Here is a 142,410-nt window from a genome sequence, read left to right as displayed (position 1 = left end):
TCACCAATGGGGTTTCGGTCTTCCAAAGGGAGATGGACCGAATGGTCGACCGGTACAGCTTGCAGGCCACGTTTCCGTACCTAGACAATGTGACCATCTGCGGCCATGATCAGCTGGACCACGACGCCAACCTCGCTAAATTTCTCCGCACCGCCACTCTCCTCAACCTCACGTACAACAAGGAGAAGTGTGTGTTCCGTACAAACCGCTTAACCATCCTCGGCTACGTGGTCCAGAACGGAGTTCTGGGGCCCGATCCCGACCGCATGTGCCCCTTCATGGAGCTTCCCCTCCCCCACTGCCCCAAGGCCCTCAAATGATGCCTGGGGTTCTTCTCGTATTACGCTCAGTGGGTCCCAAACTATGCAGACAAGGCCCGCCCACTCATACAGTCCACTCATTTCCCCCTGACGGCCGAGGCCCAACAGGCCTTCGCCTGTATCAGAGCCGATATTGTCAAAGCTGGAATGCACGCTGTAGATGAAACACTGCCCTTCCAAGTAGAAAGCGACGCATCGGACGTCGCCCTTGCCGCCACCCTCAATCAGGCAGGCAGGCCCGTGGCATTCTTTTCCCGCACCCTCCATGCCTCTGAAATTCAGAACTCGTCCGTCGAAAAAGAGGCCCAGGCTATCGTTGAGGCTGTGCGACATTGGAGGCATTACCTGGCCGGCAGGAGATTCACTCTCCTCACTGACCAACGGTCGGTAGCCTTCATGTTCAACAACACACAGCGGGGCAAGATCAAAAATGATAAAATCTTGCGGTGGAGGATCGAGCTCTCTACCTATAACTACGAGATTAAGTATCGCCCTGGTAAACTCAACGAGCCCCCAGACGCCCTATCCCGAGGTACATGTGCCAGCGCACAAGACTGCGGACCCTGCACAACAGCCTTTGTCACCCAGGGGTCACTCAGTTGTACCACTTCATTAAGGCACGCAATCTGCCCTACTCCGTCGAGGAAGTAAGGACAGTCACCAGGGACTGCCAGGTCTGTGTGGAGTGCAAACCGCACTTCTACCGGCCGGACCGCGCGCACCTGGTGAAGGTCTCCCGCCCCTTTGAACGCCTCAGCGTGAATTTCAAAGGCCCCCTCCCCTCCTCCGACTGACACACGTATTTCCTCAGTATGATCGATGAATACTCCCGTTTTCCCTTCGCCAGCCCATGCCCCGAAATGACGTCTGCCACCGTCATTAAAGCCCTTAATTCTATCTTCACTCTGTTTGGCTTCCCCGCCTACATCCACAGTGACAGGGGATCCTCATTCATGAGTGATGAGCTACGCCAGTTCCTGCTCAGCAGGGGTATCGCCTCCAGCAGAATGACGAACTACAACCCCCGGGGAAACGGACAGGTAGAAAGGGAGAATGGGACGGTATGGAGGGCCGCCCAGCTGGCCCTACGGTCCAGACATCTCCCGGCCTCCCGCTGGCAAGAGGTCCTCCCTGATGCACTACATTCGATTCGCTCATTACTCTGCACTGCTACTAACAATACACCGCATGAACGTCTTTTTGTCTTCCCCAGGAAGACCACATCCGGGGTATCGCTCCAAACTTGGCTCACAGCTCCGGGAACCGTGCTTCTCCGTAAACATGTGCAGCTCCACAAGGCGGACCCGTTGGTGGAGGGGGTGCACCTACTCCACGCAAACCCCCAGTACGCCTACATGGCATTCCCCGACGGCCGCCAGGATACCGTCTCCCTCAGGGACCTGGCACCAGCAGGTTCCGCCCCCACACCACCCCCATCGCCCGCGGCGCCAACCTCCCCTCCCCGCCACCCCCATCACCCCCCCTAGGACTGTCCGTCCTCCCCCTGCCCACCCCCTTTGATGAAGAGGATTTTGGCACGCTCCCGGAGTCAACTTCGACCACGACAGCACCAACATCGCCGGCTCCACTTCGTCTATCCCAGAGGACGATCAAGGCGCCGGACCGGCTGAACCTCTGACCGGCCCACCGGGTGACCAGAGACATTTTTTTTTCACTGTTCTGTAAATATTATAGATTGCGAATTGTATATAGTTATCCACCATCCCCGCCGGACTCAATTTTAACAGGGGGTGAATGTGGTAAACCACTGTGTTCCTATATTAAGGGTTGTACGATAGAACCTGCACTACAGGTTCACCTGGGCCCCTGCATGCTAGCTCCGCCCAGGAGCCGGGTTATAAATATGCGTGGCCTTCAGCTCGCAGCCATTTCATCAGCTGCTGTAGGAGGCCACACTTCAGATACTAATGAAGCCTCAGTTTGAATTCAACTTTGTCTCCAGACAAATTGATCGTGTCTCAGATTCCAACCACTATCCAGTGTGACAAAGTGAGCAGTGTAACTGAGAGTCGTCAGAGTGGGCACTGGCACAGGGGGCAGTGCAGCTTAATATGGGCTTGTCGATTTGTTTACTCGATGCCCCTCTGACCAGCTGCCCATGTGCTGTTTCAGCACTGGGTGAGGAGAGTCTATGTACAGCCACTCCCATACAGCCCATGAGACAGGGGAAAGAGGGAGAGTGAGAGTGGAAGAGAGGGAGAGAGAGGCAGGGGAGAGAGCGAGTGAGAGAGAGCCAAAAGTAGGAGGAAGAGCAGAAGAGAGAGAGAGGTGAGAGATGGGGGAGAAAGAGAGGGGGAAGAGAGGAGGATAGAGAGTGGGGGAACGAGCCAGAGGTAGGAGGGAGAGCAGAAGAGATAGAGGTGGGGCAGGGAGAGAGATAGGGAGAGAGCGAGAGGGAGGGGGAGAGTGAGAGAGAGTGAAAGAGACGGGGAGAGGGGAGCAAGAGGGAGAAAGGAGGAGAGGAGGAGTGAGGCAGGGGGCGAGGGAGAGAGACAGGGGGAGAAAGATGGGAAAGAAGGCGGAGGGAGAGAGAGCAAGGAGGAGGAATGAGAGAGAAGAGGGGTGAGGCAGGGAAAGAGAGGGGGAGAGAGAGAGCATGAAAGGGGAGAGAAAGAGAGTGGGTGGGAGAGAGATAAAGGGGAGAGAGAGAGAGTGGGGAGAGAGAGACGGAATAGAGAAAGTGGGGAGAGAGAGTCGGAATAGAGAGTGTGGGGGGAGAGAGAGTGGGGGATAGGGAGAAAGGGGGAGGATAGAGGGGGAGAGAGGGGAGGAGAGAGGGGAGGAGAGAGGTAGGGAGGAGGAGAGAGACTACAGAGAGAGTGGGAACGAAAGGGGGAAAGTGAGAGGAGGAAAGAAAGGAGGGAAAGAGCAAGGGAGAGAGAGAGAGAAGGACAGAGGCAGGGAGAAAGGTGGAGAGAGCTGAAGAGAGAGGGGGGTAAGAGAAAGAGGAGGAGAGGGAGAAAGAGGGGATGAGAGAGAGAGGGAGGAAGAGAGAGGAGAGAGACAGGAGGCGAGGGTGAGAGAGAGAGGGGAAGTGAGAGCGGGTGAGAGAGAGGGGATGAGAGAAAGAGGGAGGAGGATAGAGGCAGGAAGAGAGACAGGAGGAGAGGGAGACTGGGGAGGGTGGGAGAGGGAGGTGGATAAAGCAGAGAGAGCTGTGAAAGAGCACAACAGAAATGAGCAAAAGTTGCCGATGAATAAATATGGATGGTACACAATGTGGGTTTAGCAATGCAACACAACACACAAAGAGGCTATTCCACCCACAGGTCATCTGCTGGAGGTTTAACAGATCTAACAGGGAAGGAAGGAAAGAATAACCCACTGGATTCCATCCAAATCACTCTCCTCTGTATTATGCACTGGATTCCAGCCACTATCCAGTGTGACAAAGTGAGCAGTGTAACTCTGTGAGTCGTCAGAGTGGGCACTGGCACAGGGGGCAGTGCAGCTTAACATGGGCTTGTAGTTTTGTTTACTCGATGCCCCTCTGACCAGCTGCCCATGTACTGTTTCAGCACTGGGTGAGGAGGGTCTATGTACAGCCACTCCCATACAGCCCATGAGACAGGGGAAAGAGGGAGAGTGAGAGTGGAAGAGAGGGAGAGAGAGAGAGTGACAGGGGGCGAGAGAGGGTGAGAGAGGGCCAGAAGTAGGATTGAGGAGAATAAAGAGAGGTGGGGGGCAGATTTTGGGGGAGAAAGAGAAAAGGGTGGGGAGAGAGAGAGGAGAGAGAGAGGGGGGTGAGAGAGGGGAAACGAGCCAGAAGTAGGAGGGAGAGCAGAAGAGAGAGAGATGGGGCCGGGAGAGAGAGCGAGGGGGAGAGCGGGAGGGAGGGGGAAGAGTGAAAGAGGTGGGGGAGAGAGTTGGGGAGGATAGAGGGTGAGTGAGAGGGAGGAAGGGAGAGAGGGAGATGAGACAGAGAGGGAAAGAGAAAGGCAGAGGAAGAGACCGGAAACAGGGAGGAGGGAGAGGTGGAGCAAGGAGGAGGAAGGAGAGAGAGAGAGAGCGAAAGGAGAGAGAAAGTGGGTGGGAGAGAGATAAAGGAGAGAGAGTGGGGAGAGTGACGGAATCTTGAGAGATGGGGTAGAGAGAGAGGGGGTAGAGAGAGAGGGGGTAGAGGGAAAGGGGGAGGAGAGAGGGGAGGAGAGAGGTAGGGGGCAGCAGAAAGCATGAGAGCGAGAGGGGGAAGAGAGAGTGGGAAAGGAGAGAGGAGGAAAGAAAGGAGGGAGCAACGAGAGGGAGAGAGAGGACAGATGGGGAGAGAGGGAGTGTGGTGAAAGTATTGCTGTAACAATTCACCAAGTGCATATCTGTATTATGCTGTTGCCCATGTGGGCTCCACCTATGGACCATTGTAAGGTATTACCTATAATGTAGCATGTTGGGGCCTGTGTGGGCTCCGCCCCTGGCTCCACCCCTTGAGGGGAGGTATAAAGAGTAGTCGCCCAGTAGGCGCCTCCCACTAACAGATCATTCGCAGGCAATGTGGTGGTATGTATTAGGGGTAATACGGTACACCACGTGTCGACAGGCTATTGGTGGAGGGATGCCAGGTCCTGATAGGATCTGCCACCTACTGGACTCCACCCAGAAATGCCGGTATAAGAACCCAGTTTTCCCTCCATTTCCCTCAGCAGCTGCATTCTGTAACCACGCTGCTGGGGATAAAGTTCTGCTTAATAAAGCCTTCAATTGACATTACCTCAACTTGCCTCGCGTCATATTGACGGTGCTACAGGCAGGCGCTGTTCTAGTTGATTAAAGCCACAGTTTACTTCTACTGCTGGTTTTGTGTGAATTGATGGTCGCATCAATTTAGTGAACTACAACGCCACTATGGAATCGGCCCTCAAACCGACTGGAACTCGATCCGCAGTCGTGGAGGCGAAAGAGTTTTTTTCGCACTGGCTCCGCTGTTTAAAGGCCTACCTCGCCGGCTCCTCCTCGCCTTACGTCACCGTCGAACAGAAGCTGAGTCTCCTCCACGCACGGGTGAGCCATCGAATCTCTGTTCAACTCGGGGAAGCCTCCACTGACACAGACGCCTTCGCGATGCTAGAGCGCCTCTACGTAAGGTCCGTGAACGAGGTATACGCGCGGCATCTCCTCACCACTCGCCGCCAGCGTCCCGGGGAATCGCTGGAAGAGTACCTACGCGACCTCAAAGTCCTTGCACGAAGCTGCAATTACCAGGCCGTTACGGCCACTCAACATATGGACCTCGCCATTCGGGACACCTACGTGGCTGGAGTCAGGTCCAACTACGTGAGACAGCGCCTACTCGAAAAAGGTGCCCTAGACCTGGAAGAGACGGTAAAATTAGCCTCCTCTCTGGAAGTAGCGTTCCAAAGCCTCAACGCGATCCCGTCCGATCACGCGACCCACCCGTGGACCCCCGACCAAAGAATACCCCAAACCTGAGCCACGCGGCTGCCCGCCCACCATGTTATTTCTACGGCCAGCCTCAACACCCCCGGCAGCGCTTCCCGGCCCGGAACGCGAACTGCAGCGACTGCGGGAGAAAAGAACATTTTGCTAACGTTTGCCTGGCCAGGTCCAATAACTCTAAATCGCAGGCCCGACCCTCCAACTCACAGACCCGCAGATCCCGCAGTGTGGCAGCGTGTCTGCTGGCTCCGCCCCCCTGGACACGCCATCGGCCTCGTGTTGTCCGTGGGGGCAGCCATCTTCCAGCCCGCACAGCGTGTGTGACTCACGGGGGCAGCCACCTTGGCCATCCTCGCCCACAAGGCCCGCCACGTGCGATTCATGGGGGCCGCCATCTTCCTCACCACCCAACACGTGCGACCGACGGGGGCCGCCATCTTGGCCACCATCTGCAACGCCAACCGACACGTGCGACCAACGGGGGCAGCCATCTTGGAACCGCCCCAGCATCTCCGACCACACCGGCTACCCGCAACTCAGCGCGGTCACCCTTGACCAGTCGCGACTCAAACACCTCCGGAGCTCGATGATGACCGTCCGAGTAAACGGACACGAAACGCCCTGCCTCTTCGACTCGGGGAGCACGGAGAGCTTCATTCATCCAGACATGGTAAGACGCTGCTCGCTCCCAATCTTCCCGGCTCATCAAACCATCTCCCTCGTCACCGGGTTGCACTCGGTGCAGTTCTGGGGGTGCACTACCGCAACCCTCACAATACAGAGCGCCGAATACGCCAATTTTAAATCATATGTAATTCCCGACCTCTGCGCTCCTCTTCTATTGGGACTGGATTTCCAATGTAACCTCAGGAGCCTAACCCTGAAGTTCGGCGGGCCCCTACTCCCACTCACCGTACGTAGCCTCGCGACCCGAAAGGTCGACCCTCCCCCACTTTCACAAATCTCACCGCCGACTGCAAACCAGTCGCCACCAGAAGCAGGCGGTACAGCATCCAGGACAGGACTTTTATCAGGTCCGAGGTCCAGCGACTCTTGCGGGAGGGGATCGTCGAGGTCAGCAATAGCCCCTGGAGAGCTCAGGTGGTGGTCGTCAGGACCGGGGAAAAGAACCGGATGGTTGTAGATTACAGCCAAACCATAAACCGGTACACGCGCCTCGATGCGTACCCCCTTCTCCGGATCGCAGACATGGTTAGTCAGATCGCGCACTACCGGGTGTTCTCCATGGTGGATCTGAAGTCTGCATACCACCAGCTCCCAATCCGTCCGGACTACTGCCACTACACGGCTTTTGAGGCAGACGGCCGCCTTTTCCACTTCCTCTGGGTCCCCTGTGGCGTCACGAACGGGGTTTTGGTCTTCCAAAGAACGATGGACCGAATGGTGGACCAGTACGGGCTGTGGGCCACATTTCCGTACTTGGACAACGTCACCATCAGCGGCCATGATCAGCAGGACCACGACGCCAACCTTCAGAGATTTCTCCAAACCGCCCAAACCCTTAACCTCACTTACAACAAGGAGAAATGCGTTTTCCGCACAATCAGACTAGCCATCCTCGGCTACGTCGTGGAAAACGGGGTTCTAGGACCCGACCCCGACCGTATGCACCCCGTCCTGCAACTCCCCCTCCCCCACTGCCCCAAGGCCCTGAAAAGGTGCCTCGGGTTCTTTTCATATTACGCCCAGTGGGTCCCCAACTGTGCGGACAAAGCCCGCCCACTAATCAAGGCCACCATCTTCCCACTGGCGGCTGAGGCCCGCCAGGCCTTCAGCTGCATCAAGGCAGATATCGCCAAAGCCACGATGCGCGTGGTGGACGAGTCCGTCCCCTTCCAGGTGGAGAGCGACGCATCAGAGGTCACCCTCGCTGCTACCCTCAATCAGGCAGGCAGGCCAGTAGCGTTTTTTTCACAAACCCTTACCACCTCCGAAATTCGGCACTCCTCAGTCGAAAAGGAAGCCCAAGCCATCGTGGAAGCCATGCGGCACTGGAGGCACTCCACTCTATTAGGAGGTTTACCCTCGTCACCGACCAACGATCGGTAGCCTTCATGTTCAATAATACGCTGCGGGACAAGATCAAGAATGATAAGATCTTAGTTGGAGGATCGAACTCTCCACCTATAACGACGATATAGTACATCGTCCTGGGAAGCTCAACGAACTCCCAGATGTCCTGTCCTGCGGCACATGCGCCAGCGCACAAGATGACCGGCTACGTGCCATCCACGATGACCTCTGCCACCCAGGGGTCACCCAGCTTATCCACTACATCAAGGCCCGCAACCTGCCCTACGCCACTGAGGAGGTCAGAGCCATGACCAGGGACTGCCAAATCTGTGCGGAGTGTAACCCGCACTTCTCCCGACCGGATAAGGCCCACCTGGTAAAGGCATCCCGGCCCTTTGAGCGCCTCAGTATCGATTTCAAAGGGCCCCTCCCCTCCAACAACCGCAACACATATTTCCTCAACATTGTCGACGAGTTCTCCCACTTCCCCTTTGCAATCCCTTGCCCTGACATGACTGCGGCCACTGTCATTAAAGCCCTACATAGTGTCTTCACCCTGTTCGGTTTCCCCACGTACGTTCACAGTGACCAGGGCTCGTCGTTCATGAGCGACGAACTGCGTCAGTACCTGCTCAGTAAGGGCATCGCCTTGAGCAGGACTACCAGGTATAACCCCAGGGGAAACGGGCAGGTGGAGAGGGAGAACACGACGGTATGGAAAGCCGTCCTCCTGGCCCTACGGTCTAGGAATCTCCCAGTTTCCCACTGGCAGGAGGTCCTCCCCGACGCACTCCACTCCATTAGGTCCCTCCTTTGCACGGCCACAAACAAGACTCCTCATGACCGCCTGTTTGTTTCCCCCAGGAAATCCACCTCCGGGGTCTCGCTTCCATCCTGGCTGAAGACACTGGGGCACGTCCTACTCCGCAAACACGTCAGGAGCTATAAGTCCGACCCCCTGGTCGAGAGGGTCCAGCTCCTACACACCAACCCCCAGTACGCCTACATCAAACACCCCGATGGCCGACAGGATACGGTCTCCCTCCGGGACCTGGCACCCACAGGTTCCACCACCACCGCCACCCCATCTTACCCCGCCCAACCTACGCTGACCAGCGCCCCCGCCCCTACATGGCACCCGCACCCGCTCCCGCCCACCATTCCCCCTTCACCGACCCACGGGAATGAAGCCCCAGAAGACACGCTCCCAGAGTCCACATCTGTACCCGCACCGGCGACTTCACGACCGATGCCAGCACGGATGAGTTTGACGCCCGGGCCAGCTGCAATACCAGAGCTTCGGCGATCACAGCGCACAATCCGTGCACCGGACAGGCTGGACTTATGAACCCTTCACCCCTGCCGGTCTTCATTTTTTTAACAGGGGGTGAATGTGGTGAATGTATTGCTGTAACAATTCACCATGTGCATATCTGTATTACGCTGTTGCCCATGTGGGCTCCACCTATGGACCATTGTAAGGTATTACCTGTGATGTAGCATGTTGGGGCCTGTGTGGGCTCCGCCCCTGGCTCCACCCCTTGAGGGGAGGTATAAAGAGCAGTCGCCTGTAGGCGGCTCCCACTAACAGATCAGTCGCAGGCAGGCACTGTTCTAGTTGATTAAAGCCACAGTTTACTTCTACTCCTGGTTTCGTGTGAATTATATTTTTTTCATTTTTCATAGAATTTACAGTGCAGAAGGAGGCCATTCGGCCCATCGAGTCTGCACCGGCTCTTGGAAAGAGCACCCTACCCAAGGTCAACACCCCACCCTATCCCCATAACCCCACCCAACACTAAGGGCAATTTTGGACACGAAGGGCAATTTATCATGGCCAATCCACCTAACCTGCACATCTTTGGACTGTGGGAGGAAACCGGAGCACCCGGAGGAAACCCACGCACACACGGGGAGGATGTGCAGACTCCGCACAGACAGTGACCCAAGCCGGAATCGAACCTGGGACCCTGGAGCTGTGAAGCAATTGTGCTATCCACAATGCTACGCATCAGAGAGAGAGAACTGAAGAGAGGGGGTGAGAGAAAGAGGATAGGGGGTGAGAGAGCAGGAGAGGAAGAGAGAGGGGAGAGAGAGACAGGAGAGGGGGTGAGAGAGAGAGACAGGAGGAGAAGGGGAGAGAGAGGAAGAGAGAGGGGCGAGAGAGAGAGAGAGACAGGAGGAGAGGGAGAGAGGAAGAGAGAGGTGGTGAGAGAGCCAGGAAGAGGGAGGAGCAGGGAGAGAGATAGGAGGAGAAGGAGATTGGGGAAGGTGAGAGGGTGGGAGAGGGAGGTGGATAAAGCAGAGAGAGCTGTGACAGAGGCACAACAGATACAAGCAGAAGCTGCCAATGAATAACTGTGGAGGGTCCAGAATGTGGGTGAATCAATACGATACAACACACGGAGAGGCCATTCCACCCATTGGCCCTCTGCTGGATGTTTAACAGATCTATCCGACGATTCCACAACTCTCCCCCGCCCTGCTCATCTCCCACATCCCTGAAAAATGGTCCCCTTTCAGTATTTATCCAATTTCCCCTTTTAAAAGTTCCTATTGAATCTGCTCCCAGCTCGATCCAAACCCTGATGGTGGTGGGAAGGTGTTACAATATCGATGCCCAACCATTCACAGCTCAATTTGGCTGCTTGTGAAGGTGCCACGCACTTCCCAACTGTGGCAGCAGAATGCCAGCATCGCGCCATTATCTTCCGTCCTGTTCCCCTGCCAGGGAACCCGGGGCAGGGGAGATACCACCAGTGGGAATGACCAGAAAATCCTGCCCTCTGCTTCCGATAACCAAATCACCTGGCGCAGGAGGGCATTCCCACATTCTCCCCACTCTCTGTGGGAGCGAATCCCACATTTTCCCCACTCCCCATGGGAGCGAGTCCCGCATTCTCCCCACTCTCTGTGGCAGCGAGTCCCACATTCTCCCCACTCCCTGTGGGAGCGAGTCCCGCATTCTCCCCACTCTCTGTGGCAGCGAGTCCCACATTCTCCCCACTCCCTGTGGAAGCGAGTCCCACATTCACCCCACTCCCTGTGGGAGCAAGTCCCACATTCACCCCACTCCCTGTGGGAGCGAGTCCCACATTCTCCCCACACTCTGTGGGAGCAAGTCCCACATTCTCCCCACTCCCTGTGGGAGCAAGTCCCACATTCTCCCCACTCTCTTTGGCAGCGAGTCCCACATTCTCCCCACTCCCTGTGGAAGCGAGTCCCACATTCTCCCCACTCCCTGTGGAAGCGCGTCCCACATTCTCCCCACACTCTGTGGGAGCGAGTCCCACATTCTCCCCACACTCTGTGGGAGCGAGTCCCACATTCTCCCCACTCCCTGTGGGAGCAAGTCCCACATTCTCCCCACTCCCTGTGGGAGCTAGTCCCACATTCCCCCCACACTCTGTGGGAGCGAGTCCCACATTCTCCCCACGCTCTGTGGGAGCAAGTCCCACATTCTCCCCACTCCCTGTGGGAGCAAGTCCCACATTCTCCCCACTCTCTTTGGCAGCGAGTCCCACATTCTCCCCACTCCCTGTGGAAGCGAGTCCCACATTCTCCCCACTCCCTGTGGAAGCGCGTCCCACATTCTCCCCACACTCTGTGGGAGCGAGTCCCACATTCTCCCCACACTCTGTGGGAGCGAGTCCCACATTCTCCCCACTCCCTGTGGGAGCGAGTCCCACATTCCCCCCACACTCTGTGGGAGCGAGTCCCACATTCTCCCCACACTCTGTGGAAGCGAGTCCCACATTCTCCCCACTCCCTGTGGGAGCGAGTCCCACATTCCCCCCACACTCTGTAGGAGCGAGTCCCACATTCTCCCCACACTCTGTAGGAGCGAGTCCTACATTCTCCCCACACTCTGTGGGAGCGAGTCCCACATTCTCCCCACTCCCTGTGGGAGCAAGTCCCACATTCTCCCCACTCCCTGTGGGAGCGAGTCCCACATTCCCCCCACACTCTGTGGGAGCGAGTCCCACATTCTCCCCACACTCTGTGGGAGCGAGTCCCACATTCTCCCCACACTCTGTGGGAGCGAGTGCCACATTCTCCCCACTCCCTGTGGGAGCAAGTCCCACATTCTCCCCACTCCCTGTGGGAGTGAGTCCCACATTCCCCCCACACTCTGTGGGAGCGAGTCCCACATTCTCTCCACTCCCTGTGGGAGTGAGTCCCACATTCTCCCCACTCCCTGTGGGAGCAAGTCCCACATTCTCCCCACTCCCTGTGGGAGCGAGTCCCACATTCCCCCCACACTCTGTGGGAGCGAGTCCCACATTCTCCCCACTCCCTGTGGGAGCGAGTTCCACATTCCCCCCACACTCTGTGAGAGCGAGTCCCACATTCTCCCCACTCCCTGTGGGAGCGAGTCCCACATTCCCCCCACACTCTGTGGGAGCGAGTCCCACATTGTCCCCACTCCCTGTGGGAGCGAGTCCCACATTCCCCCCACACTCTGTGGGAGCGAGTCCCACATTCTCCCCACTCCCTGTGGGAGCGAGTCCCACATTCCCCCCACACTCTGTCGGAGCAAGTCCCACATTCTCCCCACTTCCTGTCGGAGCGAGTTCCACATTCCCCCCACACTCTGTGAGAGCGAGTCCCACATTGTCCCCACTCCCTGTGGGAGCGAGTCCCATATTCCCCCCACACTCTGTGGGAGCGAGTCCCACATTCTCCCCACTCCCTGTGGGAGCGAGTCCCACATTCCCCCCACACTCTGTCGGAGCAAGTCCCACATTCTCCCCACTCCCTGTCGGAGCGAGTTCCACATTCCCCCCACACTCTGTGAGAGCGAGTCCCACATTCTCCCCACTCCCTGTAGGAGCGAGTCCCACATTCTCCCCACACTCTGTGGGAGCGAGTCCCACATTGTCCCCACTCCCTGTGGGAGCGAGTCCCACATTCCCCCCACACTCTGTGGGAGCGAGTCCCACATTCCCCCCACACTCTGTGGGAGCAAGTCCCACATTCTCCCCACTCCCTGTGGGAGCGAGTCCCACATTCTCCCCACTCCCCATGGGAGCGAGTCCCACATTCTCCCCACTCTCTGTGGGAGCGAGCCCCACATTCTCCCCACTCCCTGTGGGGACGAGTCCCACATTCGCTTAACTCTTGTGATTAAAGAGGTTTCTCCTGAATTCCTCATTTGATTAATTTGTGACTATTGCATATCGATGGCCCCGAGTTCTGGGCTCCCCCCCTCGCCCCACCTCTATGTGAACCACTGTCTCTCCGTCGACCCTCTCGAAACCCCTTTCATCGCTTTAAAGACTTCGATCAGGTCATCCCCTCAGCCTTCTCTTTCCTGGAGAAAAGGACCCCGACCTGTTCAGTTTCCTGACCATGATAACCTCTCAGCTCAGGGATCCTCGATAACATAGAGACCAGAACTGTGCACAGGGCTGTTCGAAACAGGTTGAACAAAACCTCTGTTGTTCAATTCGACCCCTTCAGAAATATATCGCTATTCTAAATGCCTCTATCCACCTACATCACTACTTTCAGTGAGTGGCGTTTTGCTCCCGTTTGCTCCCCGATAGTTTGGTGCCGAATATCGTGTCGTGCACTCACCTGCACTCTGCCTCGAAATGGAGATCACCCTCGTGATTTTTTTCCCCCCACTCCCTTCTCTCCGGCATTATCCGCACCGGGGCGAGTGTCTCACTCCAGCAGAGGGAGAGACATTGTCGACGGTTCACAGCTTGCAATGTGCTGCCTGTACCAAACTCTCAGCACAGCCTGCCTCCCTCTCTCTCTCTCTCTCTTTTGCACAGAGATCTGCTCTCCTCAACCTCATCCCCTTTTCCTTGACAGCCCCTGATGGTCTCTGACATTCAACCAGTTACCCAATTGAATTAGAAATTAACAGGACAGGAATTAACCATCCCGGCTAACTATTGCAATCCAGGGGAGGGGTTAAGCATTGACGGGGATCCCGCCTCTGGGTTTCTTACTCATCCACCTCTTAGCAACAGGTACGGAGTTCGTCAGGAATCGGTGTACAGCCGGAATGAATCGGGGAGAGAATGTTAATTTCAGATACCGTCTGTCGACTACCTCCGGTCCTCCCTGTGCCTCGTCTTCCCTTTGCACTTCACCATCCATGGGTCTTCCCCCTAAAGCAGGAACACCTCCAATTTGATTAGAATGAGAGCTGACGAAAAGGCCATTCTGTTCATCGAGCCTCTGCCAGCTCTTTCGAAGGACTATACGATTGGACCCAACTCATCCCCCACTAACCCTGCAGACATTTTCCTCTTCGAGATGACAGAGGAATTAGTTCCAGGTTAGCTCACCTTAGGCAGGTTGTCAGTGAGGAGTACAACCCTCAAGCACTCGGACCCCAGATGAGGGGGAAATCGTCCAGACACTACTCGGGAAAACCAGAGGAGGGTCTCGCTTTTCTCGAGCCCACCCAACCACGTCAGCGCATCCCAAAGAGAAAAACAACCAGTCAGGTGAATTCCAAAGGGTTGTCCATGTTGCGATGAGACACCAGTTTGCACACAGCAGGATCCCACAAACAGCAATGCCAGATTGACCCATCTGTTGTCCTCAGGGGTGTTGGTTGAGGGATACATATCGGCCCCAGGGCACTGGGCAGAACTTTCTCTCAGCATCCTTCTCTTCCTCCACCCCCCATTCTCCCAAATAGTGACCATGTGACCATGGGATCTTATACCCAACTGAAAGGCCAATGGAACATTGGCCAAAGGTCTCATCTAAAAGACAGCATCTCTGAGAGTATAGCACAGCACTCCCTCAGTGCTGACCCTCTGACAGTGCAGCACTTCCTCAGTGCTGACCCTCTGACAGTGCAGCACTTCCTCAGTGCTGACCCTCTGACAGTGCAGTACTCCCTCAGTGCTGACCCTCTGACAGTGCAGCACTTCCTCAGTGCTGACCCTCTGACAGTGCAGCACTCCCTCAGTGCTGACCCTCTGACAGTGCAGCACTCCCTCAGTGCTAACCCTCTGACAGTGCAGCACTCCCTCAGTACTGGCACTCTGACAGTTCAGCACTCCCTCAGTACTGACCCTCTGATCATGCAGCACTCCCTCAGTACTGACCCTCTGACAGTGCAGCACCCCCTAAGTACTGACCCTCCGACAGTACAGCACTCCCTCAGAACAGATCCTCTGACAGTGCAGCACTCCCTAAGTACTGACTGTCTGACAGTGCAGCACTCCCTCAGTACAGATCCGCTGACAGTGCAGCACCCCCTCAGTACAGATCCTCTAACAGTGCAGCAATCCTCTGTACTGATCCTCTGTCAGTGCAGTACCCCCTCAGTACAGACCCTCTGGCATTGCAGCGCTTCTTCAGTACTGACCCTCCCAACAGTGGAGCACTCCCTTCATCAGTGCAGCTCTCTCTCAGTACTGATCCTCTGACAGTCCAGCACTTCCTCAATACAGATCTTCTGACAGTGCAGCACTCCCTCAGTACAGATCCTCTGACAGTGCAGCACTCCCTCAGTACTGACCCGCCCGACAGTGCAGCACTCCCACAGTACAGATCCTCTGACAGTGCAGCACCCCCTCAGTACTGACCCTTTGACAGTGCAGCACTCCCTCAGTACTGATCCTCCGACTGTGCAGCACTCCCTCAGTACTGACCCTCTGACAGTACCACACTCCCTCAGTACTGACCCTCTGACAGTGCAGCACTCCCTCAGTACTGATCCTCTGACAGTGCAGCACTCCCTCAGTACTGACCCACAACAGTGCAGCACTCTCTCAGTACTGATCCTCTGAAAGTGCAGCACTCCCTCAGTACTGATCCTCTGACAGTGCAGCACTCCCTCAGTACTGACCCACAACAGTGCAGCACTCTCTCAGTACTGATCCTCTGACAATGCAGCACTTCCTCAGTACTGACCCTCTGACAGTGCAGTGCTCCCTCAGTGCTAACCCTCTGACAGTGCAGCACTCCCTCAGTGCTAACCCTCTGACAGTGCAGCATTTCCTCAATACAGATCTTCTGAAAGTGCAGCACTCCCTCAGTACAGATCCTTTGACAATGCAGCACACCCTCAGTACTGACCCTCTGACAGTGCAGCACTCCCTCAGTACTGACCCTCTGACAGTGCAGCGCTCCCTCAGTACTGACCCTCCAACTGTGCAGTGCTCCCTTAGCACTTACTCTCTGACTGTGCATCACTTCCTCAGTACTGACCCTCTGACAGTGTAGCACTCCCTCAGTACCGATCCTCCCGACAGTGCAGCATTCCCTCAGTGCTGTGGAAGTGTAGACCTGGATTTTGCGGTGTGCATCTCCCGAGTTATAGCTCAGACACTTGACCTTCTGGCTCCGAGGCAATATGTCTACCCAGCTGGCCAATGAGCTGGTGCAAGCGTGATGGGCCGAATGGCCTCCATTTTCCATTCCCTGATTTCTGCCCACCATTAGCCATTCATAATGGTATTGGGCCAAGAAATGTTTGTTGCCTTCTGCACCAAGAACATCTCCCCATGCAACCCCAATCCTGTTAGCAGTCAGTCAAACTTGTATCCATCCTAAACTTTGCTTCCATCCCATCCACTGCTCTCCACTGTCTGGACAAAGGTACCCTGAATTCCCCATTCATTCATTTGTCATTTGTGACTATCACATATTGATGGGCCCTTGTTCACGTCTCCTCTGCCCTGTGGTGTTGGGTGTTCTAACACACAGAAGAGCCAACACAGTTGCATATGGTACAACACTTGTTTATTTAAACTCACTATTTACAACTTGGTCTTTGCACTCTGCACGTGGGGGGCTCCCTGCTTGTGGTGTTTCAACAGCTCTTTCATGCTTCCTTCTCCCCAGACCTACCGACCTCCAGGTGTCGTGCTCGTGCTTTTTATGTGGTTGGTGTTCTTGTCTGTGATTGGTTGTGGTGTTGTGTACTCTGATTTGCCTGTTAGTGTGTCCATCATGATGTGTGTGTTTGAATATCATGACATCCCCCCTTTTTACAAAGATATGTGCCTACGTGGTAATAAATATGATCGTGACGTGAGTGCATCTAAGAGTGTGTGTGTGTCGTGTGCAGCATGTGTCTATGACGGAACTATGTACATGGGGCGATGTCGAGTGCGTCACATGAATCCAGTTGTACCATAACATAACAGAAATGCGAACGAGAGAAGAAGAAAAAAAATTTTGAACAGTTGTCCAGTCAGACGACATCTGGAACGATAAACAACAAGAGGTTATCATGTAAAATTGTCCAACTTATTAAACATATGAACTGTATTATAAGTCCATTCTAATGGGTTTGCGACGAATTCGGGTTGACCGCCTTAAGGGTGGATCAAGAACCACCGGCTGCTGTGCAGGCATGGCCATGGGTGGCGATGGAAAGGGCGTGATGTGCGGCAGCTCCACAAAGTCATCCTCGGAAGCCTGTTGAGGATCTGGCGTGTTGTGTGGCTGTGAACGTGGAAGTCGGCGAAGGGCGCGCCGATTGCGGCGACGCACGGAACCATCCGGCATGCGAACCAGGAACGAGCGGGGAGCCACTTGTCGGAGGACTTCGGCCGGTGCTGACCAGCCACCATACGGTTGATGGACGCGTACTTTGTCTCCGGAGGACAGGGGGGGCAGGTCCGTCGCTCGTGTGTCGTACCGACCTTTCTGGCGATCACGCTGCAGTTGCATGTCCCGAAGAACCGCCTCATGGTCTGTTGTCGGTGCCAGGACGGAAGGTACCGTCGTCCTGAGGGAGCGACCCATTAGTAGCTGCGCTGGCGAGAGGCCCGTGGATAACGGGGCCGATCGATAGGCCAGCAAGGCAAGGTTAAAGTCCGATCCGGCATCAGCCGCCTTGCACAGGAGCCGCTTTGCGATGTGGACACCCTTTTCAGCCTTCCCGTTCGATTGTGGATGCAGAGGGCTGGATGTCACATGAGTGAAACCATATGCTGCGGCAAAGGACGACCATTCACGGCTGGCAAAACAAGGTCCATTGTCTGACATGACAGTCCTTGGAATGCCATGGCGAGCAAACGTTTCCTTGCAGGCCCCAATGACTGCGGACGACGTCAGATCATGGAGAGGCATGACTTCCGGGTAGTTTGAGAAGTAGTCTATAATAACAATGTAATCTCTGCCGAGCGCGTGAAATAGGTCAACACCCACCTTCGCCCAGGGGGACGTCACCATCTCGTGTGGTAGAAGTGTTTCCGGAGGTTGCGCCGGCTGAAACCTCTGACAGGTTGTGCAGTTGAGCACCATGTTGGCTATGTCTTCATTAATACCCGGCCAATATACCGCCGCCCGGGCCCTTCGTCTGCATTTTTCGACACCCAAGTGGCCTTCGTGTAGTTGACGAAGAATCATCTGGCGCACACTGTGTGGAATGACGATCCTATGCGATTTCATAAGGACCCCGTCTATATTGGTGAGATCATCTCGCACATTGTAAAACTGGGGGCACTGCCCTTTTAGCCACCCTTCCGTCATGTGGCGCATCACTCGCTGCAGCAGAGGGTCAGTCGCCGTCTCTGCGCGTATGTGGGCCAGACAAGGATCATCAGCTGGCATATTTGCTGCTGTCAGAGTCACGTGTGCCTCAATTTGACGCACGAACCCCTCCGCATCTGGTGGTGTGCTCACTGCTCGGGAAAGAGTGTCCGCCACTATGAGTTCCTTCCCCGGAGTGTAGATCAGTTCAAAATCGTACCTCCTGAGTTTGAGTAAGATGCGCTGGAGGCGAGGAGTCATGTCGTTCAGGTCTTTGTTAATGATGTTGACCAGGGGGCGGTGGTCAGTTTCGACCGTGAATCGTGGCAGGCCATACACATAGTCGTGGAACTTGTCCAGTCCAGTTAACAAGCCCAGGCATTCTTTTTCGATTTGCGCGTAGCGCTGTTCGGTAGGGGTCATGGCTCGTGAGGCATACGCAACCGGGGCCCATGATGACGTGCTGTCTTTTTGCAGGAGTACCGCTCCAATACCAGATTGGCTGGCGTCTGTTGAGATCTTTGTAGGGCGAGTCGCGTCAAAGAAGGCCAGCACTGGTGCCGTGACCAGTTTGTGCTTGAGCTCCTCCCATTCCTGCTGATGCGACTGGTGCCAGTTGAATTCCGTCGATTTTTTTACGAGATGGCGCATGTTTGTTGTATGAGAAGCCAGGTTGGGAATGAACTTCCCAAGGAAGTTGACCATGCCCAGGAATCTTAAGACAGCCTTCTTGTCAGCCGGTCGTGGCATGGCTGTGATGGCGCTAACCTTGTCTGCATCGGGACGGACCCCGGACCTTGAGATGTGGTCCCCGAGGAATTTCAGCTCCGTCTGGCCGAAAGCACACTTCGCACGGTTGAGACGCAGGCCATTTTGCCGTATGCGGGTGAAGACACGTCGAAGACGATGCATGTGTTCCTGCGGAGTGGTGGACCAAATGATGATATCGTCCACATATACACGTACCCCTTCGATGCCTTCCATCATCTGCTCCATAATGCGGTGGAATACTTCAGATGCCGAAATGATGCCGAATGGCATCCGGTTGTAGCAGAATCTGCCAAAAGGGGTGTTGAATGTGCATAGTCTTCGGCTGGCCGGGTCCAGTTGGATCTGCCAGAATCCTTTGGACGCATCCAATTTAGTGAATATGTTGGCTCGCGCCATCTCGCTGGTGAGGTCTTCTCGTTTTGGGATGGGATAGTGTTCCCGCATGATGTTGTTGTTCAGATCTTTTGGATCTATACATATACGGAGCTCGCCAGAGGGCTTCTTTACACAGACCATGGAGCTGACCCATGGCGTGGGCTCCGTGACCTTGGATAGGACCCCTTGGTCCTGAAGAATCTGCAGTTGTGCCTTGAGGCGGTCTTTGAGAGGCGCAGGAACCCTGCGAGGTGCGTGAACGACAGGGATGGCGTCCGGTCTGAGTCGAATCTTGTACGTGTGTGGCAATGTCCCCATGCCTTCAAAAACCTCCTGGTTGTGAGCGAGGAGGGAATGGAGATTCGCGTGGAACTCAGCATCCGGGAAGTCGGATATCTCATCTGGAGAGAGAGACATGATGCGCTGTACCAGGTGAAGGACCTTACACGCTTGTGCGCCCAGTAACGAGTCCTTTGATGAGCCCACAACTTCGAAGGGGAGTGTGGCCGTGTACCCCTTGTGAGTCACCTGTAGCTGGCAAGATCCTACGGACGGGATAACGTTCCCGTTATAGTCAACCATCTTAAGCCGGGATGGTGTGATGAGTGGTTTGACCTTCATGGCCTGGACTGCAGAGTAAGCAATCAGGTTGGCGGATGCGCCGGTGTCCAGACGGAAGGCGACGCGCGATCGGTTGACCGTCAGGGTGGCACACCACTCATCGTCTGGATTGATGGCATTGACCTTGTTGACATCAATGACGGCAACTCTGAAGTCATCCTGGTCATCTGCATCACTTAACTGGAAGTCTTGATGCGTGGGCTGGACGGTCCTGACTCGTGTGCGAGGTTGTCGAGGATGCGCCGGATCCATGGGTTGAGCCGCACGACAGCGGGCTGCGTAGTGGCCTATCATGGCACATCTGTTGCACTGTTGGTATTTTGCAGGACATTGCCCTTTTAAGTGTAGACCTCCACACTTGCTGCACGTCATGACGTCACGGCGTTCGTTGCGCCACTGCGCATGCGCAGTGCGATCTTGCGGTGGGCGCGCCTGCGCAGTGCGTCCCTCGTTGTGGCCGTTATTCTTGGCGCGCACCTGCGCGGGAGACCGCGAAAAGCGCGGGAAGCGGCCGCTGTCGTCCGGGCCGTGGGGCGGGAAGAAATCGACGGCCTGGATGCGTTCAACGTCGTGGGCGGCCTGGCTTGCCGATTCGACGGCTGGGGACCCCCTCCGTGCCAACTCGGACGCCTGAAATCGGGCAAAACGGCAGGTCGCATTTTCATGGAGGACACAGGCTTCCACAGCAGACGCTAAGGTGAGGCTCTTTATTTTAAGAAGCTGCTGGCGTAGGCCACTGGAGGCAACGCCAAAAACAATCTGGTCCCTGATCATGGACTCTGTGGTGGTGCCGTAACCGCAGGACTGCGCTAGAATCCGGAGGTGCGTCAAAAAGGGTTGAAAAAGCTCCTCCTTACCTTGCAGGCGTTGCTGAAAGATGTATCTTTCGAAAGTTTCGTTTACTTCAGTTTGAAAGTGCTGGTCCATTTTGAGGATGACCGTGTCATATTTGGCCTGGTTTTCGCCTTCCTCGAACACCAGTGAATTAAAGACATCATTTGGGTGGGGGCCTGCGTAGAAGAGGAGCATTGCAATCTTCGAATCATCCGAGACATTCTGTTTTTCGGTGGCACGGATGTACAGGTCAAATCGCTGCCTGTAGAGCTTCCAGTTGGTGCCTAGGTTCCCCGTGACTTGCATCGGCTGCGGTTTGCCGGTGTGGTCCATGTCCAGAATGGCAGGTTGGTAGGCAGGTATCGATCCACTCCTGTACCATGTGGTGTTGGGTGTTCTAACACACAGAAGAGCCAACACAGTTGCATATGGTACAACACTTGTTTATTTAAACTCACTATTTACAACTTGGTCTTTGCACTCTGCACGTGGGGGGCTCCCTGCTTGTGGTGTTTCAACAGCTCTTTCATGCTTCCTTCTCCCCAGACCTACCGACCTCCAGGTGTCGTGCTCGTGCTTTTTATGTGGTTGGTGTTCTTGTCTGTGATTGGTTGTGGTGTTGTGTACTCTGATTTGCCTGTTAGTGTGTCCATCATGATGTGTGTGTTTGAATATCATGACATGCCCCTCTCCACACAATCTACTTAAGGTAAGAGCCATAGAACCCCATGGTGCAGGAGGCCATTTGGGCCATCGAGTCTGCATCAACCCTCTGAAAGCACCTTCCCTCGGCCCACTGCGCCACCCCATCCCTGCAGCCCCACCTAACCTGCATATCTTTGGACTGTAGGAGGGAACAAAAGCACCCGGAGGCTACTGAAGGACACAGGGAGAACATGCAAACTCCACGTAGCCCATGGCGGTGGCGTAATGTATTAGCATGGAAGGGGATTTCCGAACTGATAGTAAAGAGGAGCATTTTCAGAATGGCATCTGTAACTAGTGGGGTGTCACAGGGATCTGTGATGGGGCCACAGTTATTTACAATCCATATTAATGACTTGCACGAGGGAAGTGAATGCATTGTTGCCAAGTTTGTGGATGACACAAAAATAGGTGGGAAGGCAAGTGGTGAGGATGACACACAGTCTACAGAGGGATCTGGGCAAGTTAGGTGAGTGGGCAAAATCTTGACAGATGGAATATGGGGTAAAATGTGAAGTTATGCACTTTGGTAGGAAGAATAAAGGAGCTGAACATTATTTAAATGGAGAAAGACTGCAGAAAGCAGAGGGATTTGAAGGTCCTCATGAATTAGTCACAAAAAGCTCGCATGCAAATTCAACAGGTAATTGGGAAGGCAGATGGAATGTTAGCCTTTATTTCAAAGGGAATGAGCATAAAAAAGGAAAGTCCTGTTATAACTATACAAGACGCTAGTTAGACCACATCTGGAATACTGTGAACAGTTTTGATCCCCTTATCTAAGGAAATATATATTGGTATTGGGGGCAGTCCAGAGAAGGTTCACTAGGTTGATCCCGGGTATGGAGGGATTTTCTTATGAGGAGAGGGTGAGTAAGTTGCGCCTGGATTCACTGGAGTTTAGAAGAATTAGCGGTGACTTTATTGAGACATATCAAATTCTCAGGGGGCTTGTCAGGGTAGATGCTGAGAGGTTGTTTCCTCTTGTGGGAGAGTCTGGGACCAGAGGGAATAATCTCAGAGTAATGAGTCGCCGATTTCAGACAGAGATGAGAAGGAATGTCTTCTCTCAGAGGGTAGTGAATCTGTGGAATTCTTTACCACAAAGAGCTGTAGAGGCTGGGTCGTTAAGTATGTTCAAGGCTGAGATAGACAGATTTTCAATCGGTAAGGGAATCATGGTCATGTGGATAAGGCGGGAAAGTGGAGCTGAGGATGATCATATCAGGTATGATCACATTGAGTGGTAGTGCAGACCCGATGGGCTGAATGGCCTCCTTCTGCTCCTGTGTCTTATGGCCTCCCGCATTGCAATAAATCTTTAAAATTCTCAATGGAAAACAAGCATATTTTCAAGTATGCTGTGGGTACATTTTCGTCCACTGTGCCCTCCAGAGCAGATACCAGACCCTCCCATCAGTAATACTCTGCAAACAAAACGGTGACATTCCCTTGGGACACATACATGCACTGCTGGCACAGTCCAAATGTGACCCATATTGCCTGTGTTGCTGCACAGTCCAGGCACAGGTGACCTGAATTCTGAAACAGTTCAAAACCTCGCACGGCGCTCACTGACGTCGATCACGGCAGCCGGATAAAATCTTAAAGCAGTTTACACGCTGTTGCGTGTAGCCGCTCCGAGCAGGGTGATCTGCTGCCATTTCTGTCGTCCACCTGCCTTGCACCATCCTTGCACATCCACCCCAGCTCATCTGTAACCACACTGTGACGTCCGTCAGCCAACTACACCCCCAGGCCGGTACCTCTTCCTCCCTGCCCTCCCCTTTGGCTCTCGCGAAGATATCCCTCAAACTTTGCAGCCCTGATCAAACGGCTGACATAAGGACACCATCTCATTTACAGATGTCACTTTTTTTTGAAAAATATTTTATCGAGACATCTATATTATGAATTTTTACACAATGAACAATCACACACCAAGGAAAAAAAAAACAATCAACATGGCTTACATAAACGTAAATAACACCCCAACAACAGTTTCCCACCAACCTGCCCCCTACCGTGCCCAACTCCCCCTGCACCCATGCCCCCCTACTGACAGCTTAGTCCTTTCCAAAGAAGTTGATAAACGACTGCCACCTCCGGGCGAATCCTAGCATCGAGCCCCTCAGGGCAAACTTGATTTTCTCAAGCCTGAGAAACCCAACCATGTCATTAACCCACACCCCCGACTTCGGGAGTTCCACGTTCCTCCATTCTAACAAGATCCGTCTCCGGGCTACCAGGGAGGCAAAGGCCAAGACATCAGCCTCTCTCGCCCCCTGGACTCCCCGGTCTTCTGACACTCCAAAGGTTGCCACCTTTGGACTCAGAACCATCCTTACCTTCAGTACCTGCGACATGAAGCCGGCAAACCCCAGCCAGAATCCCCCAAGCCTTGGACATGCCCAAAAGATGTGGACAAGACTCGCAGGCCGACCCGCACACCGCCCACACCTATCCTCCATCCCTTCAAAAAACCTGCTCATTTGGGCCACAGTCATATGTGCCCGGTGGACCACCTTAAATTGTATCAGGCTAAGCCTGATGCATGACAAGGACGCCTTAACTCTCTTCAGGGCATTCTCCCACAACCCAGCCCCCAACTCCATACCAACTCTTCCTCCTACTTCGCCTCCCCTATTGGGGCTCCCTCCTAATCCATCAACTCCCTATAGATTTCCATTTCCTACCCCTCCCCCACTCCCGTTTTCGACACTACCTTATCCTGTTGCCCCTGGGGCGGCAGGTGCAGAAAGGACAATACCTGCTTTCGCACAAAGTCCCTTACCTGCAAGTAACGGAACCCATTCCCACCGGACAGCTCAAACTCCTCCTCCAACTCTGCCAAACACAGAAACCCCGTCTATAAACAGACCCCCAAACCGATCCCCGCCCACTGCCACCCCCCCCCCCATCCAAACCGGTGGTTGCCACATATAGGTGCCCACACTGAAGCCCCCTCCAACCCCATGTGCTGCCGCCACTGAAGTCCACCCTCAGGGCTGCCACCACTACTGGGCTTGTGAAGTACCTGGCCAGCGGGAACAGCAGAGGTGCCGTTAACAGTGCCCCCAAGCTCGTGTCCCTACATGAGGCAGCCTCCATCTGCTCCCGTACCAACACCTCCCCCCCCACTATCCATTTCCTGACCATCGCTGTATTCGTCACCCAACAATAATTTATAAAGTTCGGGAGAGCCAGCCCCCCCCCCCACTCGAGCAGCACCTTCTTCACCCGCGGAGCTTTCCCGCCCACACAAACCCTGAAATCACCACATTCACTTTCCTAAAAAACGCCTTGGGAATGAAGATTGGGAGGCTCTGGAATACGAACAAGAATCTCGGGAGGACCATCATCTTTACGTCTGAACCCTCCCCGCCAATGGCAACGGGAGTGGATCCCACCTTCTAAAGCCCCCCTTTATTTGGAGCCGGATTTAACCTTTACAACTGCTCCCACCCCCGCGCCACCCGAATACCCAAATACTGAAAACTCCCCTCCCACCACCTTGAACTACATCTCCCCCAATCTCTTCTCCTGCCCCTTGCCTGGATCGGGAAGACCTCACTCTGTCCCATGTTCAATTTATACCCCAAAAACCGACCAAGTTCCTCTAAGATCCCCATAATCCCCCCAATACCTCCCAGTGGGTCCGAAATATAAGGTAACAAATTGTCCGCATACAGCGAGACCCTGTGCTCCATCCCCCAGCACTATCCCCGACCAATCCATCGACGCTCTCACCACCATTGCCAGTGGCTCTATAGCCAGGGCAAAGAGCAGTGAGGAGAGTGGACATCCCTGCCTCGTCCCCCGGTGCTGCTTAAAATTGTCCGAGCTCACCCGGTTCATCCGCACACTCGTCACCAGTGCCTCGTATAGTAGCCAGACCAAATCCACAAACCCTGCCCAAACCCAAACCGCCCCAAAACCTCCCAGATACTCCCACTCCACCCGATCGAAGGCCTTTTCCATATCAATGGCGACCACTACCTCCACATCCCATCCCTTGGGGGGCATCATTATCATATTTAATAACCTCCTAATATTAGCCGCCAGATGCCTCCCCTTCACGAACCCCGTCTGGTCCTCCCCTGTCACACAGTCCTCAATTCTAGAGTCCAAGATGTTGGCCAATAGCTTGGCATCTACATTTAACAGTGAGATCAGCCTATACGACCCACACTGCTCCAGATCCTTATCCCGCTTCAAAATCAAAGATAGCGTCGGGGGAGCATCCTGTACTTCGTTAAACACCCTCACCAACAAGGGCCCCAGTACCCCAAAAAACTTTTTATAGAACTCCACTGGGTATCTGTCCGGGCCCGGAGTGTTGCTTGACTGCATGTCTCCAGCCCCTCCACCAGATCCTCTTCCACCCTCAGGAACTCCAACCCCTCCAAAAACCGCCTCATCCCCTCCACCTCACTGGGGTTTCCGGCTCAATAAGCCTACTGGAAAAATGCCTGGACACCCCATTCACCCCCACCGGGTGGGCCCTCACCCGCAGGTTGTGGAGAGGGGGGTTGAGCTGGGGCTCCTTGGGGGGGGGGGGGGGAGGTTGGTGTCTACTCACTCATGCTGCCCGGTGTGTGTCGTTGCCCTTTTTTCAGCACTGAAGCCCAGTCCTTCTGGTCTCACTCCCCGAGCTGATAGCTGCCGCCACTCATCCCAGGCAGCACTGGCCGCCTTCTGGCTTACCGTCCGGGACGCTTGGGGGAACAGGACATCCTTCCTGTGCTCCGTGACTGTCCACCTTGACCCTCCAGCCCACTTCCTGGTCGCCCTCTGTTACTCTCCCCAAACATGGCAGAAGCCTTCTCGGCCAGCGTCACAGTCAGCAAACTATGGCGATGTTGGACACTTTCCGTACCCCTTCTCTGACCCTCAGCAGCCACGATGGCGGTTTCACGATTTTTAAAAGCAGAAGTGAACTGCGCCATCGGGAACTCGGCCCCTCGGAGGCAAAGAATCGCGGGGGCCCCAGAGAATACCGGGTCAGGTCGCTAATGATATGCAAATGGTGTTTACATGCATTCCGGGCCACATTGACGCCGCTGTCGGGGTGATGGAGAATTGCGATTTGGCATCAAATCAGCGCTCGCCTCAATTTTGGCATCGGAACCTTTTCCCCACCAAACGTTTCGCGATTTCACCATCAGCCAACGGAGAATCTCGCCCTGTATGTTTCAAGAAGCAGTCATAGCGCTTCAGGCGAAGGGGATCAAAGGATATGGGCGGGGAGGGGGAAAAGTTGGAATTCAGCTATTGAGTTGGGTGATCTGATGAAGATCCCTAAGACTTTAACTCTGCTTTCCTCACAGATGCTGCCAGACCTGGATTCTTCCTTCATCTTGTGTTCCATTAGCATTGACCTAGCAGCTTTAACATGTGCCTTCAGACACTGCACTTGCGGAGGGACGATAGACAGAATTTCACGTCAAGCCAGATCGCATTGGCACTGCCAAAGGGGGCATTCGGCTGCGCTGGCTCACCCAATCAGCAATTCACTTGGTGCTATTCGCCCACCTTCTCCCGGAAACCCTGAAGATTCCTCATTTGTGGGGTTAGTCTCAACTTCCTTTCGAATGCCACAATTGAAGCTGCCTCCTCCCACACTCGGGCAGCGCATCCCAGACCCTCACTGTGAAAACGTTTCGCCTCGTTTACTTCTGCCTCTTTTGACAATTATTTTAATCTGCATCCTCTTGATCCTTTTACATATGGGAACAGTTCATCGAATTCCTACAGTGCAGTAGGCCATTCGGCCCATTGGGTCTGCACTGACTGTCTGAAAGAGCATCCCACACAAGCCCAATCCCCGTATCCCCACCTAACCTCCATACCGTCGGACACAAAGCGGCAATTGAGCACGGCCAATCCATCCACCTGCACATCTGTGGATTGTGGGAGGAAAACCCACAGACATGGGAGAAAGTGCAAACTCCACACCCAAGGCCAGAATTGAACCCAGGTTCCTGGTGCTGGGAGGCAGCAGTGCTAACCACTGGGCCCCCTATTTACTCGATCCAGCCCCCTGATGATTTAGAACATCTCAATCAAATCTTATCTCTTAGCCTTCTTCTCTCTGAGAAGTCCCAACTTCACCAAGTTCCTCATCCCCGGAACTATTCTCGTTAATCCTTTTGGCGCTCTCTCCAAAGCCTTTACGTCCTTACCAAGGAGTGCGGCACTGCTGCCTCACAGTACCAGGGACCTGGGTTCTATTCCTATCTCAGGTGACTGTCTGTGGGGCAGACCATCCCGTGTCTGCGTGGGGTTTCTCCGGGTGCTCCGGTTTTCCTCCCACAGGCCAAAGATGTGCAGGTTATGTGGATAGGGCGGGGAGGGCAGTGGAGTGGACCGAGGTAAGGTGTGCTTTCGGAGGGTCACTGTAGACCCGATGGGCCGAATGACCCCCTTCTGCACGGTAGGGATTCTATGTTTCTAACTGGAAACAATACTCCAGCTGAGGCTACACAAATTCAAAACAACCTGGTCGCCCTGTGAAGGGTTTGGGGGCAGACGGCCAGCAGTTGGGGGCTGGTGAGGGTAGGTGTGAAAAAGCATCTAAAAAGCAGGAGGGGGCGAGTCTGGAGATAGGCGGTGGCTCAGGGTCAGTTCAGAGCCATCCTCATGCGATCCCGGCTAAGGGACAATCCGAAACTCCCAAACAACAGGTGGCCTGGACGACAAGGAGCAGACCTGGCAAGATGTCTGAAACGTTGGAAGAATTTCACTCCGTTTTATTTATTTACATCAACAAAGAAACGGCATAATCTAACAAGAAGGATTAAGATCAGTGGCGTAGCTGGCTACAGACACTCAGTCGACCCCTTTCCGAAGCTTTCCGGTGCCTTTGAGGGGCTGCAGCAGTCCTGCAGGGAGGGCGCGGAGGCAGAATAACCAAAGTGGGTCCAGGAATGAGCCTTTTCAGCAGCAAAGTGAGATTGGGACAGCTGGAGGTGGATATGTTGATTACGGCAGGGACGGGGGGACGGAGGGGAGAAAGAGACACAATGAATAAAAAAAGTTTCACCTAGGGGGGTGGAGGAGGGGGTCTGAAATTCACTGGCCTGAGTTGGTGGCCGAGGCCAAAATGTTTCAACCCGTCAAAAAGACAGTTGGATTTGCAACAGAAGCGCTGTAACCCGCAAGGCTGCGGACCGTTGGGTGGGGGAGGGGGGGGGGGCGGGAGGGAGAGAGAGCACTTGCTTCACAGCACCAGGGTCCCAGATTCGATTCCCACTCGGGTCACTGTCTGTGCGGAGTCTGCACGTTCTCCCTGCGTGGGGTTTCTCCGGATGCTCCGGTTTCATCCCACAGTCCCAGAAGACGTGCTGTTAGGTGAAGAGGACATTTTGAATTCTCCTTCTATGTACCCAAACAGGCGCTGGAATGTGGCAATTCTCTTCATTGCAGTGATCATCTAAGCCTACTTGTGACATAATAAAGATAATTATTATCTGGTCGTGGGGGCGGGAAACTGGTCGAGGGTGGGGGGGGGCACCTGGTCAAAGAGTGGGTGGGGGTCCAAAGAGTGGGTGGGGGTCCACCTGGCCTAAGGGTGGGAATGGAGAGGGGGGAACTGTTCGGGGGGGGAGGGGAGACCGAGTCGAGGGGAAGATCTGGGGGAGGGGGGGGAACGGCGGACACGGAATCACGAGGTGGGCGTGGGAGCAGAGACGGTGAATGATTTCAGCAGGAAATTAGATGGGCACGGGGGGGTGGGGTCGGGGATAGAGCGGGAGTGGGGGACAGCTGGCAAGATTGTTGCACAGACACAGTATGACCCAATGGGCTAAATGACCTCCTTCTGAGTTGTTCTGAATGTCCCGTTGGCCTCGTCATCAGGTGCGCACTCCCAGCAGCAGTTAACTAGAATGGTTGATTTTGACTGAGTTGATGATGTGTGTTGTCCGGAGCCCAGGCCCTCCACTCTTCAGCCCCATTTCTCTCTCCCCAGGTTGGCTGTGCGTTGGTTAGCGGTGCTCCACCCGCTATAGCTGGGGTACCACAACGTAGGGCTGGTGAGGCACCATTCTCTGTTTCTCATTGCAGACGTAAACCCAGCGAGGCTTCACGAAGGCCAGATTCGAATTCTCCATCAGAGCCTGCGGATGAGAGAGTCAAATAGTAATCAGCTCTCAGGGAAGTTCCCCATCGCACCATTGATAACACTCTTCACCGAACACACAAAAGTCACACTACCCCGGCAAGAGATTTCAGCCCCCTTTCAGTGGGGAGCACACTCCCTCCCTCCCTCTCACACTGGCCTTTGAACCAGACCGTTCCGGACCCAAAGCCCATTTCAAGGACTGGATCACAAATGAGTGTCAGTACTGAGGGAGCGCTGCACTGTCAGAGGGTCAGTACTGAGGGAGTGGGGCACTGTCAGAGGGTCAGTACTGAGGGAGTGCTGCACTGTCAGAGGATCAGTACTGAGGGAGTGCTGCACTGTCAGAGGGTCAGTACTGAGGAAGTGCTGCACTGTCTGAGCGTTAGTACTGAGGGAGTGCTGCATGACTGAGGGAGTGCTGCATGACTGAGGGAGTGCTGCATGACTGAGGGAGTGCTGCATGACTGAGGGAGTGCTGCATGACTGAGGGTGTGCTGCATGACTGAGGGTGTGCTGCATGACTGAGGGAGTGCTGCATGACTGAAGGAGTGCTGCATGATTGAGGGAGTGCTGCATGACTGAGGGAGTGCTGCATGACTGAGGGAGTGCTGCATGACTGAGGGAGTGCTGCATGACTGAGGGAGTGCTGCATGACTGAGGGAGTGCTGCATGACTGAGGGAGTGCTGCATGACTGAGGGTGTGCTGCATGACTGAGGGAGTGCTGCATGACTGAAGGAGTGCTGCATGATTGAGGGAGTGCTGCATGACTGAGGGAGTGCTGCATGACTGAGGGAGTGCTGCATGACTGAGGGAGTGCTGCATGACTGAGGGAGTGCTGCATGACTGAGGGAGTGCTGCATGACTGAGGGAGTGCTGCATGACTGAGGGTGTGCTGCATGACTGAGGGAGTGCTGCATGACTGAAGGAGTGCTGCATGATTGAGGGAGTGCTGCATGACTGAGGGAGTGCTGCATGACTGAGGGAGTGCTGCATGACTGAGGGAGTGCTGCATGACTGAGGGAGTGCTGCATGACTGAGGGAGTGCTGCATGACTGAGGGAGTGCTGCGTGGCAGAGGGTCAGTATTGAGGGTGTGCTGCACTGTTGGAGGATCAGTAGTGAGGGGGTGCTGCGCAGTCAAGAGGGTTAGTACTCTTTTGGTTCAAAGGCTAGAGGGAGCGCTGCACTGTCGGAAAAGCAGAATGCAACCACGGTAATGTCTCAGCCAATCAGAATCGACCTGGTAACCAATCAGCACTCTTTTCTCCTGCAACATGCATTGTCGTCAATGTTTGAAATATGTGACTTGTGCTGATGATAAACTTCAACAAGTTTCTTTTTCCACGAGGATTTGTGTTCTGTACTGCGAAGTGGCCGATAATGTTGTTATTTAGTTAAGGTGGGTTCATGATGACCCATCCATTTGGAAAGGGAAATTTTCAACCTAAAATATGAGACAATCAGCTTATCCAACGTCACAGTTGGAACATGCTCGAGGTGCAGAATGGCTGACTTGTCTTAACGGTGGATTCCCCGCTCCCTGACCCCCGCCTCACCTCATCAAATCGATCATCCCATTCTTCAGCAGTGACCACGTAGTTTACTGCGTCATTCATGTATTCCTCCAGGGATCTGGAGAAAGAGGCAAAAGGGATACCCTGTTAAGACAGGAGGTATTAAAACAACCGGATGGAGAACACCCGGGCTGGGTGCAGCTGACCTAAATGATCAGCCACAATCTCACTGGATGGCCCAGCAAACTAAATATGTGGAGTAAGAGAGCCACAGGACTGTGAATTGGTTTGAACAAAACGAAAAACATTTATTCAACATGAAAAAAATTGGATGATTACGCCCGTAGTTTAATAATTACACACAGGTTTTAGGATTAACATAGATTACAAAGTATATCTTAATCTACAATGGTCTCATTGACACAAAGTCCCTTTTAAGCACACAAGATGACTGTGGGCTTCTTTGTCTTGCCTGCTGTGCAAACTGCTCACAATGGTTTAACTCTCAATTCCCAGACTGTATTAAAATGCCATCAGTCGTTTGATTTACCTTTGAAGGCTGCTGACCCACTTTAAATCCAGTTACTGCAATTGTGTCTTGAATACGGAATACTTTGTTTACTCTTCCTTGAAATATATCTTGGTCTCTACTCACTTAACTCCAGACTTCTTGGACATTTCTCTTCATTGGTCTAGTCTCATTAACTAGCTACTCTTCAGATCTCTGCTGGTTTTCTTAACCATTATTCCATGGTATGGCTTTTCTTATAGCAAAGCTAAGAGAGATGTTTCCTCTCCAGTCTTCTGAACCAACGGTGTCTAGAAGAGCCGTGAGAGCTGCCTTCTCTCTCACTACCCATCTTCAATTGCAATCAAATTAGCTAAACTAAAATGGAAAAATCTTGTCTACCGTATAAGGCTCCAGTTGCTGAGCAATCACTGCTGGTTTATTTAGTCTTCATGCCATAGCCTCCCCTAAGCACAATAGAATCACAGTAGGAACAAATCTAACTATAGGTTTTCCCCTTCCAGTCACTGAAACATTAAATTAAATACACATAACTAACTATACCTTATTTCTAATGTTTACCAATACAAATATAAATCCCTTAAAATGACCTTTGTTTTCTGAGTAGTACACCCAAGCCCCTCTGACATCGACATTTAAAAGTTTCACATTTAAAAAAATAATAATTGTTTTTCCCCCCACTCTTATGACCAAAATGAATAATTCCACACTTTCCCTATGTTCCATCTTGTTGTCCACTCACTTAACCTATCTATATTTCTTTGCAGCCTTTCGGTGTCCTCCCAAAGCTTACCTTCCCACCTAGCTGAGCATGCTCCTATCGGCCATTTTGGACTAAGATGAGGAGAAATTTCTTCACACAGAGGGTAGTTGGTGAACCCTTGAAATTTTCTCCTGCAGGGAGCTGTGGCGGCTCCGTCACTGGGTACATTCAAGGCTGAGATCATAGAACCATAGAATCCCTATAGTGCAGAAGGGGGCCAATCCGCCCATCGAGTCTGCACCAACCCTCCACCCAGTCCTATCCCTGTAACCCCAACTAACCTGCACATCTTTGGACACAATGGGGCAATTTAGTATGATCAATTCACCCAACCTGCACATCTTTGGACTGTGGGGGGAAACCGAGGCACCCAGAGGAAACCCATACTAACACAGGGAGCATGTACAAACTCCACACAGGCAGTCACCCGAGGCTGGAATTGAACCCAGGGCCCTGGCGCTGTGCCACCCTATCTATAGGTTAGATCGATGGGTTTATTGGTGCAAAGGGATCTGGGGATAGGGCAAGACGGTTGAGTTGAGAGAGATGGTCATCCCTGAACCGACCGAAAAGGAAAGCAGGTGAAAGGGGCTGAATGGCCTCCTCGCGCTCCTCTTAAAAAAAAAAATGACATTCAGAGAAGTTACTGGCTGTTAACCACACTGGTCCTCAGCTGATGGCACACTTGCAAGGAACTAGAATATATAGTCCGGAGGAGGACTTAAACATCCACAATCCCATGAGGTTTATTGAATAACCGTTGGTCTGGCTGCCAGGGCAGGAACCTCTGCAGACTCAACAGTAACTGACTGGAGAGGTTCCGAGTTGGACTGACAGTCGGAGAGATCTGCGACGCCGGGTGCCAGTATGGACACTCTGACGGGCCGAGTGGCCTGCGATACCTCTGGAGACATTAGGGGCACGTTAACACCTCATTAAGAGGGGGGGGGTCAGTTAGCTCATTTGGCTAGAGGCTGATTTGCGACGCGTGGGGGGTTTCAATTCCCGTCCTGGGCTGAGGTTATTCACGGGGTCCCGACTTCTCGACGTCTTCCCAGAAGTGGTGACCCTCGAGTTAAATCACCACCAGTCAGCTCTCTCTCCCTTTCAAAAGGGGAGGGCAGCCTATGGTCCTTGGGAATTGTGACAACTTTTACACTTCAATTAACCTACAGCATCCACCAAGAGCTTACAGACTCCCCCCAAAAATCCCCACCTTCTGACAGAGGAGTCGAGAATGTTAAATCCTCCCCCTTCCTCCTGCCCCACCCAGCTACGGCCAAGACTTTGTCTGCCACCCGTGAATAAACCGAACGCGATTGGTGTTTACATTTGCAGGACGGTCTACTCACCCATTGAAGGCGGTGATGTAGCGGGTTAAAATCCGATGCTCGCCGTTGGGGAACTCTCCATACAGGAGGAAGTGCTTGCCCAAGAAGAGGTCTGCCGGAAAATAAAAGCGGTAAGAGTCAGAGGGGCGGGGGGAGGGGGAGAGGGAGAGAGAGAGAGAGAGGAAGAAAGTGGCTATCGATAACGCCAAATACTTCGGGAAGGAAGCCCAAACACACTGCAAGAATGGGCATCAACAACGATCATCGCCACACGGAATTAATACCCCAGGAATTCCACGCATTCTTTTACTAAACAACAGCGCAGGGGTTAAAGAACCAAGCATTCTTTTCCAAATCAGAGCTCAGTAGTTCCAGAATGTAAAAATGTTTCCGTAGAACTGAATCCCTACAGTGCAGGAGGAGGCCATTTGGCCCATCGGGTCTGCACTGGCCCTCATCAAGAGAGCTCTCCTCCACCCTATCCCCATAACTCCAACTAACCTGCACATTCTGGGGGGATTTAGCACACCCAAAGCACATCTTTGGACATCTTTCTTTACAGAACTCAGCCAAGGCCTAGTTCCAGGTGTGCGACATTTCTTCCACATTATGGTGTCTACGGCACAGAAACAGGCCATTTAGGCAATCTGCTCCATTCCGGGTGTTTCTGCTGCCCCACACAAGCCTCCTTCCCCACCCACCCACCCCACCATCTCCGTCTATTCCTTTCACCCTCTCATGTTTATCCAGCTTCCCCATCCCCTCCCCCTAAATACATCTACACACCAATCCATGGTAACCAAATTCCACTCAGAGAGCCATCACCCGCAGGAGGAGGCCGTTCAGTCCATCAAACCCATACTGTCTCTCTGCAGAGCCATCCCGTCAGTCCCATTCCCCTCCCCCCCCCATCCTTACAAGTTCACTTCCCTCAAATTCCCATCCAATTCCCTTTTGAAATCATTCACTGTCTCTGCTCCCACCCCCCCCTCCCCCTCTTGGCTGGAGGGTTCCAGCAGCAGATGCCATTCCGCCCACATAATGCAGGATATTCCGATGCAGCTACCCAAGTCTCATCCCACCTCCCGTTTCTTTAATCCTCGCATGGTCTCCCTTCTTCATATATTTAGCCAATAACCATATGTGAACAGTCGTGCCCTCAGCGGCCATCTTGTGGTGGAGTACTCAAAGCAAAACCCCGGCCCCAGGATTTATTAATCGGGGTGCTGAGCACAAGAACATGGTGGTTTTGGTAAACTTGCACAAAACACCAGTTTGGCCTCAATTTGAGTATCATGGCTCGTTCTGGACACCGCACTTTAGGAAGGATGTGAGACTTTTCTAATTCATGAGAATCGTCCTGGAGATGAGGAACTTCAGTGACGAGGATGAATTGGGGAATCTGGGACTGTTCTCCCAGGAGGAGAGGAAGTTGAGAGGGAGATTTGATTGAAGTGTTAAAACCACGAGAGTGGGCGTGGGGGCGTCTGGACAGAGTGGAGAGGGGGAGAAACTGTTCACATAGGTCGAAAACCAGAGGGGATGCAGATTTAAGATGATTGGTGAAAGGAGGGGCAATGACGTGAGGTGAAACTTTTTCATCCAGCAAGGGGTTGGGATCGGGAATGCACTGCCTGAGGGGGAGGGCGGGGGTCTGATTCAATCAAGGATTTCCCAAAAGAATCAGATCCTTATCCGAAAAGGAAGACAGCGAGGGGGAGAGGCCTGAGCAGTTGGATTTAGTGAAGTTCTCCCTCGCAGAGCCAGCACGGAGTGACAGTCTCTTGGCTGTAACCATTCTGTGAAAACGGTTCTTTTTACATGAAAAATGAGGGATTTGACAGGGCTGCAGGGAAAAGAGTAAGGAAATTGGATTTCATGTGATAGTTCTTCCGGTTAGACGGGTGAAAGGGCCTCCTGCTGTGCAGCGTCGTTCGATAAACACAGCGCTCTTGGAGTGACACTGCTGAGGCGAGGCCTTCTCCAGTTACCCTGAGCCAACAAAACTGCACAAATGACTCCCTCTGAACCGGGGAGAAACTTGCCACTAAATATCGGCAACCACAGCAAGTTCAACTCCAAGCGCCTGCGAGCTGCTGGCTCGACCCACCCTCAGTACAGGTTCCTGTACTCGCTGCAAAGTCTGTGCACTTTTGCAAAAAGGGATTTAAATAAAAGCCACGCCTGAAGCAACGGGACAGATAACTTCAAACCGGGAACAACGCCTTGACCAGATTTCATGACCGAACTGGCTTCACCAATAAACGGGCCCGGAGGGTTCGCCCCTTGATGAGTTGACGTAAAGAGTCAGGTCATTAATCGACTGCACAAAATAGGAATTTTTTAAAAACCTCTTTGGCGGTATTCTAAGAAAAAAAAAACAGCAAAAAAATTAATAGTCACAGATCCGCAAAAATCTTTGGAAATGGTCAACACGTTTTATTGTGACACTAACTACAATTTGCATAAAGGTGGAAAAAAACTTGCATTTACATGGCGACTTTCACACCCATTAAACATCCCAAAGCACTATAATCGGCAATTAAATACTTCATTTCTAAAGACTAGCCACAACACTAATTATGGCACTGTTGCTTCACAGGGTTCAATTCCCAGTCGGGTCACTGTGTGGGGTCTGCACGTTCTCCGTGTCTGCGTGGGTTTCCTCCGGGTGCTCCAGTTTCCTCCCACATGTCCCGAAAGTGCTGTGAGGTAATTTGGACAATCTCAATTCTCCCTCTGTGTACCCAAACAGGCGCCAGAATGTGGCGACTATGGGGTTTTCACAGTAACTTCTTTGCAGTGTAATGTAAGCCTACTTGTGGCAATAAAGATTATGTCCCTTTACATGAAATTTATAGCACAAGAACAGGCCATTCAGCTCAACCAATCCTTGCTATGAACACAAAACCCAGACAGCACTTAGACTTGTGCTGATTTAACACACAAGTAACATCTGCGCCACACAATGCCCATCTCCAACAAGAGAGGATCTAACCACCGCCCCTTGACAGTCAATGGGATTACCATCGCTGAATCCCCCATAATCAACATCCTGGGGGGTTACCTTTGATCAGAAACTGAACTGGACTCGCCATATTAATACTGCGGGGCTACCAGGGCAGTTCAAAGACTAGGAATCCTACAGCAAGTAACTCACCTCCTGACCTCCCAAAGACTGTCCATCATCTACAAGGCACAAATCAGGAGTGTAATGGAAAACTCTCCACTTGCCTGGATAAATGCAGCTCCAACAACACTCAAGAAGCTTGACATCATTCAGGACAAAGCAGCCCCGTTTGATTAGCACCCCTTCCACAAACATTCACTCCTTCCACCACCAACAAACAGTGGCAGCCGTGTGTACCATCTACAAGATGCACTGCAGGAACTCACCAAGGTTCCTTCGGCAGCACCTTCCAAACCCACAACCTCTGCTATTTATGAGGACAAGAACAGCAGATACCTGGGAACCCCACCACCTGGAGGTTCCCCTCCGAGTCACTCACCACCCTGACTTGGAAATATATTGCCGTTCCTCCACTGTCACCGAATCAAAATCCTGGAACTCCCTCCCTAACAGCACAGTGGGTGTACATACACCACAGATACTGCAGCGGTTTGAAGCCACCTTGTCACCACCACCTTCTGAAGGGGTAATTAGTGATGGGCATAAATAGTGGACTGGTCAGCGACACATACATCCTGTATATGAATGAAGACAAAACCTCCACACGAGCCTCACCAATCTCCATCCCAACCCATCACTATCTCCTTCTATTCCTCTGTCCCTCATGTGTTTATCCAGCTTCTCCCTTTCAATACATTGAGTCATGTGAGGGTACCTTTAAGACACGGGTGTTTAAGCAATGTACCTTTAAGAAAACAGTGATGTCAGAGAGTGGGTGGAGCTGAGGTCAGGTCAGCCATTTTGCAGTTGGAAAAAGCAGTTTGCGTGTGTCTGTGTGTTTCCAGAGAGCTGCAGGAAGAAAGCAAGGTGCTGGAGCTGAAGTCAACCAAGCTAATATATCTCTGCCATTCTACAGAAAATATAGATATCCTTTAACATGATGTGATACTGTTTAAAGGTGTTAAGTCTCTTGGAAGTTTGAAGGAACATTTTAAGGAGTTATTTACTGTTGCAATATTTTCTGAGTTATCTTTGAAGTAAGGGGTGTTAAGAGATCCAATTTTTATTTAAAATGTTAAGTTGAGTTCATGGAATAAATAGTGTTTTGTGTTTAAAAACCCACGTGTCCATAATTGTAATCCCACACCTAGGGAACAAGCCGTGTGCTAGGAAAAGCAACAAATACATTAAAGGGGGAGGTTGGTTGAACTCCATGATACATTTTGGGGTTCTGAAAACGCCTCGCCCATAACAATACGATTCACCTCAACAAAGGTTTGGTAAAAACACGGAACAGTTGTCCTGTGACGGAGACTGGGTGAATCTTTCACCCCAAATGCATCATCGAATCTTTGAGACCCCAGCCCAAATGGCAGAGAGAGGGGAGGACTCACCAGGTAGCTCGGGGATGGCTAGGTCCACGTCTCCGCCAGCACTCTCCTCCACATCTGTATTTTCGTCTGTTGAGCCGGCATACGGATCACTCTCTTCCTTCTTCTGTGCCTTGTGCTTCTTCTGATGTTGCTCCTGTACCCTGGATAGCGGAAGAATTTTGGCAGGTTAATGTTCACACAGGATGGCAAAACAACGCAAAAGGGAGAAGCTCGTTATATCCAAATATTTGCAGTTACAAATTGTCTCCCAGCTGGTAAACTCGCTGCTCAGGAGTGATACATCAACTCGAATTTTGACTTAAAGCCCCATGAAGAGATATTAGGGACAGGCGACCTAAATAGCTGGGTCATAGGGGGTGGTTTTTAGAGGCAGGGAGAGAGCGTGCGAGAGACTGCCTTCAAAGCCGTTCATCACTGCTGGAGTGGTGCGAGTGTGAAGTGTTTGATACGTGCACAACATTTTTTTTTAAACATGGCTATGTTCGCCTCTCCCAGCTGTGTTCGTGTAGGGGCTAGGCTGGGAATGCTGTCATTTGTGGGGAATATCCCTGGGAAGCAGGGATATTCGCTTTCAGTAAATGGAGTTATTTATCTCTGATCCCTTGCGGGGAGAGAGAGATAATATTACAAACACTGTAATCATCAAGACTCAGGGGGCCCTTTCAATTTTAAGCTTGATCTAGTACTCATTTTAAGATGTTTTGTTCAGCCTCTTTCTCTCTCGTTCACCCACGTTTCCACTCGAGTGCGATCCACTGCCGCACAATCCCATCGATGCGGATAGAGTGGTTATTGAAGCACTTTTCCCAATCCCCCGTCGCCACCTCGTGCTGTTGCCTGGTTGCCTCTCCCGAAGACACGGCCCGTGTCGGGGACTCTGTCCCCGAGGGGGTGGCTGCCCAATCCTCCAGCCGCCAGCAGCTGGGTGAGGGGAGAGTGGACGCGTGGGGCAGATCATTCTGCTGATTTATTCCAGGGCTACCCTGATGGGACTCTCATCCACACCGGCTTGTGGAAGGTGACCTACTCCAAAACCTGGCTGCACGCCCACTGCCCGATATCCAAACTTGCAGCAAAGTCCCGATCACCCACTGCTCCCATCTTTCTCGATGACATACATTGGCTCACAGTCGCGGCGACACCTCCGTTTCAAAATTATCGCCATGATTTTCGAATCATCTCGACTTTTGCCCTATCTCTGTAACATCCTCCAGCCTCTACAACCCTCCCTATCTCTGTAACATCCTCCAGCCTCTACAACCCTCTCCATCTCTGCAACCTACTCCAGCCCCTACAACCTACTCCAGCCCCTACAACCCTCCCTATCTCTGTAACTTCCTCCGGCTCCTACAACCCTCCCCATCTCTGTAACCTCCTTCAGCCCCCACAACCCTCCCTATCTCTGTAACCTCCTCCAGCCCCCTACAACCCTCCCTATCTTTGTAACCTCCTTCAGCCCCTACAACCCTCCCTATCTCTGTAACTTCCTCCGGCCCATACAACCCTCCCCATCTCGGCAAACTACTCCAGCCCCTACAACCTCCCTATCTTTGTAACCTCCTTCAGCCCCTACAACCCTCCCTATCTCTGTAACTTCCTCCAGCCTCTACAACCCTCCCTATCTCTGTAACTTCCTCCGGCTCCTACAACCCTCCCCATCTCTGTAACCTCCTTCAGCCCCCACAACCCTCCCCATCTCTGCAACCTACTCCAGCCCCTACAACCCTCCCTATCTCTGTGACCTCCTGTAGCCCCTACAACCCTCCTTATCTCTGTAACTTCCTCCGGCCCATACAACCCTCCCCATCTCTGCAACCTACTCCAGCCCCTACAACCCTCCTTATCTCTGTAACCTCCTCCAGCTCCCTTCAACCCTCCGAGATCTCTGCGCTCCTCCAATTCCAGCCTCTTGACACCCCCAATTCCCATCGCTATGCCATTTGCAGCCGTGCCATCAGCTGCCTTGGGCCCCGAGCTCAGGAATCCCCTCCCTAAACCTCTCCAGCTCTGTCGCTCTCTTTTTCTCTCTTGTCCATCATGATGCTAGTCGAAACCGACCTCTTTGACTGATCTTTCGGTTGCCAGCTCCTAATATCTCCCCATTGTGTCCCGGGATGAGATTCTCTCTGCTGTGAAGTGCTTTATTACAATGCAGGCGCTATATGAATGCAAGTTATAGTTCACATGGTATTTCACCCAGGACATGCCTACCTCTTGAGTTCATCCTCTGTGTCACAGCCAGAGTCATCGTCAATACTCTTCCCACCAACTGGTTTGAAACAGAATAAATAACAAACTAAATTAGTCTCCCACTTTCACACCTTGTAACTGCAAAGTTTGTTTTGAGGTAGTTATGCAAAAACAGACTCTCGGTTAGACATTGGAGGAAGTACAATTTGCATCACAGGTCACAACATAGATTGTGCACCAATGAAGGTCATTTGGTCCACCGTGCCTCTGTCGGCTCCTTGTCAGAAGTAATTTAGTCCCCACTCTCCCCCCACCCTCAATATTCATGAACATTGTCCCCCTTTGATAGTATTTCTCCAGTCCCTCCTTTTGAAAGTTCCTGTTGAATCTGCTTCCACCGCCCTTTCAGGCAGCACCTTCCAGATCACAACAGCTCGCAGTGTAAAATAAAAATTCTCGGTCGCACTCCGAACCTGGCGAATCCTCATCCGTTGAACCTCCGTAGTCCTCATCCGGAGTCAGCGGCCTGGGACAGGTCCGCGATGTGCCAACTCCCATCTCCTCTCGACCTGCTCTCCAAGGTTCCTCCTGCCTGGGGGTCGATCTGGGCTCCTTGGCGGGCGCTTTGCGAGGTTGTTCCGGAGAGACCTGGAAGAGTGAAGCACATAGCGGTCAGCAAGGGCATGACGGAGTCAGGATCCAATACAGAGCTCGGCTCACAGCCTGGAATACAGCGATCAGCAAAGACAGGCCCGAGTCAGGCTCTGACACTGAGCTCAGCTCGCAGCCTTGAACACAGAGATCAGCAAAGATAAGCCTGGAATCAGGGTCCTAAACAGAGCTCAGCTCACAGCCGAAACACAGTGATCGGCAAAGGTAGGCCTGGAGTCAGGGTCCTAAACAGAGCTCAGCTCACAGCCGAAACACAGTGATCGGCAAAGGTAGGCCTGGAGTCAGGGTCCTAAACAGAGCTTAGCAAAGACAGTCCCGAGCCAGGCTCTGATACAAAGAACAGTACAGCACAGGAACGGGCCCTTCAGCACTCTAAACCTGCGCCGATCACGTGTTCTATCTAGATCAACCGTCTGTATCCTTCTATACCCTGTCTGTTCATGTGTCTATCTGGAGAAGTCTTAAAAGTCGCTAACGCATTTGCCTCAACCACCTCACTTGGCAGTGCATTCCAGGCCACCAGCACCCTCTGTGTAAAAAAACTTCCCCCGCACATCTCCGCTGAACCTGTCCCCCCTCACCTTGAACTTGTGCCCCCTTGTAATTGTCATTTCCACCCTGGGAAAAGCCTCCGACTGTTCACCCTACCTATACCCCTCATAATTTTATTAACTTCTATCAAGTCGCCCCTCAGCCTCCATCTTTCTAGGGAGAGCAATCCCAGTTTATTCAATCTCTCCTCATAGCTAATACCCTCCCATACCCGTCAGCATCCTGGTAAACATTTTCTGTACTCTCTCCAAAGCCTCCACACGTCCGTCTGATAGTGTGGTGACCAGAATTGGACACATTATTCCCCAGAGCTCAGCTCGCAGCCGAGAACACAGCGATCAGCAAAGGCAGGCCCGAGTCAGGGCCCAAAACAGAGCTCAGACCACAGCCTAGAACACAGGCAACCTCCCAGAGACGTATTGGCAAGTTAAACAACGAAAAAAAAAAGATCAACTTTGAATCGAATTGTAGAAGCATTCGACCATTTGGTCCATCGTGCTGTGCCAGCCCTCTGGAATACTTTTGCCCCTTCCATGACATATTTTTACAAAAAATATATTTTATTCAACAATGTCCAAAAATGTGCCAATGAGATTGGTTTCTTTCAAAACACTGCGTGGTATGTCTCACTACAGCTACAATTAGAAGTTACAACACAGTACATTTCATGTCAAAGATGATAAGACATAGGAGCAGAAGTGGGCCATTCGGCCCATCAAGTCTGCTCCGCCATTCAATAAGATCTTGACTAATCTGATATAATCCCCAACTTCACGTTCCCGCCTTATCCCCATAAACATGGATTTCCTTTCGGATTAAAAATCTGTCTATCTCAACCATGAACATACTTAATGACCCAGCCTCTACAGCTCTCTGCGGTAAAGAATTCCACAGATTCACTCTCCTCGAGAAGAAATTCCTCCACATCTTTATGTTAAATGGGCGACCCCTTACTTTGAGATTATGCCCTCTTGTCCTGGACTCTCCCACAAGAGGAAACATCCTCAGCATCTACCCTGTTAAGCCACCTGAGAACCCTATATATCTCAATAAAGTTGACTCTCAGTCAAACATACAACCCAAGGATTATTAATATGTGCGTGTGTGGGGGAACTACAGTGAGCCCCCTGCTCCCAGCATGTCGTCCAGGACCGTGGAATGTGCTCGTCCGCGGCACTCGGCCGCAGCCAGCTCTTCGCACTGCTGAAAATCAGCAGGTTTCAGGTAGACCAATGAGTGTCTTCCAACGCGTTGATGGTCCTCCAGCCACAGCTGACGTTTGTCTCGGTGTCCCCCCCACCCCCGGGAACTGTCATGAAAATGTCACTTTAAAAATGTTTGGCTGCTCATGTTACTGCAGTGATGTCAGAGTGTGGGTGGAGCTGAGCTCTGGCTCTGTTTTTTAGTTTCACTTTGAGAAAAGCTTGGGTGTGTCTATGTCTTTTTGGTTTCGTTTTCAGTGTTGGAGCTGAAGCCAGACAAAGCAGCTGTACTGCTGTTCTCTCTGCCATGAAAAGACTATCTCTTGATCATTTGGTGAATTCAGAATTATAAATGTTCTCAGTAGTGACTTTAACCTGATGTGCTTCTGTTAAAGGTTATGTTTTTTTGTAAGTCTTCTGGATGCTAAAAGGACAGCGTAAGCATTACTTAGTGTTGTATTCTTTGGGGGTTGTATTTGAATTCATGGTTGCTAAGATGTTCACTATAGGTTAACTTGAGTTCATAGAATAAACATTGTTTTTGCTTTAAAAGATACTTTTCCATTTCTGCTGTACCACACCTGTAGAGTGGGCCGTGTGCTCCCCATACCACAATCTATTAAAAGTTGTGGGTCAGGTGAACTCCATGATACACTTTGGGGTTCTCTAAACCCTGGCCCACAACAGAACAGCCAGGAGAGCAGTGGTTCCCAACCTTTTATATGCCATGGCACATCTACGCAACAAAAACACCTCTGAAGCACACTCCCAATTTTTTGTTTTCATTCCTCGCTGGGGACTTCATTTTTAACTTCTCCGTGTCCTATCACCTGTGTTTTTTTAAACCTCTCTCTGTTCTCCCAAGGTTTTTGTGCCCATTTTGCGCAGGCGCAATCAGGCCTTTGTCTTCAGCTCCAAGTCCCGCTGGTCATGCGCATAGGCCTGACCGACATTAAAAATCGACACTATGCCTGTGGGGCTCTTTCCAGTCAGGCACATGTGCGGGACGCCAAGATTCATTGGGTCTTGGAGATGCCTTGGCTGAATGGGATCTTCTCCGTTTCCTGTGTAACAGGCTAGAAGGGGCTGAATGGGCCTCCTCATGTTACATTTCTTTTCTTTTTTAAATTTAGAGCATCCAATTCATTTTTTCCAATTAAGGAGCAATTCAGCGTGGCCAATCCACCTACCCTGCACATTTTTTGGGTTGTGGGGGCGAAACCCACGTAAACATGGGGAGAATGTGCAAACTCCATACAGACAGTGACCCAGAGCCAGGATCGAACCTGGGACCTCGGCGCCGTGAGGCAACGGTGCTAACCACTTGTGCCACCGTGCTGCCCTTGGCCTCCTCCTGTTCCCGTGTAACAGGCTTGAATGGGCTGAATGGGTCTCCTCCTGTTCCTGTGTTAACAGGCTCGAGGGAACTGAATGGGCCTCCTCCTGTTCCTGTGTAACAAACTCAAGAGGGGCTGAATGGAGCCTCCTCCTGTTCATGTATAACAAACTCGAGAGGGGCTGAATGTACCTCCTCCTGTTCCCTGTGTAACAAGCTTGAGGGGGCTGAATGGAACCTCCTCCTGTTCCTGTGTAACAGGCTCAATGGGGCTGAATGTATCTCCTCCTGTTCCCTGTGCAACAAGCTTGAGGGGGCTGAATGGAACCTCCTCCTGCTCCTGTGTAACAGGCTCAATGGGGCTGAATGTATCTCCTCCTGTTCCCTGTGTAACAGGCTCAATGGGGCTGAATGTACCTCCTCCTGTTCCTGTGTAACAAGCTTGAGGGGGCTGAATGGAACCTCCTCCTGTTCCTGTGTAACAGGCTCAATGGGGCTGAATGTATCGCCTCCTGTTCCCTGTGCAACAAGCTTGAGGGGGCTGAATGTACCTCCTCCTGCTCCCTGTGTAACAGGCTCAATGGGGCTGAATGTACCTCTTCCTGTTCCCTGCGCAACAAGCTTGAGGGGGCTGAATGGAACCTCCTCCTGTTCCCTGTGCAACAAGCTTGAGGGGGCTGAATGTACCTCCTCCTGCTCCGTGTGTAACAGGCTCAATGGGGCTGAATGTACCTCTTCCAGTTCCCTGTGCAACAAGCTTGAGGGGGCTGAATGGAACCTCCTCCTGCTCCTGTGTATCAGGCTCAATGGGGCTGAATGGGGCCTCCTCCTGCTCCCTGTGTAACAGGCTCAATGGGGCTGAATGTACCTCCTCCTGTTCCCTGTGTAACAAGCTTGAGGGGGCTGAATGGAACCTCCTCCTGTTCCTGTGTAACAGGCTCAATGGGGCTGAATGTATCTCCTCCTGTTCCCTGTGCAACAAGCTTGAGGGGGCTGAATGGAACCTCCTCCTGCTCCTGTGTAACAGGCTCAATGGGGCTGACTGGGGCCTCCTCCTGCTCCCTGTGTAACAGGCTCAATGGGGCTGAATGTACCTCCTCCTGTTCCCTGTGTAACAAGCTTGAGGGGGCTGAATGGAGCCTCCTCCTGCTCCTATGTAACAGGCTCAATGGGGCTGAATGAGGCCTCCTCCTGCTCCCTGTGTAACAGGCTCAATGGGGCTGACTGGGGCCTCCTCCTGTTCCTGTGTAACAGGCTCAATGGGGCTGAATGGGGCCTCCTCCTGCTCCCTGTGTAACAGGCTCAATGGGGCCTCCTCCTGCTCCCTGTGTAACAGGCTCAACGGGGCTGACTGGGACCTCCTCCTGTTCCTGTGTAACAGGCTCAATGGGGCTGAATGGGGCCTCCTCCTGCTCCCTGTGTAACAGGCTCAATGGGGCTGAATGTACCTCCTCCTGTTCCCTGTGTAACAAGCTTAAGGGGGCTGAATGGAGCCTCCTCCTGTGTAACAGGCTCAATGGGGCTGAATGGGGCCTCCTCCTGCTCCCTGTGTAACAGGCTCAATGGGGCTGAATGGGGCCTCCTGCTCCTGTGTAACAGGTTTGAGGGGGCTGAATGGAGCCTCCTCCTGCTCCTGTGTAACAGGCTCAATGGGGCTGAATGGGGCCTCCTCCTGCTCCCTGTGTAATAGGCTCAATGGGGCTGAATGGAGCCTCCTCCTGCTCCCTGTGTAACAGGCTCAAGGGGATTGAATGGCACCTCCTTCTGTTTTGTTAATACGCACATATACACAGTCATACCTTTCTATCCAAAACAGCTTCAGGTCGAGATGACAGGCGGTCAGTCAAATCCTCCTCCTCCTCCCCCTCTGAACATTCATCACTGGACTCCGGACCATCTAAAAGATACCTGTTCAAAATTAGGAAACGGAACAACATTTAGCAGCAGTAAACTCTTGAATTTATTCATTGCCCTCTGTGCTGTGGGTGTCACTGGCAAGGTCAACATTTATTGTCCATCCTGAGACTCCCCTTGAGATGGTGATGGATCTTCTTCTTGAACCATTTCAGTCCCATGTGGGAAGGTGCTCCCACGGTGCCGTCACGGAAGGACTTCCAGGATTTTGGTCCAGTCACGTGGTCACAGACCACGCTTAGGAGAACACAAATACAAAGGACACATATGCTTAAAACATCAAACAGCGAGTCAGCAGTAAGGCGACTGGGAAAAGAACCAGCAGAAGGAGAACAATTATTTTTAAACGCAGCAAACTATTCTAATCCAACTATTCTAAAAAGCAAGGCAAGCACTCCAGTAGGTAGCGAGGGAGCGTTGCACTGTCAGAGGGTCAGTACTGAGGGAGCGTTGCACTGTCAGAGGGTTAGTACTAAGGGAGCGCTGCTCTGTCAGAGGATCAATACTGAGGGAGTCCTGCATTGTCAGAGGGTCAGTACTGAGGGAGTGCTGCACTGTCAGAGGGTCAGTTCTGAGGGAGCGCTGCACTGTCAGAGGATCAGTACTGAGGGAGTCCTGCATTGTCAGAGGGTCAGTAATGAGGGAGCCCTGCATTGTCAGAGGGTCAGTACTGAGGGAGAGCTGCATTGTCAGAGGATCAGTACTGAGGGAGCGCTGCACTGTCAGAGGATCTGTACCGAGGGAGCTCTGCACTGTCAGAGGATCTGTACCGAGGGAGCGCTGCACTGTCAGTAGATCAGTATTGAGGGAGTGCTGCATTGTCAGAGGGTCAGTACTGAGGGAGTGTTGTACTGCTGGATGGTCAATACTGAGGGAGTGCTGCACTGTCAGAGGGTCAGTTCTGAGGGAGCGCTGCACTGTCAGAGGGTCAGTACTGAGGGAGTCCTGCATTGTCAGAGGGTCAGTAATGAGGGAGCCCTGCATTGTCAGAGGGTCAGTACTGAGGGAGAGCTGCATTGTCAGAGGATCAGTACTGAGGGAGCGCTGCACTGTCAGAGGATCTGTACCGAGGGAGCTCTGCACTGTCAGAGGATCTGTACCGAGGGAGCGCTGCACTGTCAGTAGATCAGTATTGAGGGAGTGCTGCATTGTCAGAGGGTCAGTACTGAGGGAGTGTTGTACTGCTGGATGGTCAATACTGAGGGAGTGCTGCACTGTCAGAGGGTCAGTGCTGAGGGAGTGCTGCACTGTCAGAGGGTCAGTGCTGAGGGAGCGCTGCACTGTCAGAGGGTCAGTGCTGAGGGAGTGCTGCACTGTCAGAGGGTCAGTGCTGAGGGAGTGCTGCACTGTCAGAGGGTCAGTGCTGAGGGAGCGCTACACTGTCAGAGGGTCAGTACTGAGGGAGTGCTGCACTGTCAGAGGATCAGTACTGAGGGAGCGCTGCACTGTCAGTAGATCAGTATTGAGGGAGTGCTGCACTGTCAGAGGGTCAGTACCGAGGGAGTGATGCACTGTCAGAGGGTCAGTACTGAGGGAGTGCTGCAGTATCAGAGGGTCAGTACTGAGGGCGTGCTGCACAGTCAGAGGGTCAGTACTGAGGGAGTGCTGCACTGCCAGAGGGCCAGTACTGAGGGAGTGCTGCACTGTCAGAGGGTCAGTACTGAGGGAGCGCTGCACTGTCAGAAGATCAGTACTGAGGGAGTGCTGCATTGTCAGAGGATCAGTACTGAGGGAGCGCTGCACTGTCAGAGGATCTGTACCGAGGGAGCTCTGCACTGTCAGAGGATCTGTACCGAGGGAGCGCTGCACTGTCAGTAGATCAGTATTGAGGGAGTGCTGCATTGTCAGAGGGTCAGTACTGAGGGAGTGTTGTACTGCTGGATGGTCAATACTGAGGGAGTGCTGCACTGTCAGAGGGTCAGTGCTGAGGGAGTGCTGCACTGTCAGAGGGTCAGTGCTGAGGGAGCGCTGCACTGTCAGAGGGTCAGTACTGAGGGAGTGCTGTACTGTTGGATGGTCAATACTGAGGGAGTGCTGCACTGTCAGAGGGTCAGCACTGAGGGAGCGCTGCACTGTCAAAGGGTCAGTACTGAGGGAGTGCTGCACTGTCAAAGGTGAGTCCTAAGGGAGTGCTGCACTGTGGGAGGGTCAGTACTGAGGGAGCACTATACTGTCTGAGGTCGGGTAGTTGAGAAATGTGCTATTTAAAGTCTTTATTTAAATGCTCACTGATGTCCTGGCCGCTGCTATGATGTTTTAACAAGGCAGTTTGTTTTAGATTTACTGACTGAAAATAAAAAAGCGGTGTGCAGTTTTGGAGATGCTGTTTGTTTGGTTGGAGAAGGAGCCGCTTGATGCTGATGTTGAAAGCTCACAGAGTGCTGCTTCGCATTGCCAGGTGCTCATTGCATATCAATGTGCAGCTCACGGCAAACACTCTCAACGGCTCCTCACTCCTGCTTCAACAGAAAAACCCTGCTCCTCTCATTGTGTCCTTCAATGGAGACAATTGTTGAATCCTTATTTAACATTTGCATTTCTCATGGGTGATTAAAACACAGGGTCCTTTGAAGCTGCAAATCCAGAAGTAGGCATGAAAGTATGAAGGGGGCAGTGAGAGAGAGAGCAAGGGGGCAAAGAGAGCCGTGGGGACCAAGAGACAGGCAAGGGGGCAGTCGGGAGGAGGCAGAAGTGTCAGGGGCCAAAGGGCGCGAGGGCCGGGGGAGGCTCGAGTTCCAGGGCCGGGGGGGGGGGGGGGGCAGAGCGGGCGAGGGCCGTGGGGGGGCAGAGCGGGCGAGGGCCGGGGGGGCAGAGCGGGCGAGAGCCGGGGGGGGGGGGGGGGTGTGGCAGAGGGCACGGCGGGGGGGGGCAGAGCGGGCGAGGGCCAGGGGGGGCAGAGCGGGCGAGGGCCAGGGGGGCAGAGCGGGCGAGGGCCAGGGGGGCAGAGCGGGCGAGGGCCAGGGGGGCAGAGCGGGCGAGGGCCAGGGGGGGCAGAGCGGGCGAGGGCCAGGGGGGGCAGAGCGGGCGAGGGCCAGAGCGGGCGAGGGCCAGGGGGGGCAGAGCGGGCGAGGGCCGGGGGGGCAGAGCGGGCGCGGGGCAGAGCGGGCGAGGGCCCGGGGGGACAGGGCGGGTGAGGGCTGGGGGCAGAGCGGGCGAGCGCCCGGGGGGGCAGAGCGGGCGAGGGCCCGGTGGGGCAGAGCCGGCGACGGCCCGGTGGGGGGGGGGGGGGGGGGGGCAGAGCGTGCGAGGGCCGGGGGGGTGCAGAGCGGGCGAGGTCCAGGGGGGGGGGTCCAGAGCGGGCGAGGGCCCAGAGCGGGCGAGGGCCCGGGAGGGTAGAGCGGGCGAGGGCCCGGGGGGGTAGAGCGGGCGAGGGCCCGGGGGGGTAGAGCGGGCGAGGGCCAGGGGGGCAGAGCGGGCAAGGGCCTGGGGGGCAGAGTGGGCGAGGGCCCGGTGGGGCAGAGCGGGCGAGGGCCGGGGTGCAGAGCGGGCGAGAGCAGAGCGGGCGAGGTCCGGGGGGGGGGGCAGAGCGGGCGAGGCCCGGGGGGGGGGGGGCGGCAGAGCGGGCGAGGCCCGGGGGGAGGGGTGGCCAGAGCGGGTGAGGCCCGGGGGGGAGGGGGGCAGAGCGGGCAAGGGCCGGTGGCAGAGAATGAAAGTCGGAGGGGCAGAGGGCGGGAGTCAGGAGGGCAGAGGGCGAGAGTCGGGAGGGGCAGAGCGGGCGAGGGCTGGGGGGGCAGAGCGGGCGAGGGCCAGAGCGGGCGAGGGCCAAGGTGGGCAGAGCGGGCGAGGGCCGGGTGGCAGAGCGGGCGAGGGCCAGAGCGGGCGAGGGGGCAGAGCGGGCGAGGGCCGGGGGGCCAGAGCGGGCGAGGGCCAGAGCGGGCGATGGGCCAGGGTGTGCAGAGCGGGCGAGGGCCGGGGGGGCAGAGCAGGCGAGGGCCAGGGGGCAGGGCGGGGGAGGGCCGGGGGGCAGAGCGGGCGAGGGCCAGAGCGGGCGAGGGGGCAGAGCGGGCGAGGGCCGGGGGGCCAGAGCGGGCGAGGGCCAGAGCGGGCGATGGGCCAGGGTGTGCAGAGCGGGCGAGGGCCGGGGGGGGGGGGGGGGCAGAGCAGGCGAGGGCCAGGGCGGGGGAGGGCCGGGGGGCAGAGGGCGAGGGCCGGTACCGGGCAGAGAATGAAAGTCGGAGGGGCAGAGGGCGAGAGTCGGGGGGGGGCAGAGGGCGAGAGTTGGGGCGGCAGAGGGCGAGAGTCGGGGCGGCAGAGGGCGAGAGTCGGGGGGGGCAGAGGGCGAGAGTCGGGGGGGGCAGAGGGCGAGAGTCGGGGGCGGCAGATGGCGAGAGTCGGGGGGGCAGAGGGCGAGAGTCGGGGGGGCAGAGGATGAATGACGGGGGCAAAGGGTGAGAGACAGGGGGGGGCAGGTTGCATAGAGCCAGGGCGGGGTGGGGGGGGGGGGCAGAGAGCCAGGCAGGGGGCAGAGGGCGAGAGACGGGGCGGCAAAGGGTGAGAGACATCAGGGAGCCGTGTGGGAGGGAGAGGGCCAGGGGGAAGGCAGAGTGCCAGGCGCAGGGGAGTCACAATACTGTATAGGTTCACCAGATTGTTCCCTGGGATGATGGGGATGGTCCTATGATGAGATGCTGAATAAAGTGCCTCGTTATTCTCTACAATGTAGAAGAATGAGAGGCGATCCCATTTGAACATCCAAGATTCTGAAGGGGTTTACATGGACAGATTGATTCCGCTGGTCAGGCAGTCTAAAACACGGTGCAGGGGAGGGGCGGGGGGTCCACAGTATTGGGATAATGGGGCTGGTCATTCAGGACTGTGATGAGGAGAAATTTCTTCATCCAAAGGGTTGTGAATCTTTGGAATTCTCTACCCCAGAGGCTTGTGGATGCTTCCATTGTGGAACAAATTTTAGACCTTGAGACCCCGATTACGGGAAATCAGTGATACGGGGAGCGTGTGGGAAAATAGGAGTTGATCCCCAGGATCAGCCATGACAGTATGGAATGGTGAAGCAGGTTTGATGGGCCTAATGGTTCACTCCTGCTCCTGTTTCTCACATAATGTTAACCCCCCCCGCCCCGAGATCTCTGCGCTCCTCCAAATCCGGCCTCTTGAGCATCTCCCGATTCCCATCGCTCCACCGTGGGCGGCCGTGCTTTCAGCTGGAATTCCCTCCCGAAATCTTTATGCTTCTCTCCTGCTTCCTTTAAGACGCTCTTATAAACCGAGCCCTTGGACTGAGCTCTCGGTCACCTGTCCCTCATATCTCAGGGGGGGGGGGGGGGGGGCAGGATTTTGTTTTGTGAGGCACTTGTGATGGCAACCATGTCAAAGATGCTATAAAAAACCCACGTTACCATCAACATAAAGCTCTTCAAGCTTCCCCACCTTTTTAAAGAACAGAATATCATCCCCGACTGGTCCCCTTCACCTACCGTTTGTAGGAGAGCCGTTGCTTCCTCTTGTGGCAGTCCAAGATCCAATCCTTCCGGACGACACTACCACCCTGGGACTTGACCTGGGTGTACTTGGGTGTGTTGGCAAAGGCGCAGCTATGAAACCAGAGGGAGAGAAAGTGTGTGTGAGGAGGCAGAACACTACACTGGAATCAGGGAGAGTCCTCCAGTCTGATCGACTCCAACCGTTTACAAACAAAATACCGACCTGCCGTCTTCCACCCAGGAATTCCCGCCGCTCCTCAGCCTCCCACTACTATCCTGACACTGGCCAGTCACTGAACAAATCTTACCAGGAAACTGGAGTCTTATGATGGTTCAAGACAGCTTCAATTCAGACAGGAGAGAAACGGGAACAGGAAGAATACTCTTCAGTCCCCTCAGGCTGCCTCCTTCCTGTCCAACAGGCTCAAGGGGCTGAATGGGACTCTTCCTGTTCCTGTGTAACAGGCTCAAGGGGCTGAATGGGACTCTTCCTGTTCCTGTGTAACAGGCTCAAGGGGCTGAATGGGGCCTCCTCCTGTTCCTGTGTAACAGGCTCAATGGGGCTGAATGGGGCCTCCTCCTGTTCCTGTGTAACAGGCTCAAGGGGCTGAATGGGGCCTCCTCCTGTTCCTGTGTAACAGGCTTAAGGGGCTGAATGGGTCTCTTCCTGTTTCTGTCAAACAGGCTCGATGGGGCTGAATGGGGCTCTTCCTGTTCCTGTGTAACAGGCTCAAGGGACTGAATGGGACCTCCTCCTGCTCCTGTGTAACAGGCTCAAAGGGTTGAATGGGGCCTCCTCCTGCTCCTGGGTAACAGGCTCAAGGGGCTGAATGGGGCCTCCTCCTGTTCCTGTGTAACAGGCTCAAGGGGCTGAATGGGGCCTCCTCCTGCTCCTGGGTAACAGGCTCAAGGGGCTGAATGGGGCCTCCTCCTGCTCCTGTGTAACAGGCTCAAGGGGCTGAATGGGGCCTCCTCCTGCTCCTGGGTAACAGGCTCAAGGGGCTGAATGGGGCCTCCTCCTGCTCCTGGGTAACAGGCTCAAGGGGCTGAATGGGGCCTCCTCCTGTTCCTGTGTAACAGGCTCAAGGGGCTGAATGGGGCCTCCTCCTGCTCCTGGGTAACAGGCTCAAGGGGCTGAATGGGGCCTCCTCCTGCTCCTGTGTAACAGGCTCAAGGGGCTGAATGGGGCCTCCTCCTGCTCCTGGGTAACAGGCTCAAGGGGCTGAATGGGGCTCTTCCTTTTCCTGCGCAACAGGTTCGAGGAGGGGCTGGTGAGCCTGCTGCTGTTCCTCTCTCCCTGTCCTCAGTCCCTCTGGAAGGATGGTGCTGTTTACTTACATGAGGTGGGTGCTGTCAGATGACCAGTCGCTTTTGTACTTGGCCCCCATTTCTAGAGCCTTGTCCCGCAGCTCTGAGCGGAAGGGGTTCTGAAATCCACTCAGGACGAAGACCGTGCCCTCCAAGATGCTGTGGAACTCGACGGTCTCCTCTGACCCTCTTCGTCCTTTCTTCACCTTCTTCTTAATCAAGGGGGGACTCCCTCCTGGACCTTTCCTGGAGGAACCAGGCTGCGGGGATGGGAGGGCAACAGCTTTCGTAGACGGCTCACCTGTAATGAACAAAGAAGAGAGCAGAAAAGCTAATACATAGATGACAAAAAAACAATACACCCACCTGAAGCCAGGGATTGACATCTCCCTCAGGTAGAGCGCCGGGTTAGATACAGAGTGAAGCTCACACTCCACTGTCCCCATCAAACAGGGATTAAATACAGCGTAAAGCTCCCTCGACACTGCCCCCATCAAACACTCCAGGACAGGTACAGCAGAAGGTTAGATATAGAGTAAAGCTCCCTCTATACTGTCCCCATCAAACACTCCCAGGACAGGTACAGCACAGGGTTAGATACAGAGTAAAGCTCCCTCTACACTGTCCCCATCAAACACTCCCAGGACAGGTACAGCACGGGGTTAGATACTGAGTAAAGCTCCCTCGAAACTGTCCCCATCAAACACTCCCAGGACAGGTACAGCACAGGGTTAGAGACAGAATAAAGCTCCCTCTACACTGTCCCCATCAAACACTCCCAGGACAGGTACAGCATGGGGTTAGATACAGAGTAAAGCTCCCTCTATACTGTCCCCATCAAACACTCCCAGGACAGGTACAGCACGGGGTTAGATACAGAGTAAAGCTCCCTCTACACTGTCCCCATCAAACACTCCCAGGACAGGTACAGCATGGGATTAGATACAGAGTAAAGCTCCCTCTGCACTGTCCCCATCAAACACTCCCAGGACAGGTACAGCACGGGGTTAGATACAGAGTAAAGCTCCCTCTACACTGTCCCCATCAAACACTCCCAGGACAGGTACAGCACGGGGTTAGATACAGAGTAAAGCTCACTCTACACTGTCCCCATCAAACACTCCCAGGACAGGTACAGCACAGGGTTAGATACAGAGTAAAGCTCCCTCTACACTGTCCCCATCAAACACTCCCAGGACAGGTACAGCACGGGGTTAGATACAGGGTAAAGCTCCCTCAACACTGTCCCCATTAAACACTCCCAGGACAGGTACAGCATGGGGTTATATACAGAGTAAAGCTCCCTCTACACTGTCCCCATCAAACACTCCCAGGACAGGTACAGCACAGGGTTATATACAGAGTAAAGCTCCCTCTACACTGTCCCCATCAAACACTCCCAGGACAGGTACAGCACGGGGTTAGATACAGAGTAAAGCTCCCTCAACACTGTCCCCATTAAACACTCCCAGGACAGGTACAGCATGGGGTTATATACAGAGTAAAGCTCCCTCTACACTGTCCCCATCAAACACTCCCAGGACAGGTACAGCACAGGGTTAGATACAGAGTAAAGCTCCCTCTACACTGTCCCCATCAAACAATCCCAGGACAGGTACAGCACAGGGTTAGATACAGAGTAAAGCTCCCTCTACACTGTCCCCATCAAACACTCCCAGGACAGGTACAGCACGGGGTTGGATACAGAGTAAAGCTCCCTCTACACTGTCCCCATCAAACACTCCCAGGACAGGTACAGCACAGGGTTAGATACAGAGTAAAGCTCCCTCTACACTGTCCCCATCAAACACTCCCAGGACAGGTACAGCACGGGGTTGGATACAGAGTAAAGCTCCCTCTACACTGTGCCCATCAAACGCTCCCAGGACAGGTACAGCACAGGGTTAGATACAGAGTAAAGCTCCCTCTACACTGTCCCCATCAAACAATCCCAGGACAGGTACAGCACAGGGTTAGATACAGAGTAAAGCTCACTCTACACTGTCCCCATCAAACACTCCCAGGACAGGTACAGCATGGGGTTCGATGCGAGCTGTACTCTGTATCTCTGCTAAGAAGGAGGGTGACTGAAATTAGAAATTAAACAGATCGTTGCTCTCAGGCTCATTAAGGCTCTGAGTCTGCAGAAATTATGAGAAATTTTGCTTTTCAAAAAATACCTCAAAACAGAAACAGGTATAAAATGTCTAGAGATGGAGCTGCAAAAGATTTTCAAAACGTGTCAGATTGTCCAAAGCCTGCCTTGTTGCTTTTGCCAGCACGTAATGGAGATTAATTGGAAGGATTTATTTTTAAAAATATTTCCCACAGTTAGCTGCTGGATACAACACAACAGGCAAAGATCATAAACCCACTCAGCAACTGACATCTACAATTAATGATGACAATCTGTGCACGCCTCATTCGCAGTATTTAGTTTCACAGTAACATCATTGCAGTGTTAATGTAAGCCTACTTGTGACAATAAAGATTTTTTTTTTTTTTTTTACAGATAACAGGGATTCATAGAGTGCTGCACTGTCAGAGGGTCAGTACTGAGGGAGTGCTGCACTGTCAGAGGGTCAGTACTGAGGGAGTGCTGCACTGTCAGAGGGTCAGTACTGAGGGAGTGCTGCACTGTCAGAGGGTCAGTACAGAGGGAGCGCGGCACTGTCAGAGAGTCAAAACTGAGGGAGTGCTGCACTGTCAGTGGATCAGTACTGAGGGAACGCTGCACTGTCAGAGGGTCAGTACTGAGGGAGCGCTGCACTGTCAGAGGGTCAGTACTGAGGGAATGCTGCACTGTCAGTGGATCAGTACTGAGGGAACGCTGCACTGTCAGAGGGTCAGTACTGAGGGAGTGCTGCACTGTCAGAGGGTCAGTACTGAGGGAGTGCTGCATTGTCAGAGGGTCAGTAGAGAGGGAGTGCTGCACTGTCAGAGGGTCAGTACTGAGGGAGTGCTGCATTGTCAGAGGGTCAGTGGAGAGGGAGTGCTGCACTGTCAGAGGGTCAGTGCTGAGGTAGTGCTGCACTGTCAGAGGGTCAGTACTGAGGGAGTGTTGCACGGTCAGAGGGTCAGTATTGAGTGAGTGCGGCACTGTTAGAGGGTCAGTACTGAGGGAGCGCTGCACTGTCAGAGGGTCAGTAGAGGGAGAGCTGCACTGTCAGAGGGTCAGTACTGAGGGAGTGCTACACTGTCAGAGGGTCAGTACTGAGGGAGTGCTGCATGGTCAGAGGATCAGTACTGAGGGAGTGCTGCACTGTCAGAGGGTCAGTTCTGAGGGAGTGCTGCACTGTCAGAGGGTCAGTACTGAGGGAGTGCTGCACTGTCAGAGGGTCAGTACTGAGGGAGTGCTGCACTGTCAGAGGGTCAGTACTGAGGGAGTGCTGCATTGTCAGAGGGTCAGTAGAGAGGGAGTGCTGCACTGTCAGAGGGTCAGTACTGAGGGAGTGCTGCATTGTCAGAGGGTCAGTGGAGAGGGAGTGCTGCACTGTCAGAGGGTCAGTGCTGAGGGAGTGCTGCACTGTCAGAGGGTCAGTACTGAGGGAGTGTTGCACGGTCAGAGGGTCAGTATTGAGTGAGTGCGGCACTGTTAGAGGGTCAGTACTGAGGGAGCGCTGCACTGTCAGAGGGTCAGTAGAGGGAGAGCTGCACTGTCAGAGGGTCAGTACTGAGGGAGTGCTGCACTGTCAGAGGGTCAGTACTGAGGGAGTGCTACACTGTCAGAGGGTCAGTACTGAGGGAGTGCTGCATGGTCAGAGGATCAGTACTGAGGGAATGCTGCATGGCCAGACACTCAATACTGAGTGAGTGTTGCACATTCAGAGAGCCAGTAGTAAGGGAGTGCCGCACTGTCGTAGGGTCAGTATTGCGGGAGTGCTGCATCGTCAGATGCACTGTCTTGGAAATGAGATGTGAAAACCAGGCCTTTGCAGCCTCGCCGGGAGGTTTATAAAAGAGGAATGGAGGCGGTGCGAGGGGGGCTGCGAGGAGTGAGTGACATCATCTGGAGACCTATATCTTTCCCTTGACCAACGTCACTCAGAAGGATCATCTGGGCATGATCTCACTACCACATTTGGAAGTGTGGTTTACGCAGTGTTCGCCCCAAAGCCGATTGTAATTCACCCGCTGAGGTCACAAAAGGCTGTAGAAAGCCAGCAAACTCAAGTAAGCGGATGGGTTGCTGGGAAAGGAACACTAATCGCTCCCCCAGCCCCTCCACACAGCATCAGGATCAAAGAGAAAGAAGGAGCAAATCTCCAGCTCGCTGCTTCCCCCCCCCACCCCAATGTCCTCTTCCAGATGATGTTTAATGCATGGCTTGTAATGTTCTCTTTTAAGAGCTGCGCTGACATGTTTGAATTCCACCCATCACTCACCCGGCATGTATTATTCAGAGATGTGTGGAGCTTCTGTAAAACCCTGCTCTCTATCAGGCATACATTAAAATAAATCTCAACAACAAACTGAGGCTTCAATCATTTGGCAGTTTATCATCAAAAGAAATACTCACTCCTGTGTCAAAGACCACCCTATCCATCCGCTCTGCTCTTTAAAAAGCTGACAATCGGCAGGGGCTGTGGGAAGAGACGAACTTTCTGCAGGCGAATTGGTTCCCCCATTTCCTATACTACACCTGGCTTCCTTTGTTGGCTTTACGACGCCCTGGGGCACTGAAAGGCACTCAGGAGGTGTAGGTTTTCCTCCTCTAGACCATTCAGCCCGTTGAGCCTGATCCTCCATTCAATACTGTCATGGCTGATCTTGGGTGTCAAGTCCCATTTTCCTGCCCGCTCCCCAAATCCCCTAATTCCCGTAGAGACCAGAAATCTATTTATCCCTCTGATGGACGCAAGCAATTGGTATATATATTGTATTATATGTATCTGGTTTTAACAGCCTGGGTTAGGGTGTGTGTCTGCTGGAGTGATTTTCTTTTTAAATCCTGGTTTCAAAGAAAGACAGACACTGTGGCTGCAGAACATGCAACTAAGATGTCACAAAAGTGAGATCATCTTTATTTCAAGCCATGCTCATGTTTAAAAGGAAAGCCTGAATGGGTTTTTGTTACAATTTCTGGGGAGTGGATAATTAGAGACAGTGGGCAAAATTCTCCGGTATCGGCGCGATGTCCGCCGACCAGCGCAAATCAGTCGGGCATCGCGCCGCCCCAAAGGTACAGAATCCTTCGCATCTTGGGGGGGCCGAGCCCCAACCTCGAGGGGCTAGGCCCGCGCCGGACTAATTTCCGCCCCGCCAGCTGGCGGAAAAGGCCTTTGGTGCCCCGCCAGCTGGCGCGGAAATGACATTGCCGGGCGGCGCGTGCGCGGGAGCGTTAGCGGCCGCTCACGGCATCCCCACGCATGCGCTGTGGAGGGAGTCTCTTCCACCTCCGCCATTGTGGAGACTGTGGCGAAGGCAGAAGGAAAAGAGTGCCCCCACGGCACAGGCCCGCCCGCGGATCGGTGATCGGTGGGCCCCGATCGCGGGGCAGGCCACCGTGGGGGCCCCCCCCGGAGCCCGCCCGTGCCCCCTTGTCCCGTCGGTAAGAGAGGTGGTTTAATCCACGCCGCCGGGACAAGCATCCTAGCAGTGGGAATCGCCGGGGGGGGGGCACCAACCGGCACGACGCGATTCCCGCCCCCGCCGAATCTCCGGTGCCGGAGAATTCGGCAACCGGCGGGGGCGGGATTCACGCCAGCCCCCCGCGATTCTCCGACCCCCGCCCAGTGTGTTTCAACTTAGGCAGTCAGGTCATAGGATTTGAGTGGGATAAAGGTAATGTAATAATGGGAGGGGCGAGATCTGTGACGGTCAGTTTGGAGTTAGTTCTCTGGAAGCTGTGAGCTGAACAACAGTTTCTCAAGAAGGCTGTCAGAGATTGAGCATTAATCTGACAGGATCTATCTCTTCAAGCAGACTCTCAAAAGATCGTTCCATCTTAAGATAGGCAAGTATTCCTGTGTTTGCTAACACAAGAGGGCTTTGACCCATGATGGGTTTTGCTTGATTGGTGTCTAATTTTGTTGTTAAGCATTGTTTAACTGGTAATTGTGAGTTACATTTATGTGCTGTTAAAGGTAGTTTCATGCTGTGTTGCTAATAAAGTTTGTTTTAATGCACCACGTCCCCATTTGTGTGTGGAGTCACTCCTGGAACAAAGTGTCCTTTCCTCACAGTTTTACAAATTAAAATAAAAAGTGATTGGGATTCTTGTCCAGTATCGGAGCAACTGTTGGGTGTCTGGTTCGGGATGTTAATAATCCCAGTCTGACATGTGTTCAATGATGGAGCATCCACAATAATAATAATAATCTTTATTGTCACAAGTTTTGAAATCTTGTGTTTGCTTCCACCCACAGTGTGTGTGGGGGGCTCACATCCTAAACCACTCCCCCCACAATGGAAACAGCTTTTCAGTGTTTACCTCATCTAGATCTTGTCCACCTCAACCAGATCTCCCCTCAATTGCCTATACCCCAATGGAGAACAATCTCAGCTTCTCTAACCCAAACCATGGAGATAAAATCCCTCATCCCCGGACACGATCTGGTAAAATCTCACATGCACCCTCTCGAGGACACTCGCTACCTTCCTGATACAATGCTCTAGTTTTGACCTAACCAGGGCTTTGCAAAGCTGTAGGGTGATGGGATTTGCCTTAAACTTCTGCGTCAAAGGGCAGTATGGTGGCACAGTGGTTAGCATTGCTGCCTCACGGAGCTGAGGTCCCAGCTTCCATTCCGGCTCGGAGTCTCTGTCCGTGTGGAGTTTACGCATACGTGTTTGCGTGGGTTTCAACCCCACAACCCAAAGATGTGCAGGGTAGGTGGATTGGCCACGCTAAATTGCTCCTTAATTGGGAAAAATTAATTGGGTACTCTGAAGTAAAAAAACAAAAAAACTTCTGCGTCGCTGGTACAACTCCGTCCAACGTCCCGAGTATTATTTTCTCACACGCGAGAGGCACGTCTACCTTTGAATTTTTTGGCTGCAGACGGCAGAGGGCTCGTCTTCTTGCTCGAAGATTCAGATCCCTCTCCGGGGCTCTCCTTTTTGACAGGAAGTCCTCCCATCCTCTCCTTAGCAAAGTCGAACTTCCTTTTTCCCAGAGTCAGCGGCTGCAAGGCAAATCGCACAACCGTTAACCGTGATGTTTCCCGGGCTGCAATGCGAGCCTCCCAGTGTAGGGAGAGCCGGTCACAGTATATATTACACTTAAATACAAGCAATGTACAAAAACAGGCCACTCAGCTCTGTGCCGGCACTGGTGCTGAGCACGAGCATCTGGTCAATGGGATCGCAAAACCCGATGGCAAAATATGGAACTAGACACAAATCTTTTTCTTGATTAATTCAAAGCAGAAAATGCTGGATAAACTCTGCAGGTCTGGCAGCTTCTATGGAGAGAAAAATGGAGTTAACGTTTCGAGTCCGTATGACTGAAAAACCCTCGAGTTTGTCCAGCATTTTCTGTTTTTATTCCAGATTTCCAGTGTCCAGTATTTTGCTTTCATTTTCCTGATAGTTGGTTTATTTATAGGCCGCAGCGTAAAGCAGGCATGCCTCCACCCAGTCTCTCGGCAGTCTTTCTTCACACATGGTCGAGAGACTTATTCCATCAGTACCTTCACCCATGTATCCTTTGTTTAGATATAAAATAGTTAACATTCAAGGAGTCTTCAAGTTAATTGTAGGTTAATTGGCAAGTGAATCACTGGGAGTATATAAAGGGGAAACATTTGACATGTTATTTGTTTAATTTGTACAGCCTAAGAGTGTAAAGGGGAAACATAGGGGCAGGAATGCATTGTTGACTGCCACAGATTCCCAACAGTGCAGAAGGAGGCCAATCGGCCCATCGCGTCTACACCAACCCACTGAAAGAGCACCCCACCTAGGCAAACTCCTCCGTAACTCCACGCATTGATCATGGCCAATCCACTGAACCAGCACATCCTTTGGACACGAATGGGCAATTTAGCACGGCCAATCCACCTAACCTGCACACTTTTGACAGTGGCAGGAATCCTGAGCATCTGGAGGAAACCCACATAGGCACTGTGAGAAGGTGCAAACTCCACACCGACATTCATCCAAGGTCGGAATCGAACCCGGGTCGCTGATGCTGTGAGGCAGCAGTGCTAACCCACTATGCCACCAAGATCACATTTAGTTTGAAGAAATTTACTTCAAATATAGTTTTCATTTAGTCCCTTGAAGGGACATGATACTCTTAAATCGCTAACTTATCTATTTGTTAATTGGATCCCCTTGTACACCAAGGGGAAAACAGCAGACAATGAAGTTGTGTGTCACTGAGAATAAAGCCCGATTTGTAAGCAGTCAAGACTTGGTTTCCTTATTACCATTGGCGTTGAACAGCCTTAACCTCATAATACAATTAACGCACCAGTAACAGCCACCCTACCACCCAAATCCATTATACCGCAACACATTATCCACCTACTCCTCTCTTCCTGATGGGTTTATCCCAGCTTCCGCCTTGAATACATCAAAACTATTTACTTTGACCATTCTCGGCAGGAGCGAGTCCCACATTCTCCCCACTCCCCATGGGAGCGAGTCCCACCTTCTCCCCACTCCCCATGGGGGCGAGTCCCACCTTCTCCCCACGGGGGCCAGTCCCACATTCTCCCCACTCCCCGTGGGAGCCAGTCCCAAATACTCCCCATTCCCCGTGGGAGCCAGTCCCCACATTCTCCCCACTCCCCGTGGGAGCCAGTCCCACATACTCCCCACTCTCCGTGGGAGTGAGTCCCACACACTCCCCACTCGCTGTGGGAGCCAGTTCCACATTCCCCCCATTCCTCATCAGAGCCAGTCCCACATTCTCCCCACTCCCCATGGGAGCCAATCCCATATTCTCCCCACTCTCCATTGGAGTGAGTCCCACACACTCCCCACGGGAGCCAGTCCCACATTCTCCCCACTCCCCATGGGAGCCAGTCCCACATTCTCCCCACTCCCCGTGGGAGCCAGTCCCAAATACTCCCCATTCCCTATGGGAGCGAGTCCCACATACTCCTCATTCCCCGTGGGAGCCAGTCCCACATACTCCCCATTTCCCGTGGTAGCCAGTCCCACCTTCTCCCCACACCCCGTGGGAGCCAGTCCCAAATACTCCCCATTCCCCGTGGGAGCCAGTCCCACCTTCTCCCCACTCCCCGTGGGAGCCAGTCCCCACATTCTCCCCACTCCCCGTGGGAGCCAGTCCCAAATACTCCCCATTCCCCGGGAGCCAGTCCCACCTTCTCCCGCTCTCTGGATAAAAACGGTTCTCCTGAATTCACGGTGGATTTGTTAGTAACTATCCCCAGGAGGTGTTGTGGCGCAGTGGGATCACATCCCTGCCTGAGCCAAAAGCTCTGGGTTAGAGTCCCACCCCAGGACTTCATGGCCAAGGAAGGTGCGTTCATAACCAAGCCAAACAGCTGGTGATTCAACTTGCCAAGGCCTTCAAACACCCACCGATGGAAGAGAGAATAAGAGAGGGGAGGATTCCGGGTTAGCAACATGATGGAAAGAACAGTGGCGGTTCTACCATCACTTGGAACCAAGTGCTGAACATTTCATTCATTTGGACCATGTCCACACTCGGACTCCCTCAAAGTCATCCCTGACTGAGGGCCCACACTGCACCTCTCGAGGTCCAAGATGGGAAATGACACACCTTTGGAGTTATTGTGTGTGGAGTTTGCGCATTTGCCCCATGTCTGCGTGGGTTTCAATCCCACAACCCAAAGATGTGCAGGGTAGGTGGATTGGCCATGCTAAATTGCTCCTTAATTGGGAAAAATGAATTGGGTACTCTAAATTTATTTTCAAAAACCTTTGGAGAGGACGCGCCCAGACCGGGCTTTGCTGCAGATTTCTCCTTGGGCACAAACGAAGAACTCGGAGACGCGACACCACTCGCCTGCAGTGCTGCTGCCGCATAGCTTGCCGTAGGCTTGTCGCTCTGCGATGGAGCAGCGACGGCTGGAGGAGAAAGCAGGAAATAAAAATTAATGGTCGATGGCACTGGGACATGTGTTCTGACCAGAGCGAAAAATTGTGAAATTCTCCCCACGCCAAGCTCGCTCGAGTAACTGGGATTGATTCTACGCACAGAATTTGTACCACATTACTATCCCCCACTTGCTGTATTTTTGCAAGAGAAATCACTCTGCTCTAATCGGTAGACTTTGCTGTGGTTTCATTCATGAGTTCTGTTTCCTTGAGTTTGCAGAGATTCTTGAATTAAACTCTGCTTGCTTTCGTCAACTCGATACAAACATCAGACTGATTGCTGTCGTGCACAGTTTAAAACGGGGTCTGTGGACTGTTTGCTGCAGGGCACTGTTTAATAGACTGACTGACGATTAAATAGACTCTGGGGACTTGTTGGCTGAAGTGTGCTGAGTATTTAATTAAAAACACAGATATATTTCTACACAGTGAGTTTTCTGTAAGCCTCTGCCCAAACTTGCCATAATCGGTGTCTCATTGCTTGCGAGGGGACGAAGCGTTCTCTGACCCACCAACACCACATTTTGCTCGTGGAATACTGACCTGTGGGTGGGCTGAGTTGGGGTCTGCTCGCCCGACTGAAAAACAAGCTGCCTGGCTTCAGACTGTTCCCGCTCCCTTCCTCCTCCTTCACAACAAACTGACCCAGTTTGGTGATCTTCTGCTGGCAAGAAGGGCAAGTTAGAACACAGACACGCAAGCACATAAACACACACACATATAAACACAAACACAACTGTACACCAAAGTTGTATTCAATCAAATACAGGCAAAGGATTAATGCAATAACTTCCTTTATATAGCACCTACAATGTGAAAAATGCCCCGAGTGACGATCAAACATTATTTGGAGCACAGGACAGATTAGGAAGAGTGACCAATCACGCAGTCAAAAAGGAAAATTTAAGGGGCATCTTAAAGGAGAGAAGTTCTCCCTCCCCCAAAATCCTTTCTGTAACCTCCACCAGTCTCGTCAACCCTCCCTATCTCTGTAAACTCCTCCAGGCCCTACAGCCCTCCATATCTCTGGAACCTCCTCCAGCCCCTACAACCCTCCCTACCTCCGTGACCTCCTCAAGTCCCTACAACCTCCCCATCTCTGTAACCTAATCCTGTCCCTACAACCCTCTCTATCTCTGTAACCTCCTCCAGTCCCTACAACCCTCACGATCTCTGTAACCTCCTCCAGTCCATAGAATCATCCCCATCTCTGTAAACTCCTCCGGCCCCGTCAATCCTCGCCATCCCTGTAACCTCCTCCAGATCCTTTCAACCGTCCGAGATCTCTGCACTCATCCAATTCCGGCCTCTTGAGCATCTCCCGATTCCCATCGCTCCACCATTGGTGACTGAGCCTTCAGCTGCCCAGGTGGCCACAAGCTCAGTAATTCGCTCCTCAAGGCAGGTTGTGAGGAATATATAAATAGTTTACACAGAAATATTGACAGGTTAAGTGAGTGATCAGGAAATTGGCAAATGGAATTCAATGCGAGATTGTTCACGTTGGAAGAATGAGAAAGTGGATTATTATTGAAATGAAGAAAGACTGGAGAAAGCTGTAGCACAATGGGACTTGGGGGTGGGGGGGTCCTTGTTCATGAAACCCAGAACATTAGCATACAGCTGCAGAAAGTAATAGGGAAGGCAAATGGAATGCTGCCTTTTATTTCAAGGGGGCTGGAGTATAAAAGTAAAGAGGTGTTGCTGTAACTGTGCAAGGGACTAGTGAGGCCACATTTAGCATACTGTGTACAGCTTCGGTCCCCTTATTTATGAAAAGATGCACTACCATCGGGGGCCGTTTACTAGGATGATCTCGTGTATGGGGGGGGGGGGGGGGGGGGGCGGGGACGACGACGACTGACATATGAGGTAAGATTAAACATGTTGGGTCTGTACTCCTTGGAGTTCAGAAGAACAGACGTGGCATAACTGAAACACATAAGATTCTTGGGGGATTAGACTGGGTAAATGTTGAGGTTGCTTCCATTCCTGGGAGAATGTGGGACCAGAGGGCATAGTCGCAGAATAAAGGGGATGCTCATTGACGACGGATCTGAGGAAGAATTTTTTCTCTCAAAGTGTGGTGAATCTTTGGAATTCTTCAACCCAGGAATCTGTGGAGACCAAGTCCTTGAACATTTTCAAAGCTGAGTTCGATAAGTTTTTTTAATCAAGGGAATTAGGGGTTACAGAGGTAAGGCAGGAAAGTGGACTAAGTGAGCGTTGGAGCCGTGATCTTATTAAATGGGGGAGCAGACTCGAGGGGCTGAATGGCCGACTCCTGTTCCTGCTTCTTTTAGTTTTATGATCGCCACCTCTCTCTCTCTCTCCTCCTTTAAGATGCTCCCTCTGAATGCTACCTCTTTGATCTAGCCAGAGTTCACCTGTCTCCAATTCTCAAGCAATTTGGTGTCAAACTCAGTTCTATAACAGTCCTGCGAGGTGACTAGCGAATCTTATTCAGTTAAAGGGGTTATGTAAACACAAGCTGTTCTTTCTTTGGTTTTATATTCACACTCACCGGTGAGGAGGACCCAGGAGACGTTTCGATGTCTTCAGGAGTGGAGTAAAACCTGATGAATGAGAGGCCGTACGCCAAACTCTACATTGGGGTGGGGTAAGGAAAAATATTAGTCAACAGGAACGACACCCACATACTCACAGCCTTTGTGATGCTTCATACATTTTGTTGTGTAGCCACCTGAGTTGGCCACTTCCCGACTTAAAATGGAGAACAGCAAAGGCTGATGGGAAATTCAGCCAACACAGGCAAAAACTAGCAGGTGCAAGTTTAAAAAAAATTCTCCTCCTTTTTCACATTTTCTCCCACATTTACACCCATCAACAATAAACAATAATCAACAAGATATGTCAATCCCCATAATAACAACGATCCCATCTACCCACCAACCCCCAAACCTCAACCCCCATGTTTACATAAACAAATGACACAAAGGAATCAGGGATTACCCATAGTCACCCTTAAGCTACACAGTCACCCTCCCCCCCCACCCCACCCAGCCCCCCAACTAATGTTCGATGTTATCCAGTTCTTGAAAGTGCATGATAAATAGTGCCCATGACTTGTAGAACCCCTCCGAGCTTCCACTCAGTTCGAACTTCACCTTCTCAAGGGTCAAGTATTCCAACAGGTCCCCCCGCCACGCCAGGGCACTGGGTGGAGAGGCTGCTCTCCATCCCAGCAGGATCTGCCTTCGGGCGATCAACGAGGCGAAGGCTATGATATCTGCCTCCGCTTCCGTTTCCAACCCTGGCTGGTCCGACACCCCGAATATGGCCTCCTGGGGACCCGGGTCCAGTTTCACATGCACCGCCTTGGAAATTACCCTAAACACCTCCTTCAAGTACTCCCCTAGCTTTGGACAGGACCAAAACATATGAACGTGATTCGCGGGACCCCCCCACCCGCAACGCTCACACACATCCTCTACTCCTTCAAAAAATCGGCTCATCCTCGCCCTCGTGAGGTGCGCTCTATATACCACCTTCAGCTGTATCAGCCCCAACCTCGCACATGAGGTGGAGGCATTCACTCTCCAGAGCACCTCACACCAGACCCCCTCCTCTATAACCTCTCCCAGCTCTTCCTCCCACTTTGCTTTGATCCCTTCCAGTGGTTCCTTATCCCCTTCCAAAATAGCTCCGTACACCGCTGACATTGCCCCCTTCTCCAGTCCCCTTGTCGTCAACACCTCCTCCAGCAATGTGGAGGCCGGTTCCTCTGGGAAGCTCTGTATCTCCTTCCTGGCAAAATCCCGAACCTGCATGTACCTAAACCCTTCTCCCTGCTCCAGCCCATACTTCGCTTCCAGCTCCCTCAATCCTGCAAACCGACCCCGAAGAAACAAATCTTTTAGCGTCTTAATCCCCTTCTCTTCCCATTTCCGAAAACTTCCATCCCACCTCCCTGGCTCAAATCTGTGGTTCCCCCGAATCGGCATTTCCCTTGACCCTAAACCCAACCCGAAGTGTTGGCAAAACTGCCTCCAGATTTTCAATGAAGCTATTATTACCGGACTCCCTGAATATTTCCCCGGAGCTATCGGGAGCGGCGCTGTTGCAAGTGCTTTCAGCCCCGACCCCCTGCACAAACTCTCCTCCATTCTGACCCACTGAGAATTCACCCCTCTGACCCAGCTCCACACTTTCTCCACATTCGCCGCCCAGTAGTAGTACATCAGGTTCGGGAGACCCAAACCCCCTGCCTGCCTTCCCCTCTGTAGCAGCACCTTTCTCTCTCTGGCCACCTTCCCTCCCCATATGAATGAGGTAATCCTTCCCTCAATCTCCCTGAAAAAAGACTTTGGCAGGAAAATCGGTAGGCATTGTAAAATAAACAGGAATCGCGGCAACACATTCATTTTAACCGCCTGTACCCGACCTGCCAGTGACAGAGGGAGACCATCCCACCTTGCCAGATCGGCTTTCACTCTCCCCACCAAACTAGTGATGTTGTACCTGCGAAGCCTCCCCCACTCCCGGGCAACCTGTACCCCCAGATACCTAAAATGAGACCCTGCTCTACGGAATGAGACACCACAAAGTACTCACTCTTGTCCAGGTTCAACTTGTACCCCGAGAAAGACCCAAATACCCGCAGTAGCTCCAATATTCCTCCTATCGACGCACTCTGCTCCGACACATACAGCAGCAGGTCGTCGGCATATAAGGACACCCTATGCTCTATCCCCCCCCCCCCCCCCCCCCCCGCACTATTCCTTTCCATGCTCCCGAAATTCTCAATGCGATGGCCAGCGGCTCAATCGCAAGTGCAGACAGCAGGGGGGACAGAGGACATCCCTGTCTCGTCCCACGGAGGAGAGAGAGAAATATCTCGAACTGATATTATTTGTGCGGACACTCGCCTTCGGTTCCTTATATAATAGCTTTACCCAGTTCACAAACCTTGGTCCAATCCCAAACCGCTCCAGCACTGCCATCAGGTACCCCCATTCTACCCGATCAAACGCCTTCTCGGCGTCCAATGCCACAACTACCTCTGTTTCCTTTCTTTCCGCCGGTGCCATAACAACGTTCAAAACCCTCCTAATGTTCGAAAACAGCTGCCTCCCTTTCACGAACCCCGTCTGATCCTCCCCTATCACCTTCGGGAGGCACTTCTCCAGCCTACCCGCCAGTACCTTCGCCAACACTTTTACGCCCACATTCAGAAGTGATATGGGCCGATACGACCACACTCCGTCGGATAGCAGGTGCAAGTTTACTGTGTATTAGACTCTGTAAAAACCCAGACAGCATCAATACAAGCAGCCATCTGCATAGTAATGTAGCAGCCATCTACATAGTAATGAGTGATCCCCGGGAACCATCAAAACATTTGACGTAAACAAGGCCAAGCCAGACTCCTCGGCGCCAGCAGGAGTCAACACAAAAGAGGTTAACGGACACTTAAAGACCGCCCAACGATCAGGGAACAGCTCCAGTATTGGAGAAATCGAACCAAGCGATTGGAACGAAGTCCAATCACTTGAAACCAGGTACGGGGTCCGCCCCGAAAGGCGGGAAGCCGCTGGGGACTATAAAGTAAAGCCCCCAAGTTCAAATCGTCCTTCTTGACAGGGTCACTCAGCAACGCGAAGCAACCCTTGACAGTGACCTGTCCAGCGGCCTCCAAGAACGTAAGTTTCAAGTCAATGCTCGCTATGAGATAGGCGCTCCCAGTTACTAGTCCATACCAGCTTTTGAATCCCGCAGACTCAGAACCCGAACGAAAGGCCATTTGTTCCCCTGACCTGGTGGGCCAGTCCGAAGCTAAGGATTGGCCTGTTAGTGATAGAAATAGCTTAGAAAGTAGAGTTTATGCATGAGTAGCGATTTACTGTGTATAATAAATGTGCTTTGATTTGAATCTTACTAATTGGTGTATTGAGTTATTGATTATTACTTGAACTTGAACCTCGTGGCGGTATCATAAAGATACCTGGCGACTCTAGAGCAAAGGTTATAAAACAGAGCCAATTGAACCAACCAAAAGTTAGCAATATATTACTGGCGACATCCTGACGGGACCCGATCTAGAAGTTGCTTAACCACTCCGGGAGAACCCAAAATTTGATTTAGAAATCCAATTGGGAACAGAAAAACCACAAGTGTTCAAGCAGTTCTGATCAATCCTCATAATTCGGAAGTGTGTTAAATGCATGCGTAACTAACAGGGCCATAAGGTAATACTGATAGATTTTTGTTGCGACAAAACTGTCGGGAGTTTGTATTCCGGAAAATAGCGAAAGCCGTACCCATAATTACAGCACCGCCTTAGTCCCCCTTGTTCCAAATTTCAAGAGAAGCATTCAGATAGGAAAGATGGCAATGCAGGCGATGCAACGCCTCATGAACCCCGAAGAATTTGTGGTTGCAGCGACCAGCAGTAGAGTAGAACAGTGTCCTGTTTGGGAAGAGGAAATCAGAAAGTACCTCAAAGGGAAATGATGGCCCCTTTGGAGCGAATTCTGTGAAAGTGAGGAAACAGGTCCCGGGAGTATAGGACATACTTGGTGGGAGAACCTGAGCGAGATTCACAAGAAGAACTTAGGAAGAGCTCGCAAGCCGATGGCAATCGTGTCCTGTTTGGCACAATTGCGAAGAGATAGAAGGTATATATCGAATGAGCAAGGTCGATGTCAGTGAGGTAGAGAAAGAGAACGTAGAGTTAAGGAGGAAGTTAGCAGCAAAGGACGGAGAGGTGGATGATGCCAAGTGGGCACACCAGTCTTGTCTGGTGCACCTAAGCAGCTTCCAATCCCAGTACGAAAAGGCCTATCAGGACACGCAATGTGCAGTCCTGGTACGAGAGGAAACCGAGATGCAGGTAGAGGCATTGCAGAGGCAGTGTAGTGACCTGAAGGCAGCGTTAAGAGCACTCCATGCTGCCACCACGGAGCAAAGACAAAGCTCATTAGACCACGCAAAGTGCCGGAAGCAGATTGCAGAACTGCAATCTCTGCTTTCAGTTCAAAAAGGATTCCAGGAAACCTTTGGATCACAGTTAGATGAGGAAGACGGCCCTGATTGGGAAGAATTGAGTGAGACAGCGCAGAGATGTGTTCAGGGAACATGTGCGCAGGGAAAGCCCCAGAAGAGAAAAGCACCCCAACCCTCCACAGAGCAGATAGTTCAGGCTCCAATGAACCCAGTCACTACCCACCACACAGCCACATTGGACGACACGGAATTTCTGTATACCACCCCCTTAACAGTGACCCAATTACAGGACGCGTGCGATAAAATCAAACCGTTGCTCCCCACCTCAGACCCCCACCACTTCTTTGCCAGAGTAAAACAGCAGGCTACCATGTACGGCGAGAGCAAGTAAAGCTCACAGTTTTGAGTTTAGACCCTTCGGTCGTAGCAGTCCTTCTCCACCCACAGAATGTAGGAGGAGGCACCCTTGCAGAAATGCATACCACGATCCTAGACACGATCGGGTATAACAGGGGTGACCCCGTAGATGGCCTCAATAAGCGCAGGCAAAAGAAAACCGAGCACCCCACAGCGTTTGCTGGACGCCTGTGGATCCATTTCGCAGCAGTTTTCGGAGACTTAGACCGTGCCCATTTGTCCCCAAATGGACCCGCACCCTTATCAACCATGCCACAGAAACAGGACAAAAAGCTTGTGCCAATTATGATCCCTCAGAGGAGGCTCATAATGAGAAATGGGTTGTAAAAAGATTGTCCCGCACCTGGGAGTAATCTGTTCAAAACAAACCCACGAATAAAAATCCCGAAGAACAGCAGGCAGAAGCAGACATACACACAGTTAAGGCACACCAGAACCCTGCATGGGTAAATGAAGGCAGGAACAGCCCCCTACAGAAACCACAGGAGTGTTACAACTGTGGGCACTTAGGACACTTTGCACAAGAGTGCAATGCCCCACAAAAGCAACAGAGGGCCCAGCAGACAGGCACTCTAAATAAGAACAAGACACAGCCAATACATAGCGTTAGCACCCGTTCAGATCAGACGGACCTGAACGGAATGGACTGACGGTGTTCGGGCTCCCCCAGTTGGGTCTGCGACACCCTTTGGGATAGGTCCGGCCGACCAGCAGTTGCAGCAAAAATACGGGGACAGCCCATCGAGTTTCTCTGGGACACAGGAGGGTCCCGCACCACAATAAATTCCTTTACCATGTTTCAAAAGGACACGTGGCCCACTACAGCCACCATCACCCTCAGCGGCTTTACAGGCCACTCACAGCAGGGACACATCACAGCCCCTGCACCCATTCAAATCGGCACCATCACCACCAAGCACCCCGTAGTCTTCGTCGACCTGCCCCACACAGCAGAGCACATTTTAGGCATAGGTTTTATGAATTCCCACAATCTGTCCTTTGATCCAGTCAACCAATGTGTCTGGAGAATGGCAAAATCCGCAAGAGCCCCCGCAATGCTCACCATAGGTGAATATGCAAACAAGATTAGTGCAGTAGACGAATTTTGGTTTGACCCGACTACGATTAGCACGGACAAGCAGGTTAGGGCAGTTCTGCAAAAGAACAGGACAGCATTCGCGACCCACAAACACGACTATGGCCGGATGACTGGTTCAGTACAAATCACAGGACCTGACCCTAGACCCCAAAAGCAATACGAATTTCCCCAAGAGGCAGAGGGAGAAATCGCAAAAGTTATTGACAGCTTATTAGAGCAGTGTGTACTCAGATCAGTAGCCTCTACTAATAATGCCCCGATTTGGCCAATTGCCCCTTCCCCAGAATGTTTCAGCCCTCTGGTCGTTTTTAGGACTGGTTGGCTACTGCTGAAACCACATTGACGGTTTTGCCAGCAAGGCAGCACCCCTCTCGGACCTCCTAAAGAAAGGAGCCCCCTGGGAATGGCTTCCGCAGCATATGGATGCTGTGGACTCTTTGAAAAGAGCACTCATAGGAGCTCCCGCACTACAAGTTCCAGACCCGCTTTCCCCCTATGCGATAGAGGTAGCAAGCACAGACCGCACCCTTTCGGCTGTGCTCCTCCAGGAACAGCACGAACAGTTAAGGCTCGTGGATTACGCCTCCAGAGTCTTAGATGCTGTGGAGCAGGGATTTTCAGCCTGTGAAAGGCACCTGCTCGCAGTTTTTTGGGCAGTACAGTATTTTTCTTACATAACCGGACTAAACCCCATCACAATTCTCACTGAACACACCCCCACCCAACCTTTACTGGACGGACGACTCAAGGACGGTACAGTTAGTCAGATTAGAGCAGCCAAGATGGACCCTTCTTTTGCAGGGACGGGACATCACTGTTAAAAGGACCAAGACCCACACTTTCTTAGCAGATAACCTACAGTACCCAGGCACCCCCCACGAATGTGAAATCATCTCACTGCACCACAACACAGGCCACTTTATTGCAAAAACATCCGCCAAAAAGATAGGTAGTCCAACCCAGAGCCCCAAGCACGCAGACACGTGCGACCCCATAAGAGTATATGTGGATGGATCTTCCACAATATTAGAAGGGAAGCGCATAACAGGATGCGGCATTTATGTCAAGGACGCGCAGGGACGCGCCCTAGAAGAAATAGCAATAAAACTTCCAGGACACATAGGCGCACAGGCGGCAGAACTAGCAGCTGTGGTGTACATTGCAGAACACCCAGATTCCTTCCCCAGCCCAGCAGACATATACTCGGACAGCTTCTATGTCTGCAATAGCCTTACAGAATTCCTACCCCTGCGGAAAGCAAGAGGATTTGTTTCCGCAGACGGAAAACCCCTCCCCTCAGCCCCATTGCTCCATCACATTTTAGAAAAGCACAGGGCAGGACTTTTGGAATAGTTAAAGTTCGTAGTCACCATCGTTCCTCCCCCCTGGAAATGTAAAAGCCGACGCATTGGCAAAGGTAGGTTCCAGGCACGGATATTTTTGGACATCCCCCGAGAGCGCACCAGTGAATGCAGTTCAGGTCTCGCAGACTAATATCGAGGATTTAGTACAGGCCCAGAAGCAGGACAGCAATCTCAGGGAGATTTTGAAAGGAAAATTTACGGCACCTTACGATCGGTTTAAAAATGCACTGAACCACATGACGGTGTGGTGTTAAAAGACACCTTTATGTGGTTCCTGAAACGACAGGAATCAGCTTATTTGTTTGTTCCATGACAGTCATGGACATCAGGGAATTGATCCCACTACAGCCCACCTCAGGCAGCTCTGTTGGTGGCCCAGTTTAAAGGAAGACGTAACGCACTACGTTGAGAATTGCCTTATCTGTGCCCAGAACAATCCGGACAGATACTCCAAGAAAGCCCAACTTAGTCACACCCGCCCCGTTAGTGGCCCCTGGACTAACCTCCAGATTGATTTTATAGGACCATTGCCCCCTTGCAGGAATGGTTATAAATATGTACTCGTGGTGATAAGACACGTTTACCAAATGGGTGGAAGCATTCCCATCCAGAACGAACACGGCAAAGACCACAGCCAAGATCCTAATCCACCACATCTTTACGAGATGGGGACTCCCCCGCATTGAATCCGACCAAGGTTCCCATTTTACGGGACGTGTCATGAAGAACGTCCTCACGATATTTGGCATTACCCAAAAATTCCACATTGCATACCACCCCGGGTCGAGTGGTATCGTGGAGCGCATGAATCGGACCCTAAAATCCACCCTCAGAAAAATGGTCCAGCAAAACAACACCACTTGGGACTCAGTCCTCCCTTTTGCGCTGATGTTTTTGCGAAATAGTTTTAACTTCTCCAGGTTACACCCCACACACCCTCATAACCGGACGCCCCATGAAAGGCACAGAATTTTTATTGGGATTAGATTTGACCAGCTCCGAAGTGACGGCCCTCACACAAGAAAGCAGTAGAACAACTGGTAGAGAATGTTAAAACTGCTCAGCTAGCAGCCGCAGTGAAATTGGGCACACTGAAGAAACAGAGCAAGGCCTGTTTCGATAAGACAGTGCATGCGACTGAGTTCAGTGTAGGACAGCAAGTCATGCTCTCCATATACAACCCCAGCACATTCCTGTCACCAAAGTACTCGGGTCCGTACTCCATTGCGGACAAAGCCCCTCCGTGTACAAAATAAAGTTCCCCAACGGAAAGACTGCGTGGTTCCATATTAACCAGCTTAAGGCATATGGACCACAGTCGAACCACGCACACCACGTCATGCTCGACGCAGCAGACCACGCCCCGCCCACAGCCAACGTAACCCTATCCTCCCCCAACACGTCCAGCCCAGCCACGGACTCAACTCCGACTCCACCCCCAAACTCTAGCCTCCGCCCCGGACGCCCACAGACTGCAGCAGCAGCAGCGACTCGGACAATAGCCACAACACACCTCCCTACTATCCCCATGCAACAGGACCCACACCCAGCGAATCTGACCATGATTCGAGTGATCCCTTCATGATCACTTTCCTAAACAAACCCCACCACCGACCACCGACCTACAATGACGACCCCGATTCCGTCCCCACAGAACTAGACACCACCTTTTGGCACCGAGATAACTCATACAGACTCGTCCGGAATGACGAGAGAGATCCCAAATCACACCTTGCAGCCCTATCCGCCCTGATACACTCGAGAGTTTGGCATCTGGGAGAAGATGACGACTTTGAGTCTGACTCCCAAAACGAGAACCCCTTTGCGACCCTGTTCACAACCCAGAACTGAGGTGTCCAGATGATGTTTTAAAAAGGAACCGCTTGGGAGAAAACGGTGTCCTTTCTGATGGAGCCTGCAGCATGTTTAATGTTGTTTGTAGTGGTATTGTTTAATGTTGTTTGCAAGATCGGGAAAATTTTTTCCACAGCCCCACGCCACCACCCTTCTGATGCCCACTGGCAGTCAGAGAAACTAGTTTGGCCAGACGCTAGTTCAGAGGAACGAGTTTGTCCACAGAGACTTGTTAATGTCCCAGACGCCACTTCAGAGGAACTCGTCTTGTCGACAGAAACACAGACCCCACATTCATAACTGCCCTTCTGGTTCGAAGGAAGAACCAATACGGCAACCCCCCACGATGACTACATTTCTTGCCCGTTCTTGTCGGTTGCTCAGGCAGTGGAGAAACGGCATTGGGACCCGCCCTGCCTGGGAACCCCCCTCTGGTCAGCTACGCTCGGGTAGGGCACACACGGCATTGGTCGCCATCCTACCCGGGGATTCCATCCAACTCTTACCCGTCGCGGCCCATAAGCACCTCATTTCGGCACTTTTCGTTCAAAAAGTTGTGTTTTGTTTTCAGGTAACCCTTAGGTTGCCACCCTATGCTATTTACATCCTCATCCTCAAACATTTGGATGGTAAATCGCACAGTCTGCGAGACGGCTCGCACTGGTTCAGTATTTGTAAGTGTGCCTTGTCCTGCATATTTGGTATAAAAAAAAATGAAGGAGTCACACATGGTGACAAACCGTTAAGGGAGAATTGGAACAAAAGGACAGACATACTAACAGACGAGATATTAAACCAAGATAGTAACAGACACTATGCTTGATCCCACAGAACCCCAGAAGCTCCAGGAAAAGAGACGAAGAGAAGAAAAGAGAAGAGAAAGAAGAACCATGAGGACATCCTCCGTGTCGCGCAACCAAATGAACATTTGGTTGTGCGCGAACGCGAACCCCCTGACCTCAACCCCCCCCCCCAGCCGTTAATGATTCACTTCCCCACAGTACCCAGAGCCCAGTCACCAGCGACACCTCACCATCTTGGTGTGACAGGTTTATAACCTGGTACTCCCTGTCCTACTTGATAGAATCCCTATTGGTATTGGCGATACTCTGCTGCATCGTGCAGACTATTCGTCTGAGGAAATGGCGAAGGAGAGCCTACTGCGCTCGCACCCCGGTATATAGGATAAGATCCCCTATTTTCAGTTATGACCAGACCCCTGACCCCCGCGATTGATAATAAAGAACATTCATTTGCGTTCTTTTTGTGAATAAAGAAATCATGAGCGATTGTACAATCTCAAGCTTGACTGCCAAGCCAGGAAAAATGTGACTAATGCTGCCATGATTTTGTGTGTATTGTTTAGGAAGTTAGTATGATCGAATGTTTGAGTGAGTGTAGTTTATTAAGGACAGTTAGACCATTTTTCTTATTTTGTAATGCATTTCCCTGTTTTGACATAGCGCCACTTAGAATTGTCAGTTAAAATTTTCTTGCATCAGTGTAGAGGCCATAGAAGAGTGCTCGCCGGGTCAGGGAATGAAGACAACGCAGTTATGTGATCCTTCACACTTCGCGTTAGGATCACAAGGAGGGGGTTTAGCCACCTGAGTTGGCCACTTCCCGACTTAAAATGGAGAACAGCAAAAACTATCAGGTGCAAGGTCACTGTGTATTAGACTCCACAAAAAGCCAGACAGCATCGATACAAGCAGCCATCTGCATAGTAATGTAGCAGCCATCTACATAGTAATGAGCGATCCCCGGGAACAATCAAAACATTTGAGGTAAACAAGGCCAAGCCAGACTCCTCGGCGCCAGCAGGAGCCAACACAAAAGGGGTTAACGGACACTTAAACACCGCCCAACGATCAGGGAACAGCTCCAGTATTGGAGAAATCGAACCAAGCGATTGGAACGAAGTCCAATCACTTGGAACCAGGTACGGGGTCCGCCCCGAAAGGCGGGAAGCCGCTGGGGACTATAAAGTAAAGCCCCCAAGTTCAAATCGTCCTTCTTGACAGGGTCACTCAGCAACGCGAAGCAACCCTTGGCAGTGACCGGTCCGACGGCCTCCAAGAGCGTAAGTTTCAAGTCAACGCTCGTTACGCGATAGGCGCTCCCAGTTACTAGTCCATACCAGCTTTTGAATCCCGCAGACTCAGAACCCGAACGAAAGGCCATTTGTTCCCCTGACCTGGTGGGCCAGTCCGACATCGACTATCTGACGGCGCAGCGCTCCATAGGCACCGATCCTCCGGTGGTGCAGTGCTCCCTCAGCACCGATCCTCCGACAGCGGGGCGCTCCCACAGTACTGACACTCTGACAGTGCAGCACTCCCTCAGTACCTGCCCTCTGACAGCGCAGCACTCCCTCAGTACTGACCCTCTGACAGTGCAGCACTCCCTCAGTACTGACCCTCTGACAGTGCAGCACTCCCTCAGTACTGACCCTCTGACAGTGCAGCACTCCCTCAGTACTGACCCTCTGACAGTGCAGCTCTCCCACAGTACTGACCCTCTGACAGTGCAGCACTCCCTCAGTACTGACCCTCCAACGGTGTGGTGCTCCCTCACCACCCACCCTCCGACAGTGCTCCCTCAGCATCCACCCTCTGACAGCGCGGTGCTCCCTCGGCACCAGACCTCTGACAGTGTTGCCTCGGCACTCACCTTGTTGTAGGGCTGGGTGCAGACCACCTTAACACGGTCCCATTTTTTGCTCAAAGTGGCTTTGGCAAGTTTGTCAGGGCCGAACATGCGGACTCTGTTGAGGTTCGTGCCACTCCGACTTTCCGTTGGAGACATGAAGAATGAGGACACAAGGATAACCTAGGTGCGAGAGAGAGAGAGAAAGAAGTATTTAAATCACTGCAGGAGATCTGGTTGAAAATAGGACATTAATAAAGTGCTTGTAAGTAGCGCTCACACCACTGGATATCTCGGGAGAACTTCACAGCCAAGGGATCATTTCTGAAATGTAGTCATTGATTAACAGCCCATAAAGTACTTATTCCACAATCAATGTTGTAATGCAGGAAATGCAGCAGCTGATTTGAGCACAGCACAGGCAGAATGGTAATGGTGGCCCAGATTATCTGATTTTTCGTGCTGTTGGTTGAGGGATGGATTTTGGTCCCAGGACATTGGGGACAACACAACTCGTCCTTTCCTTAAATACTGCCTATCCACCCGAGAGGGGCAGACGGAGCCTCGGTCTAATGTTTCATCTGAAAGACGTATCCTCCAAAAGCGCAGTGCTCCCTCCGCACTGAGCCTCCCGCGGCGTTCCCTCCGCACTGAGCCTCCCGCGGCGTTCCCTCCGCACTGAGCCTCCCGCGGCGCTCCCTCCGCACTGAGCCTCCCGCGGCGCTCCCTCCGCACTGAGCCTCCCGCGGCGTTCCCTCCGCACTGAGCCTCCCGCGGCGTTCCCTCCGCACTGAGCCTCCCGCGGCGCTCCCTCCGCACTGAGCCTCCCGCGGCGCTCCCTCCGCACCCAGCCTCCCGCGGCGCTCCCTCCGCACCCAGCCTCCCGCGGCGCTCCCTCTGCACCGAGCCTCCCGCGGCGCTCCCTCAGCACCGAGCCTCCCGCGGCGCTCCCTCCGCACCGAGCCTCCCGCGGCGTTCCCTCCGCACTGAGCCTCCCGCGGCGCTCCCTCCGCACTGACTCTCCCGCGGCGTTCCCTCCGCACTGAGCCTCCCGCGGCGTTCCCTCCGCACTGAGCGTCCCGCGGCGCTCCCTCCGCACTGAGCCTCCCGCGGCGTTCCCTCCGCACTGAGCCTCCCGCGGCGCTCCCTCCGCACTGAGCCTCCCGCGGCGCTCCCTCCGCACTGAGCCTCCCGCGGCGTTCCCTCTGCACCGAGCCTCCCGCGGCGCTCCCTCCGCACCGAGCCTCCCGCGGCGCTCCCTCCGCACTGAGCCTCCCGCGGCGTTCCCTCCGCACTGAGCCTCCCGCGGCGCTCCCTCCGCACCCAGCCTCCCGCGGCGCTCCCTCCGCACTGAGCCTCCCGCGGCGTTCCCTCCGCACTGAGCCTCCCGCGGCGTTCCCTCCGCACTGAGCCTCCCGCGACGCTCCCTCCGCACTGAGCCTCCCGCGGCGCTCCCTCCGCACCCAGCCTCCCGCGGCGCTCCCTCTGCACTGAGCCTCCCGCGGCGCTCCCTCTGCACTGAGCCTCCCGCGGCGCTCCCTCAGCACCGAGCCTCCCACGGCGCTCCCTCCGCACCCAGCCTCCCGCGGCGCTCCCTCCGCACCGAGCCTCCCGCGGCGCTCCCTCTGCACCGAGCCTCCCGCGGCGCTCCCTCTGCACCGAGCCTCCCGCGGCGCTCCCTCCGCACCCAGCCTCCCGCGGCGCTCCCTCCGCACCGAGCCTCCCGCGGCGCTCCCTCCGCACCGCTCCCTCTGCACCCAGCCTCCCGCGGCGCTCCCTCCGCACCGAGCCTCCCGCGGCGCTCCCTCTGCACCGACTCTCCCGCGATGCTCCCTCCGCACGGAGCCTCTCGCGATGCCGCACGGAGCATCCCGCGGCGCTCCCTCCGCACTGAGCCTCCCGCGGCGCTCCCTCTGCACAGAACCTCCCGCGGCGCTCCCTCTGCACTGAGCCTCCCGCGGCGCTCCCTCCGCACTGAGCCTCCCGCGGCGCTCCCTCTGCACAGAACCTCCCGCGGCGCTCCCTCTGCACTGAGCATCCCGCGGCGCTCCCTCCGCACTGAGCCTCCCGCGGCGCTCCCTCTGCACAGAACCTCCCGCGGCGCTCCCTCCGCACTCAGCCTCCCGCAGCGCTCCCTCCGCACTGAGCCTCCCACGGCGCCTCCCGCGACGTTTCCTCCGCACTCAGCCTCACGCGGCGCTCCCTCCGTAATGAGCCTCACGCGGCGCTCCCTCAGCACGGAGCATCCCGCGACACTCCCTCCACACGGAGCATCCCGCGACACGCCCTCCACGCTGACTCTCCCGCGACGCTCCCTCCGCACTGAGCCTCCCGCGGTGCTCCCTCCGCACTGAGCCTCCCGCGACGCTCCCTCCGCACTGAGCCTCCCGCGGCGCTCCCTCCGCATTGAGCCTCCCGCGACGCTCCCTCCGCACTGAGCCTCCCGCGACGCTCCCTCCGCACTGAGCCTCCCGCGACGCTCCCACCACACTGAGCCTCCCGCGACGTTTCCTCCGTACTGAGCCTCCCGCGGCGCTCCCTCCGCACAGAGCCTCCCGCGACGCTCCCTCCGCACTGAGCCTCCCGCGACGCTCCCTCCGCACTGAGCCTCCCGCGGTGCTCCCTCCGCACGGAGCATCCCGCGACGCTCCCTCCACGCTGACTCTCCCGCGGCGCTCCCTCCGCACTGAGCCTCCCGCGGTGCTCCCTCCGCACTGAGCCTCCCGCGGCGCTCCCTCCGCACTGAGCCTCCCGCGGTGCTCCCTCCGCACTGAGCCTCCCGCGGCGCTCCCTCCACACTGAGCCTCCCGCGACGCTCCCTCCGCACTGAGCCTCCCGCGGTGCTCCCTCCGCACGGAGCATCCCGCGGCGCTCCCTCCGCACTGAGCCTCCCGCGGCGCTCCCTCTGCACTGAGCCTCCCGCGACGCTCCCACCGTACAGAGCCTCGCGCGGAGCTCCCTCCGCACGCAGCCTCCCGCGATTCTCCCTACGCACGGAGCCGCCCGCGACGTTCCCTCCGCACTGACTCTCCCACGACGCTCCCTCCGCACGGAGCCTCCCGCAATGCTCCCTACGCACGGTGCCGCCCGCGACGTTCCCTCCGCACTGACTCTCCCTCAACGCTCCCTCCGCACGGAGCATCAAGCGATGCTCCCTCCGCACTGATTCTCCCGCGACTCTCCCTCCGCACTGACTCTCCCGTGACGCTCCCTCCGTACTGACTCTCCCGTGACGCTCCCTCTGCACGGAGCATCCCGCGGTGCTCCCTCCGCACTGACTCTCCCGCGACGCTCCCTCTGCACCGAGCCTCCCGCGTCGCTCCCTCCGCACCAAGCCTCCCGCGGCGCTCCCTCTGCACAGAACCTCCCGCAGCGCTGCCTCCGCACCGAGCCTCACGTGGCGCTCAGCCTCCCGCAGCGCTCCCTCCGCACCGACTCGCCCGCGACGTTACCTCCGCACTGAGCCTCCCACGGCGCCTCCCGCGACGTTTCCTCCGCACTCAGCCTCACGCGGCGCTCCCTCCGTAATGAGCCTCACGCGGCGCTCCCTCAGCACGGAGCATCCCGCGACACTCCCTCCACACGGAGCATCCCGCGACACGCCCTCCACGCTGACTCTCCCGCGACGCTCCCTCCGCACTGAGCCTCCCGCGGTGCTCCCTCCGCAACGAGCCCCCCGCGGCGCTCCCTCTGCACCGAGCCTCCCGCGGCGCTCCCTCTGCACCGAGCCTCCCGCGGCGCTCCCTCCGCACCGAGTCTCCCGCGGCGCTCCCTCCGCAACGAGCCCCCCGCGGCGCTCCCTCCGCACCGAGCCTCCCGCGGCGCTCCCTCCGCACCGAGCCTCCCGCGGCGCTCCCTCCGCACCGAGTCTCCCGCGGCGCTCCCTCTGCACCGAGCCCCCCGCGGCGCTCCCTCTGCACCGAGCCTCCCGCGGCGCTCCCTCTGCACCGAGTCTCCCGCGGCGCTCCCTCTGCACCGAGCCTCCCGCGGCGCTCCCTCTGCACCGAGCCCCCCGCGGCGCTCCCTCCGCACCCAGCCTCCCGCGGCGCTCCCTCCGCACCGAGCCTCCCGCGGCGCTCCCTCCGCACTGAGCCTCCCGCGGCGTTCCCTCCGCACTGAGCCTCCCGCGGCGCTCCCTCCGCACCCAGCCTCCCGCGGCGCTCCCTCCGCACTGAGCCTCCCGCGGCGTTCCCTCCGCACTGAGCCTCCCGCGGCGTTCCCTCCGCACTGAGCCTCCCGCGACGCTCCCTCCGCACTGAGCCTCCCGCGGCGCTCCCTCCGCACCCAGCCTCCCGCGGCGCTCCCTCTGCACCGAGCCTCCCGCGGCGCTCCCTCTGCACTGAGCCTCCCGCGGCGCTCCCTCTGCACCGAGCCTCCCGCGGCGCTCCCTCCGCACCGAGCCTCCCGCGGCGCTCCCTCCGCACCGAGCCTCCCGCGGCGCTCCCTCTGCACCGAGCCTCCCGCGGCGCTCCCTCTGCACCGAGCCTCCCGCGGCGCTCCCTCCGCACCCAGCCTCCCGCGGCGCTCCCTCCGCACCGAGCCTCCCGCGGCGCTCCCTCCGCACCGCTCCCTCTGCACCCAGCCTCCCGCGGCGCTCCCTCCGCACCGAGCCTCCCGCGGCGCTCCCTCTGCACCGACTCTCCCGCGATGCTCCCTCCGCACGGAGCCTCTCGCGATGCCGCACGGAGCATCCCGCGGCGCTCCTTCCGCACTGAGCCTCCCGCGGCGCTCCCTCTGCACAGAACCTCCCGCGGCGCTCCCTCTGCACTGAGCCTCCCGCGGCGCTCCCTCCGCACTGAGCCTCCCGCGGCGCTCCCTCTGCACAGAACCTCCCGCGGCGCTCCCTCTGCACTGAGCATCCCGCGGCGCTCCCTCCGCACTGAGCCTCCCGCGGCGCTCCCTCTGCACAGAACCTCCCGCGGCGCTCCCTCCGCACTCAGCCTCCCGCAGCGCTCCCTCCGCACTGAGCCTCCCACGGCGCCTCCCGCGACGTTTCCTCCGCACTCAGCCTCACGCGGCGCTCCCTCCGTAATGAGCCTCACGCGGCGCTCCCTCAGCACGGAGCATCCCGCGACACTCCCTCCACACGGAGCATCCCGCGACACGCCCTCCACGCTGACTCTCCCGCGACGCTCCCTCCGCACTGAGCCTCCCGCGGTGCTCCCTCCGCACTGAGCCTCCCGCGACGCTCCCTCCGCACTGAGCCTCCCGCGGCGCTCCCTCCGCATTGAGCCTCCCGCGACGCTCCCTCCGCACTGAGCCTCCCGCGACGCTCCCTCCGCACTGAGCCTCCCGCGACGCTCCCACCACACTGAGCCTCCCGCGACGTTTCCTCCGTACTGAGCCTCGCGCGGCGCTCCCTCCGCACTGAGCCTCCCGCGACGCTCCCTCCGCACTGAGCCTCCCGCGACGCTCCCTCCGCACTGAGCCTCCCGCGGTGCTCCCTCCGCACTGAGCCTCCCGCGGCGCTCCCTCCGCACTGAGCCTCCCGCGGTGCTCCCTCCGCACTGAGCCTCCCGCGGCGCTCCCTCCACACTGAGCCTCCCGCGACGCTCCCTCCGCACTGAGCCTCCCGCGGTGCTCCCTCCGCACGGAGCATCCCGCGGCGCTCCCTCCGCACTGAGCCTCCCGCGGCGCTCCCTCTGCACTGAGCCTCCCGCGACGCTCCCACCGTACAGAGCCTCGCGCGGCGCTCCCTCCGCACGCAGCCTCCCGCGATTCTCCCTACGCACGGAGCCGCCCGCGACGTTCCCTCCGCACTGACTCTCCCACGACGCTCCCTCCGCACGGAGCCTCCCGCAATGCTCCCTACGCACGGTGCCGCCCGCGACGTTCCCTCCGCACTGACTCTCCCTCAACGCTCCCTCCGCACGGAGCATCAAGCGACGCTCCCTCCGCACTGATTCTCCCGCGACTCTCCCTCCGCACTGACTCTCCCGTGACGCTCCCTCCGTACTGACTCTCCCGTGACGCTCCCTCTGCACGGAGCATCCCGCGGTGCTCCCTCCGCACTGACTCTCCCGCGACGCTCCCTCTGCACCGAGCCTCCCGCGTCGCTCCCTCCGCACCAAGCCTCCCGCGGCGCTCCCTCTGCACAGAACCTCCCGCAGCGCTCCCTCCGCACCGAGCCTCACGTGGCGCTCAGCCTCCCGCGGCGCTCCCTCCGCACCGACTCGCCCGCGACGCTACCTCCGCACTGAGCCTCCCACGGCGCCTCCCGCGACGTTTCCTCCGAACTCAGCCTCACGCGGCGCTCCCTCCGTAATGAGCCTCACGCGGCGCTCCCTCAGCACGGAGCATCCCGCGACACTCCCTCCACACGGAGCATCCCGCGACACGCCCTCCACGCTGACTCTCCCGCGACGCTCCCTCCGCACTGAGCCTCCCGCGGTGCTCCCTCCGCAACGAGCCCCCCGCGGCGCTCCCTCTGCACCGAGCCTCCCGCGGCGCTCCCTCTGCACCGAGCCTCCCGCGGCGCTCCCTCCGCACCGAGTCTCCCGCGGCGCTCCCTCCGCAACGAGCCCCCCGCGGCGCTCCCTCCGCACCGAGCCTCCCGCGGCGCTCCCTCCGCACCGAGCCTCCCGCGGCGCTCCCTCCGCACCGAGTCTCCCGCGGCGCTCCCTCTGCACCGAGCCCCCCGCGGCGCTCCCTCTGCACCGAGCCTCCCGCGGCGCTCCCTCTGCACCGAGTCTCCCGCGGCGCTCCCTCTGCACCGAGCCTCCCGCGGCGCTCCCTCTGCACCGAGCCCCCCGCGGCGCTCCCTCCGCACCCAGCCTCCCGCGGCGCTCCCTCCGCACCGAGCCTCCCGCGGCGCTCCCTCCGCACTGAGCCTCCCGCGGCGTTCCCTCCGCACTGAGCCTCCCGCGGCGCTCCCTCCGCACCCAGCCTCCCGCGGCGCTCCCTCCGCACTGAGCCTCCCGCGGCGTTCCCTCCGCACTGAGCCTCCCGCGGCGTTCCCTCCGCACTGAGCCTCCCGCGACGCTCCCTCCGCACTGAGCCTCCCGCGGCGCTCCCTCCGCACCCAGCCTCCCGCGGCGCTCCCTCTGCACCGAGCCTCCCGCGGCGCTCCCTCTGCACTGAGCCTCCCGCGGCGCTCCCTCTGCACCGAGCCTCCCGCGGCGCTCCCTCCGCACCGAGCCTCCCGCGGCGCTCCCTCCGCACCGAGCCTCCCGCGGCGCTCCCTCTGCACCGAGCCTCCCGCGGCGCTCCCTCTGCACCGAGCCTCCCGCGGCGCTCCCTCCGCACCCAGCCTCCCGCGGCGCTCCCTCCGCACCGAGCCTCCCGCGGCGCTCCCTCCGCACCGCTCCCTCTGCACCCAGCCTCCCGCGGCGCTCCCTCCGCACCGAGCCTCCCGCGGCGCTCCCTCTGCACCGACTCTCCCGCGATGCTCCCTCCGCACGGAGCCTCTCGCGATGCCGCACGGAGCATCCCGCGGCGCTCCTTCCGCACTGAGCCTCCCGCGGCGCTCCCTCTGCACAGAACCTCCCGCGGCGCTCCCTCTGCACTGAGCCTCCCGCGGCGCTCCCTCCGCACTGAGCCTCCCGCGGCGCTCCCTCTGCACAGAACCTCCCGCGGCGCTCCCTCTGCACTGAGCATCCCGCGGCGCTCCCTCCGCACTGAGCCTCCCGCGGCGCTCCCTCTGCACAGAACCTCCCGCGGCGCTCCCTCCGCACTCAGCCTCCCGCAGCGCTCCCTCCGCACTGAGCCTCCCACGGCGCCTCCCGCGACGTTTCCTCCGCACTCAGCCTCACGCGGCGCTCCCTCCGTAATGAGCCTCACGCGGCGCTCCCTCAGCACGGAGCATCCCGCGACACTCCCTCCACACGGAGCATCCCGCGACACGCCCTCCACGCTGACTCTCCCGCGACGCTCCCTCCGCACTGAGCCTCCCGCGGTGCTCCCTCCGCACTGAGCCTCCCGCGACGCTCCCTCCGCACTGAGCCTCCCGCGGCGCTCCCTCCGCATTGAGCCTCCCGCGACGCTCCCTCCGCACTGAGCCTCCCGCGACGCTCCCTCCGCACTGAGCCTCCCGCGACGCTCCCACCACACTGAGCCTCCCGCGACGTTTCCTCCGTACTGAGCCTCGCGCGGCGCTCCCTCCGCACTGAGCCTCCCGCGACGCTCCCTCCGCACTGAGCCTCCCGCGACGCTCCCTCCGCACTGAGCCTCCCGCGGTGCTCCCTCCGCACGGAGCATCCCGCGACGCTCCCTCCACGCTGACTCTCCCGCGGCGCTCCCTCCGCACTGAGCCTCCCGCGGTGCTCCCTCCGCACTGAGCCTCCCGCGGCGCTCCCTCCGCACTGAGCCTCCCGCGGTGCTCCCTCCGCACTGAGCCTCCCGCGGCGCTCCCTCCACACTGAGCCTCCCGCGACGCTCCCTCCGCACTGAGCCTCCCGCGGTGCTCCCTCCGCACGGAGCATCCCGCGGCGCTCCCTCCGCACTGAGCCTCCCGCGGCGCTCCCTCTGCACTGAGCCTCCCGCGACGCTCCCACCGTACAGAGCCTCGCGCGGCGCTCCCTCCGCACGCAGCCTCCCGCGATTCTCCCTACGCACGGAGCCGCCCGCGACGTTCCCTCCGCACTGACTCTCCCACGACGCTCCCTCCGCACGGAGCCTCCCGCAATGCTCCCTACGCACGGTGCCGCCCGCGACGTTCCCTCCGCACTGACTCTCCCTCAACGCTCCCTCCGCACGGAGCATCAAGCGACGCTCCCTCCGCACTGATTCTCCCGCGACTCTCCCTCCGCACTGACTCTCCCGTGACGCTCCCTCCGTACTGACTCTCCCGTGACGCTCCCTCTGCACGGAGCATCCCGCGGTGCTCCCTCCGCACTGACTCTCCCGCGACGCTCCCTCTGCACCGAGCCTCCCGCGTCGCTCCCTCCGCACCAAGCCTCCCGCGGCGCTCCCTCTGCACAGAACCTCCCGCAGCGCTCCCTCCGCACCGAGCCTCACGTGGCGCTCAGCCTCCCGCGGCGCTCCCTCCGCACCGACTCGCCCGCGACGCTACCTCCGCACTGAGCCTCCCACGGCGCCTCCCGCGACGTTTCCTCCGAACTCAGCCTCACGCGGCGCTCCCTCCGTAATGAGCCTCACGCGGCGCTCCCTCAGCACGGAGCATCCCGCGACACTCCCTCCACACGGAGCATCCCGCGACACGCCCTCCACGCTGACTCTCCCGCGACGCTCCCTCCGCACTGAGCCTCCCGCGGTGCTCCCTCCGCAACGAGCCCCCCCGCGGCGCTCCCTCCGCACCGAGCCTCCCGCGGCGCTCCCTCTGCACTGAGCCTCCCGCGGCGCTCCCTCCGCACCGAGTCTCCCGCGGCGCTCCCTCCGCAACGAGCCCCCCGCGGCGCTCCCTCCGCACCGAGCCTCCCGCGGCGCTCCCTCCGCACCGAGCCTCCCGCGGCGCTCCCTCCGCACCGAGTCTCCCGCGGCGCTCCCTCTGCACCGAGCCCCCCGCGGCGCTCCCTCTGCACCGAGCCTCCCGCGGCGCTCCCTCTGCACCGAGTCTCCCGCGGCGCTCCCTCTGCACCGAGCCTCCCGCGGCGCTCCCTCTGCACCGAGCCCCCCGCGGCGCTCCCTCCGCACCCAGCCTCCCGCGGCGCTCCCTCCGCACCGAGCCTCCCGCGGCGCTCCCTCCGCACCGAGCCTCCCGCGGCGCTCCCTCCGCACCGAGTCTCCCGCGGCGCTCCCTCTGCATCGAGCCTCCCGCGACGCTCCCTCCGCACCGAGCCTCCCGCGGCGCTCCCTCCGCACCGAGCCCCCCGCGGCGCTCCCTCCGCACCGAGCCTCCCGCGGCGCTCCCTCCGCACCCAGCCTCCCGCGGCGCTCCCTCCGCACCCAGCCTCCCGCGGCGCTCCCTCTGCACCGAGCCTCCCGCGGCGCTCCCTCTGCACCGAGCCTCCCGCGGCGCTCCCTCTGCACCGAGCCTCCTGCGGCGCTCCCTCTGCACCGAGCCTCCCGCGGCGCTCCCTCTGCACCGAGCCCCCCGCGGCGCTCCCTCTGCACCGAGCCTCCCGCGGCGCTCCCACCGCACCGAGTCTCCCGCGGCGCTCCCTCCGCACCCAGCCTCCCGCGGCGCTCCCTCCGCACCCAGCCTCCCGCGGCGCTCCCTCCGCACCGAGTCTCCCGCGGCGCTCCCTCCGCACCCAGCCTCACGCGGCGCTCCCTCCGCACCCAGCCTCCCGCGGCGCTCCCTCCGCACCCAGCCTCCCGCGGCGCTCCCTCCGCACCGAGCCTCCCGCGGCGCTCCCTCCGCACCGAGCCTCCCGCGGCGCTCCCTCTGCACCGAGCCTCCCGCGGCGCTCCCTCTGCACCGAGCCTCCCGCGGCGCTCCCTCTGCACCGAGCCTCCCGCGGCGCTCCCTCCGCACCGAGCCTCCCGCGGCGCTCCCTCTGCACTGAGCCTCCCGCGGCGTTCCCTCCGCACCGAGCCTCCTGCGGCGCACCTTCTGCACCGAGCCTCCCGCGGCGTTCCCTCCGCACCGAGCCTCCCGCGGCGTTCCCTCCGCACCGCTCCCTCCGCACCGAGCCCCCCCGCGGCGCTCCCTCTGCACCGAGCCTCCCGCGGCGCTCCCTCCGCACCGAGCCTCCCGCGGCGCTCCCTCTGCACCGAGCCTCCCGCGGCGCTCCCTCCGCACCGAGCCTCCCGCGGCGCTCCCTCCGCACCGAGCCTCCCGCGGCGCTCCCTCCGCACCGCTCCCTCCGCACCGAGCCCCCCGCGGCGCTCCCTCTGCACCGAGCCTACCGCGGCGCTCCCTCTGCACCCAGCCTCCCGCGGCGCTCCCTCCGCACCGAGCCTCCCGCGGCGTTCCCTCCGCACCGCTCCCTCCGCACAGAACCTCCCGCGGCGCTCCCTCTGCACCCAGCCTCCCGCGGCGCTCCCTCTGCACCCAGCCTCCCGCGGCGCTCCCTCCGCACCGAGCCTCACGTGACGCTCCCTCCGAACTCAGCCTCCCGCAGCGCTCCCTCCGCACCGACTCTCCCGCGACGCTACCTCCGCACCGACTCTCCCGCGACGCTCCCTCCGCACTGACTCTCCCGCGACGCTACCTCCGCACCGACTCTCCCGCGACGCTCCCTCCGTACCGACTCTCCCGCGACGCTACCTCCGCACCGACTCTCCCGCGACGCTCCCTCCGCACTGACTCTCCCGCGACGCTCCCTCCGCACCGACTCTCCCGCGACGCTACCTCCGCACCGACTCTCCCGCGACGCTCCCTCCGCACTGACTCTCCCGCGACGCTCCCTCTGCACGGAGCATCCCGCGGTGCTCCCTCCGCACTGACTCTCCCGCGGCGCTCCCTCTGCACAGAACCTCCCGCGGCGCCCCCTCCGCACTGAGCCTCCCGCGGCGCTCCCTCTGCACGGAGCATCCCGCGGTGCTCCCTCCGCACTGACTCTCCCGCGGCGCTCCCTCTGCACGGAGCATCCCGCGGTGCTCCCTCCGCACTGACTCTCCCGCGGTGCTCCCTCCGCACTGACTCTCCCGCGGCGCTCCCTCTGCACAGAACCTCCCGCGGCGCTCCCTCCGCACTGAGCCTCCCGCGGCACTCCCTCCGTACCGACTCTCCCGTGATGCTCCCTCCGCACTCAGCCTCCCGCGGCGCTCCCTCCGCACCGACTCTCCCTCCGCACTGAGCCTCCCGCGGCGCTCCCTCCGTACCGACTCTCCCGCGACGCTCCCTCCGCACTCAGCCTCCCGCGGTGCTCCCTCCGTACCGACTCTCCCGCGACGCTCCCTCCGCACTCAGCCTCCCGCGGTGCTCCCTCCGTACCGACTCTCCCGTGACGCTCCCTCCGCACTCAGCCTCCCGCGGCGCTCCCTCCGTACCGACTCTCCCGTGACGCTCCCTCCGCACTCAGCCTCCCGCGGTGCTCCCTCCGTACCGACTCTCCCGTGACGCTCCCTCCGCACTCAGCCTCCCGCGGCGCTCCCTCCGTACCGACTCTCCCGCGACGCTCCCTCCGTACTGACTCTCCCGCGACGCTCCCTCCGCACAGAACCTCCCGCAGCGCTCCCTCCGCACCGACTCTCCCGCGACGCTCCCTCCGCACTGACTCTCCCGCGACGCTCCCTCCGTACTGACTCTCCCGCGACGCTCCCTCCGCACTGACTCTCCCGCGGCGCTCCCTCCGTACCGACTCACCCGCGACGCTCCCTCCGCACTCAGCCTCCCGCGGCGCTCCCTCCGCACGGAGCATCCCGCGACACTCCCTCCGCACTGAGCCTCCCGCGGCGCTCCCTCCGCACTCAGCCTCCCGCAGCGCTCCCTCCGCACCGACTCTCCCGCGACGCTACCTCCGCACCGACTCTCCCGCGACGCTCCCTCCGCACTGACTCTCCCGCGACGCTACCTCCGCACCGACTCTCCCGCGACGCTCCCTCCGTACCGACTCTCCCGCGACGCTACCTCCGCACCGACTCTCCCGCGACGCTCCCTCCGCACTGACTCTCCCGCGACGCTCCCTCCGCACCGACCCTCCCGCGACGCTACCTCCGCACCGACTCTCCCGCGACGCTCCCTCCGCACTGACTCTCCCGCGACGCTCCCTCTGCACGGAGCATCCCGCGGTGCTCCCTCCGCACTGACTCTCCCGCGGTGCTCCCTCCGCACTGACTCTCCCGCGACGCTCCCTCTGCACAGAACCTCCCGCGACGCTCCCTCCGCACTCAGCCTCCCGCGGCGCTCCCTCCGCACTGAGCCTCCCGCGGCGCTCCCTCCGTACCGACTCTCCCGTGATGCTCCCTCCGCACTCAGCCTCCCGCGGCGCTCCCTCCGCACCGACTCTCCCTCCGCACTGAGCATCCCGCGGCGCTCCCTCCGCACTGAGCCTCCCGCGGCGCTCCCTCCGTACCGACTCTCCCGTGATGCTCCCTCCGCACTCAGCCTCCCGCGGCGCTCCCTCCGCACCGACTCTCCCTCCGCACTGAGCCTCCCGCGGCGCTCCCTCCGTACCGACTCTCCCGCGACGCTCCCTCCGCACTCAGCCTCCCGCGGTGCTCCCTCCGTACCGACTCTCCCGTGACGCTCCCTCCGCACTCAGCCTCCCGCGACGCTCCCTCCGCACTGAGCCTCCCGCGGCGCTCCCTCCGCACTGAGCCTCCCGCGACGCTCCCTCCGCACCGACTCTCCCGCGGCGCTCCCTCCGCACCGAGCCTCCCGCGGCGTTCCCTCCGCACCGCTCCCTCCGCACAGAACCTCCCGCGGCGCTCCCTCCGCACCCAGCCTCCCGCGGCGCTCCCTCCGCACCCAGCCTCCCGCGGCGCTCCCTCCGCACCGCTCCCTCCGCACAGAACCTCCCGCGGCGCTCCCTCCGCACCGACTCTCCCGCGACGCTACCTCCGCACCGACTCTCCCGCGACGCTCCCTCCGCACTGACTCTCCCGCGGCGCTCCCTCCGCACCGAGCCTCCCGCGACGCTCCCTCCGCACTCAGCCTCCCGCAGCGCTCCCTCCGCACCGACTCTCCCGCGACGCTACCTCCGCACCGACGCTCCCTCCGCACTGACTCTCCCGCGACCCTACCTCCGCACCGACTCTCCCGCGACGCTCCCTCCGTACCGACTCTCCCGCGACGCTACCTCCGCACCGACTCTCCCGCGACGCTCCCTCCGCACTGACTCTCCCGCGACGCTCCCTCCGCACCGACTCTCCCGCGACGCTACCTCCGCACCGACTCTCCCGCGACGCTCCCTCCGCACTGACTCTCACGCGACGCTCCCTCCGCACTGACTCTCCCGCGACGCTCCCTCCGCACCGACTCTCCCGCGACGCTACCTCCGCACCGACTCTCCCGCGACGCTCCCTCCGCACTGACTCTCCCGCGACGCTCCCTCCGCACTGACTCTACCGCGGCGCTCCCTCCACAACGAGCCCACTGCGGTGCTCCCTCCGCACCGAGCCCCCCCGCGGCGCTCCCTCTGCACCGAGCCTCCCGCGGCGCTCCCTCTGCACCGAGCCTCCCGCGGCGCTCCCTCCGTACCGACTCTCCCGTGACGCTCCCTCCGCACTCAGCCTCCCGCAGCGCTCCCTCCGCACCGACTCTCCCACGACGCTCCCTCCGCACTCAGCCTCCCGCAGCGCTCCCTCCGCACCGACACTCTCGCGACGCTCCCTCCGCACTGACTCTCCCGCGGCGCTCCCCCCGCACGGAGTGTCCCGCGGCGCTCCCTCCTTACCCAGCCTCCCGCGGCGCTCCCTCCGCAACGAGCCCCCCGCGACACTCCCTCCGCAACGAGCCCCCCGCGACGCTCCCTCTGCAACGAGCCCCACGCGGCGCTCCCTCCGCACGGAGCATCCCGCGACACTCCCTCCGCACTGATTCTCCCGCGTCGCTCCCTCCGCACGGAGCCTCCCGCGACGCTCCCACCGCACGGAGCCTCCCGCAACGCTCCCTCCGCACTGACTCTCCCGCGGCGCTCCCTCCACAACGAGCCCCCTGCAGTGCTCCCTCCGCACCGAGCCCCCCCGCGGCGTTCCCTCCGCACCGCTCCCTCCGCAACGAGCCCCCCCGCGGCGCTCCCTCCGCACCGAGCCTCCCGCGGCGCTCCCTCCGCACCGAGCCTCCCGCGGCACTCCCTCCGCACCCAGCCTCCCGCGGCGCTCCCTCCGCACCCAGCCTCCCGCGGCGCTCCCTCCGCACCCAGCCTCCCGCGGCGCTCCCTCCGCACCCAGCCTCCCGCGGCGCTCCCTCTGCACCCAGCCTCCCGCGGCGCTCCCTCTGCACCCAGCCTCCCGCGGCGCTCCCTCCGCACCGAGCCTCCCGCGGCGCTCCCTCTGCACCGAGCCTCCCGCGGCGCTCCCTCTGCACCGAGCCTCCCGCGGCGCTCCCTCTGCACCGAGCCTCCCGCGGCGCTCCCTCCGCACCGCTCCCTCCGCACCGAGCCCCCCGCGGCGCTCCCTCTGCACCGAGCCTACCGCGGCGCTCCCTCTGCACCGAGCCTCCCGCGGCGTTCCCTCCGCACCGCTCCCTCCGCACAGAACCTCCCGCGGCGCTCCCTCTGCACCCAGCCTCCCGCGGCGCTCCCTCTGCACCCAGCCTCCCGCGGCGCTCCCTCCGCACCGAGCCTCACGTGACGCTCCCTCCGAACTCAGCCTCCCGCAGCGCTCCCTCCGCACCGACTCTCCCGCGACGCTACCTCCGCACCGACTCTCCCGCGACGCTCCCTCCGCACTGACTCTCCCGCGACGCTACCTCCGCACCGACTCTCCCGCGACGCTCCCTCCGTACCGACTCTCCCGCGACGCTACCTCCGCACCGACTCTCCCGCGACGCTCCCTCCGCACTGACTCTCCCGCGACGCTCCCTCCGCACCGACTCTCCCGCGACGCTACCTCCGCACCGACTCTCCCGCGACGCTCCCTCCGCACTGACTCTCCCGCGACGCTCCCTCTGCACGGAGCATCCCGCGGTGCTCCCTCCGCACTGACTCTCCCGCGGCGCTCCCTCTGCACAGAACCTCCCGCGGCGCCCCCTCCGCACTGAGCCTCCCGCGGCGCTCCCTCTGCACGGAGCATCCCGCGGTGCTCCCTCCGCACTGACTCTCCCGCGGCGCTCCCTCTGCACGGAGCATCCCGCGGTGCTCCCTCCGCACTGACTCTCCCGCGGTGCTCCCTCCGCACTGACTCTCCCGCGGCGCTCCCTCTGCACAGAACCTCCCGCGGCGCTCCCTCCGCACTGAGCCTCCCGCGGCACTCCCTCCGTACCGACTCTCCCGTGATGCTCCCTCCGCACTCAGCCTCCCGCGGCGCTCCCTCCGCACCGACTCTCCCTCCGCACTGAGCCTCCCGCGGCGCTCCCTCCGTACCGACTCTCCCGCGACGCTCCCTCCGCACTCAGCCTCCCGCGGTGCTCCCTCCGTACCGACTCTCCCGCGACGCTCCCTCCGCACTCAGCCTCCCGCGGTGCTCCCTCCGTACCGACTCTCCCGTGACGCTCCCTCCGCACTCAGCCTCCCGCGGCGCTCCCTCCGTACCGACTCTCCCGTGACGCTCCCTCCGCACTCAGCCTCCCGCGGTGCTCCCTCCGTACCGACTCTCCCGTGACGCTCCCTCCGCACTCAGCCTCCCGCGGCGCTCCCTCCGTACCGACTCTCCCGCGACGCTCCCTCCGTACTGACTCTCCCGCGACGCTCCCTCCGCACAGAACCTCCCGCAGCGCTCCCTCCGCACCGACTCTCCCGCGACGCTCCCTCCGCACTGACTCTCCCGCGACGCTCCCTCCGTACTGACTCTCCCGCGACGCTCCCTCCGCACTGACTCTCCCGCGGCGCTCCCTCCGTACCGACTCACCCGCGACGCTCCCTCCGCACTCAGCCTCCCGCGGCGCTCCCTCCGCACGGAGCATCCCGCGACACTCCCTCCGCACTGAGCCTCCCGCGGCGCTCCCTCTGCACCGAGCCTCCCGCGGCGCTCCCTCTGCACCGAGCCCCCCCGCGGCGCTCCCTCTGCACCGAGCCTCCCGCGGCGCTCCCTCTGCACCGAGCCTCCCGCGGCGCTCCCTCCGTACCGACTCTCCCGTGACGCTCCCTCCGCACTCAGCCTCCCGCAGCGCTCCCTCCGCACCGACTCTCCCACGACGCTCCCTCCGCACTCAGCCTCCCGCAGCGCTCCCTCCGCACCGACACTCTCGCGACGCTCCCTCCGCACTGACTCTCCCGCGGCGCTCCCCCCGCACGGAGTGTCCCGCGGCGCTCCCTCGTTACCCAGCCTCCCGCGGCGCTCCCTCCGCAACGAGCCCCCCGCGACGCTCCCTCCGCAACGAGCCCCCCGCGACGCTCCCTCTGCAACGAGCCCCACGCGGCGCTCCCTCCGCACGGAGCATCCCGCGACACTCCCTCCGCACTGATTCTCCCGCGTCGCTCCCTCTGCACGGAGCCTCCCGCGACGCTCCCACCGCACGGAGCCTCCCGCAACGCTCCCTCCGCACTGACTCTCCCGCGGCGCTCCCTCCACAACGAGCCCCCTGCAGTGCTCCCTCCGCACCGAGCCCCCCCGCGGCGTTCCCTCCGCACCGCTCCCTCCGCAACGAGCCCCCCCGCGGCGCTCCCTCCGCACCGAGCCTCCCGCGGCGCTCCCTCCGCACCGAGCCTCCCGCGGCACTCCCTCCGCACCCAGCCTCCCGCGGCGCTCCCTCCGCACCCAGCCTCCCGCGGCGCTCCCTCCGCACCCAGCCTCCCGCGGCGCTCCCTCCGCACCCAGCCTCCCGCGGCGCTCCCTCTGCACCCAGCCTCCCGCGGCGCTCCCTCCGCACCGAGCCTCCCGCGGCGCTCCCTCTGCACCGAGCCTCCCGCGGCGCTCCCTCTGCACCGAGCCTCCCGCGGCGCTCCCTCTGCACCGAGCCTCCCGCGGCGCTCCCTCCGCACCGAGCCTCCCGCGGCGCTCCCTCCGCACCCAGCCTCCCGCGGCGCTCCCTCCGCACCCAGCCTCCCGCGGCGCTCCCTCCGCACCCAGCCTCCCGCGGCGCTCCCTCCGCACCGAGCCTCCCGCGGCGCTCCCTCTGCACCGAGCCTCCCGCGGCGCTCCCTCCGCACCGAGCCTCCCGCGGCGCTCCCTCCGCACCGAGCCTCCCGCGGCGCTCCCTCTGCACCGAGCCTCCCGCGGCGCTCCCTCCGCACCGAGCCTCCCGCGGCGCTCCCTCCGCACCGAGCCTCCCGCGGCGTTCCCTCCGCACCGCTCCCTCCGCACCGAGCCCCCCGCGGCGCTCCCTCTGCACCGAGCCTCCCGCGGCGCTCCCTCTGCACCCAGCCTCCCGCGGCGCTCCCTCCGCACCGAGCCTCCCGCGGCGTTCCCTCCGCACCGCTCCCTCCGCACAGAACCTCCCGCGGCGCTCCCTCTGCACCCAGCCTCCCGCGGCGCTCCCTCTGCACCCAGCCTCCCGCGGCGCTCCCTCCGCACCGAGCCTCACGTGACGCTCCCTCCGAACTCAGCATCCCGCAGCGCTCCCTCCGCACCGACTCTCCCGCGACGCTACCTCCGCACCGACTCTCCCGCGACGCTCCCTCCGCACTGACTCTCCCGCGACGCTACCTCCGCACCGACTCTCCCGCGACGCTCCCTCCGTACCGACTCTCCCGCGACGCTACCTCCGCACCGACTCTCCCGCGACGCTCCCTCCGCACTGACTCTCCCGCGACGCTCCCTCCGCACCGACTCTCCCGCGACGCTACCTCCGCACCGACTCTCCCGCGACGCTCCCTCCGCACTGACTCTCCCGCGACGCTCCCTCTGCACGGAGCATCCCGCGGTGCTCCCTCCGCACTGACTCTCCCGCGGCGCTCCCTCTGCACAGAACCTCCCGCGGCGCCCCCTCCGCACTGAGCCTCCCGCGGCGCTCCCTCTGCACGGAGCATCCCGCGGTGCTCCCTCCGCACTGACTCTCCCGCGGCGCTCCCTCTGCACGGAGCATCCCGCGGTGCTCCCTCCGCACTGACTCTCCCGCGGTGCTCCCTCCGCACTGACTCTCCCGCGGCGCTCCCTCTGCACAGAACCTCCCGCGGCGCTCCCTCCGCACTGAGCCTCCCGCGGCGCTCCCTCCGTACCGACTCTCCCGTGATGCTCCCTCCGCACTCAGCCTCCCGCGGCGCTCCCTCCGCACCGACTCTCCCTCCGCACTGAGCCTCCCGCGGCGCTCCCTCCGTACCGACTCTCCCGCGACGCTCCCTCCGCACTCAGCCTCCCGCGGTGCTCCCTCCGTACCGACTCTCCCGCGACGCTCCCTCCGCACTCAGCCTCCCGCGGTGCTCCCTCCGTACCGACTCTCCCGTGACGCTCCCTCCGCACTCAGCCTCCCGCGGCGCTCCCTCCGTACCGACTCTCCCGTGACGCTCCCTCCGCACTCAGCCTCCCGCGGTGCTCCCTCCGTACCGACTCTCCCGTGACGCTCCCTCCGCACTCAGCCTCCCGCGGCGCTCCCTCCGTACCGACTCTCCCGCGACGCTCCCTCCGTACTGACTCTCCCGCGACGCTCCCTCCGCACAGAACCTCCCGCAGCGCTCCCTCCGCACCGACTCTCCCGCGACGCTCCCTCCGCACTGACTCTCCCGCGACGCTCCCTCCGTACTGACTCTCCCGCGACGCTCCCTCCGCACTGACTCTCCCGCGGCGCTCCCTCCGTACCGACTCACCCGCGACGCTCCCTCCGCACTCAGCCTCCCGCGGCGCTCCCTCCGCACGGAGCATCCCGCGAAACTCCCTCCGCACTGAGCCTCCCGCGGCGCTCCCTCCGCACTCAGCCTCCCGCAGCGCTCCCTCCGCACCGACTCTCCCGCGACGCTACCTCCGCACCGACTCTCCCGCGACGCTCCCTCCGCACTGACTCTCCCGCGACGCTACCTCCGCACCGACTCTCCCGCGACGCTCCCTCCGTACCGACTCTCCCGCGACGCTACCTCCGCACCGACTCTCCCGCGACGCTCCCTCCGCACTGACTCTCCCGCGACGCTCCCTCCGCACCGACCCTCCCGCGACGCTACCTCCGCACCGACTCTCCCGCGACGCTCCCTCCGCACTGACTCTCCCGCGACGCTCCCTCTGCACGGAGCATCCCGCGGTGCTCCCTCCGCACTGACTCTCCCGCGGTGCTCCCTCCGCACTGACTCTCCCGCGACGCTCCCTCTGCACAGAACCTCCCGCGACGCTCCCTCCGCACTCAGCCTCCCGCGGCGCTCCCTCCGCACTGAGCCTCCCGCGGCGCTCCCTCCGTACCGACTCTCCCGTGATGCTCCCTCCGCACTCAGCCTCCCGCGGCGCTCCCTCCGCACCGACTCTCCCTCCGCACTGAGCCTCCCGCGGCGCTCCCTCCGCACTGAGCCTCCCGCGGCGCTCCCTCCGTACCGACTCTCCCGTGATGCTCCCTCCGCACTCAGCCTCCCGCGGCGCTCCCTCCGCACCGACTCTCCCTCCGCACTGAGCCTCCCGCGGCGCTCCCTCCGTACCGACTCTCCCGCGACGCTCCCTCCGCACTCAGCCTCCCGCGGTGCTCCCTCCGTACCGACTCTCCCGTGACGCTCCCTCCGCACTCAGCCTCCCGCGACGCTCCCTCCGCACTGAGCCTCCCGCGGCGCTCCCTCCGCACTGAGCCTCCCGCGACGCTCCCTCCGTACCGACTCTCCCGCGGCGCTCCCTCCGCACCGACTCTCCCGCGACGCTCCCTCCGCACTGAGCCTCCCGCGGCGCTCCCTCCGCACTCAGCCTCCCGCAGCGCTCCCTCCGCACCGACTCTCGCAGGACGCTACCTCCGCACGGATCCTCCCGCGAAGGTCCCTCTGCACCGAGCCTCGCGTGGCGCTCCCTCCACACTGAGCCTCCCGCGACGTTTCCTCCGCACTCAGCCTCACGCGGCGCTCCCTCCGTACTGAGCCTCACGCGGCGCTCCCTCCGCACTGAGCCTCCCGCGACGCTCCCTCCGAACAGAGCCTCCGGCGGCGCTCCCTCCGCACTGAGCCTCCCGCGACGCTCCCACCGTACAGAGCCTCGCGCGGCGCTCCCTCCGCACGCAGCCTCCCGCGATGCTCCCTACGCACGGAGCCGCCCGCGACGTTCCCTCCGCACTGACTCTCCCACGACGCTCCCTCCGCACGGAGCCTCCTGCAATGCTCCCTACGCACGGTGCCGCCCGCGACGTTCCCTCCGCACTGACTCTCCCTCAACGCTCCCTCCGCACGGAGCATCAAGCGACGCTCCCTCCGCACTGATTCTCCCGCGACTCTCCCTCCGCACTGACTCTCCCGCGACGCTCCCTCTGCACCGAGCCTCCCGCGGCGCTCCCTCTGCACCGAGCCTCCCGCGGCGCTCCCTCTGCACTGAGCCTCCCGCGGCGCTCCCTCCGCACCCAGCCTCCCGCAGCGCTCCCTCCGCACCAAGCCTCCCGCGGCGCTCCCTCCGCACCAAGCCACCCGCGGCGCTCCCTCTGCACCGAGCCTCCCGCGGCGCTCCCTCTGCACTGAGCCTCCCGCGGCGCTCCCTCCGCACCCAGCCTCCCGCAGCGCTCCCTCCGCACCGACTCACCCGCGACGCTACCTCCGCACTGAGCCTCCCACGGCGCCTCTCGCGACGTTTCCTCCACAGTGAGCCTCCCGCGACGTTTCCTCCGCACTCAGCCTCACGCGGCGCTCCCTCCGTACTGAGCCTCACGCGGCGCTCCCTCAGCACGGAGCATCCCGCGACACTCCCTCCACACGGAGCATCCTGCGACACGCCCTCCACGCTGACTCTCCCGCGACGCTCCCTCCGCACGGAGCATCCCGCGGCGCTCCCTCCACACTGACTCTCCCGCAACTTTCCTCCGCACTGACTCTCCCATGACGCTCCCTCCGCACCGACTCTCCCTCCGCACTGAGCCTCCCGCGGCGCTCCCTCCGTACCGACTCTCCCGCGACGCTCCCTCCGCACTCAGCCTCCCGCGGTGCTCCCTCCGTACCGACTCTCCCGCGACGCTCCCTCCGCACTCAGCCTCCCGCGGTGCTCCCTCCGTACCGACTCTCCCGTGACGCTCCCTCCGCACTCAGCCTCCCGCGGCGCTCCCTCCGTACCGACTCTCCCGTGACGCTCCCTCCGCACTCAGCCTCCCGCGGTGCTCCCTCCGTACCGACTCTCCCGTGACGCTCCCTCCGCACTCAGCCGCCCGCGGCGCTCCCTCCGTACCGACTCTCCCGCGACGCTCCCTCCGTACTGACTCTCCCGCGACGCTCCCTCCGCACAGAACCTCCCGCAGCGCTCCCTCCGCACCGACTCTCCCGCGACGCTCCCTCCGCACTGACTCTCCCGCGACGCTCCCTCCGTACTGACTCTCCCGCGGCGCTCCCTCCGTACCGACTCACCCGCGACGCTCCCTCCGCACTCAGCCTCCCGCGGCGCTCCCTCCGCACGGAGCATCCCGCGACACTCCCTCCGCACTGAGCCTCCCGCGGCGCTCCCTCCGCACTCAGCCTCCCGCAGCGCTCCCTCCGCACCGACTCTCCCGCGACGCTACCTCCGCACCGACTCTCCCGCGACGCTCCCTCCGCACTGACTCTCCCGCGACGCTACCTCCGCACCGACTCTCCCGCGACGCTCCCTCCGTACCGACTCTCCCGCGACGCTACCTCCGCACCGACTCTCCCGCGACGCTCCCTCCGCACTGACTCTCCCGCGACGCTCCCTCCGCACCGACCCTCCCGCGACGCTACCTCCGCACCGACTCTCCCGCGACGCTCCCTCCGCACTGACTCTCCCGCGACGCTCCCTCTGCACGGAGCATCCCGCGGTGCTCCCTCCGCACTGACTCTCCCGCGGTGCTCCCTCCGCACTGACTCTCCCGCGACGCTCCCTCTGCACAGAACCTCCCGCGACGCTCCCTCCGCACTCAGCCTCCCGCGGCGCTCCCTCCGCACTGAGCCTCCCGCGGCGCTCCCTCCGTACCGACTCTCCCGTGATGCTCCCTCCGCACTCAGCCTCCCGCGGCGCTCCCTCCGCACCGACTCTCCCTCCGCACTGAGCCTCCCGCGGCGCTCCCTCCGCACTGAGCCTCCCGCGGCGCTCCCTCCGTACCGACTCTCCCGTGATGCTCCCTCCGCACTCAGCCTCCCGCGGCGCTCCCTCCGCACCGACTCTCCCTCCGCACTGAGCCTCCCGCGGCGCTCCCTCCGTACCGACTCTCCCGCGACGCTCCCTCCGCACTCAGCCTCCCGCGGTGCTCCCTCCGTACCGACTCTCCCGTGACGCTCCCTCCGCACTCAGCCTCCCGCGACGCTCCCTCCGCACTGAGCCTCCCGCGGCGCTCCCTCCGCACTGAGCCTCCCGCGACGCTCCCTCCGCACCGACTCTCCCGCGGCGCTCCCTCCGTACCGACTCTCCCGCGGCGCTCCCTCCGCACCGACTCTCCCGCGACGCTCCCTCCGCACTGAGCCTCCCGCGGCGCTCCCTCCGCACTCAGCCTCCCGCAGCGCTCCCTCCGCACCGACTCTCGCAGGACGCTACCTCCGCACGGAGCCTCCCGCGAAGGTCCCTCTGCACCGAGCCTCGCGTGGCGCTCCCTCCACACTGAGCCTCCCGCGACGTTTCCTCCGCACTCAGCCTCACGCGGCGCTCCCTCCGTACTGAGCCTCACGCGGCGCTCCCTCCGCACTGAGCCTCCCGCGACGCTCCCTCCGAACAGAGCCTCCGGCGGCGCTCCCTCCGCACTGAGCCTCCCGCGACGCTCCCACCGTACAGAGCCTCGCGCGGCGCTCCCTCCGCACGCAGCCTCCCGCGATGCTCCCTACGCACGGAGCCGCCCGCGACGTTCCCTCCGCACTGACTCTCCCACGACGCTCCCTCCGCACGGAGCCTCCCGCAATGCTCCCTACGCACGGTGCCGCCCGCGACGTTCCCTCCGCACTGACTCTCCCTCAACGCTCCCTCCGCACGGAGCATCAAGCGACGCTCCCTCCGCACTGATTCTCCCGCGACTCTCCCTCCGCACTGACTCTCCCGCGACGCTCCCTCTGCACCGAGCCTCCCGCGGCGCTCCCTCTGCACCGAGCCTCCCGCGGCGCTCCCTCTGCACTGAGCCTCCCGCGGCGCTCCCTCCGCACCCAGCCTCCCGCAGCGCTCCCTCCGCACCAAGCCTCCCGCGGCGCTCCCTCCGCACCAAGCCACCCGCGGCGCTCCCTCTGCACCGAGCCTCCCGCGGCGCTCCCTCTGCACTGAGCCTCCCGCGGCGCTCCCTCCGCACCCAGCCTCCCGCAGCGCTCCCTCCGCACCGACTCACCCGCGACGCTACCTCCGCACTGAGCCTCCCACGGCGCCTCTCGCGACGTTTCCTCCACAGTGAGCCTCCCGCGACGTTTCCTCCGCACTCAGCCTCACGCGGCGCTCCCTCCGTACTGAGCCTCACGCGGCGCTCCCTCAGCACGGAGCATCCCGCGACACTCCCTCCACACGGAGCATCCCGCGACACGCCCTCCACGCTGACTCTCCCGCGACGCTCCCTCCGCACTGAGCCTCCCGCGGCGCTCCCTCCGCACTGAGCCTCCCGCGGCGCTCCCTCCGCACTGAGCCTCCCGCGGCGCTCCCTCCGCACTGAGCCTCCCGCGACGCTCCCTCCGCACTGAGCCTCCCGCGGCGCTCCCTCCGCGCTGACTCTCCCGCGACGCTCCCTCCGCACGGAGCATCCCGCGGCGCTCCCTCCGCACTGACTCTCCCGCAACTTTCCTCCGCACTGACTCTCCCATGACGCTCCCTCCGCACTGACTCTCCCGCGACGCTCCCTACGCACGGAGCCGTCCGCGACGCTCCCTCCGCACTGAGTCTCCCGCGGCGCTCCCTCCGCACTGAGCCTCCCGCGACGTTCCCTCCGCACTGACACTCCCGCGACGCTCCCTCTGCACGGAGCTTCCGGCGGCGCTCCCTCTGCACGGAGCTTCCGGCGGCGCTCCCTCCGCACTGAGCCTCCCACGACGTTCCCTCCGCACTGACTCTCCCGCGACCCTCCCTCCGCACTGACTCTCCCGTGACGCTCCCTCCGCACTGACTCTCCCGCGGCGCTCCCCCCCGCACGGAGTATCCCGCGGCGCTCCCTCCTTACCCAGCCTCCCGCGGCGCTCCCTCCGCAACGAGCCCCCCGCGACGCTCCCTCTGCAACGAGCCCCCCGCGGCGCTCCCTCCGCACGGAGCATCCCGCGACACTCCCTCCGCACTGATTCTCCCGCGTCGCTCCCTCAGCACGGAGCCTCCCGCGACGCTCCCTCCGCACGGAGCCTCCCGCGACGCTCCCACCGCACGGAGCCTCCCGCGACGCTCCCTCCGCACTGACTCTCCCGCGACGCTCCCACCGCACGGAGCCTCCCGCGACGCTCCCTCCGCACTGACTCTCCCGCGACGCTCCCTCCACAACGAGCCCACTGCGGTGCTCCCTCCGCACCGAGCACCCCCGCGGCGCTCCCTCGGCACCGAGCCTCCCGCGGCGCTCCCTCTGCACCGAGCCTCCCGCGGCGCTCCCTCTGCACCGCTCCCTCCGCAACGAGCCCACTGCGGTGCTCCCTCCGCACCGAGCCCCCCCGCGGCGCTCCCTCTGCACCGAGCCTCCCGCGGCGCTCCCTCTGCACCGAGCCTCCCGCGGCGCTCCCTCCGCACCCAGCCTCCCGCGGCGCTCCCTCCGCACCGAGCCTCACGTGGCGCACCCTCTGTACCGAGCCTCCCGCGGCGTTCCCTCCGCACCGCTCCCTCCGCACAGAACCTCCCGCGGCGCTCCCTCTGCACCCAGCCTCCCGCGGCGCTCCCTCTGCACCCAGCCTCCCGCGGCGCTCCCTCCGCACCGAGCCTCACGTGGCGCACCCTCTGTACCGAGCCTCCCGCGACGCTCCCTCCGAACTCAGCCTCCCGCAGCGCTCCCTCCGCACCGACTCTCCCGCGACGCTACCTCCGCACCGACTCTCCCGCGACGCTCCCTCCGCACTGACTCTCCCGCGACGCTACCTCCGCACCGACTCTCCCGCGACGCTCCCTCCGTACCGACTCTCCCGCGACGCTACCTCCGCACCGACTCTCCCGCGACGCTCCCTCCGCACTGACTCTCCCGCGACGCTCCCTCCGCACCGACTCTCCCGCGACGCTACCTCCGCACCGACTCTCCCGCGACGCTCCCTCCGCACTGACTCTCCCGCGACGCTCCCTCTGCACGGAGCATCCCGCGGTGCTCCCTCCGCACTGACTCTCCCGCGGCGCTCCCTCTGCACAGAACCTCCCGCGGCGCCCCCTCCGCACTGAGCCTCCCGCGGCGCTCCCTCTGCACGGAGCATCCCGCGGTGCTCCCTCCGCACTGACTCTCCCGCGGCGCTCCCTCTGCACGGAGCATCCCGCGGTGCTCCCTCCGCACTGACTCTCCCGCGGTGCTCCCTCCGCACTGACTCTCCCGCGGCGCTCCCTCTGCACAGAACCTCCCGCGGCGCTCCCTCCGCACTGAGCCTCCCGCGGCGCTCCCTCCGTACCGACTCTCCCGTGATGCTCCCTCCGCACTCAGCCTCCCGCGGCGCTCCCTCCGCACCGACTCTCCCTCCGCACTGAGCCTCCCGCGGCGCTCCCTCCGTACCGACTCTCCCGCGGCGCTCCCTCCGCACTCAGCCTCCCGCGGTGCTCCCTCCGTACCGACTCTCCCGCGACGCTCCCTCCGCACTCAGCCTCCCGCGGTGCTCCCTCCGTACCGACTCTCCCGTGACGCTCCCTCCGCACTCAGCCTCCCGCGGCGCTCCCTCCGTACCGACTCTCCCGTGACGCTCCCTCCGCACTCAGCCTCCCGCGACGCTCCCTCCGCACTGAGCCTCCCGCGGCGCTCCCTCCGCACTGAGCCTCCCGCGACGCTCCCTCCGCACCGACTCTCCCGCGGCGCTCCCTCCGTACCGACTCTCCCGCGACGCTCCCTCCGTACTGACTCTCCCGCGACGCTCCCTCCGCACAGAACCTCCCGCAGCGCTCCCTCCGCACCGACTCTCCCGCGACGCTCCCTCCGCACTGACTCTCCCGCGACGCTCCCTCCGTACTGACTCTCCCGCGACGCTCCCTCCGCACTGACTCTCCCGCGGCGCTCCCTCCGTACCGACTCACCCGCGACGCTCCCTCCGCACTCAGCCTCCCGCGGCGCTCCCTCCGCACGGAGCATCCCGCGACACTCCCTCCGCACTGAGCCTCCCGCGGCGCTCCCTCCGCACTCAGCCTCCCGCAGCGCTCCCTCCGCACCGACTCTCCCGCGACGCTACCTCCGCACCGACTCTCCCGCGACGCTCCCTCCGCACTGACTCTCCCGCGACGCTACCTCCGCACCGACTCTCCCGCGACGCTCCCTCCGCACCGACTCTCCCGCGACGCTACCTCCGCACCGACTCTCCCGCGACGCTCCCTCCGCACTGACTCTCCCGCGACGCTCCCTCTGCACGGAGCATCCCGCGGTGCTCCCTCCGCACTGACTCTCCCGCGGTGCTCCCTCCGCACTGACTCTCCCGCGACGCTCCCTCTGCACAGAACCTCCCGCGACGCTCCCTCCGCACTCAGCCTCCCGCGGCGCTCCCTCCGCACTGAGCCTCCCGCGGCGCTCCCTCCGTACCGACTCTCCCGTGATGCTCCCTCCGCACTCAGCCTCCCGCGGCGCTCCCTCCGCACCGACTCTCCCTCCGCACTGAGCCTCCCGCGGCGCTCCCTCCGCACTGAGCCTCCCGCGGCGCTCCCTCCGTACCGACTCTCCCGTGATGCTCCCTCCGCACTCAGCCTCCCGCGGCGCTCCCTCCGCACCGACTCTCCCTCCGCACTGAGCCTCCCGCGGCGCTCCCTCCGTACCGACTCTCCCGCGACGCTCCCTCCGCACTCAGCCTCCCGCGGTGCTCCCTCCGTACCGACTCTCCCGTGACGCTCCCTCCGCACTCAGCCTCCCGCGACGCTCCCTCCGCACTGAGCCTCCCGCGGCGCTCCCTCCGCACTGAGCCTCCCGCGACGCTCCCTCCGCACCGACTCTCCCGCGGCGCTCCCTCCGTACCGACTCTCCCGCGGCGCTCCCTCCGCACCGACTCTCCCGCGACGCTCCCTCCGCACTGAGCCTCCCGCGGCGCTCCCTCCGCACTCAGCCTCCCGCGGCGCTCCCTCCGCACTGAGCCTCCCGCGACACTCCCTCCGCACGGAGCCTCCCGCGGCGCTCCCTTCGCACTGAGCCTCCCGCGGCGCTCCCTCCGCACTGAGCCTCCCGCGGCGCTCCCTCCGTACCGACTCTCCCGCGACGCTCCCTCCGCACTGAGCCTCCCGCGGCGCTCCCTCCGTACCGACTCTCCCGTGACGCTCCCTCCGCACTCAGCCTCCCGCAGCGCTCCCTCCGCACCGACTCTCGCAGGACGCTACCTCCGCACGGAGCCTCCCGCGAAGGTCCCTCTGCACTGAGCCTCCCGCGACGTTTCCTCCGCACTCAGCCTCACGCGGTGCTCCCTCCGTACTGAGCCTCACGCGGCGCTCCCTCCGCACTGAGCCTCCCGCGACGCTCCCTCCGAACAGAGCCTCCGGCGGCGCTCCCTCCGCACTGAGCCTCCCGCGACGCTCCCACCGTACAGAGCTTGGCGCGGCGCTCCCTCCGCACGCAGCCTCCCGCGATGCTCCCTACGCACGGAGCCGCCCGCGACGTTCCCTCCGCACTGACTCTCCCACGACGCTCCCTCCGCACGGAGCCTCCCGCAATGCTCCCTACGCACGGTGCCGCCCGCGACGTTCCCTCCGCACTGACTCTCCCTCAACGCTCCCTCCGCACGGAGCATCAAGCGACGCTCCCTCCGCACTGATTCTCCCGCGACTCTCCCTCCGCACTGACTCTCCCGCGACGCTCCCTCTGCACCGAGCCTCCCGCGGCGCTCCCTCTGCACCGAGCCTCCCGCGGCGCTCCCTCTGCACTGAGCCTCCCGCGGCGCTCCCTCCGCACCCAGCCTCCCGCAGCGCTCCCTCCGCACCAAGCCTCCCGCGGCGCTCCCTCCGCACCGAGCCTCCCGCGGCGCTCCCTCTGCACCGAGCCTCCCGCGGCGCTCCCTCTGCACTGAGCCTCCCGCGGCGCTCCCTCCGCACCCAGCCTCCCGCAGCGCTCCCTCCGCACCGACTCACCCGCGACGCTACCTCCGCACTGAGCCTCCCACGGCGCCTCTCGCGACGTTTCCTCCACAGTGAGCCTCCCGCGACGTTTCCTCCGCACTCAGCCTCACGCGGCGCTCCCTCCGTACTGAGCCTCACGCGGCGCTCCCTCAGCACGGAGCATCCCGCGACACTCCCTCCACACGGAGCATCCCGCGACACGCCCTCCACGCTGACTCTCCCGCGACGCTCCCTCCGCACTGAGCCTCCCGCGGCGCTCCCTCCGCACTGAGCCTCCCGCGGCGCTCCCTCCGCACTGAGCCTCCCGCGGCGCTCCCTCCGCACTGAGCCTCCCGCGACGCTCCCTCCGCACTGAGCCTCCCGCGGCGCTCCCTCCACGCTGACTCTCCCGCGACGCTCCCTCCGCACGGAGCATCCCGCGGCGCTCCCTCCGCACTGACTCTCCCGCAACTTTCCTCCGCACTGACTCTCCCATGACGCTCCCTCCGCACTGACTCTCCCGCGACGCTCCCTACGCACGGAGCCGTCCGCGACGCTCCCTCCGCACTGAGCCTCCCGCGGCGCTCCCTCCGCACTGAGCCTCCCGCGACGTTCCCTCCGCACTGACACTCCCGCGACGCTCCCTCTGCACGGAGCTTCCGGCGGCGCTCCCTCTGCACGGAGCTTCCGGCGGCGCTCCCTCCGCACTGAGCCTCCCACGACGTTCCCTCCGCACTGACTCTCCCGCGACCCTCCCTCCGCACTGACTCTCCCGTGACGCTCCCTCCGCACTGACTCTCCCGCGGCACTCCCCCCCGCACGGAGTATCCCGCGGCGCTCCCTCCTTAGCCAGCCTCCCGCGGCGCTCCCTCCGCAACGAGCCCCCCGCGACGCTCCCTCTGCAACGAGCCCCCCGCGGCGCTCCCTCCGCACGGAGCATCCCGCGACACTCCCTCCGCACTGATTCTCCCGCGTCGCTCCCTCAGCACGGAGCCTCCCGCGACGCTCCCTCCGCACGGAGCCTCCCGCGACGCTCCCACCGCACGGAGCCTCCCGCGACGCTCCCTCCGCACTGACTCTCCCGCGACGCTCCCACCGCACGGAGCCTCCCGCGACGCTCCCTCCGCACTGACTCTCCCGCGGCGCTCCCTCCACAACGAGCCCACTGCGGTGCTCCCTCCGCACCGAGCACCCCCGCGGCGCTCCCTCTGCACCGAGCCTCCCGCGGCGCTCCCTCCGCACCGAGCCTCCCGCGGCGCTCCCTCTGCACCGCTCCCTCCGCACCGCTCCCTCCGCAACGAGCCCACTGCGGTGCTCCCTCCGCACCGAGCCCCCCCGCGGCGCTCCCTCTGCACCGAGCCTCCCGCGGCGCTCCCTCCGCACTGAGCCTCCCGCGACGCTCCCACCGTACAGAGCTTGGCGCGGCGCTCCCTCCGCACGCAGCCTCCCGCGATGCTCCCTACGCACGGAGCCGCCCGCGACGTTCCCTCCGCACTGACTCTCCCACGACGCTCCCTCCGCACGGAGCCTCCCGCAATGCTCCCTACGCACGGTGCCGCCCGCGACGTTCCCTCCGCACTGACTCTCCCTCAACGCTCCCTCCGCACGGAGCATCAAGCGACGCTCCCTCCGCACTGATTCTCCCGCGACTCTCCCTCCGCACTGACTCTCCCGCGACGCTCCCTCTGCACCGAGCCTCCCGCGGCGCTCCCTCTGCACCGAGCCTCCCGCGGCGCTCCCTCTGCACTGAGCCTCCCGCGGCGCTCCCTCCGCACCCAGCCTCCCGCAGCGCTCCCTCCGCACCAAGCCTCCCGCGGCGCTCCCTCCGCACCAAGCCTCCCGCGGCGCTCCCTCTGCACCGAGCCTCCCGCGGCGCTCCCTCTGCACTGAGCCTCCCGCGGCGCTCCCTCCGCACCCAGCCTCCCGCAGCGCTCCCTCCGCACCGACTCACCCGCGACGCTACCTCCGCACTGAGCCTCCCACGGCGCCTCTCGCGACGTTTCCTCCACAGTGAGCCTCCCGCGACGTTTCCTCCGCACTCAGCCTCACGCGGCGCTCCCTCCGTACTGAGCCTCACGCGGCGCTCCCTCAGCACGGAGCATCCCGCGACACTCCCTCCACACGGAGCATCCCGCGACACGCCCTCCACGCTGACTCTCCCGCGACGCTCCCTCCGCACTGAGCCTCCCGCGGCGCTCCCTCCGCACTGAGCCTCCCGCGGCGCTCCCTCCGCACTGAGCCTCCCGCGGCGCTCCCTCCGCACTGAGCCTCCCGCGGCGCTCCCTCCACGCTGACTCTCCCGCGACGCTCCCTCCGCACGGAGCATCCCGCGGCGCTCCCTCCGCACTGACTCTCCCGCAACTTTCCTCCGCACTGACTCTCCCATGACGCTCCCTCCGCACTGACTCTCCCGCGACGCTCCCTACGCACGGAGCCGTCCGCGACGCTCCCTCCGCACTGAGCCTCCCGCGGCGCTCCCTCCGCACTGAGCCTCCCGCGACGTTCCCTCCGCACTGACACTCCCGCGACGCTCCCTCTGCACGGAGCTTCCGGCGGCGCTCCCTCTGCACGGAGCTTCCGGCGGCGCTCCCTCCGCACTGAGCCTCCCACGACGTTCCCTCCGCACTGACTCTCCCGCGACCCTCCCTCCGCACTGACTCTCCCGTGACGCTCCCTCCGCACTGACTCTCCCGCGGCGCTCCCCCCCGCACGGAGTATCCCGCGGCGCTCCCTCCTTACCCAGCCTCCCGCGGCGCTCCCTCCGCAACGAGGCCCCCGCGACGCTCCCTCTGCAACGTGCCCCCCGCGGCGCTCCCTCCGCACGGAGCATCCCGCGACACTCCCTCCGCACTGATTCTCCCGCGTCGCTCCCTCAGCACGGAGCCTCCCGCGACGCTCCCTCCGCACGGAGCCTCCCGCGACGCTCCCACCGCACGGAGCCTCCCGCGACGCTCCCTCCGCACTGACTCTCCCGCGACGCTCCCACCGCACGGAGCCTCCCGCGACGCTCCCTCCGCACTGACTCTCCCGCGGCGCTCCCTCCACAACGAGCCCACTGCGGTGCTCCCTCCGCACCGAGCACCCCCGCGGCGCTCCCTCTGCACCGAGCCTCCCGCGGCGCTCCCTCCGCACCGAGCCTCCCGCGGCGCTCCCTCTGCACCGCTCCCTCCGCACCGCTCCCTCCGCAACGAGCCCACTGCGGTGCTCCCTCCGCACCGAGCCCCCCCGCGGCGCTCCCTCTGCACCGAGCCTCCCGCGGCGCTCCCTCTGCACCGAGCCTCCCGCGGCGCTCCCTCCGCACCCAGCCTCCCGCGGCGCTCCCTCCGCACCCAGCCTCCCGCGGCGCTCCCTCCGCACGGAGCCTCCCGCGACGCTCCCACCGCACGGAGCCTCCCGCGACGCTCCCTCCGCACTGACTCTCCCGCGGCGCTCCCTCCACAACGAGCCCACTGCGGTGCTCCCTCCGCACCGAGCCTCCCGCGGCGCTCCCTCTGCACCGAGCCTCCCGCGGCGCTCCCTCTGCACCGAGCCTCCCGCGGCGCTCCCTCCGCACCGAGCCTCACGTGGCGCACCCTCCGTACCGACTCTCCCGTGACGCTCCCTCCGCACTCAGCCTCCCGCAGCGCTCCCTCCGCACCGACTCTCCCACGACGCTCCCTCCGCACTGACTCTCCCGCGGCGCTCCCCCCGCACGGAGTGTCCCGCGGCGCTCCCTCCTTACCCAGCCTCCCGCGGCGCTCCCTCCGCAACGAGCCCCCCGCGGCGCTCCCTCCGCAACGAGCCCCCCGCGACGCTCCCTCTGCAACGAGCCCCCCGCGGCGCTCCCTCCGCACGGAGCATCCCGCGACACTCCCTCCGCACTGATTCTCCCGCCTCGCTCCCTCCGCACAGAGCCTCCCGCGACGCTCCCACCGCACTGACTCTCCCGCGGCGCTCCCTCTGCACCGAGCCTCCCGCGGCGCTCCCTCCGCACCGAGCCTCCCGCGGCGCTCCCTCCGCACCGAGCCTCCCGCGGCGCTCCCTCCGCACCCAGCCTCCCGCGGCGCTCCCTCCGCACCCAGCCTCCCGCTGCGCTCCCTCCGCACCCAGCCTCCCGCGGCGCTCCCTCCGCACCCAGCCTCCCGCGGCGCTCCCTCCGCACCGCTCCCTCTGCACCGAGCCTCCCGCGGCGCTCCCTCTGCACCCAGCCTCCCGCGGCGCTCCCTCCGCACCCAGCCTCCCGCGGCGCTCCCTCCGCACTCAGCCTCCCGTGGCGCTCCCTCCGCACTCAGCCTCCCGCAGCGCTCCCTCCGCACCGACTCTCCCGCGACGCTCCCTCCGCACTGACTCTCCCGCGACGCTACCTCCGCACCGACTCTCCCGCGACGCTCCCTCCGCACCGACTCTCCCGCGACGCTACCTCCGCACCGACTCTCCCGCGACGCTCCCTCCGCACTGACTCTCCCGCGACGCTCCCTCTGCACGGAGCCTCCCGCGGCTCTCCCTCCGTACCGGCTCTCCCGCGACGCTCCCTCCGCACTCAGCCTCCCGCGGTGCTCCCTCCGTACCGACTCTCCCGTGACGCTCCCTCCGCACTCAGCCTCCCGCGACGCTCCCTCCGCACTGAGCCTCCCGCGGCGCTCCCTCCGCACTGAGCCTCCCGCGACGCTCCCTCCGCACCGACTCTCCCGCGGCGCTCCCTCCGTACCGACTCTCCCGCGGCGCTCCCTCCGCACCGACTCTCCCGCGACGCTCCCTCCGCACTGAGCCTCCCGCGGCGCTCCCTCCGCACTCAGCCTCCCGCGGCGCTCCCTCCGCACTGAGCCTCCCGCGACACTCCCTCCGCACGGAGCCTCCCGCGGCGCTCCCTTCGCTCTGAGCCTCCCGCGGCGCTCCCTCCGCACTGAGCCTCCCGCGGCGCTCCCTCCGTACCGACTCTCCCGCGACGCTCCCTCCGCACTGAGCCTCCCGCGGCGCTCCCTCCGTACCGACTCTCCCGTGACGCTCCCTCCGCACTCAGCCTCCCGCAGCGCTCCCTCCGCACCGACTCTCGCAGGACGCTACCTCCGCACGGAGCCTCCCGCGAAGGTCCCTCTGCACCGAGCCTCGCGTGGCGCTCCCTCCACACTGAGCCTCCCGCGACGTTTCCTCCGCACTCAGCCTCACGCGGCGCTCCCTCCGTACTGAGCCTCACGCGGCGCTCCCTCCGCACTGAGCCTCCCGCGACGCTCCCTCCGAACAGAGCCTCCGGCGGCGCTCCCTCCGCACTGAGCCTCCCGCGACGCTCCCACCGTACAGAGCTTGGCGCGGCGCTCCCTCCGCACGCAGCCTCCCGCGATGCTCCCTACGCACGGAGCCGCCCGCGACGTTCCCTCCGCACTGACTCTCCCACGACGCTCCCTCCGCATGGAGCCTCCCGCAATGCTCCCTACGCACGGTGCCGCCCGCGACGTTCCCTCCGCACTGACTCTCCCTCAACGCTCCCTCCGCACGGAGCATCAAGCGACGCTCCCTCCGCACTGATTCTCCCGCGACTCTCCCTCCGCACTGACTCTCCCGCGACGCTCCCTCTGCACCGAGCCTCCCGCGGCGCTCCCTCTGCACCGAGCCTCCCGCGGCGCTCCCTCTGCACTGAGCCTCCCGCGGCGCTCCCTCCGCACCAAGCCTCCCGCAGCGCTCCCTCCGCACCAAGCCTCCCGCGGCGCTCCCTCCGCACCGAGCCTCCCGCGGCGCTCCCTCCGCACCAAGCCTCCCGCGGCGCTCCCTCTGCACCGAGCCTCCCGCGGCGCTCCCTCTGCACCGAGCCTCCCGCGGCGCTCCCTCTGCACTGAGCCTCCCGCAGCGCTCCCTCCGCACCAAGCCTCCCGCGGCGCTCCCTCCGCACCAAGCCTCCCGCGGCGCTCCCTCTGCACCGAGCCTCCCGCGGCGCTCCCTCTGCACTGAGCCTCCCGCGGCGTTCCCTCCGCACCCAGCCTCCCGCAGCGCTCCCTCCGCACCGACTCACCCGCGACGCTACCTCCGCACTGAGCCTCCCACGGCGCCTCTCGCGACGTTTCCTCCACAGTGAGCCTCCCGCGACGTTTCCTCCGCACTCAGCCTCACGCGGCGCTCCCTCCGTACTGAGCCTCACGCGGCGCTCCCTCAGCACGGAGCATCCCGCGACACTCCCTCCACACGGAGCATCCCGCGACACGCCCTCCACGCTGACTCTCCCGCGACGCTCCCTCCGCACTGAGCCTCCCGCGGCGCTCCCTCCGCACTGAGCCTCCCGCGGCGCTCCCTCCGCACTGAGCCTCCCGCGGCGCTCCCTCCGCACTGAGCCTCCCGCGGCGCTCCCTCCGCACTGAGCCTCCCGCGACGCTCCCTCCGCACTGAGCCTCCCGCGGCGCTCCCTCCACGCTGACTCTCCCGCGACGCTCCCTCCGCACGGAGCATCCCGCGGCGCTCCCTCCGCACTGACTCTCCCGCAACTTTCCTCCGCACTGACTCTCCCATGACGCTCCATCCGCACTGACTCTCCCGCGACGCTCCCTACGCACGGAGCCGTCCGCGACGCTCCCTCCGCACTGAGCCTCCCGCGGCGCTCCCTCCGCACTGAGCCTCCCGCGACGTTCCCTCCGCACTGACACTCCCGCGACGCTCCCTCTGCACGGAGCTTCCGGCGGCGCTCCCTCTGCACGGAGCTTCCGGCGGCGCTCCCTCCGCACTGAGCCTCCCACGACGTTCCCTCCGCACTGACTCTCCCGCGACCCTCCCTCCGCACTGACTCTCCCGTGACGCTCCCTCCGCACTGACTCTCCCGCGGCGCTCCCCCCCGCACGGAGTATCCCGCGGCGCTCCCTCCTTACCCAGCCTCCCGCGGCGCTCCCTCCGCAACGAGCCCCCCGCGGCGCTCCCTCCGCACGGAGCATCCCGCGACACTCCCTCCGCACTGATTCTCCCGCGTCGCTCCCTCAGCACGGAGCCTCCCGCGACGCTCCCTCCGCACGGAGCCTCCCGCGACGCTCCCACCGCACGGAGCCTCCCGCGACGCTCCCTCCGCACTGACTCTCCCGCGACGCTCCCACCGCACGGAGCCTCCCGCGACGCTCCCTCCGCACTGACTCTCCCGCGGCGCTCCCTCCACAACGAGCCCACTGCGGTGCTCCCTCCGCACCGAGCACCCCCGCGGCGCTCCCTCTGCACCGAGCCTCCCGCGGCGCTCCCTCCGCACCGAGCCTCCCGCGGCGCTCCCTCTGCACCGCTCCCTCCGCACCGCTCCCTCCGCAACGAGCCCACTGCGGTGCTCCCTCCGCACCGAGCCCCCCCGCGGCGCTCCCTCTGCACCGAGCCTCCCGCGGCGCTCCCTCTGCACCGAGCCTCCCGCGGCGCTCCCTCCGCACCCAGCCTCCCGCGGCGCTCCCTCCGCACCCAGCCTCCCGCGGCGCTCCCTCCGCACGGAGCCTCCCGCGACGCTCCCACCGCACGGAGCCTCCCGCGACGCTCCCTCCGCACTGACTCTCCCGCGGCGCTCCCTCCACAACGAGCCCACTGCGGTGCTCCCTCCGCACCGAGCCTCCCGCGGCGCTCCCTCTGCACCGAGCCTCCCGCGGCGCTCCCTCTGCACCGAGCCTCCCGCGGCGCTCCCTCCGCACCGAGCCTCACGTGGCGCACCCTCCGTACCGACTCTCCCGTGACGCTCCCTCCGCACTCAGCCTCCCGCAGCGCTCCCTCCGCACCGACTCTCCCACGACGCTCCCTCCGCACTGACTCTCCCGCGGCGCTCCCCCCGCACGGAGTGTCCCGCGGCGCTCCCTCCTTACCCAGCCTCCCGCGGCGCTCCCTCCGCAACGAGCCCCCCGCGGCGCTCCCTCCGCAACGAGCCCCCCGCGACGCTCCCTCTGCAACGAGCCCCCCGCGGCGCTCCCTCCGCACGGAGCATCCCGCGACACTCCCTCTGCACTGATTCTCCCGCCTCGCTCCCTCCGCACAGAGCCTCCCGCGACGCTCCCACCGCACTGACTCTCCCGCGGCGCTCCCTCTGCACCGAGCCTCCCGCGGCGCTCCCTCCGCACCGAGCCTCCCGCGGCGCTCCCTCCGCACCCAGCCTCCCGCGGCGCTCCCTCCGAACCCAGCCTCCCGCGGCGCTCCCTCCGCACCCAGCCTCCCGCGGCGCTCCCTCCGCACCCAGCCTCCCGCGGCGCTCCCTCCGCACCGCTCCCTCTGCACCGAGCCTCCCGCGGCGCTCCCTCCGCACCCAGCCTCCCGCGGCGCTCCCTCCGCACCCAGCCTCCCGCGGCGCTCCCTCTGCACCCAGCCTCCCGCGGCGCTCCCTCCGCACCCAGCCTCCCGCGGCGTTCCCTCCGCACCGCTCCCTCTGCACCGAGCCTCCCGCGGCGCTCCCTCCGCACCCAGCCTCCCGCGGCGTTCCCTCCGCACCGCTCCCTCTGCACCGAGCCTCCCGCGGCGCTCCCTCTGCACCGAGCCTCCCGCGGCGCTCCCTCCGCACCGCTCCCTCTGCACCGAGCCTCCCGCGGCGCTCCCTCCGCACCCAGCCTCCCGCGGCGTTCCCTCCGCACCGCTCCCTCTGCACCGAGCCTCCCGCGGCGCTCCCTCCGCACCGAGCCTCCCGCGGCGCTCCCTCCGCACCCAGCCTCCCACGGCGTTCCCTCCGCACCGCTCCCTCTGCACTGAGCCTCCCGCGGCGCTCCCTCCGCACCGCTCCCTCTGCACCGAGCCTCCCGCGGCGCTCCCTCCGCACCCAGCCTCCCGCGGCGTTCCCTCTGCACCGAGCCTCCCGCGGCGCTCCCTCCGCACTGAGCCTCCCGCGGCGCTCCCTCCGCACCCAGCCTCCCGCGGCGTTCCCTCTGCACCGAGCCTCCCGCGGCGCTCCCTCCGCACTGAGCCTCCCGCGGCGCTCCCTCCGCACTGAGCCTCCCGCGGCGCTCCCTCTGCACCGAGCCTCCCGCGGCGTTCCCTCTGCACCCAGCCTCCCGCGACGCTCCCTCTGCACCCAGCCTCCCGCGGCGCTCCCTCCGCACCGAGCCTCCCGCGGCGTTCCCTCCGCACCGAGCCTCCCGCGGCGCTACCTCCGCACCCAGCCTCCCGCGGCGCTACCTCCGCACCGAGCCTCCCGCGGCGCTACCTCCGCACCCAGCCTCCCGCGGCGCTACCTCCGCACACAGCCTCCCGCGGCGCTACCTCCGCACAGAACCTCCCGCAGCGCTCCCTCCGCACCGACTCTCCCGCGACGCTACCTCCGCACGGAGCCTCCCGCGACGCTCCCTCTGCACGGAGCATCCCGCGGTGCTCCCTCCGCACTCAGCCTCCTGCGGCGCTCCCTCCGTACCGACTCTCCCGCGACGCTCCCTCAGCACTCCCTCCGCACGGAGCATCCCGAGACACTCCCTCCGCACGGAGCATCCCGCGACGCTCCCTCCGCACTCAGCCTCCCGCGGCGCTCCCTCCGCACGGAGCATCCCGCGACACTCCCTCCGCACGGAGCCTCCCGCGGCGCTCCCTCCGCACGGAGCCTCCCGTGGCGCTCCCTCCGCACTGAGCCTCCCGTGGCGCTCCCTCCGCACTGAGCCTCCCGCGGCGCTCCCTCCGCACTGAGCCTCCCGCGGCGCTCCCTCCGCACTAAGCCTCCCGGGGCGCTCCCTCCGCACTGAGCCTCCCGCGACACTCCCTGCGCACGGAGCCTCCCGCGGCGCTCCCTCCGCACTGAGCCTCCCGCGGCGCTCCCTCCGCACTGAGCCTCCCGCGGCGCTCCCTCCGCACTGAGCCTCCCGCGACGCTCCCTCCGCACTCAGCCTCCCGCAGCGCTCCCTCCGCACTCAGCCTCCCGCGGCGCTCCCTCCGTACCGACTCTCCCGTGACGCTCCCTCCGCACTCAGCCTCCCGCAGCGCTCCCTCCGCACCGACTCTCGCGCGACGCTACCTCCGCACGGAGCCTCCCGCGACGGTCCCTCCGCACTGAGCCTCCCACGACGTTTCCTTCGCACTCAGCCTCCCGCGGCGCTCCCTCCGCAACGAGCCCCCCGCGGCGCTCCCTCCGCACGGAGCATCCCGCGACACTCCCTCCACACTGACTCTCCTGCGTGTGGAGGGAACGTCGCAAGCAACACCGTGCGTAGGGAGCATTGCGGCAGGCTCCGTGCGGAGGGACGTTGCGGGAGAGTCAGCGTGGAGGGCGTGTCACTGACCCTCCCGCGACGCTCCCTCCGCACGGAGCCTCCTGCCACGTTCCCTCCGCACTGACTCGCCCGCTACGCTCCCTCCGCACTGACTCTCCCGTGACGCTCCCTCCGCACTGACTCTGCCGCGACAGTCCCTCCGCACGGAGCCTGCCGCGACAGTCCCTCCGCACGGAGCCTGCCGCGACGTTCCCTCCGCACTGACTCTCCCGTGACGCTCCCTCCGCACTGACTCTGCCGCGACAGTCCCTCCGCACGGAGCCTCCTGCGACGTTCCCTCCGCACTGACTCTCCCGCGACAGTCCCTCCGCACGGAGCCTGCCGCGACATTCTCTCCGCACTGACTCTCCCGCGACAGTCCCTCCGCACGGAGCCTCCTGCCACGTTCCCTCCGCACTGACACTCCCGTGACGCTCCCTCCGCACTGACACTCCCGCGACGCTCCCTCCGCACGGAGCCTCCTGCCACGTTCCCTCCGCACTGACTCGCCCGCTACGCTCCCTCCGCACTGACTCTCCCGTGACGCTCCCTCCGCACTGACTCTGCCGCGACGTTCCCTCCGCACTGACTCTCCCGTGACGCTCCCTCCGCACTGACTCTGCCGCGACAGTCCCTCCGCACGGAGCCTCCCGCGACGTTCCCTCCGCACTGACTCTCCCGCGACAGTCCCTCCGCACGGAGCCTGCCGCGACGTTCCCTCCGCACTGACACTCCCGCGACGCTCCCTCTGCACGGAGCCTGCCGCGACGTTCCCTCCGCACTGACACTCCCGCGACGCTCCCTCTGCACGGAGCTTCCGGCGACGCTCCCTCCGCACTGACTCTCCCGTGACGCTCCCTCCGCACTGACTCTCCCGCGGCGCTACTCCCGCACGGAGAATCCCGCGGCGCTCCCTCCGCACCCAGCCTCCCGCGGCGCTCCCTCCGCACGCACTCTCCTGCGGCGCTCCCTCCACAACGGGCCCCCTGCGGTGCTCCCTCCACAACGGGCCCCCTGCGGTGCTCCCTCCGCACCGAGCCCCCACGCGGCGTTCCCTCCGCACCGCTCCCTCCGCAACGAGCCCCCCGCGGCGCTCCCTCCGCACCGAGCCTCCCGCGGCGCTCCCTCTGCACAGAACCTCCCGCGGGGCTCCCTCCGCACCGAGCCCCCACGCGGCGTTCCCTCCGCACCGCTCCCTCCGCAACGAGCCCCCCGCGGCGCTCCCTCCGCAACGAGCCCCCCGCGGCGCTCCCTCCGCACCGAGCCTCCCGCGGCGCTACCTACGTACTGCGCCTTCCGCGGCGCTCCCTTCGCCCAGCTTCCCGCAGCGCTCCCTCCGCACCGACTCTCCCGCGACGCTACCTCCGCACGGAGCCTCCCGCGACGGTCCCTCCGCACGGAGCCTCCTGCGACGCCTCCCGCGACATTTCCTCTGCACTGAGCCTCCCGCGGCGCCTCCCGCGGCGTTCCCTCCGCACAGAGCCTCACGCGGCGCTCCCTCAGCACGGAGCATCCCGCGACACTCCCTCCACACGGAGCATCCCGTGACACGCTCTCCACGCTGACTCTCCCGCGACGCTCCCTCCGCACTGACTCTCCCGCGACGCTCCCTCCGCACGGATCCTCCCGCAATGCTCCCAACGCACGGTGCCGCTCGCGACGTTCCCTCCACACTGACTCTCCCGCAACGCTCCCTCCACACGGAGCATTCCGCGTCGCTCCCTCCGCACTGACTCTCCTGCAACGCTCCCTCCGCACGGAGCATCCCGCGACGCTCCCTCCGCACTGATTCTCCCGCGACTCTCCCTCCGCACTGACTCTCTCGTGACGCTCCCCCCACACGGAGTATCCCGCGGCGCTCACTCCGCACCCAGCCTCCCGCGGTGCTCCCTCCGCAACGAGCCCCCTCCGCATGGAGCATCCCGCGACACTCCCTCCGCACTGACTCTCCCGCGTCGCTCCCTCCGCACTGACTCTCCCGCAATGCTCCCTCCGCACGGAGCCTCCCGCGACGCTCCCTCCGCACTGACTCTCCCGCGTCGCTCCCTCCACAACGAGCCCCCTGCGGTGCTCCCTCCGCACCGAGCACCCCCGCGGCGTTCCCTCCGCACCGCTCCCTCCGCAACGAGCACCCCGCGGCGCTCCCTCCGCAACGAGCCCCCCGCGGCGCTCCCTCCGCACCCAGCCTCCCGCGGCGCTACCTCCGTACTGACACTCCCGCGACGCTCCCTCTGCACGGAGTGTCCGGCGACGCTCCCTCCGCACTGACTCTCCCACGACGCTCCCTCCGCACTGACTCTCCCACGACGCTCCCTCCGCACTGACTCTCCCACGACGCTCCCTCCGCACTGACTCTCCCACGACGCTCCCTCCGCACTGACTCTCCCGCGACGCTCCCTCTGCACGGAGCGTCCAGCGACGCTCCCTCCGCACTGACTCTCCCACGACGCTCCCTCCGCACGGAGCCTCTTGCGACGCTCCCTACACACGTAGCCGCCCGCGACGCTCCCTCCTCACTGACTCCCCCACGACGCTCCCTCCGCACGGAGCCTCTTCCGACTCTCCCTACACACGTAGCCGCCCGCGACGTTCCCTCCGCACTGACTCTCGAGCGACGCTCCCTCCGCACTGACTCTCGAGCGACGCTCCCTCCTCACTGACTCCCCCACGACGCTCCCTCCGCACGGAGCCTCTTGCGACGCTCCCTACACGCTGACTCTCCCGCGACGCTCCCTTCCGCACGGAGCCTCCTGCGGCGCTCCCTCCGCACTGACTCTCGAGCAACGATCCCTCCTCACTGACTCCCCCACGACGCTCCCTCCGCACGGAGCCTCTTGCGACGCTCCCTACACGCTGACTCTCCCGCGACGCTCCCTTCCGCACGGAGCCTCCTGCGGCGCTCCCTCCACACTGACTCTCCTGCGTGTGGAGGGAACGTCGCAAGCAACACCGTGCGTAGGGAGCATTGCGGGAGGCTCCGTGCGGAGGGACGTTGCGGGAGAGTCAGCGTGGAGGGCGTGTCACTGACCCTCCCGCGACGCTCCCTCCGCACGGAGCCTCCTGCCACGTCCCCTCCGCACTGACTCGCCCGCTACGCTCCCTCCGCACTGACTCTCCCGTGACGCTCCCTCCGCACTGACTCTGCCGCGACAGTCCCTCCGCACGGAGCCTGCCGCGACGTTCCCTCCGCACTGACTCTGCCGCGACAGTCCCTCCGCACGGAGCCTGCCGCGACGTTCCCTCCGCACTGACACTCCCGCGACGCTCCCTCTGCACGGAGCCTGCCGCGACGTTCCCTCCGCACTGACACTCCCGCGACGCTCCCTCTGCACGGAGCTTCCGGCGACGCTCCCTCCGCACTGACTCTCCCGTGACGCTCCCTCCGCACTGACTCTCCCGCGGCGCTACTCCCGCACGGAGAATCCCGCGGCGCTCCCTCCGCACCCAGCCTCCCGCGGCGCTCCCTCCGCACGGAGCATCCCGCGACGCTCCCTCCGCACGCACTCTCCTGCGGCGCTCCCTCCACAACGGGCCCCCTGCGGTGCTCCCTCCACAACGGGCCCCCTGCGGTGCTCCCTCCGCACCGAGCCCCCACGCGGCGTTCCCTCCGCACCGCTCCCTCCGCAACGAGCCCCCCGCGGCGCTCCCTCCGCACCGAGCCTCCCGCGGCGCTCCCTCTGCACAGAACCTCCCGCGGGGCTCCCTCCGCACCGAGCCCCCACGCGGCGTTCCCTCCGCACCGCTCCCTCCGCAACGAGCCCCCCGCGGCGCTCCCTCCGCAACGAGCCCCCCGCGGCGCTCCCTCCGCACCGAGCCTCCCGCGGCGCTACCTACGTACTGCGCCTTCCGCGGCGCTCCCTTCGCCCAGCTTCCCGCAGCGCTCCCTCCGCACCGACTCTCCCGCGACGCTACCTCCGCACGGAGCCTCCCGCGACGGTCCCTCCGCACGGAGCCTCCTGCGACGCCTCCCGCGACATTTCCTCTGCACTGAGCCTCCCGCGGCGCCTCCCGCGGCGTTCCCTCCGCACAGAGCCTCACGCGGCGCTCCCTCAGCACGGAGCATCCCGCGACACTCCCTCCACACGGAGCATCCCGTGACACGCTCTCCACGCTGACTCTCCCGCGACGCTCCCTCCGCACTGACTCTCCCGCGACGCTCCCTCCGCACGGATCCTCCCGCAATGCTCCCAACGCACGGTGCCGCTCGCGACGTTCCCTCCACACTGACTCTCCCGCAACGCTCCCTCCACACGGAGCATTCCGCGTCGCTCCCTCCGCACTGACTCTCCTGCAACGCTCCCTCCGCACGGAGCATCCCGCGACGCTCCCTCCGCACTGATTCTCCCGCGACTCTCCCTCCGCACTGACTCTCTCGTGACGCTCCCCCCGCACGGAGTATCCCGCGGCGCTCACTCCGCACCCAGCCTCCCGCGGTGCTCCCTCCGCAACGAGCCCCCTCCGCATGGAGCATCCCGCGACACTCCCTCCGCACTGACTCTCCCGCGTCGCTCCCTCCGCACTGACTCTCCCGCAATGCTCCCTCCGCACGGAGCCTCCCGCGACGCTCCCTCCGCACTGACTCTCCCGCGTCGCTCCCTCCACAACGAGCCCCCTGCGGTGGTCCCTCCGCACCGAGCACCCCCGCGGCGTTCCCTCCGCACCGCTCCCTCCGCAACGAGCACCCCGCGGCGCTCCCTCCGCAACGAGCCCCCCGCGGCGCTCCCTCCGCACCCAGCCTCCCGCGGCGCTACCTCCGTACTGACACTCCCGCGACGCTCCCTCTGCACGGAGTGTCCGGCGACGCTCCCTCCGCACTGACTCTCCCGCGACGTTCCCTCCGCACTGACACTCCCGTGACGCTCCCTCCGCACTGACTCTCCCGTGACGCTCCCTCCGCACTGACTCTCCCACGACGCTCCCTCCGCACTGACTCTCCCACGACGCTCCCTCCGCACTGACTCTCCCACGACGCTCCCTCCGCACTGACTCTCCCACGACGCTCCCTCCGCACTGACTCTCCCGCGACGCTCCCTCTGCACGGAGCGTCCAGCGACGCTCCCTCCGCACTGACTCTCCCACGACGCTCCCTCCGCACGGAGCCTCTTGCGACGCTCCCTACACACGTAGCCGCCCGCGACGCTCCCTCCTCACTGACTCCCCCACGACGCTCCCTCCGCACGGAGCCTCTTCCGACTCTCCCTACACACGTAGCCGCCCGCGACGTTCCCTCCGCACTGACTCTCGAGCGACGCTCCCTCCGCACTGACTCTCGAGCGACGCTCCCTCCTCACTGACTCCCCCACGACGCTCCCTCCGCACGGAGCCTCTTGCGACGCTCCCTACACGCTGACTCTCCCGCGACGCTCCCTTCCGCACGGAGCCTCCTGCGGCGCTCCCTCCGCACTGACTCTCGAGCAACGATCCCTCCTCACTGACTCCCCCACGACGCTCCCTCCGCACGGAGCCTCTTGCGACGCTCCCTACACGCTGACTCTCCCGCGACGCTCCCTTCCGCACGGAGCCTCCTGCGGCGCTCCCTCCACACTGACTCTCCTGCGTGTGGAGGGAACGTCGCAAGCAACACCGTGCGTAGGGAGCATTGCGGGAGGCTCCGTGCGGAGGGACGTTGCGGGAGAGTCAGCGTGGAGGGCGTGTCACTGACCCTCCCGCGACGCTCCCTCCGCACGGAGCCTCCTGCCACGTCCCCTTCGCACTGACTCGCCCGCTACGCTCCCTCCGCACTGACTCTCCCGTGACGCTCCCTCCGCACTGACTCTGCCGCGACAGTCCCTCCGCACGGAGCCTGCCGCGACGTTCCCTCCGCACTGACTCTGCCGCGACAGTCCCTCCGCACGGAGCCTCCCGCGACGTTCCCTCCGCACTGACTCTCCCGCGACAGTCCCTCCGCACGGAGCCTCCTGCGACGTTCCCTCTGCACGGAGCTTCCGGCGACGGTCCCTCCGCACTGACTCTCCCGCGGCGCTACCCCCGCACGGAGAATCCCGCGGCGCTCCCTCCGCACCCAGCCTCCCGCGGCGCTCCCTCCGCACGCACTCTCCTGCGGCGCTCCCTCCACAACGCACTCTCCTGCGGTGCTCCCTCCACAACGGGCCCCCTGCGGTGCTCCCTCCGCACCGAGCCCCCACGCGGCGTTCCCTCCGCACCGCTCCCTCCGCAACGAGCCCCCCGCGGCGCTCCCTCTGCACCGAGCCTCCCGCGGCGCTCCCTCTGCACAGAACCTCCCGCGGGGCTCCCTCCGCACCGAGCCTCCCGCGGCGCTACCTACGTACTGCGCCTTCCGCGGCGCTCCCTTCGCCCAGCTTCCCGCAGCGCTCCCTCCGCACCGACTCTCCCGCGACGCTACCTCCGCACGGAGCCTCCCGCGACGGTCCCTCCGCACTGAGCATCCAGCGGCGCCTCCCGCGACATTTCCTCTGCACTGAGCCTCCCGCGGCGCCTCCCTCAGCACGGAGCATCCCGCGACACTCCCTCCACACGGAGCATCCCGTGACACGCTCTCCACGCTGACTCTCCCGCGACGCTCCCTCCGCACTGACTCTCCCGCGACGCTCCCTCCGCACGGATCCTCCCGCAATGCTCCCAACGCACGGTGCCGCTCGCGACGTTCCCTCCACACTGACTCTCCCGCAACGCTCCCTCCACACGGAGCATCCAGCGTGCTCCCTCCGCACTGACTGTCCTGCAACGCTCCCTCCGCACGGAGCATCCCGCGACGCTCCCTCCGCACTGATTCTCCCGCGACTCTCCCTCCGCACTGACTCTCCCACGGCGCTCCCCCCGCACGGAGTATCCCGCGGCGCTCACTCCGCACCCAGCCTCCCGCGGCGCTCCCTCCGCAACGAGCCCCCTCCGCATGGAGCATCCCGCGACACTCCCTCCGCACTGACTCTCCCGCGTCGCTCCCTCCGCACTGACTCTCCCGCAATGCTCCCTCCGCACGGAGCCTCCCGCGACGCTCCCTCCGCACGGAGCCTCCCGCGGCGCTCCCTCCGCAACGAGCCCCCCGCGGCGCTCCCTCCGCACCCAGCCTCCCGCGGCGCTACCTCCGTACTGACACTCCCGCGACGCTCCCTCTGCACGGAGTGTCCGGCGACGCTCCCTCCGCACTGACTCTCCCGCGACGTTCCCTCCGCACTGACACTCCCGCGACGCTCCCTCCGCACTGACTCTCCCACGACGCTCCCTCCGCACTGACTCTCCCGTGATGCTCCCTCCGCACTGACTCTCCCACGACGCTCCCTCCGCACTGACTCTCCCACGACGCTCCCTCCGCACTGACTCTCCCACGACGCTCCCTCCGCACTGACTCTCCCACGACGCTCCCTCCGCACTGACTCTCTCACGACGCTCCCTCCGTACTGACTCTCCCGCGACGCTCCCTCTGCACGGAGCTTCCGGCGACGCTCCCTCCGCACTGACTCTCCCGGCAAGCTCCCTCCGCACGGAGCCTCTTGCGACGCTCCCTGCACACATAGCCGCCCGCGACGTTCCCTCCGCACTGAGCCTCCTGCGGCGCTCCCTCCGCACTGACTCTCGAGCGACGCTCCCTCCTCACTGACTCCCCCACGACGCTCCCTCCGCACTGAGCCTCTTGCGACGCTCCCTACACGCTGACTCTCCCGCGACGCTCCCTTCCGCACGGAGCCTCCTGCGGCGCTCCCTCCGCACAGACTCTCGAGCGACGATCCCTCCTCACTGACTCCCCCACGACGCTCCCTCCGCACGGAGCCTCTTGCGACGCTCCCTACACGCTGACTCTCCCGCGACGCTCCCTTCCGCACGGAGCCTCCTGCGGCGCTCCCTCCGCACTGACTCTCCCGCGACGTTCCCTCCGCACTGAGCCTCCTGCGGCGCTCCCTCCGCACTGACTCTCGAGCGACGCTCCCTCCTCACCGACTCCCCCACGACGCTCCCTCCGCATGGAGCCTCTTGCGACGCTCCCTACACACTGACTCTCCCGCGATGCTCCCTTCCGCACGGAGCCTCCTGCGGCGCTCCCTCCGCACTCACTCTCGAGCGACGCTCCCTCCTCACTCACTCTCGAGCGACGCTCCCTCCTCACTGACTCCCCCACGACGCTCCCTCTGCACTGACTCTCCCGCGACGCTCCCTTCCGCACGGAGCCTCCCGCGACATTCCTTCCGCACTGACACTCCCGCGACGCTCCCTCCGCACTGACTCTCCCGCGACGCTCCCTCCGCACGGAGCCTCCCGCGACGTTCCCTCCGCACTGACTCTCCCGCGACGTTCCCTCCGCACTGACTCTCCCGCGACGTTCCCTCCGCACTGACTCTCCCGCGACGCTACCTCCGCACTGACTCTCCCGCGACGCTCCCTCCGCACTGACTCTCCCGCGACGCTCCCTCCGCACTGACTCTCCCGCGACGCTCCCTCCGCGCGGAGCCTCCCGCGACGTTCCCTCCGCACTGACACTCCCGCGACAGTCCCTCCGCACGGAGCCTCACGCGACGTTCCTACCGCACTGACACTCCCGCGACGCTCCCTCTGCACAGAGCTTCCGGCGACGCTCCCTCTGCACGGAGCGTCCGGCGATGCTCCCTCCGCACTGACTCTCCCGCGACGCTCCCTCCGCACTGACTCTCCCGTGACGCTCCCTCCGCACTGACACTCCCGCGACGCTCCCTCCGCACTGACTCTCCCACGACGCTCCCTCCGCACTGACTCTCCCACGACGCTCCCTCCGCACTGACTCTCTCACGACGCTCCCTCCGCACTGACTCTCCCACGACGTTCCCTCCGCACTGACTCTCCCACGACGCTCCCTTCGCACTGACTCTCCCGTGACGCTCCCCCCGCACTGACTCTCCCACGACGCTCCCTTCGCACTGACTCTCCCGTGACGCTCCCTCCGCACTGACTCTCCCACGACGCTCCCTTCGCACTGACTCTCCCGTGACGCTCCTTCCGCACTGACTCTCGAGCGACGCTCCCTCCTCACTGACTCTCCCGCGACGCTCCCTTCCGCACGGAGCCTCCTGCGGCGCTCCCTCCTGACCGACTCTCGAGCGACGCTCCCTCCGCACTGACTCTCCCGCGACGCTCCCTCCGCACGGATCCTCCCGCGACGTTCCCTCCGCACTGACTCTCGAGCGACGCTCCCTCCTCACTGATTCTCGAGCGACGCTCCCTCCTCACGGAGCCTCCTGCGACGTTCCCTCCGCACTGACTCTCCCGCGACAGTCCCTCCGCACGGAGCCTCCTGCGACGTTCCCTCCGCACTGACACTCCCGCGACGCTCCCTTTGCACGGAGTGTCCGGCGACGCTCCCTCCGCACTGACTCTCCCACGACGCTCCCTCCGCACTGACTCTCCCGCGACGTTCCCTCCGCACTGACACTCCCGCGACGGTCCTCCGCACTGACTCTCCCGCGACGTTCCCTCCGCACTGACTCTCCCACGACACTCCCTCCGCACTGACTCTCCCGTGACGCTCCCTCCGCACTGACTCTCGAGCGACGCTCCCTCCTCACTGACTCTCGAGCGACGCTCCCTCCTCACTGACTCCCCCACGGCGCTCCCTCCGCACGGAGCCTCTTGCGACGCTCCCTACACACTGACTCTCCCGCGACGCTCCCTTCCGCACGGAGCCTCCTGCGGCGCTCCCTCCTCACCGACTCTCGAGCGATGCTCCCTCCGTACTGACTCTCCCGCGACGCTCCCTCCGCACGGAGCCTCCCGCGACGTTCCCTCCGCACTGACTCTCGAGCGACGCTCCCTCCTCACTGACTCTCGAGCGACGCTCCCTCCTCACGGAGCCTCCTGCGACGTTCCCTCCGCACTGACTCTCCCGCGACAGTCCCTCCGCACGGAGCCTCCTGCGACGTTCCCTCCGCACTGACACTCCCGCGACGCTCCCTCTGCACGGAGTGTCCGGCGACGCTCCCTCCGCACTGACTCTCCCGCGACGTTCCCTCCGCTCTGACACTCCCGTGACGCTCCCTCCGCACTGACTCTCCCGTGACGCTCCCTCCGCACTGACTCTCCCACAACGCTCCCTCCGCACTGACTCTCCCACGACGCTCCCTCCGCACTGACTCTCCCACGACGTTCCCTCCGCACTGACTCTCTCACGACGCTCCCTCCGTACTGACTCTCCCGCGATGCTCCCTCCGCACTGACTCTCCCGCGACGCTCCCTCTGCACGGAGCTTCCGGCGACGCTCCCTGTGCACTGACTCTCCCGGCAAGCTCCCTCCGCACGGAGCCTCTTGCGACGCTCCCTCCGCACTGACTCTCGAGCGACGCTCCCTCCTCACTGACTCCCCCACGACGCTCCCTCCGCACGGAGCCTCTTGCGACGCTCCCTACACGCTGACACTCCCGCGACGCTCCCTTCCGCACGGAGCCTCCTGCGGCGCTCCCTCCGCACTGACTCTCGAGCGACGATCCCTCCTCACTGACTCCCCCACGACGCTCCCTCCGCACTGACTCTCCCGCGACGTTCCCTCCGCACTGAGCCTCTTGCGACGCTCCCTACACGTTGACACTCCCGCGACGCTCCCTTCCGCACGGAGCCTCCTGCGGCGCTCCCTCTGCACTGACTCTCGAGCGACGATCCCTCCTCACTGACTCCCCCACGACGCTCCCTCCGCACTGACTCTCCCGCGACGTTCCCTCCGCACTGAGCCTCCTGCGGCGCTCCCTCCGCACTGACTCTCGAGCGACGCTCCCTCCTCACGACGCTCCCTCCGCACAGAGCCTCTTGCGACGCTCCCTACACACTGACTCTCCCGCGACGCTCCCTTCCGCACGGAGCCTCCTGCGGCGCTCCCTCCGCACTGACTCTCGAGCGACGCTCCCTCCTCACTCACTCTCGAGCGACGCTCCCTCCTCACTCACTCTCGAGCGACGCTCCCTCCTCACTGACTCCCCCACGACGCTCCCTCCGCACGGAGCCTCCCGCGACATTCCTTCCGCGACGCTCCCTCCGCACTGACTCTCCCGCGACGCTCCCTCCGCACGGAGCCTCCCGCGACGTTCCCTCCGCACGGAGCCTCCCGCGACGTTCCCTCCGCACTGACTCTCCCGCGACGTTCCCTCGACGTTCCCTCCGCACTGACTCTCCTGCGACGTTCCCTCCGCACTGACTCTCCCGCGACGCTCCCTCCGCACTGACTCTCCCGCGACGCTCCCTCCGCAGTGACTCTCCCGCGACGCTCCCTCCGCACGGAGCCTCCCGCGACGTTCCCTCCGCACTGACTCTCCCGCGACACTCCCTCCGCACTGACACTCCTGCGACGCTCCCTCCGCACTGACTCTCCCACGACGCTCCCTCCGCACTGACTCTCCCACGACGCTCCCTCCGTACTGACTCTCCCGCGACGTTCCCTCCGCACTGACTCTCCCACGACGCTCCCTTCGCACTGACTCTCCCGTGACGCTCCCTCCACACTGACTCTCCCACGACGCTCCCTTCGCACTGACTCTCCCGTGACGCTCCCTCCGCACTGACTCTCCCACGACGCTCCCTTCGCACTGACTCTCCCGTGACGCTCCCTCCGCACTGACTCTCCCGTGACGCTCCCTCCGCACTGACTCTCTCACGACGCTCCCTCCGTCCTGACTCTCCCGCGATGCTCCCTCCGCACTGACTCTCCCGCGACACTCCCTCTGCACGGAGCTTCCGGCGACGCTCCCTACACACGTAGCCGCCCGCGACGTTCCCTCCGCACTGAGCCTCCCGCGGAATGCACCCTCCGCACTGACTCTCGAGCGACGCTCACTCCTCACTGACTCCCCCACGACGCTCCCTCCGCACGGAGCCTCTTGCGACGCTCCCTACACACTGACTCTCCCTCCGCACTGACTCTCGAGCGACGCTCCCTCCTCAGTGACTCCCCCACGACGCTCCCTCCGCACGGAGCCTCTTGCGACGCTCCCTACACACTGACTCTCCCGCGACGTCCCTTCCGCACGGAGCCTCCTGCGGCGCTCCCTCCGCACTGACTCTCGAGCGACGCTCCCTCCTCACTGACTCTCGAGCGACGCTCCCTCCTCACTGACTCCCCCACGACGCTCCCTCCGCACTGACTCTCCCGCGACGCTCCCTCCGCACGGAGCCTCCCGCGACGTTCCCTCCGCACTGACTCTCCCGCGACGCTCCCTCCGCACTCCCTCCTCACTGACTCCCCCACGACGCTCCCTCCGCAGACTCTCCCGCGACGCTCCCTCCGCACGGAGCCTCCCGCGACGTTCCCTCCGCACTGACTCTCCCGCGACGTTCCCTCCGCACAGACTCTCCCGCGACGTTCCCTCCGCACTGACTCTCCCGCGACGCTCCCTCCGCACTGACTCTCCAGCGACGCACTCTCCGCACGGAGCCTCCCGCGGTGCTCCCTCCGCACTGACTCTCCCGCGACGCTCCCTCCGCACGGAGCCTCCCGCGACGTTCCCTCCGCACGGAGCCTCCTGCGACGTTCTCTCCTCACTGACTCCCCCACGACGCTCCCTCCGCAGACTCTCCCGCGACGCTCCCTCCGCACGGAGCCTCCCGCGACGTTCCCTCCGCACTGACTCTCCCGCGACGTTCCCTCCGCACTGACTCTCCCGCGACGCTCCCTCCGCACGGAGCCTCCCGCGACGTTCCCTCCGCACTGACTCTCCCGCGACGTTCCCTCCGCACTGACTCTCCCGCGGCGCTCCCTCCGCACTGACTCTCCCGCGACGTTCCCTCCGCACGGAGCCTCCTGCGACGTTCTCTCCGCACTGACACTCCCGCGACGCACTCTCCGCACTGACTCTCCCGCGACGCTCCCTCTGCACGGAGCCTCCTGCGACGTTCTCTCCGCACTGACTCTCCCGCGACACTCCCTCCACACGGAGCCTCCCGCGACGCACTCTCCGCACTGACTCTCCCGCGACAGTCCCTCCACACGGAGCCTCCCGCGACGCACTCTCCGCACTGACTCTCCCGCGACAGTCCCTCCACACGGAGCCTCCTGCGACGTTCTTTCCGCACTGACTCTCCCGCGACGCTCCCTCCGCACTGACTCTCCAGCGACGCTCCCTCCGCACTGACTCTCCCACGACGCTCCCTCCGCACTGACTCTCCCGTGACGCTCCCTCCGCACTGACTCTCCCGCGACGCTCCCTCCGCACTGACTCTCCCACGACGCTCCCTCCGCACGGAGCCTCCCGCGACGCTCCCTCCGCACTGACTCTCCCGTGACGCTCACTCCGCACTGACTCTCCCACGACGCTCCCTCCGCACTGACTCTCCCGCGACGCTCCCTCCGCACTGACTCTCCCACGACGCTCCCTCCGCACGGAGCCTCCCGCGACGTTCCCTCCGCATGGAGCCTCCTGCGACGTTCTCTCCGCACTGACTCTCCCGCGAAGCTCCCTCCGCACGGAGCCTCTTCCGACTCTCCCTACACACGTAGCCGCCCGCGACGTTCCCTCCGCACTGATTCTCCCGCCAAGCTCCCTCCGCACGGAGCCTCTTCCGACTCTCCCTACACACGTAGCCGCCCGCGACGTTCCCTCCGCACTGACTCTCGAGCGACGCTCCCTCCGCACTGACTCTCGAGCGACGCTCCCTCCTCACTGACTCCCCCACGACGCTCCCTCCGCACGGAGCCTCTTGCGACGCTCCCTACACACTGACTCTCCCTCCGCACTGACTCTCGAGCGACGCTCCCTCCTCACTGACTACCCCACGACGCTCCCTTCCGCACGGAGCCTCCTGCGGCGCTCCCTCCGCACTGACTCTCGAGCGACGCTCCCTCCTCACTGACTCTCGAGCGACGCTCCCTCCTCACTGACTCCCCCACGACGCTCCCTCCGTACTGACTCTCCCGCGATGCTCCCTCCGCACTGACTCTCCCGCGACGCTCCCTCTGCACGGAGCTTCCGGCGACGCTCCCTGTGCACTGACTCTCCCGGCAAGCTCCCTCCGCACGGAGCCTCTTGCGACGCTCCCTACACACTTAGCCGCCCGCGACGTTCCCTCCGCACTGAGCCTCCTGCGGCGCTCCCTCCGCACTGACTCTCGAGCGACGCTCCCTCCTCACTGACTCCCCCACGACGCTCCCTCCGCACGGAGCCTCTTGCGACGCTCCCTACACGCTGACACTCCCGCGACGCTCCCTTCCGCACGGAGCCTCCTGCGGCGCTCCCTCCGCACTGACGCTCGAGCGACGATCCCTCCTCACTGACTCCCCCACGACGCTCCCTCCGCACTGACTCTCCCGCGACGTTCCCTCCGCACTGAGCCTCCTGCGGCGCTCCCTCCGCACTGACTCTCGAGCGACGCTCCCTCCTCACGACGCTCCCTCCGCACGGAGCCTCTTGCGACGCTCCCTACACACTGACTCTCCCGCGACGCTCCCTCCGCACTGACTCTCCCGCGACGCTCCCTCCGCACTGACTCTCCCGCGACGCTCCCTCCGCACGGAGCCTCCCGCGACGTTCCCTCCGCACGGAGCCTCCCGCGACGTTCCCTCCGCACTGACTCTCCCGCGACGTTCCCTCCGCACTGACTCTCCCGCGACGTTCCCTCCGCACTGACTCTCCCGCGACGTTCCCTCCGCACTGACTCTCCCGCGACGCTCCCTCCGCACTGACTCTCCCGCGACGCTCCCTCCGCACTGACTCTCCCGCGACGCTCCCTCCGCACGGAGCCTCCCGCGACGTTCCCTCCGCACGGACTCTCCCGCGACGCTCCCTCCGCACTGACACTCCTGCGACGCTCCCTCCGCACTGACTCTCCCACGACGCTCCCTCCGCACTGACTCTCCCACGACGCTCCCTCCGCACTGACTCTCTCACGACGCTCCCTCCGTACTGACTCTCCCGCGACGTTCCCTCCGCACTGACTCTCCCACGACGCTCCCTTCGCACTGACTCTCCCGTGACGCTCCCTCCGCACTGACTCTCCCACGACGCTCCCTCCGCACTGACTCTCCCACGACGCTCCCTTCGCACTGACTCTCCCGTGACGCTCCCTCCGCACTGACTCTCCCGTGACGCTCCCTCCGCACTGACTCTCTCACGACGCTCCCTCCGTCCTGACTCTCCCGCGATGCTCCCTCCGCACTGACTCTCCCGCGACACTCCCTCTGCACGGAGCTTCCGGCGACGCTCCCTACACACGTAGCCGCCCGCGACGTTCCCTCCGCACTGAGCCTCCCGCGGGGCGCACCCTCCGCACTGACTCTCGAGCGACGCTCCCTCCTCACTGACTCCCCCACGACGCTCCCTCCGCACGGAGCCTCTTGCGACGCTCCCTACACACTGACTCTCCCTCCGCACTGACTCTCGAGCGACGCTCCCTCCTCAGTGACTCCCCCACGACGCTCCCTCCGCACGGAGCCTCCTGCGGCGCTCCCTCCGCACTGACTCTCGAGCGACGCTCCCTCCTCACTGACTCTCGAGCGACGCTCCCTCCTCACTGACTCCCCCACGACGCTCCCTCCGCACTGACTCTCCCGCGACGCTCCCTCCGCACGGAGCCTCCCGCGACGTTCCCTCCGCACTGACTCTCCCGCGACGCTCCCTCCGCACTCCCTCCTCACTGACTCCCCCACGACGCTCCCTCCGCAGACTCTCCCGCGACGCTCCCTCCGCACGGAGCCTCCCGCGACGTTCCCTCCGCACTGACTCTCCCGCGACGCTCCCTCCGCACTGACTCTCCAGCGACGCACTCTCCGCACGGAGCCTCCCGCGGTGCTCCCTCCGCACGGAGCCTCCCGCGACGTTCCCTCCGCACGGAGCCTCCTGCGACGTTCTCTCCTCACTGACTCCCCCACGACGCTCCCTCCGCAGACTCTCCCTCCGCACGGAGCCTCCCGCGACGTTCCCTCCGCACTGACTCTCCCGCGACGTTCCCTCCGCACTGACTCTCCCGCGACGTTCCCTCCGCACTGACTCTCCCGCGACGCTCCCTCCGCACTGACTCTCCAGCGACGCACTCTCCGCACGGAGCCTCCCGCGGCGCTCCCTCCGCACTGACTCTCCCGCGACGCTCCCTCCGCACGGAGCCTCCCGCGACGTTCCCTCCGCACGGAGCCTCCTGCGACGTTCTCTCCGCACTGACACTCCAGCGACGCACTCTCCGCACTGACTCTCCCGCGACGCTCCCTCTGCACGGAGCCTCCTGCGACGTTCTCTCCGCACTGACTCTCCCGCGACAGTCCCTCCACACGGAGCCTCCCGCGACGCACTCTCCGCACTGACTCTCCCGCGACAGTCCCTCCACACGGAGCCTCCCGCGACGTTCTTTCCGCACTGACTCTCCCGCGACGCTCCCTCCGCACTGACTCTCCAGCGACGCTCCCTCCGCACTGACTCTCCCACGACGCTCCCTCCGCACTGACTCTCCCGTGACGCTCCCTCCGCACTGACTCTCCCGCGACGCTCCCTCCGCACTGACTCTCCCACGACGCTCCCTCCGCACGGAGCCTCCCGCGACGCTCCCTCCGCACTGACTCTCCCGTGACGCTCACTCCGCACTGACTCTCCCACGACGCTCCCTCCGCACGGAGCCTCCTGCGACGCTCCCTCCGCACTGACTCTCCCGCGACGCTCCCTCCGCACTGACTCTCCCACGACGCTCCCTCCGCACGGAGCCTCCCGCGACGTTCCCTCCGCATGGAGCCTCCTGCGACGTTCTCTCCGCACTGACTCTCCCGCGAAGCTCCCTCCGCACGGAGCCTCATCCGACTCTCCCTACACACGTAGCCGCCCGCGACATTCCCTCCGCACTGATTCTCCCGCCAAGCTCCCTCCGCACGGAGCCTCTTCCGACTCTCCCTACACACGTAGCCGCCCGCGACGTTCCCTCCGCACTGACTCTCGAGCGACGCTCCCTCCGCACTGACTCTCGAGCGACGCTCCCTCCTCACTGACTCCCCCACGACGCTCCCTCCGCACGGAGCCTCTTGCGACGCTCCCTACACACTGACTCTCCCTCCGCACTGACTCTCGAGCGACGCTCCCTCCTCACTGACTACCCCACGACGCTCCCTCCGCACGGAGACTCTTGCGACGTTTCCTACACACTGACTCTCCCGCGACGCTCCCTTCCGCACGGAGCCTCCTGCGGCGCTCCCTCCGCACTGACTCTCGAGCGACGCTCCCTCCTCACTGACTCTCGAGCGACGCTCCCTCCTCACTGACTCCCCCACGACGCTCCCTCCGCACTGACTCTCCCGCGACGCTCCCTCCGCACGGAGCCTCCCGCGACGTTCCCTCCGCACGGACTCTCCCGCGACTCTCCCTCCTCACTCCCTCCTCACTGACTCTCCCGCGACGCTCCCTCCTCACTGACTCCCCCACGACGCTCCCTCCGCACTGACTCTCCCGCGACGTTCCCTCCGCACTGACCCTCCCGCGACGTTCCCTCCGCACTGACTCTCCCGCGACGCTCCCTCCGCATGGAGCCTCCTGCGACGTTCTCTCCGCACTGACTCTCCAGCGACGCACTCTCCGCACGGAGCCTCCTGCGATGTTCTCTCCGTACTGACTCGCCCGCGACAGTCCCTCCGCACGGAGCCTCCCGCGACGCTCCCTCTGCACGGAGCCTCCTGCGACGTTCTCTCCGCACTGACTCTCCCGCGACAGTCCCTCCACACGGAGCCGCCCGCGACGCACTCTCCCGCGACAGTCCCTCCACACGGAGCCTCCCGCGACGTTCTCTCCGCACTGACTCTCCCGCGACGCTCCCTCCGCACTGACTCTCCAGCGACGCACTCTCCGCACGGAGCCTCCTGCGACGCTCCCTCCGCACTGACTCTCCCGCGACGCTCCCTCCGCACGGAGCCTCCCGCGACGTTCCCTCTGCACGGAGCCTCCTGCGACGTTCTCTCCGCACTGACTCTCCCGCGACGCTCCCTCCGCACTGACTCTCCAGCGACGCACTCTCCGCACGGAGCCTCCTGCGACGTTCGCTCCGCACTGACACTCCCGCGACGCTCCCTGTGCACGGAGCTTCCGGCGACGCTCCCTCCTCACTGACTCTTGAACGACGCTCCCTCCTCACTGACTCCCCCACGACGCTCCCTCCGCACTGACTCTCCCGCGACGCTCCCTCCGCACGGAGCCTCCCGCGTCGTTCCCTCCGCACTGAGCCTCCCGCGGCGCTCCCTCCGCACTGACTCTCCCGCGACGCACTCTCCGCACGGAGCCTCCTGCGACGTTCCCTCCGCACTGACACTCCCGCGACGCTCCCTCCGCACGGAGAACGTCGCGGACGCTCCCTCCGCACTGACTCTCCCGCGACGCTCCCTCCGCACGGAGCATCCCGCGACGTTCCCTCCGCACTGACTCTCAAGCGGCGCTCCCACCGCACTGACTCTCCCGCGACGTTCCCTCCGCACTGACTCTCAAGCGGCGCTCCCTCCGTACCGACTCTCCCGCGACCCTCCCTCCACACGGAGCATCCTGCGACGCTCCCTCCGCACGGAGCATCCCGCGACGTTCCCTCCGCACTGACTCTCCCGCGGCGCTCCCTCCACACCGAGCCCCCCCCCGCGGCGTTCCCTCTGCACCAAGCCTCACGCGGCGCTCCCTCCGCACTGAGCCCCTGACAGTGCAGCACTCCCTCTGCACTGAGACTGACAGTGCGGCACTCCCTCTGCACTGAGCCCCTGACAGTGCAGCGCTCCCTCCACACTGTGCCCCTGACAGTGCAGCACTCCCTCTGCACTGAGACTGACAGTGCGGCACTCCCTCCGCACTGAGCCCCTGACAGTGCAGCGCTCCCTCCACACTGTGCCTCTGAAGTGCGACAGTCCCGCTGCAGAGCCCCTGACAGTGCAGCACTCCGTCAGGTCTGCATCAGTCGCGATTTGCAAGTGCTCGGATGCTGCTTACAATTTTGAACACCTCGATTAAATCTCCACATGAACACTCCCTGTTCCAAGGGGAGCAACCAGTTCATGCCAAGCAGCTCAATAATCCCGAGTCCTCCTCGTCAGGTCGTGGGACGCGCTGCCCGAGTGCGCTGGAGGCAGATTCAAATCCAGCTTCTCAAAAGGGGATTGGACCACTGACCAACAAGTGAAAACGTGCAGAAGGACGGGGTCCAGGCAGGGGAGGGGGAGCAGTCCTGCTGCCCATGCCGAGTCCCAGCACCGAGGCGATGGGTGGAAAGACCTCCCTCCCTGCTGTAACCATCCTGGGATTCAGCTGTCGTTATCCAAGGTCGGAGCAACTGGACGGAAAACATTAGAAACATCACTCACCTCAAAATCCTGCTCACAGGCGGAAGTGGAGTTCCCCACTAACACTTCCACGAAGGCAGATGCTTCATTACCAATATCGATATGGTGAATATGTTCCGCCTTCTCAAACTGCAGGGACAAAGATACAGGATTACACAGAACAGAACACGCAAACACAACTGAATTCCCCATTGCATTTGTCAGCGACCATCTTATATTGATGGACCCCTCGTTCTGGAGAAACGTCATGACCCAGGGAGCTTTGGATCGGGTGGGGAGATCGTGGGACTCGCTCCCACGAGGTGTGGGGGGGGGGGGGGGGGGGGGGGGGGGGGGAAACGCAGGACTCGCTGCCGCGAGGCATGAGGAGAACGCGGGACTCGCTCCCACGGGCCGTGGGGGAGAACGCGGGACTCGCTGTCACGGAGTGGGGGGGGGGGGGGGGACACGGACGTGGGACTCGCTCCCACGGGGCGTGGCGGAGAACGCGGGACTCGCTCCCACCGGGCGTGGGGGAGAACTCGGGACTCATTCCCACGAGGCGTGGGGGACAATGCGGGATTCGCTCCCACTGAGCGTGGGGGAGAACGCGGGACTCGCTGTCACGGAGTGGGGGGGGGGGGGGGGGGGGAGGAGACACGGACGTGGGACTCGCTCCCACGGGGCGTGGCGGAGAACGCGGGACTCGCTCCCACCGGGCGTGGGGGAGAACTCGGGACTCATTCCCACGAGGCGTGGGGGACAACGCGGCATTCGCTCCCACTGAGCGTGGGGGAGAACGCGGGACTCGCTCCCACGGGGCGTGGGGAGAACCCGGGACTCACTCCCACAGAGAGTTGTTCAGGTGAATAGTGTTGATGTATTGAAGTGGGAAGCTGGATAAACACACGAGGGAGAGAGGAATAGGGGACGGTGACTGGGGGAGCAGGTGGGTCTTGTGGGGCAGAATCACTGGCACGATGGGCTGAATGGCCTGTTTCTGCACTGGAAAGTCATTGCAGTGAAAGCAGATGCAAAAACTCTCAGTCAGTCCACAGTGCAATCACACACTTTAACTCCCTGATTTTCTTCCCCACAATGGAGATTTCAGGCGATTCAGGGCTCACACTTGCTGCTGCACGACTTAACATGATGACTGGATTGTCAGAGAATTGCTGAGGCCTCGGAGGTGAATCACTCAGCCCCTTCTCTCCCTTAGTACATGGTTAAGCTGTACATGTACTGGGGCAGTGCACATCTCAAACTGGAAACCTCAGGCGTGGATTTGGAAGGTGCTGTTGATGAAACCTTGGTGAGTTACTGCAGTGCATCTTGTAAATGGGACACTCAGCTGCCAATGTGCGTCAGTGGTGGAGGGAGTGAATGTTTGTGGATGGGGTACCAATCAAACGGGGCTGCTTTGTCCTGGATGGTGTTGAGCTTCTTGAGTGTTGTCGGAGCTGCACTCATCCAGGCAAGTGGAGAGTATTCCGTTACACTGCTGACTCGTGCCTTGTAGATGGTGGACGGGCTTCGGGAGGGGCCAGGAGGTGAGACGGTTAGATTCTCTCTTGTTGGAGATGGTCATTGCCTGACACGAATAAGAATTTATGCCGTCTGCAAGTCTCTGAGCTCACCTGGAGGATGACAGATGACTGCTTCTCCCCCAGGTCACAACACTTCCACTTCCTGTAGGTGTCCGGCTTGAGCAGGTTGTCAGCCTTGTGTGTCTGAGACAAAAGTACAAACCAGGACGTTACAACACAGAACTCCACACTCAACAACTCCAACACCCTTCCTTCCAGCCGCCCAGCTCCCACCTCCAGAACCTTCAGCTCATCCAGAACTCTGCTGCCCCCATGTCCCTAACACACACTGACTGCCGTTCATCCATCACATGCCCCCTCCCCCACCCCGCTCGCTGACAGGCATCGCCTTGGAATCTCTGTAACCTCCTCCAGCCCTTACAACCCTCCCTATCTCTGCAACCTCCTCCATTCCCTACAACCGCACCTCTGTAACCTCCTCCATTCCCTACAACCGAATCTTTGTAACCTCCTTCATTCCCTACAACCCTAACTCTGTAACCTCCTGCATTCACTGCAACCCTATCTCTGTAACCTCCTCCATTCACTGCAACCCTATCTCTGTAACCTCCTCCGTTCACTGCAACCCTATCTCTGTGACCTCCTCCATTCACTGCAACCCTATCTCTGTAACCTCCTGCATTCACTGCAACCCTATCTCTGTAACCTCCTCCATTCACTGCAACCCTATCTCTGTGACCTCCTCCACTCACTGCAACCCTATCTCTGTGACCTCCTCCATTCACTGCAACCCTATCTCTGTGACCTCCTCCATTCACTGCAACCCTATCTCTGTAACCTCCTGCATTCACTGCAACCCTATCTCTGTAACCTCCTCCATTCACTGCAACCCTATCTCTGTAACCTCCTCCATTCACTGCAACCCTATCTCTGTGACCTCCTCCATTCACTGCAACCCTATCTCTGTGACCTCCTCCATTCACTGCAACCCTATCTCTGTGACCTCCTCCATTCACTGCAACCCATCTCTGTAACCTCCTGCATTCACTGCAACCCTATCTCTGTAACCTCCTCCGTTCACTGCAACCCTATCTCTGTGACCTCCTCCATTCACTGCAACCCTATCTCTGTAACCTCCTCCATTCACTGAAACCCTATCTCTGTAACCTCCTGCATGCACTGAAACCCTATCTCTGTAACCTCCTGCATTCACTGCAACCCTATCACCGTAACCTCCTCCATTCACTGAAACCCTATCTCTGTAACCTCCTGCATGCACTGAAACCCTATCTCTGTAACCTCCTCCATTCACTGCAACCCTATCTCTGTAACCTCCTCCATTCACTGCAACCCTATCTCCGTAACCTCCTCCATTCACTGCAACCCTATCTCTGTAACCTCCTGCATTCACTGAAACCCTATCTCTGTAACCTCCTGCATGCACTGAAACCCTATCTCTGTAACCTCCTCCATTCACTGCAACCCTATCTCTGTAACCTCCTGCATGCACTGAAACCCTATCTCTGTAACCTCCTCCATTCACTGCAACCCTATCTCTGTAACCTCCTGCATGCACTGAAACCCTATCTCTGTAACCTCCTCCATTCACTGCAACCCTATCTCTGTAACCTCCTCCATTCACTGCAACCCTATCTCCGTAACCTCCTCCATTCACTGCAACCCTATCTCTGTAACTTCCTCCATTCACTGAAACCCTATCTCTGTAACCTCCTGCATGCACTGAAACCCTATCTCTGTAACCTCCTGCATTCACTGAAACCCTATCTCTGTAACCTCCTCCATTCACTGCAACCCTATCTCTGTAACCTCCTCCATTCACTGCAACCCTATCTCCGTAACCTCCTCCATTCACTGCAACCCTATCTCTGTAACTTCCTCCATTCACTGAAACCCTATCTCTGTAACCTCCTGCATGCACTGAAACCCTATCTCTGTAACCTCCTGCATTCACTGAAACCCTATCTCTGTAACCTCCTCCATTCACTGCAACCCTATCTCCGTAACCTCCTCCATTCACTGCAACCCTATCTCTGTAACCTCCTGCATTCACTGAAACCCTATCTCTGTAACCTCCTGCATGCACTGAAACCCTATCTCTGTAACCTCCTGCATTCACTGAAACCCTATCTCTGTAACCTCCTGCATTCACTGAAACCCTATCTCTGTAACCTCCTGCATTCACTGAAACCCTATCTCTGTAACCTCCTGCATTCACTGAAACCCTATCCCCGTAACCGCCTCCATTTACTGCAACCCATCTCTGTAACCTCCTGCATTCACTGAAACCCTATCTCCGTAACCTCCTCCATTCACTGCAGCCCTATCTCTGTAACCTGCTTGAGCCCCTACAACCCCCTCTATCTCTGCAAGCACCTCACAGGCCCAGTGATTTGGCATTCCCCCCCTAAACGTCTCCAACCTTTGCCTTCCTTGACGTTGAAGCAAAGTTCATCCACAAAAGTGGCCTCCACAGACATTATTTCAACTGTTAATGAATGGGTGAATTTGGCTACCAACCTCTACGAGTTGAAGATGATAGAAACAGCAAGAATATAGTTGTCATGAACAGATAGTGATTATGTTTTAGATTTTACAATGCCTCATATCAGGGCAATAACCGACATCTCGCCCCAAGGCACCCGATGGGTCAATGAGGGACCTTTTTGTGAAAATCAACAAACAGAAATGTGATAACGATTAAGATCATCTGTTTTTCTCAGTGATTTCAGTTCAGGGATACACAGTGTCCCCAGGACACAAGGGAGAAGGCGACCCATCTCCTCCAAATAGTGACCATGGGGTCTTTTACACCCACCCGAGAACACAGACAGGACCTCCCTTTAATGTCTCATCTGAAATAAGGCACCTCCAAAAGTGCAGCACTCTCACAGTACTGAGCCTGATATTACAGCACTCCTCGCTACTGACCCTCTGACAGTGCAGCACTCCCTCAGTACTGACCCTCTGACAGTGCAGCACTCCCTCAGTACTGACCCTCTGACAGTGCAGCACTCCCTCAGTACTGACCCTCTGACATTGCAGCACTCCCTCTGTACTGACCCTGATACAGTGCAGCACTCACTCTGTCCTGACCCTGCGCCAGTGCAGCACTCCCTCAGTGCTGACAACCTGACATTGCATCTCCCGCTGTATTGCAGTACTATCTCAGTACTGCAACCAGCAGCAATATCCCACAGTTTGGTGTCCATTCAGTCCATCATGCTCATATTGGCCATTGCAACAGAAATAATCGAATTACTCCCTACTTAAGCACCAGACTAACTTTTTACCCGTAGTACACAATTTGGAACTGAAGATAGCAGAGAAACAGTATTAAGTTATGTTATGGGCAGATTGTGGATGTACTGCCTCTTAAAGGGATAGTCCAGCATTAGTCCCATCTGAGCACTCAACTCAAAAACTCAGGATGACTAAGGCATGCAATTTTTTTATTAAGAGGAAAACGTTTGAAGGGCAAATTTAAAAGAGCTTTGAGCATTTTTTAAGCCTAAAAGGATGAAACAATCTTTGGGCAGAGCCTGGAATGTAGAAGATGCTCACCAAATCCTCACTGCTGCAGGAGACGACATGTTTGAGTTTGATCTCGGGCATTTTGGGGGGTATATTGGGCACCAAAAGTGATTTGCAGGATTTTTTGACACATGGAGAGGGGGCAAAAAAACCCCCACAGCTGCGCTGCAACCCGCCCAGGGGTGACAGAATGCACCAGTTGAGGGGGAGTTCTCCTCATGAGACGGCGGAAAAGTAGCGAAATCCAGCGTTAAAAGAGGTTTGAAGTTGAATTTTCTCTTGATGGCGCCTCTTCTCAATCAGGCGCCCGTTTCTCCTCCACTTCCGGCTCACCCTGGACATTTTTAAATCAAATCATTAAAAAACGAATATTCGCCCCTGAACCTCGGTCCAAGTGTCATTTCGTTTCTGTAGGAAAAATAATTTCTGTTTTTTTTAAAGTTTTTCCGTACAATTAAAGAGTGAAATTTCTGGTGCCAGGATGTCAAAGGTCAACGGTTGAGCAAGCGGGAACTGGAAGGATTGACCGCCGCCATCTTTGCTCCTGGCACAGCTCCGCGATGGAGAACAAATTAAAGGGACGGTCCCTTAAAGGGGAACCTCAAACAAAAGAAAGCGAATCACAGAATGAAACTTTAAACATCAAACCAAAATGGGATTAAAAGGGGTCAATGAGACGTTCGGCCCCCCATCCCGCAGCAGCCAGCGGGCACGGAAGGCCTCCAGGGGAAACCGGCCTCGTATGTAGCTGTGGTAGAGGAGCAGACAGTTGGGTCGGAAGACCTCCTCGATCGCCCACTGCCTACAGTGACATCGAAACAAACCTGTTGGACTTTAACCTGGTGTTGTAAGACTTCGTACTGTGCCCACTGCCTAGACCGGTAGACTATCTGTGAAAGCCCAGTTGGGTTGGTTTAGGTTGAGTTGGACTTGGGCACTGGGAGTTGGACTCGGGCTTGCTTTTTTTTCAACCATTGCAATATTGGGGTTGACTCTCACACCAAAGGGAGGATATTAAGGCTTTAGAACAGGCTGCAATAGTTACAGTACTTTTTGATGTAAAATTAAACTTTTATTTCCATAGTGCTTTTCATGTAGTCGTTTCAGAGCAGGGTTACAAATATGGCACTGAAAGTGCAATGGAGAAGATGCTCACCATAATAATAACCTGTATTAGTGTCACAAGTAGGCTTATATTAACACTGCAATGAAGTTACTGTGAAAATTCCCTAGTCGGCACACTCCGGCACCTGTTCGGGAACACTGAGGGAGAATTCAGAATGTCCAAATCATCCCTAAAGCACATCTTTCGGCACTTGTGGGAGGAAACTGAAGCACCCAGAAGAAACCCACGCAGACACGGGGAGAACATGCAGACTCCACTCAGTCAGTGACCCAAGCCGGTAATCAAACCCAGGTCCCTGGCGCTGTGAAGCAACAGTGCTAACTACTAGGCTATCTGTAATGATATGTATATATGTAGATAACTAAAGGGTTAATTATTACAACTCAGTGTAACACAACCACTAGAGGGCACTACTGGATCCCACTATAAATACGAAGACTAGAGGATCTTGGTCTCTCCCAACCAGGAGTGACTAGACAGTAGAGTATAAAATGGATAGATCACAGCATAGTTTAGCATGTGTAGTTTGAATTAGTTAATACTTTAATATAAATTACTTGATTACTAGTTATAGTTCTGTGGGGTGTGCAAACTCAATATTAATCAATCGTTACTCAATAAATTAGTTTGCTCGACTTCTGGTTGCGGCGATGACCAGCTAAGCCGCACGTTTCGGCGGCTCCAGCTCCAACGGACCTTCGGGCTTTTTTAAGAGCCCCAACGGGAAATTTTCCCGCGACGAAACCCGGTGTGGGGTGAGTGAATAGGGAGTCCCCCCCCCAACGAAAGAGGAAAATATCGGCGGCGGCGGCTGCAGGAATCCTCGACGATAGGGACAGAAAGGAAAAAGAAACAAGATGGCGGTGGAGAAAGACCAGGCGACATGGGGGCCCGATCAAGACGAATTCCTAAGACGGTGTGTGGAGCTACGAAAGAAGGAGGTGCTGACCCCGATGCTACAGGCAATTGAGGGGCTTAAGGAGGCACAAAGGAC

General features: G+C 60.7%; 1 protein-coding gene across 2 annotated transcripts; it reads right to left on the bottom strand.

Moving 5' to 3' along the window:
- Positions 1-28,257: 28,257 nt before the first annotated feature.
- xrcc1 (X-ray repair complementing defective repair in Chinese hamster cells 1) lies at positions 28,258-140,618 on the bottom strand. 2 transcript variants are annotated; one of them, XM_072468949.1, is made up of 17 exons: positions 140,321-140,618; positions 136,829-136,921; positions 135,234-135,341; positions 77,346-77,504; positions 65,497-65,577; positions 63,516-63,633; positions 62,794-62,942; positions 59,917-60,061; positions 52,965-53,235; positions 51,621-51,737; positions 46,071-46,179; positions 40,983-41,157; positions 40,531-40,588; positions 38,320-38,459; positions 33,817-33,907; positions 31,215-31,290; positions 28,258-29,653 (listed from the first exon to the last, which is right to left on the bottom strand). In XM_072468949.1, exons 1-17 carry the CDS (start codon positions 140,369-140,371, stop codon positions 29,540-29,542), a joined length of 2,055 nt encoding a protein of 684 aa, XP_072325050.1. In that variant the 5' UTR covers positions 140,372-140,618; the 3' UTR covers positions 28,258-29,539. The 2 variants fall into 2 exon arrangements, with proteins under 2 accessions (XP_072325050.1, XP_072325051.1); XM_072468950.1 differs by having other exon boundaries at positions 62,881-62,942.
- Between the last annotated feature and the right edge of the window lie 1,792 nt (positions 140,619-142,410).

The sequence above is a fragment of the Scyliorhinus torazame genome, chromosome 12, assembly GCF_047496885.1.
Source record: "Scyliorhinus torazame isolate Kashiwa2021f chromosome 12, sScyTor2.1, whole genome shotgun sequence".
In the NCBI taxonomy this organism is placed as follows: domain Eukaryota; kingdom Metazoa; phylum Chordata; class Chondrichthyes; order Carcharhiniformes; family Scyliorhinidae; genus Scyliorhinus; species Scyliorhinus torazame.
The sequence above is the reverse complement of the archived record's forward strand: the minus strand, read 5'-3'. Positions and strand labels throughout refer to the sequence as shown.

What these genes read in the sequence shown, in the direction of transcription:
- xrcc1 (XM_072468949.1), bottom strand. Translation starts at nt 140,371, where the DNA reads ATGCCCGAGATCAAACTCAAACATGTCGTCTCCTGCAGCAGTGAGGAT. An exon ending in CCTGCAGCAGTGAGGATTTG is followed by an intron (nt 136,922 to 140,320) that starts GTGAGCATCTTC and finishes CTTTTGTCTCAG; the next exon opens with ACACACAAGGCTGACAACCT. An exon ending in GCACCCAGCCCTACAACAAG is followed by an intron (nt 65,578 to 77,345) that starts GTGAGTGCCGAG and finishes ACCCCAATGTAG; the next exon opens with AGTTTGGCGTACGGCCTCTC.